We start from the raw sequence: 144,179 nt of genomic DNA, 5'->3' as shown, positions 1-144,179 counted from the left end.
TCGATTCCCCTAATTTTATAGTTGAGAAAACTGAGGTCCAGAAGAGAGATAGAGAGCCTCCCTTACCCTTCCTGCTACGGTGTGTTATAATGGATAAATGAGTTTAAAGTTAGAGAGAAATGCATTTGAAGTTAGATCAGCATTCAAATGATGATTCATACTCTGGGCAAATTATTTCCTCATCTGTAAAATGAGAGTAGATCTGATAGACTCTAAGCTTTTCCATTCTGGCTCTAGTTTTATGATCCCCTAATTCTATGTTCTGGCAATCCAGTTGTAGTGTTATCCAGGAATCTAGGTGTCAGCAGAAATAGAGAACTGGACTTGGAATCAGAAGTGCTTTGAAATTAGATTTTTGACTCAGAAAATTACAGTTATTTGATCAAGGATAAGTCATTTCAGCCTTAGTTTCCTCATCTATAAAATGGGGATAATAATAGTAGCACTTAACTTTATAGAATGTTATGAGAATCAAATGAGATCATACATAAAAAACACTTGGAAAACTTAAAAGAACCTTATGTGAGCTATTACGTATCCTCTTGTTCATTTCTGAAATACTTCCCACCCTTGACCTTTCTGTGTGGCCAAGCAGAGAGCAAGGAGATGGAACAAAACAGGTATTTGGGATGTTCTTAGGAAAAGTTAAGCATAGACCTGATCAGACTCTCAAATATCCTCCTCTGATGTAAACTGTCTATACAACTCGTATTTGAAAAATATCACACAGTACTTCCTATTGCAGTCAGTGGTATAAGGGTCTTGTCAGCTACTTAACAAGCATTTATCTGTTAATCACTTAGTATGTAACAGGCTCTGTGAGAAGTAGGGATACAAGAACAAAAATAGTCCCTGCCCTCAAAGAGCTTACCATAACAGGGGAGACAACATATAAATTACTTGTACCTGCAAGACATGCGGTGTAAATGGAGAGTAATCACAGAGGTGAGATTAGGAGGAACTTAAAAAAAAAGACTCTAGGAGGAACTCAGAAACCTCCTGTAGAATGTGGGATTTGACCTGAATTCAGAAAAATGGAGTTAGTAGGAAGTGAGAGTTAAGGTATGAGAGGCAGCTGGTGGTTCAGTGGAGAGACTAGTGGGCCTGGAGTCAGGAAGATCTGAATTCAAATCTAGCCTCAGAGACGTACTAATTGTTTGACCCTGGGCAATTCATTTAACTCTGTTTGCCTCAGTTTCCTTGTCTGTAAAATGAGTTAGAGAAGGAAATGACAAACCACTCCAGTATCTTTGTCAAGAAAACCCCAAATGGGCTCACAGTGGGTCAGACGTGATTGCAATAATAAAAAGGTGAAGATATGGAGTTGGGGAAATGGTATATTGAGTTTCAGGAAGAAAACCATTACTGCCTATGGAATGTCTGCAGGGTAGTAAGGGGCCAGGTTGTAAAGCTTTTTAAATGCCAAACAGAAGAGTTTCTATTGGATTCTGGAGGTAATAGAGAAACCACTGGAGTTTATGGGGCAGGAAAATTATTTTGATATCAAAGTGTATTATAAGTTCTTTTAAGGCATAGAGAACAATATAACTTTTTGTGTAAAGGCAGCTGGTATAGTAAATAAAGTGCTAGATTTGCAGTCAAGAAAGATCTGACATTTACTAGTCATGTGACTACAGTTAAGCCATTTAATTATAATATGCCTGTTTAATATATATTGGATTATTTGTCATCTAGGGAAGGGGTTGGAGGAGGGAGGGGAAAATTTTGGATCACGAGGTTTTGCAAGGGTGAATATTGAAAATTATCTATGCATATGTTTTAAAAATAACAAAGCTTTAATAAAAAAATTTGTAATGTGCCTCAGTTTCCTTATCTGTAAAATGCAGATAACAATAGCTGTATTTCCTGTCTTACGGGGGTTGTTATGAAGATTAATTAAGTTAACATATGTTAATCATTTTGCAAACTTTAAAAATGCTGGTGCAGGCTCAGTCCCTACAATTCATCATCATCATCATCTTCCAAATCCTCCTCCCAGGCAAAACTCCTTAGTTACAGGATCGTCAGCCAAGGACTAGAAAATAAGCAACAGCAAGATTGTATGATGATCAACTATGATAGATTTGGTTCTTCTCAGCAATTCAGTGATCCAAAGCAATTCCAATAAACTTTGGATGGAAAATGCCATCCACATCCAGAGAGAGACCTATAGAGACTGAATGGGGATCAACACATACTATTTTCACCTTTTCTTTTTTCTTTTTCTTTTTAAATTTTTCATGGTTTTTCTCTTTTGTTCTGATTTTTCTCTCCCAACCTGATTTATATGGAAATATATAAAAAATGAGTGTACATGTATAACCTAAAAAAAACTTAAATTTAAAAAAGAAAATAATGTAGATTACTTTCTCACCTCATTCTTAGGGATGAGTTTACAGATAAATCAGAAGCTGAGCCACAAAGGGCTCAAGTGATGTGCACATGATCTTGTTTGTAAAAGGACTACAATTGGCCTTGTAGAAAAGATAGATAAAACACACTTGCCTCCCTCATTTTCAGAGTTGGGGAGCAATAGGTGTGGAACTTTGCATATGCTGTCAGGTGTGGCTACTGTTTATGTCACAGATGCCTCTCATCTGTCCTCTTCATCCTTCCCAAGTTCTCAAATAGGAGAGAGAGTGATGGTCTTGGAGTCAGGAAGAAAGAATGCAAGAAGGAAAGGAACTTTATTAAGTATTTTCTATGGACCAGGTCCTATGATAAGCACTGGGAATACAAATATAAATAAAAATCATGGTCTAATATGGGAATTGTTGTTGTTTTAGAAGAGGACCAATGAGATCATATGGTACTGTCTTGACTCTTGCATGAACTGGATTTAAGTGAGATAAAGTTGCACAAAATTGTCTTCAACCTCACTTTGTCTTCCAGAGTCATCTGATGGCTTAGGATACAGTGGATAACTTTGGGGTCTTCTACGTGTGATCAAGCTCTAAGGTCTCCCCAGCACCTTTCATAGTCATTGGAACAAAGTGCTCTTTTCTCTCCATTCTTTTAGGGAAAGTCTTCACAGTCCACCCCCAACTCACTGCTGGGTTTAAGACCCATCAGTTCCCCTCAAAATGGTTTAGCCCATCTGTTGAGATGAGTTTACCAGGGTGTGGCCACTGTGGATGCTAGAGCTATGGGTGAAAGTTGAGTGCCAGATAGATACCAAAAATGGTTGAGCAGCCCTGAAAAGAGCTCATCAGACTCCCATATCAGAGACACTAGTCCTTGAACATCCCTAATGTGGAATGTTTTGCATGACTGTACATGTGTAATCTTTGTCAAAGTGCTTGTCCTCTTGTGGAGAGGTGATAGGTAAGAGAGGTAGAATTTGAAACTCAAAAATTATAAAAAAGTAAATAATAGAATTGTTTTTATATGGAATGGAAAAAATAAAAATATTCTTTAAAAATATATGAGCAAAAAAGAAAGATAGTCCCTCTCCTCAAGAAATTTATGTTCTAATTTTTATAACATAACTTTTATACCACCCCTTTTAAGGGGTGAAAGGGTCATAGTTTGAAGTTCAGAAATCAGACTGGGGCCAGTCAGGGAATAAAGGCTGATTTGTACCTATCCACAAAAAAAGAATTCTCTAGAAAGAATTCACCAATAGGAAAAAAGGGACAATTTTACAGAAGGATGTTCCAGATGGAGAAGGATCCAGATAGATGCTGAGAAGTGGTCCAGGATAAAACAGCATGACTTGGAAGTGTGGGAGTCAGGAACAGTGCCAGGTGGGGGATTTGGGTTCAAAACTGGAATCTAACTCTTCTTCTCATAGTCCATTCTTTACAATAAAATAAATAATAAAACCTTCCTCACATACTATAGGCATTTGTGAAGAAATTGCCAGATACAGACTCAGGAGACCAAACAAGGGCCATATCTTGGCATTTACGGGATGAATGTGGGCAAGTCCCTTCATCCTGTTCAGTCTTATTCCTCATTTGTAAAAAGGAAATAAAGATACCTGAGGAGATTGTCATGAGGCAGGGGCTTTGTGAACCTTAAAGTACAGCGCCAATATGAATTGTTATTGTTACTATTGCCTCAGGCAAGTGGGAAAAAAGACCATGAAGCCTGAGGCAGAGATGGTCAGATCCAAAAAGCACAGGGAACTGACAGACATAAAGATAAGGAAGAGGAGGAGGAGAGAAGGTGGGAAAAAGAGAGAGAGAGAGAGATTTCAAAACAGTGCAATACAGAATCAGAGACTCCCCATCTGTAAAAAAAGAAAGAAAGAAAGAAAGAAAGAAAGAAAGAAAGAAAGAAAGAAAGAAAGAAAGAAAGAAAAAGAAAAAGAAAGAAAAAAAATAATTCCTTCCAGCTCTGACATTGTGTTTTATATGTCTATGGCTTGCTATGTTGGGCTGGGATGCAAGTTGAATTGGAGGTTTGTCTCAGCTATGGGGAAGCTTCCCACTGTTAGCATCCTGTGCTGAACTCTGAGAAGTTGGAGATATAGATTACTGAATTCATATGAAAGAGGAAACTCTCTTTCTCTGAACTCAGGCTAATTTACTGGGCTTGGGTCTTCAAGAAAAAGGTGAAATGAAAGCAAGACCTCACCAAAACAGTAGTGCAGAATTTAAACATCTAAGTTGGACCTGGGATAGCAATCTTCATCTTGGAGTTGTGTTCAGTCAATTCTTGGCAACTCCATTTGAGGTTTTCTTGGCAAAGATAGTAGAGTGGTTTACCTTTTCCTTCTCCAGTTCATTTTACAGATGAGGAAACTGAGAACAACAGGGCTAAATAAATTGACCAGGGTCACATAGCTAGTTAAATGTCTGAAGTCAGATTTAAACTCAGGAAAATGAATCTTCCTGACTCCAGACCTGGCAAAGTGAGTAGAGTCAGGAAGACTTCAGACTCAGCACTCTATCCACTGTGCCACATAGCTACCTTGAAGTTAAGTAGAGGACAGCAACAATTACAGCCTGATCAGGAAAGGAAGATGATTTTTTTTCATATAGCCAATGAGGGGGTTTGCAATTACCCTCCTGGTTACTAAGTGTTCCATCTCTTTCTTCGATCCCATAAGCCTTCCCAGCCAATTTCTATGGCCCATGTGGATGTTTGAGGGGGAGAATTAGGGGTGAGCATCAGTCCTAGAGTCAGGAAGACTCATCTTCCTGAGTTCAAATGTGGTCTCAGATGCTTACTAGCTGTGTGACCCTAGGTAAGTCCCTTAACCCTGCTTACCTCAGTTTCCTCATCTATAAAATGAACTGGAGAAGGAAATGGCAATTCACTCCAGTATCTATGCCAAGCAAACCTCAAATGGGGTTACAAAGAGTGAAATAAGACTAATCAACGACAACAAAAAAGCGTACTGCAAGGAGTCCATGTTTTTCTCCTCCCCAATCCAGGTTCATCAGTTGGCACATGGTCCATGAGTTAAGGAATAGTCCAAATTATCCCAGAAGGCCCTTTCTAGAGTTCTTGAAGGGGATCTGCTAGGAGATAAGGAATGGCATGTGTTGAAGTCACTGAAGCTCTAGTAACATGAGTAATGTTCTTGGCTACCATCCTTTCGGCTTATCCTCCCCATTTTCTCTCATTCATTTTCCAAGTTCTTCCTGTTCCTTCCTATTTGTCCCAGCTAAGAAACATGACAAAATCTCCCCCAACTCCAACCAATACATCCTCCCTCTACCCCAACCAACACAGCAATTCTATTTAATTCTAAGTCTCACGTGATGTAATGTCTCTGCCATCCTCATTTTTTGTCTCCTTTTATAATAATAATAGTAGCTAGCAATTATATGGAGCTTTTCGTATGTTAACTCATTTGGTCTTCCCAACAACCCTTAGCAGTTAAGTGCTATTATTATATCCATTTTACAGATGGGAAAAATGAAACTGGGAGATTTTCATAGAGATATACAATTAGTAAATGTCTGAGGCAGGAATCAAACTCATGTCTTTAGGACCTTAGTATTCATCACACAACTCAGCTGCTTTATTCTCTGCTTCTGTCTCTGTCTGTGTCTTTGTCTCTGTCTCTGTTTCTCTGTCTCTCTCTCTGTCTTTCTCTATCTCTATCTCTCTCTATCTCATCTCTCTGTCTATATGTATGTCTTCTGTGTGTCTCTATCTCTGCTTATCTTTCTGTCTCTGACTCTGTTTCTTACTGTCTCTATCTCTCTCTGTTGTGATGACCTCATTAAGTACCCAGAGTATATTAAAATCAACTGGAGTTAGAACAAGGGAAAATCCTTGATCTTTCTTTATTCTTTGCAGAGGTGAAGGGGAATGGCCATACAAAGTGAGAGCAATCTCAACACGAATCCGGCCAGCAGTCCCTCTAGCTCTCACCCACCTAATCCTCTACGAAATCTCCTATACAACACATCAAACTTGCACAGAGAGTGGGTGGGGCCATTCTTTCTCCAAGCATATATTAATAGAGTATTGTCCAATTGCTAATTAGCCTCAGTGCTTGGGACCTCAGTGCCACTCAAGAGCTTCAGCCCATTACACTCTGTCTCTGTCTTTGTCTCTTTTTCTGTCTCTGTTTCTGTCTCTCTCTGTCTTTGTCTTGTCTCTGTCTGTCTCTCTGTCTCTCTCTCTCTCTGTGTCTTTATTTCTCTTTCTATCTCATCTCTCTGTCTATATATATGTCTTCTGTTTGTGTCTCTATCTCTGCTTATCTTTCTGTCTCTGAATCTATATCTCTTACTGTCTGTCTCTCTCTGTCTCTTTTTGTCTCTGTCTCTTTCTCTGTTTCTATCTCTCTTCATCTTTCCTCTTTCTCTGTTCCTCTCTCTACCTCTGTCTCTCTCTCTGTCTCTCTCTCTGTCTCTCTCTCTCTGTCTCTCTCTCTCTCTCTCTCTCTCTCTCTCTCTCTCTCTCTCTCTCTCTCTCTCTCGGTGTGGGTGTCTCTCTCACTGTTTTGTCTGTCTTTGTCTATCTGTCTCAGTATCTCTCTGTCTCTTTCTTTTTCTCCCCATTCTAAGGCCCTCCATGAGACAAGACACAAAGAGCTCAATGGTCTGTGATTCTGCCTGTTTTTTCCATTTGTGACCATCTCTGTGTTTCTCCGTGACTATACCAGTCCTCCTCCTCCACTGCCCTCTGTTTTCTTTTTCTGAATCTCTCAGATTCTTTTAGAAAATTTAAATTTCTAGTGAGATCTTTTGTTCTTACATCAATTTCATTTCCCAATATAGCTCTCTTCCTCTGTCTCATTCTCCATCTCTCTTCTTCTTTGTCTCTCTGCCCCAGTAGCTGTCCCTTTTCCTTTGTTTTACTTGTCTGTGTCTTTTCATATTTTATTCTGTCTTTCTGTCTGGCTGTATTCCCCTCTCTCTGTGTCTCTCTCTGTGTGTCTCTGTCTCTCTCTCTTTCTTCTTCTTTCTCTGAATCTCTTCTTTCTTCTGCTCATCATGTCTTTGACTCTTCTCTCACTATGCCCATCTCCTGTACATCTGTGTGTCTGTCTGCCAATCTGTCTATCTGCCTCCCTCCCTCTCTTTCTCTCTGTCCCTGTTTCTCTTTGTCTATCTGTCTCTGTCTCTGTCTCTCCTCCTCCTCCTCCTCATTTTCTGTAAGTCTTTCACTCTATTTCCTTCTCTTTTTCCCTATCCTGTCCTTACAATCTATCTGGCCTCATTCCTTGCCTCTCAGGGAATGGAAAAGGATGTTGGAGATTGGGAGGCTCCTTTCCCAGAGGTCTTTTCACCCTGATGCTGCTAGAACCAGTCAAACCCACTTCCCTCCCCACTGTTGACCAGGCTGGGAGCCAGGCACTGAGCCTGGCCTTGCCCCTCCCTGGCACGCTGCCTGCCGCATACACTCTGATGCTCAATGCACTGGCAGATACTGGTTTCATTCCCGCATCTGAGCCTGAGCAAGAGAACTGCAGCCTGTGCACTGGCCCCTACTCACCTACCTCACTCCCAGGGCTCATTGTCTGCCTCCTCAGCCTGGCTACCCACCTTAGTCCTTCCCTTGTCTAACTGGGGGCAGGCAGAAACCTCTGTCCCCAATACCCAACTAAGCCTCTCCCCCTGCCACCAGATAAGATCCCCATCTCTGCCTTCCCACCTCCAAGAGCCCTGGGCTGGTCTGCTTGTTGCCTGCCTGCCTTGCCTACCCATCTGTTTGGCTGTCTAGCTATTTGTTTCTCTCTCTTTCTCTCTAGGGAAGAATAGCTTACATTATTTTACATGTATTTTCCTATTTGAAGGAGCTGGTGCAAGTATAGATCCTTAATTTACACATGAGGAATCAAACTCAGGCAGTCACTTGCCCCTGATTTCTAGGCAGAAGGAAAGAATTGTCTCTCCATCAGATCTGTGATATAGTGCACCAAGATTTCACCAGGTGGGAAAGCACCTGTAGCTGATCTTCAGGCCATCCTCTACCTCTTAAAATACCTAATGTCCTTCAAGTCTCAGATGAAGCATTACCTTCAACCTGAAAGCCTTTCTCAACCCCCCAACTAGACTTCCCAGAATATCTTTTTGTATGTAGCTCTAGGATTTATCAACCTATTCACACATGTATCTAAACATATGCACACAGACACACACATATGTATATATGTATACATATATATATATACATAAAATGTAGATACATTCATGTTCTCTCTCTTGATAGATTCTCCCAGGCCTAACACAAATCCTGGCATGATATAGATGCTTAATAAATGTTTGTTGACTGATTTGTGGGAGGGAGTTAGTTGTGTAAAACCTGGAGTTAGGAATACCTGACCTGAATTCAAATCCAGCCTCAGAAACTTATTAGCCATGTAACCTCCATCTGCCTCAATTTCCCCAACTATACAACAGTAATAATAATACCTACCTTTCAGAATTGTGATATTTAAGTGCTTAGCACATTGCCTGGCACAGAATAGATGCTTAGTAAATGCTCATAATTTTTATTTTCCCCCCCTCCTCTAAACATATAAGAGATAAGCCAAGCTGAGGCAAAAGGGACTTAGGTTTTAACCTAAAGGATTGCCTGCCAAGGATCGAATAAAAGAGACTATGAAAGTCTTCTATTATTTTTTCCCAGAAAAAACTTGAAGAATAGAAAGAATTCTAAGCTTCCCATCATTTGAGGGCAAGGATACTTTGGGTCAAATGTAGGCAATTTAGATTCAGTGAGTTATAGAAGTTTTTTTTTAAGATCATGACATGGATTCTCATTGTTGGTTGAATAGAATTGTATGACTCCTCTCTCTCTCTCTCTCTCTCTCTCTCTCTCTCTCTCTCTCTCTCTCTCTGTGTGTGTGTGTGTGTGTGTGTGTGTGTGTGATGGAGTCTTTGGACCTAAAGGACAAAGTTTCCCCAAATTCTTTCTCCCACCTGGGCCCGGTAAGGAACAGCATCATTTATGCCTGATAATCCAAAGATGGAAGTTTTAAACTGAGCTAGGAGATTTGCTTGAGAGCTGTTGAATCCACAGACCTCCCCAGCTCTCTTTTCCCTACTCCCTCCTTCAATTCTGAGATGAGGAAGATGTTTGTTTCACATAGTTGGAGTTTATTAAATGCAATGCCTAATTAAAAGTGCCTTTTCCTTAATGAGAGAGAGGCAAAGAGCTGGGAAGATTTGAGTGGGGGCTGAAGGGTTGTAACTAATGAGGTGAGCCTAGCTCACAAGGTTGGAGAAGCAGGGCTCTCAGCTGTTCTTAACACTCTTATGTCCTTTTATTAAAATCTAAGACTTGCTTTCTCCCACTTGCTCGCTCATCCCCTCCCCTTTCTTGTTCTTTCTCCCCCACGCCCCTTTGTACCTCTACTGCTAGTATCTTCCCTCTGAGATTGTGTCTTTCATTTACACTGAATATCTTATTTATATACATAGTTGTTTGAATGTTGCCTTACCCATTGTAACATAAGCTTCTAGAGGGCAAGAATTATGTATTTGCTCTTCTTTGTATCCCTAGCACTAAGCACAGTGCCTGATATAGAGTATCATTTAATAAATGCTTATAGATTGACTGACTGATTGGCTTTGGCAAGTTGTGTTCCTTCCATCCTTCTAAAGTTCACAAATAGCGTACTTTGGGAAGCCATGGTCTTGTTCTTATAACCCTTGTCTATCATCTATCCAGGAATAATGGATTATATAAATTTGGGGATCTAAATCAACCAACCCTGTTTTATCCCCATACCTTAAGTGGATGAGAACAAGTCTTAATCTATCAATCTTAGACTAAATATGAAAAGGTTTTTGTGGTGCAGTGGATAGTCAGATAGATCTGAATTCAAATTTGGCCTTGTTTCAGTTTCTTTAACTTTAAAATGAGGAAAATAATACATCTACCTCCCAGGATAGTCCTGAGGATTACATAAGATGCTATTTGTAAAGCACTTGGCATATAATTGGAGCTTAATAAATGCTTGTTTCCTTCCTTCTATTGGATGAAGTGATTACAGACAGAAAGCCTATTCCAATTATCTGGGAAATTTAAAAACACATCAGCACATCCCTAAAGATAAACTGTTGAGGGCTGACATGTCAATAAGTGAGAGAAGTTTTATACCCTTACATATGTAGTATATGTATATATAGTCATGCCTTACTCACCATAGTCAGCTGTCTCCATACAACACAATAATACTAGTTACATGGGATATTTAATCTAATAGGAACATTGACCTACTGGAGGCAAAGGGCTTGAGTTTGAATCTTGGCTCTGCTACTTAGTACTTACGTGACTCTGACCAAGTCACAAAACTTTTAAGACCTGTTTCCTCATCTGTAAAGTGATTGGACTAGATGATCTCTAAAATCCTCTCCAGATCTGAAAAATACACTCCCAGAAATGTTTTAAATGGGAGAAAAAATTTTAGGTGGCCAAAATTCAGATTATGAAAGCTCAAAATATGTCCTCTTGGAGAACTGACATGGAAAATCTGGGGCTGAACAGAAAAAGCCAGGGTAATGAGCGTTGAATTGGAAGGCCCCCTTGGGCCTTAGGAAGATGACAGGTGCTGTGTCTGCTTCTACCACCTGGGAGGAATCAAAACCAGGAAAATGGAAAGGAATAAGTTACAATAGGTGACAGCTAGGTGACACAGTGTATAGAGTACAGGTCCCAGAGTCAGGAAGAGCCACATTCCTGAGTTCATATCTAGCCTCAGATTTTTACTAACTGAATGACCTCACCTTTTTTGCCTCAGTTTCCTCATCTGTAAAATGAGCTGAAGGAGATGCAAACCACTCCAGAATCTTTGCCAAGAAAATCTTAAATGGGGTCACAAAGAGTTGAACATGAAAGAAAAAAACTCAACAAGAATAACACAAACTACTTTGAAAGGTAGCTCACTTATTATTAATCTAAAAAAACTATGCATGAATGATGAAACAATCTAATCATGACCCAGAGATAAGAGATTTAGGTATAGGATACACATATATACACACATACAAACACTACATATATGTACACATATATTTTTTGTGTATGTTCTATACACATAGACACATGTATGTAGTATGTATAGATATATTTTAAATTTATATATAATTAAATATATACATATACATATAAAACCATTAAGAAAATCTGTTCTGCTTGACTTTGTGTATTTATTATAAGAAAATTGGTTTTCTTTTCTTTTTACAAAGGAATGGTAAGTGGGAGAGGGAGAAAAAAATTTTTAAATAGAGAGTTAAGAGGTTGCTGCAGATGGGGAAGATACTTTCAGGTGAGGTCAATGTTATTAGTTTTACTGAACTTATTTTGTTATAAACACTCACAAAGTGGGTAAAAGAAAAATAAAAAGCAACAATAAAACTTCTTTTAAAAGAAAGGAAAATGAAATTTGGAATTCAAAATCTTGCAAAAATGATTACATGTTTTTATATGTAATTGGAAAAATAAAATACTGTTGAGATAAAATAAAAGAAAGAAAAATGGAAAGGAAGAATCAGCTACATTGGGGATGAGGGAGATTTTTGTAGGTTTCTAAATTCTATTGTTGGTACAGCTATAAATGGCACCATAGTGCATAGAGTGCCAGCTGTAGTTAGAAGACTCATCTTGTTGAGTTCAAATCTAACCTCAGACACTAATTGTGTGATCCTGGGCAGGGTGATTCAATTCTATTTGTCTTCATTTCCTTATCTGTTGAATAAACTGGAGAAGGAAATTGCAAATGACTCCAATGTTTTTGCCCCCCAAAAAAATCCATACAAAAAAACAAAACAAAACAAAAAATAACCCAAATGGGTTAATAAATGCTTGTTTTCTTCCTTCCATTGGATGAAGTGCATCAGCCACTTGTAGGTAGAATCCAGTACTAATAAGAACAAAACTATAACCTGTTCCATTTTTCTGCTGGGTCAGTTACCCCTCCTTAGGCAGCCTTCTGCCCCCATCCCCACATACTAGAGGGTCAGTATATTGGTGTTATAATTGGACACTTAATTGACTAAGCCTGATGTAGCTCAAAATTTTTGAATCCAAGCAATCCACCAGACTCAGCCTTCCCCAGGAACTCAGATTTATCAATATGTGATACTATGTCTGCCAGAAAAAAAATTTCAATCACAAATTCATATCTACAAGCTTTAAAAGAATAAATTGCATGTAACCTTAAAATACAGGTAACATTTTATAATGATAGACTACAATTTCCCAAAGAATTGTAAACATTTTGCACATTCATTAGTCCTCTCTCTCTCTCTCTCTCTCTCTCTCTCAGCAAAGTGCTATTTTGATGACATATAAATTAAGGAATAGAGGACTAAAGCAAACAACTTTCAGATAATACATAAAGAGCTTGTATTTTTCTCCTCATAAACATATTAAAAGAAAAAATGGAAAATCAATCAAAATATCTTGCAGGTCAGCTCTACATATGCACCTGGGCATCAGGATAATCTTGAAGATTCTTTGAATATCAAATATAAAATATAGGTTTCTTAAGAATTTATATTCCTCCCAAAAATGAATTTGTTATGACTTATAGGCAGCTGTGTCTTCTAGAAGATAGCAGGGGCTGGAGGACAAGAACCAGTATTGATAGAGCAATTCATATAATTGGGGAATATTGTTGACATGGGCAGCTAGCTGGTACAAAAAAATCGAGCACTGGAGTTGGAGTCAGAAAGACTCATTTTCCTGAGTTCAAATTCATCCTCAACTTTGAGAAAGTCACATAACTCTGCCTCAGTTTTCTCATCTGTAAAATGAACTGGAGAGGAAATGATAAACCACTCCAATATCTTTACCAAAAAAACCAAAAAAACAAAAAAACAAAGAACAAAAGGAGGCGGGTGCGATTGAACAACAACAAAAGCAGTTGACATTCCTTCTAAGCATTCACTGTCAGGCACTATACCAGGGGTTGAGGGCACAAAGACAAAACTGAGACAGTTAAAGAACTCATAATTAGTCTATCACTAAAAGTAGAGAGCTCAGATTCCTAATGGAAAGAAACATCTTTGTTTCCAGATTATTAAAAGAACCTTGCTTCACAAGAATCTTTTGAGCAAGCAAAACATCTGACTAGCAGCCAGGGTGAACAACTTAATGATGTTAGAACATCTGGACAAGCAATAGAAACTTTCCTGTGGAGGTTAACTTGGATTTCTTCAAAATACAGGATGTATGTATGATATACCACAAAATTACTTGGATCCAGCCAAATACTATTTGCCCCTTTCTCTGCACTTGTAAAATGCTTTAAAAATGTTTTTAATATGTTTAGAAGAATCGCCCATATTTGCTGTCTAGGGAAGGAGGAGTTGGGGAGGGAGGGAGAAAGATTTGGAACACAGGGTTTTGCAGGGGTAAATTATCTTTGCATGTATTTTGGAAAATAAAAAGCTATCATTATTTAGAAATAAATAAATATTTTAGACCTTTCTCACATTGCTCCATTAATTTCAAACTGTGTCATTGCTTCTCTAAGCCATTATCTATCTTTTCTCCCATCAAAACACTGTCTTATGTCAAGTATACCAGCCTAGCTTGGGAAAACTTCCCTCTAAATTTTACCAAGATGTTTCAGAAACTTTCTTAAAACTTAGAATATTCTCTTCTGTAATTTTATCAGCTTATGTCCAACACAAGTAGTTGCTGTCCTGTGACAGTAAGAGCCAGTGGCATGTATGGTTAACTAACTACCTGGTGCTCTTTAGGCTAGACCTTTTGACTTGAGCTAAAGGGAGGAGGGAAGGAGAAGAAACAGTTCTATTATAACAAGAAGACTAGATTTAGTGTCAGGTATTCAAAATTCAAATCCTATCTTTGCCACTTACCTTTGTGGCCTTGGATTTAATCTCTATGATTCTCAATTTCCTCATCAATAAAGTGAAGGAGTTGGGCCAGATGATCATTAAGGTCTTTCCAATTCCAGATCTAAATATCCTATCCTAAAATATCCATAACTCAAAACTGAGAATAAGAAGTAGAAGAAGAGAATTAAAGGTTTATTTTTTAATGTTATTGATACATTTTGTTTTTATATAACTGTCATTTTTTAATATATACCTACCCAATGAAAAACATTGCTTGAAACAGAATTTTAAAAATAGAACAAAAAAAGTTCTTCAAAACCAATCAACACATCAACAGTCTGACATGACAGTAAGTGCAATGTTCCATACTCATAACTCATAACCCCCCACCTATGCCAAGAAGAGAAGAAGACATACATTCTCCTTTTTTCTTAGAGACCAAATTTATTCATTATAATCACACAACATTCAATTTCTTTTCTTTCTTTCTTTATTGTTACTGTTCTTCTTTGCAATTATATTGTCATAAGAACTCATGAGTTTGGACCAGCCAAACTTCCAATTGCTGCCAAAGTCCTTTTCTTTCTCTTTTCCCATCCATGTATTGGAATAGAAAACATTTATCATATAAAAATGAAAAATTTTTGCACAAACAAAACCAATGCAACTAAAGTTAGAAGGAAAAGAATTAATTGGAAAAGCATTCTCTGATACACAAGCTTCTCTGATAAAGGTCTATTTTCCAAGATAAGGAATATGTAAGTTCAAATTTAGGAAGTTTTCAAAGAAAAAAAATCTAAATTATCAAAAGCCATATTTTTAAATGCTCCAAATCTCTAAATAATTAGATAAATGCAAATTAAAATAACTGCAGTTCCACTTCATCCACATCAAATTGGCAAAGATGATAAAAAGAGGAAAATAACAAAAAAAAGGGGGGGGAACCCAAGAAAACAGATATATTAATGCATTGTTGGTAGAGCTCTAAAATAGTCCAGCCATTCAGAAAAGCAATTTGGAACTAGGCCCAAAATGTCATTAAATTGTACATTCCCTTTGACCTAGCAATAACTCTACTAGGCCTATATTCCCAGAGATCAAAGAAAGAGGAAAATATTCCACATGTTCAAAAATATCTAGAGGACCTATTTCTATAGTGGCAAAGAACTAGAAACTAAGAAAGTATGAAATCGATGTGATAGAACACAATTAATTGTAATGTAAGAGAGAATAAAATGGATAGGTTCAGAGAAACCTGGAAAGACCTGCATGAACTGGTGGGAAGTGAAGTGAAAAGAACTATTAAACAATTTATGCAATAACAATTTTGTAAAGGCAAATAGCTTTAAAAGGCAAGAACTCTGGTCAATGCAATGACCAACCAAGATTCCTGAGGACTGAGAATTAGCTAACTACTCACTTTCTGACAATAGATTCAAAAAGAAGAATGAAACACACATTTTTGGATATAGCCACAGTGGGAATTTGTTTTGTTTGACTATGTATACTTGTTACAAGGGTTCTGTTTTTCTTTTAAAATGGAAAATGGAAGCAGAATCAAGAGAACACTGTACACAGTAACAGTAATATAGTACAATGATCAGCTGTGATTGACTTAGCTCTTTTCAGCAATACAATGATCCAAGACAATTCCAAAAGACTCATGATGGAAAATGCTATTCACCTTCAGAGAAAGAACCAACAGAGTCTGAATGCAGATCAAAGCATACTATTTTCACTTTTTTGTAGTTTGTTTCTTGTTTTGTTTCCCTTTTTACAACATGATTAATATAGAAATATATTTTTAAAATTGGAGGTGGGATGCAGGAAAGAGAAAAAAATAAATGTTTGTTAATTAAAAAAAAGAGAAAATATATAGAAAAAAGAAAAACATTTATTAAGTACTTACTCTATGCCAAGAATGAAAGAGGAATTATGGCATAGTAGACCTAGGAAGACCTGGATTCAAGCCATGATTAAGTCACTTTAATTCTCTATACTCTAAGCAATGAGAAAAGATTTGAACCTGAGTTGATAGAGGTAGTTTCCTCACTCAGAATTCCCTATACCAATAAAATCAAAGATCTAGTCTCTATTTGTTATATCAAGCTTTAAGAACTATGCCAGGTACTAGGAATAGAAATAGAATTTTTTAAAATCCCAGCTTTGAAATAGCTCAAACTCCATTTTGGGTTTATCCCCTCCCCACCTTACCCCATCTCCAATAAATAGGAGGGTCCCGCTATAAGAGAGAATGAAAAGACTCAGTGATCTGCAGAGTGTACTTTAGGGAAAGGGATATCCTGAGATTCAGATGTAGGATGATTCAAAGTCAAAAGGGTACCATATACTTAGGTTTCTTACTGGGTCTTAAGCCTGAGGAAAGATCAAGAGATGACCAAGAAATATTGAAATAGGCATGGGGAAAGAAAGAAGGAACTTGAGTCTCTAATAATCTAATTGAACAAGCCTTCTCTTCAGCCTCTCAGCTCCCCCTAGAAGAAGACCAGCCTCAATGACGAATCCACACTGCCACAATTAACCATTTTCTTAATGAGCTGGTGAAACAGTGAATAGTTAAAAAGTTCATGAACATATACTCTCACAGGTACACACATCTGTGCTCTTATTCTAATTCAGAAGGTCATTTACAAACGCTAACATACACATCCCTCTCCACCATCAAAGAGGAGAAAGATAGCTCTCCTAAGGAGGCATTCCTTCCCCAGTAGTCCAAAAATGCAGTGGGTAATATTGGCATGTGAATAATGTGTGTATGTTCTCACATCACATTATATCAAAGCTAGAAAAGATCTCAGAGATAATTGAATTCCACCTTCTTATCTTTCACAGGAATAAATTAAAACACAGAGAGGGAGAGGAGATGACTTGCACCATCTTGTATTAAAGATCCCTTTCACCTATGATTTTGTGATTCCAAAGTTTTGTAATGTGGATTTTAAAAGATACCTTTTCCAAGTTCTCTGCTTTTCTGGTTGCCCCGGTGTGATTAGCAGTTTGGATCCTGAAATTGACAGCTGCCACATGTGAAGACTTGAACCCTTTAAGTTTCACTGAAATTCTGGGAATTCCATTTTCTCTTCTTGCAACCCAATCATCAAGGAACTGCTCAACAAGCATTTCTTTAGCATTTACTATATGTCAAGAACTGTTCTAAATATTATAGATACAATTTAAAAAGCAAAAACAGTCTCTGCCTTCAAAGAGTTTATACTCTAATACGCAAGATACAAGATACAGAGGAGATGAAATATAACCTTAGAAGGGAAAGCATCAGCAGATGGGATAACTGGGAAAAGTCTCCTATAAAAGTTGGGATTTGAGCTAATTCTTAAAAGAAGTAAGGGGGAAAGGGAAGTAAGGAAACACTGAAACATGAAAGATGGTCAATGCAAAGGCATGAAGATTGGAGAGAAGAAAAATGTGTGTGAGGAAGAGTGAGGAACAGAACAAAAATCAGCATGACTGGACCATAGAATGTATTAAAAGGAGCAATATGTAAAACTGGAAAGCTAGGAAAAGGCCAGGCTAAAAAAAAAAACTTTAATAGTCTATGAGTTTATATTTTATCCTAGACGTAATAAGGAGCCACTGGAATTTATTAAGACAATGTATGTGCCATGTTCTGCCTTTATTTTAGGAAAATTCTGTATAGAGGATGGATTCAGAGTGGGGATATATGAGTCAAAGAAATCAATTAGAAGGCTATTACAATAATCCAGGTGATATATTAGATTGCTTGCTGTCTTGCTTAGGGGAGGTGAGGAGGGAGAGAGAGAAAAAAAATGATGAAAGAAAAAAATTCTCAAATCTTATAAAAATGGATGTTGAAAATTGTCTTTATATATAATTGGGAAAAAAATGTAATTTAAATTTTAAAAACTAGCCCAGGTAAGGAAGTTATAAGGGCCTGAAATAAAAGCCATGTAAGTAGAAAAAGAGTATGTTAGAAATGGTAAGTTTAGGCAACTGGTTGGATCTGTGGTATGAATGAGAATGAGGAGTCTAAGTAATTGAGAGGATGGAGGCAAGGTGCCCTTAACTCCAACAGAACTCTCATTCAAATTCAGAAGAGAGTGGATTTGAGGAGGAAAGATCACGTAGGATCCAGGATATTGACCTAATGTCCTGGATCACTGAAGCCCAACCACTGAAGGACCATCCTGGCCTCTGAATCCAATTGTCTCCTTAGCCTCAGAGACCAACTGCACCCTCCCTGCTGCCACCCCATCTGGTTGTCCTAATTTGGCATCTGCTTCTTCTTATTCCTAACTCTACGCATTTCAAATCACAGGAGTGCATTTTCTAGAATTTATTTACAAGGGGAAAGAGAATATACAAATTAAGAAACACACCAGGGTAAGGTAATTTTAAGTGTATGTAAAAGAAAACTAATCTCTAACATGACTTTTAAATTTCCATTTAGGAAACTTGTGTTCTCTCTCTAGGCTGGGAATTCTGTGACAGTGTCCAAAAATCTAAAGGCTTTGAAATGACATCTATCAGCCCAAACCCCTGGGATATTTAGGGATTTTCCCACGTAGATAGATGCTAAATCAAGCTCACTGCCCATTCTATAAATCCAGACCCACCCTCAGCCAGTTAGGAAGCTTCCTGCTCCCATGATGGAACTTTAGTTCTTATTTTTTGTAAATGGAATTTTTTCTAATTACATGTAAAATAGTTTTTAATATTCATTTTTATAAGAATTTGAGTTCCAAATTTTTCTTCCTCTTTCCCTTCCCTCCTTTCTTCCCGAGATGGCAAGGAATTTGATAAAGGTTATATATGTGCAATCATGTTAAACATATTGGCGGAACCTTAGTCCTTATATTTTCATTCATTCAGCAATATTGATTAGACTATATAGTAGGCACTATGGTAATTGTTTAGGGATATAATGAGAAAAATGAAACAATCCCTAGTTCTCAGAGAACTTCATTCTTTTGGGAGAAAGGGAGAAACATGAATACAGATGAGTTAATAAAATATATACAAAGTCATATTGCAGAGAGGACACTAAACACTGTACAGATCAGGAAGCGCTTCTTGTATGAAGCAGCATTTGAGCTGAGCCTTGAAGGAAATTCTAAGAAGGAATGCATTTTATGATGTGAGACAGAATGACCTCACTTTACCTAGGAGACTTAAGTCAAGAGCGGTATACCAAGATGGCAGAGTTTACATGAAGCAGAACTGAATTTTGAACCCCCATATCCCATCACTCCAGACATAGATATAGTATTCTTGCCATTGTATCATGCACTTTGCTCACATATCTTGAAGCAGATGAAGTAGAAATTTGTTGTTCTCCATTTTGCAGAATTGGAAACTGACTTCTCCCAGGTCATTCAGAAGTAAGTGTTGGAGCCTGAATTTGAATTCAGGTCTCATCCAAGTCTGGTGTTCAATCCTGATACACCCATATATTGTATTATCTTGCTCTGCTCTGCTTGGCTCTTCCTATGTCATAGTCAGAGATCTAGAGGCTTATCTAACCCTCTCCTTTTACACATAAAGTGGCTTGACCAAGATCACACAGTTTAGTGAGTAGGGGATCAGGGTTCAAATGTCAGGACTTTATCCACTACACCATTCTGTTTCCAATCACTCTCCTAACTAGATTCCTCCTTAATCAAAGGGCAAGAATGAACATTTAGAGAGTGTTCCCATCATCTTAAAAATAAGAATAATTTGAATAAGTACAAAAGTCACCCTTGAAGTTTGAAGGAAAAAAATCCCACTCTTTCCATAAGGATACAGATAATGTTCCACATGTCAGTGTTTTTCATAAGCTTCCATCCCTTTCATTATTACAGGGGAGAAACTTCCTCCTCCCTGCTGCTGGGAGAAGAGAGAGGAGGGCAGAGGAATTTATTAGTACTGTTTATGGAGGACCCCAAGACAGAATGAATGTTGGGGAAGGCAGGGCTAGCATCTAATCACCTATTAGGAGAAGAGAATATCTCCTGCCTTCCTAATGAAGGTTGATACACTACATTTCCTTTTTCCCCCTAGAGTCTTCCTCCTACCCATTTACTTTCCCTCCCTATCCATTCACCTCCCTCTATAGCTGGACCCTTCTTTCCCTCAGCTTCTTCAACCATAAATCCTGGTTTACTGCTGACACAGCCTCCTCCATCCATCTAGTAACTCAATTTGTGGGATTAACCCCAGGCCCCAAAGCCTGGTACACACGTGGCTAGTAGGAAACAAGACCAGAGTTGCCGGGAATTGACCACACAATGATCTGTGATAACACCATCACACACTGTCCCCTTCAGCCTCCATCAAAGATAATGTCCCATCCCACTCTCACATTGCCCACAATCCAGGGCATCCACAGTGGGATGAGTTATCTACAATAAGGAGAAATTTAATGGACAGTATCTATACTGACTGGGAAGCAGGAGAGCTTTGGAGTTGTAAATATGGCTTATTATCCATATTCTGGTGTGATAGAATAGAAAGAGTTTTGTTCTGTCTATAGCTTTTGTGTTATCTTGAGGAATTATATTTACTTTCTGGACCTCAGTTTCCTTGTCTGCAAAATCAAGGGGGTTGAACTAGGTAACATAGTTTCTTGTGGACTTTATATCACTGATGCTGATTAGTCATTAAATATCATCAACCTTTTAAAGAAAATAGGAGGAAAACGGAGAATTACCAAGAACAACCCTGTCATTTGACAGATGTGGAAACTGAGGCCCAAAAAAGAGAAATTATTTAATCTCAATTATGAATCTAGCCAGTGATAGAGATAGGTATAAAATTCAGGTAGCCTGACTTTCAAGTTAGGATTCATACCTCAGGACAACTCCCCATTTTCTATTCTCTAAGGATTCACTCTCCTCTCCCTTCTTCCTCTCTCAGCCTGCCTTGTCTTATCCCTCACTCCACAACCCCCCACCCCACTACTCCAACACATATTACTAGAACTTCCATCTTTTTGCTGATGATCCAAGACCCTTTCCCTCTTTTAAAACTTGTGTCCATTTTTCTCAATAGACAGGTTTCTCTCACCCACTTACCCAATTCCTTTCCTTCCCTTTTCCTTCCCTTCCTCTTCTCTTCCCTTTTTTCCCTTTCTTTATTTTCCTGTCCCTTCCCCTTCCCTTTCTTTCCTTTCCCTTCCTTTCCTTTCCCTTCTTCTCTTCTCCTTTCCTTTCCCTTCTTCTACTCCCCTTTCCTTTCCTCTCTTCTCTTTCCTTTCCTTTTCCTTCTTACCCTGCAGCACCATTGCATTCAACTTTCCTTCAGTTTCTAATAGTGTCTATTAATAGGCTGGACCTAACTCACATTGGTCCTCTGATAGTTTAAGTGTGAAATTAAGGTGGAATTATATCCTCAGAATACTTCCAATGGTTAATAAGAAAAGGTTTACTTAGACACATGAGAGAAAGAGGTTTACTTAGCCATATCAGAGCAAGGATAGGATGTTCATTTAGAACAAAGCATTGATTCAGTGAAGTATAACTTTCCAGTCTTGTCCTTGTTGCGGGTCTGTGACATAAGAAGGAACTATGTTACACAGTGTATCCACTGTGTGCTGAGCCTATAATTAAGAAGACCTGAGTTCAAATTTGACCTTAGACACTTATTAGTTGTATGACCTTCAGTAAGTCATTTAACTCTGTTTGCCTCAGTTTCTTCATCTGTAAAATGAATTAGAGAAGGAAATGGCACACAACTCCAATATTATTGTCAAGTAAGTCCCAAATGGAGTCCCAAAGAGTCAGACACAACTGAAAAGTTATTAAATCACTATAGTCATAGGATCATCTTTGTTGTGCTACAGTTGTCTTTTATTGTCCTGACTTAATTTCTCTAAATTGTCCTGCCTTAGTTTCCCTGAATTGCTCTGCTCAGTCCTGCAACACCAGCCCTCCCTCCTTATAATGATGATCCAGATAAGGAAAAAGGCTTTCTATCTTAGACATCATCAGAATGTCCCCTGCCTCCCCTCACCCTGTCAGAATCTGATTGTTAGTCCCATGTTCCAGCTCTCAGCATCCTGACTGCGCCCCTGCCTCAGGGGTCTACCCCCTGAGTCTTCCAATGGTTAATAAGAGGTTTATTTAGTCACATCAGGGAAATGGGTTTACTTAGCCATATCAGAGCAGGGATAGGCTATAGGATGACATATATATATATATATATATATATATATATATATATATATATAGAGAGAGAGAGAGAGAGAGAGAGAGAGAGAGAGAAAGAGAGTGTTCACATTGTTTGCTGGATTCTTAGAGACAATAGTCTCATTCAGTCCTGGGACCAAACCATAGATCCATTTAGTCCCAGTAAATCTCTCCCTTTCAAATAAAATATTAAAATATTATAAATCTCTAATCTCTATCTTGCCTCAATTTCTCCGGCATTACAATCTCCATAGGAAGAAACTCTAGAAATTTTTATGTTCTGGCTGTTGTTGTATACTCAAATGATTAGGAAGCAATATCAATGTTCTGTCTCTTAAGTCTCCTGAGCCACTCAAATTTCATGGATAATTTCAACACAATTTAATGAAAAATTAGCATAACTTGCCTGGTGGAGAGGGTTAGGATATTTCTTCCACCAAACCTTCCTAATAGAGTTAAACTCAAAAAAGAGTCCTAGTGAAAAATACAAAAATCATTTCAATGAGGTAGTAGAATGGGTTAATGCACATACATTTGGGTATAGATGTGTTTGACATGTGGAGATTTTCTTTACTGCAAATATTAAAGTTGACCAGTGAAACTGTTACTCAGGAGAGACTGGGAGCCAGTCCAGTTTCTATATTATGGTTCCTGCTCCAGCCTTCCTGGATAATCATGTCCTGATCGGAATAAAAAGCATCACCTCTCAGAAAATACAAAGCTTGCTGTCTCTCACACCTTCCCTTGGGGCAGAAGGTTCTGACAGATTTCTCTGCTTGCTCAATTAACAGAGGGAGTTGATATGTCAACAAATTGTTTGCATTTTACATAAAATACCTTTTTATGTATTCAAGCATAGATTCTTTTATGTCAAAGGGCTTGAAGGCAAGATTTGCCTTGGATAAACAAGTGTTGACTGTATTACTTAGTGCTTACTGTTAGCTATTTTTGCTTCTGTCTTGTGTGGGTACTAAGTGCATGTTTAACTCCTCACTAGAATCCCCTAAGGATACTGGAATCCTGTTTTGACAATGCTTCCTTCAATACTTAATTCACTGGCCTTTGACCTTATTGATGTGGTACTCATCCCCTGGTGCAGAATGCAAGCCAATATTCTTCTCCTTTTTAATTTTATTTTAAGTTTTTCTGTAAACCTTCTATAGAAATTCTATCCAACATGCAAAGAAGCCTCTTTTTTTCATTTTGTGAATAGCAATGTAGCACATGGCCTGTCCTTCTGTTATCCCTCCAAATGGCTATGTGACTGAATGGTCCACTTCCTTTCCTAGTCATATGTAGTTCTGATTGTATTTTTTAGGACAACAGTTGTAGATAAAGTGTTGTTGATAATGTATTGCAGTCCATTCACCCCTATATACTTCAGCTCATCTTCTGCCCTCTGAATGGATATGTATTAAATTGGGAGGAGGGAAAAGAGAAGGGTCAGAAAAACGGTTTCCAGGCTTCTGGGATAGATATACTTTACCATCTGTGGGGGATTCTAAGAAAACTGATCTGCTAGAGAGGAGACCACACTAGGAACAATTTGTGAGGTTGAATTGAGGACTTCTAAAAGGTCAATGTGTACTTAGGAGAGTTTCTTCTCTGCCTCCCAGGAGAGAGGTTAAGGTGGAAATGGAAACATAGAGGAAATTTAAGGGTTTTTAGTTCAGCACAAATAAATTAAATTTATTTTAAAAGCTGGAAAGGACTTTCCAGGTCATCTAATCTGACTCTCATTTTACTGATGAAAAAATTTAAGTTCAGGGAAGTTAAGTTGCTTGCCCAAGGAAATGGAGGTAGTATATGGTAGACTCAGTTTTCAATCCCTCCTCCTCCCTATCTTACCCTCTCCCAAACTCCTGGAGTGTTAGAATTATATATATATATATATATATATATATATATATATATATAATCTTTGTATTTTCATCATCTAGCACAGTGCCTGACACACAATAAATACTTAGTAAATGCTTCTGGAATGGATGGATGGATAGATGGGTGAGTGAGTAGATGGATGAATGAATAGATGGATGGATGAATGGATGAAGTCCTCTGACTTCAAAACTAGAGCCCTTTCCATTACACCATGCTGCCATAAGAAAATTGGAAAGACAAAAAAGATTCTGGATCTGCATGATGAAGCTTATTGAGAAGGTTTTGAAGCAAAGACTATTAAGAGAATTAACTCCAAGGTATGGGGATTCTGGAAAGGTGCTATTTGTTGCAGAGAATTTCCTGACAAGAGTGCATGCTTGGCCTGGTGTAGTTATCAAGTTTGAAGAGAGCAGATCTGGACTGAAACTGGGAGGTGGGCCTAGGATCCAGCCAGAGAAAGGCCCAGCTTCTTTTTTTATTATTATAACTTTTTATTTACAAGATATATGCATAGGTAATTTTTAAGCATTGACAGTTGCAAATCATTTTGTTACAACTTTTTCCCTCCTTCCCCCCACTCCTTCCCCCAGATGGCAGATAGACCAATACGTGTTAAATATGTTAAAGTATAAGTTAAATTAAAAAAAAAATATATATATATATATACATATACATACAGTTATTTTGCTGTACAAAAAGAATTGGACTTTGAAATAGTGTACACTCAACCTGTGAAGGAAATAAAAAATGCAGGCGGACAAAAGTAGAGGGATTGGGAATTCTATGTAATGGTTCATAGTCATCTCCCAGAGTTCTTTTGCTGAGTGTATTTGGTTCAGTTCATTTCTGCTCTATTGGAACTGATTTGGTTCATCTCATTGTTGAAGAGGGCCACATCCATCAGAATTGATCATCATATAGTCTTGTTGTTGCCATGTATAATGATCTTCTGGTCCTGCTCATTTCACTCAGCATCAGATCATGTAAGTTTCTCCAGGCCTTTCTGAAATCATCCTGCTGGTCATTTCTTACAGAACAATAATATTCCATAATATTAATATACCACAATTTATTCAGCCATTCTCCAATTGATGGGCATCTACTCAATTTCCAGTTTCTGGCCACTACAAAGAGGGCTGCCACAAACATTCTTGCACATATGGGTCCCTTTCCCTTCTTTAAAATCTCTTTGGGATATAAGCCCAGTAGTAACACCGTTGGGTCAAAGGGTATGCCCAGTTTGATAGCTTGTTGAGCATAGTTCCAAATTGCTCTCCAGAATGGCTGATGTATTCATAATTCCACCAACAATGTATCAGTGTCCCAGTTTTCCCACATCCCCTCCAACATTTCTCATTATCTTTCCCTGTCATTCTAGCCATTCTGACAGATGTGTAGTGGTATCTCAGAGTTGTCTTAATTTGCATTTCTCTGATTAATAATGACTTGGATCATTTTTCCATATGGCTAGAAATAGTTTCAATTTCTTCATCTGAGAATTGTCCATATCCTTTGACCATTTATCAGTTGGAGAATGACTTGATTTCTTATAAATTAGAGTCATTCTCTATATATTTTGGAAATGAGGCCTTTATCAGAACCTTTGACTGTAAAAATATTTTCCGACTTTATTGCTTCCCTTCTAATCTTGTCTGCATTAGTTTTGTTTGTACAAAAACTTTTCAATTTGATATAATCAAGTTTTTCTATTTTGTGATTAATAATACTCTCTAGTTCTTCTTTGGTCATAAATTCCTTCCTCTTCCACAGGTCTGAGAGGTAAACTATCCTATGCTCTTCCAATTTATTTATAATCTCATTCTTTGTGCCTAGGCCATGAACCCATTTTGACCTTATCTTGGTGTACAATGTTAAGTGTGAGTCAATAAGGCCCAGCTTCTTCATGGATCAAAGGAATGGAAAGAAACAGTTAAGTTTTGATTAGGAATGAGAGTAGAGGAGAGCTATCAGGGAAGGGACAAGGGAATTTGAATGGAATTACAGAAGGAACTAGCTGTACTGAAGGGGATGAAACCAGGAGTGCCTGGAAGGGACCCTGATCAGTGTTAGAAGCCAAATCTGGCTTATTAAGTAATGTTAATTTATCTGATCTGCATATGGAACATCATAATCTGAAAAGATTCAGAATGTCAGATGATCCACAGGGCAATAGAAAGATACATGGCAGGCTTAAATGCATAATCTACCAACTGGTGGAAAAGATATCATTGAGTTTGATCATGTATTGAAAGATTGGCAGATGTAGCAAGAGCAAGGAATAATCCACAAGCATTTATTAAGCACCCATTATGTGCTAAACTCTATGCTAGGGTAATTTAATTTCTCTTGTATCTCAGTGCCCTCATCTATAAAGTGAAGAGATTAGATTCGAAGGCCTCTTCCTCCTCTAAAATGATGATATCCAGACCATTCTAAGCTTCAGAAGAGATAATTGATCTGTACTATGGAGGAAATTTTCTCATCCAGGATTGCTTTATACCAATGAAATGATGGATATCCCTATTTTTTTGTGAGGCAGTCAGGTGGTTCAGTAGATAAAGTGCTGGGCCTACTGTCAGGAAGACTCATCTTCCTGAATTCAAAATTGGCCTCAGACACTTATTAGCTTTGTAACCCTGAATAAGTCATTTATTCCAATTGCCTCAGTTTCCTCATCTGTAAAATGAGCTAAAGAAGGAAATGGTACACCAGTCCAGTATTTTTTGACAAGAAAATCCCAAATGGGATCACAAACTGATACACAACTGAAATGACTGAAGAAAAATCAAAACCAAAACAAAACAAAAACAAACACTCAAGACTTGGGTGCTGTCCAAGGTTCTGGAGATTCAGAGATAAGAATAAAACAATCTCTCCTCTGGAGGAGGTTATATTATATTGGAGGAAGATAATATTGTCAACCAAATCAAACTGACTTCTAACCTGTGGATGGCCAGCATAGAACAGAGCAGGCTAGATTTAGGAATTAGACTTAAGTTTAATTTCAAAGTAATGGAAATGACTTGTAAACATGAGGACATGTGCCAGGATCTTGCCCCTTATGGGGAGACCCAAAGTAGTGAGGCTGAATTTTGATTTATATACTTTTGGCTAATCAAAGTGTCAAACAATATAGTGTAGCAACACTAATGAGGCACACAACAGCAACAGTAAGACAAGATAGTCTAGTGACAAAAAGTCCATTCCTACCAGGGTTTCACATTTGAACCTGTTGGTGCTCACTCCAAACTCAGGGGCAATAAATTCCAGAAGGTTACTGCAAACGATTATTGTTATATCAAGCTCAGGACACAGCTTGCTTGCTGGACTTTTAGCTCTGGAAAATAGGGTATCTCCTAATATCTTGGCAGTATATAAACATATAAGTATATGTAAAATAATGTTCAGTATATATTTTACAAAGAAATTTCAAGGAGGGGCCAGTAGGTACTGATGAGATCAAAAGAGTTTATTAAAAACAAGGAAGAGAAATGAGAAGGCATGGGACCAATGAGCTCTGTAACGAGACTGAGTGAGATCACAGAACAATGGAAATATGAATTTAAATATAGGGTATACAAAAAGATTCCCTTACTTTTGTTGTTGTTCAGTTATTTTTTCAAGTTCATGTCCAATTCTTCATGTCATAAATTCATGTTCATTTCTCCATGATCCCATTTGAGGTCTTCTTGGCAAAAATAGTGTAGTAATTTTTTATTTCCTTCTTCAGCTCATTTTACAAATGAGGAAATTGAAGCAAACAGGACTGAGTGACTTGTACAGGTCACACAGCTAGTAAATGTTGGAGGTCAGATTTGAACCCAGGTTTTCTTTACTCTTTGTGCTTTACACATTATGCCACATTGCTTCTCCTAATGTCATATTCTTCTTATTAAATTGTAAACTTCTAAAGGAGAGATGCTGGATTAAGTCTTTTCTTTTTTAAAGACTGAGTCTAAATTTAAGATTGATAAAAATGGAACTAAAGGGGCTATTCATGGGTACAATCTTTATTATTAATTGTTACAGGAGCTTTAGTCTGCATTGTCCTACCTGGGTGGGTTGACTTCTCCTTAGGCAACCTGGTATTATAGGTGTTTAACCCAATGCCAGGCTGCTGGGTCTTCTCTCATCTTTATATTCTCAGAACCTAGTACAATGTCTTCTAAGTAGTAAGTAATGAATTAAAAAAGTTTGTTGAATTGAAAAAGGAATTAAGAATCTTGAGTTCCAATTTTGCTTCTGAGGCTTGCTACCTGTATGACATTGAATAAATCATTTCATTTTCTTGACCCTTATCTTCTTTTTTTGTAAAATTAGGAGGTTGAAATTTATGATCATTGAGATCCTTTCTGGCTATATATTGATCCTTTAACATTGTTGGGGAGAGACCCATGGGAGCTAGAAAGAAGCAGGTATAAAGAACACTGGGATGAATTAATGACTATTGGGGCATAGACTGAAGTGTACATGCAGAGAAGCTGAACTGGGAAGGTAAAGTTTGTGAGGAACTGAACTATGAGTTGTATGAAAAAAAAGTGGGGGTTTGGGGTAGGGCTTGCAAAGTTGTTAAATAACCTTGGACAAATAATTTCCCCTTTCTAATATTTTCTTTTCAGTCAAATTAGAAGATTTGATTGTGTGATGTATAAAAAGTTCAAGAGACAAGAGTTTCTAGGTAATTAATCATTTTATTAACCATGCTAGCAATAATTAATAAAAGGGGTCAGTGATATTCTTAAATGCCAAGGACTCCTCAGGGAACCCACTCAGTGCTTGTATGCTCTTAAAAAAGTGAGTATTCCTGAGAGTGGTGATCAACTCTAGTTAACAATGAGAAGAATTAATATCTGGGGGACATGACTCTGATCAGTCAGCCTTAATCTAAGAGATTTATCTATACCCATATCACCCTGTCTAGGGTAATGTAAACAAATAGAGAGAATCCATTTTTATTTAGACTTGTCTGAGTAAAACACAATGGACCCAAAGCTACCAATTCACCTAAATTAGTTTTCCTGATAGGTGAGGTCTGAACAATATTTCATCTCTTTATTTGCCTGCCCTTCTAAGGCTGACTGAATAGTCTACAGAGATAGAGGTAGAAAGGGGGAAAACCTTGGTTCTAATTCTCTTAATATGGGAGGAAAAATCATTTCTCTCAATTGTTTCTAAGCTCTGTCCTTCTAGAACGTGTGATAGTCCAAGAATGAAGCCCATCCCATGAGCTAAAGGATTTATTTGTCCATATGCTTCCCTGGTTTTAAAAAGACTAACGACCCTCATAAGTTCATAGGATGAAGAACTAGAAGACACATCATATATGATAATTTCTAGTCCAACCAGCTTTATAGATGAGAAAATTGAAACGGTGACTTTCTCAGGATCATATCTGTCTTAGTCCATATTCAAACTGCCTGAGCTCTTCCTTCTTTGATCTCCAAAGTCACTTTAGTGCTGATTTTCCTTCATTTAGACCCTGACATGAGGAAGGGTGAATTCTCCCCACTGTCCATTTGACCAAAAAAAAAATCCAGAGAGAGACAGCAACTTCTGTGAAGACACACATTTATGGAAGGAGCCCAGATCTCAGGATAGCCAAGCTTCAGATTATATATGACTGATGTGGAGGATCATAGACAGACATGTCCATTAGTCCATCTAGGCCCACACCTATACCCTTGCATAATGGACTGCATTTACCCATACTTCTCAACACAGACAAACAGACTCCTGAAAGATTAGAATACTGCAGCTTTATTGATTGAGATAATTTTATTCTCAACTAGAGGTTACACTGGGGAGACAGGGATGGGGAAAAGAATGAAGAGTAAAAAGGGATGGGAGATGGGGAGAAGGGCAGTGGGGAAGAGGGAAAATAGTAGTTTATTATTTTCTTTAAAAAACCACCAACATATTTCACCCTGTTAATAAGGGGGCTTCATTTCTGTTGTGCTTTGTATCTATTGAGAGGGGAGGGTGGGGCAGACAATGAGACATTGGAGCTTATGATGAGAGTTGTTGGCTTTTCTCCTAGATGTCCTGGTCTTAGCTGAAGTAGTAGCCCTCTCTGGGTCAGCCTTCCTCTGTTGCCCTTCCCCTCACCCCATTTCAATGCATCATTTGGGGGGAGTTAAGAATAAAGGCCTCTGAAGAGATGGATATTTAGAGTTTCCTAGGTGAAGAAAGAGAATTGTAAAATAATTGGATCTAAGGTGTTCATCACTAGGTTGGCAGAAGGAATAGTAAGAATTTTACTTCACCCAGAATTCCCCAAAGCCTTATTGTAGGAAAGGGACAGGGGGAGGATCTGTTAAGAAAAGGGGGGAGGGTTCCCAACACGAAGCTTCTGTCTGACTTCCTTCCCCATAACTCAGATCAAAACCTCCCAACGCTAAGAGCTAGGGAGGGGGCAACCTGCCAAGTCCTCCAGACTTAGAGTTTCCTTTCTTTCCTCCCACACGCTGAATTTCAGGACAACTCCTACCTAATTTTCTCTGGGATCCCTGTAGGATTTACCTCTCAGCTGACCACAATATCCGTTCCTCACCTAACATACACATCAGCTATAGCCTAGAAGGGAAGATTTTTCTAGGCATGCTCCATCCCATAGCAACATAGACATGGCTCCCCACAACAGACTCTGGTTCAAAAAGGAAAGAAAGTCAGATATAGGATGGGGAAGGGTTGACCTGCAACCCCCAGCCCAACTTAAATAGTTGATAATAGGGAAGAAAAATGAGGGTGAGAGAAAAGCTATCTGGGAACCACTGGGAGAGAAGGCCAGTTGCCATAGACCAGAGGAGTCTGGCAGATAAAGGTGGAGAATGAACAGTTACTAAATCCAGGTCATATCCCTATAACAATGAGTTTCTCAGGAGAAAGTTCTCACATTCCAGTGAACCCTAGTAGCTGGAAGATGGATTAGGAATAGGAGGTACTGAGACTAAGAAGGGCTAAATGGGATGGCAGAAGGGAGAGAGGAAAGCAGCAACCTCCTGATAGTCACTACTACCAGAGTCCACCAGCACCAGGAGGAAATAGCTGAACAGAGATCACTGGCCCCAGCAACCTACATGGGACTTCCAGGGCCTTCACCCTGAGCTAGAAAAAAAAAAGAATTTTAATCCTGGTACTGTCATTAACTCATTGTATAACCTGAGCAAGTCATATCCCCCTTTAGGGTCTCAGTTTTCTCACTTGTAAAACCAGAAATTGGATTAAATGAGCTCTACTGTCCCTTCCAGTGTTTACTATCTAGGGTTATATTATCCTGAGGTACCCATGGTGCAATAGGCCTGGAGAAGAGACATGGGTCATTTATTCTACTGAGGAAATATTGCAGTCCAAGCAGGGGGCATAGGTTTTTAGACCTAAGCTTTAGCCTCCTTCGTGGTGGGACTTAGTAACTCCTAAGTCCTGTAACACTCTCCCCCTGCCATGCTTCTCCCAGCTGCCCAGCCATTAGAGGGGGGGGATTTGGGGGAGTGATATACCCCTGGAATATGACCTGGAATAATCCCCATTTTAAGGCCACAAAATGCCCCAGGTCCTACCAGCCTGGAAAAAGGGACTGCCTTGGGTCCAGCCATGGCAACACTGACTTGGGTGTACACTCATATAACATACAGGCACATGACTACACAGATGCATGTACACACTGAGATGTCACATATATAGACACACAGAGATTCTGAAGTCTGTTTTTACATTCATCTCCTCCCCAACTTCATCCCCATTAACTTCATCAACCCTCAAAATTCTTCTCTTTTATGAACTCCAAAATATTCCTTTATAATACCCTGTGGAATTCATTTTTTGCATATGTGTTTATTCTTTTCGATTACATTCTAAGTTCCTGGAGGGCAGCAAAGCCTGTCTCCATTTTCCCCAAAGGCTTAGCATAGTTTGGGGATATATATATAAGGGTGTCAATAGATATTTATTCAATCTAGAGTCTTAATCTGTCATATACTCAAACATAGGTAATATGTAGGTGGAGGGGGAGAGAGAGAGAGAGAAGAGAAAAAAGGGAAGGGAAAAAAGAAGAAGAGAGAGGAGAGGAAAGGAAAGGGAAGAGAAAGGAAAGACAGAGACAGAGAGGAAGGGAAGAGAAGAGGAGAAGAGAGGAGAATAGAGAACAGAAGAGGGAAAGACAAAGATAGAGAAACAGAGAGGAAGAGGAGAGGAGAGGTGAGAAGAGGGGAAGGAAGGAGAGTAAAGGAGAGGGAAGGAGAACAAGGAAGAAGGAAAAGAAAGAAGGGAAGAAGAGAGGACAGGAGGAGAGAAGAGAGAGAGAGAGAGAGAGAGAAGGAGGGAGGGAAAGAAGGGGAGAGGGAGAGACCCAGATCTAGACTGTGCCCCCCAAGGAATAGATAGTTTGACAGAATACTTAGCAGTATAGGGACAGAAAAGAATGACATGATTTCTAGGAACATAGCCACATAGCCAGAGCAACAGAAAATGAAGAAAGGAATTCATTTAGAACAAAGGAATTGGGTAGAGTTCTAAGAAGAAAGCACTAGTCACCAACGAGCTGCTAAAGAAATTGGCTGACTATAATGAGATAGGACCAATTCTAGATCAAGTTTGTTCCAGCCTCTCATTTCAGCACTCTGGCCAAGTCCCGGCCCTCACTGTGGTCTAAGGGAAACAATTATCTTGAATATCTTTCTCCTAAGGCTTTTATAGGAGGGAAAGTATGATTACTATAGGGAGTTTCACTGATAACTAAGTCATTAGCTGATTAGCCAAGTGTTAGCTGATAAGTAAGGTGTCAGCTGATGGCTCTGATAGTTAGCTGATAAATAAGGTGTTATTTAATAACCAATCAGCTGATAACTGAGATTTGCTGATAAGTAATGTTAGCTGATAAGTTAAAGTTTGCTGATAGGAACATAAGCGAGAAACTTCTGGGCTGGTAATCCATTAGCTGATAACTAATGAATTTAGCTGATAATCAAGGTAACTGATAGCAACATATTGGTTAATAACTAAGGTGTTAAGTGATATCAGGGATGTGACCTCCTTCTCCTGGGTATTGTATTTTTTAATGAGATCTCAGAAGTCATAAAATCCAACTGCTTCACTTTTCAGATGAAGAAACTGGGACCCAGGAGGTTAAATAATTTGCTTGACCCACAGTGACAGAGCTGAAATTTGAACCTAAGTCACTTCTTACTGTATTATGTAAAACTGAATAAAAGAATCCTTCAGCACCTTAGAAAATGAATCACTCACGATAGAATTTTATACCAATGTGGGTTGATATGTTGGGGATAGTGGGGCCTGCCCAAAACCCCTCAAGTCATACCAGGTGCCTACTAGTCTGTAAGGTCAGCTAGCAGTACATATATGTAGTATAGCCACAAAAATACAGCAAGACAGATGATGTTGAATTACACACAAAGAAAGATGCATACATATATTCACTTACAGACACAAACACACACACCCAGTCCCACTTACTCAGAGGCCCACAAAGATGGCATGTGGTTAAAATTTCCTCACTCTCTCTTTCTCTCTCTGTCTCTCTCTGCCCTCTCTCTCTGCCCCCAAAGGGTGTTGGAAGAGAGGAAAAGAAGGATTGCGTTGGAAAGCATTTGGTTTCTGACCTGCAGGCCCCATATCTTCTTTCCCCAGGACCCAGGGAAATATCCCCACAAACTTGGGCACAAGTCAAAGGTTGAAAGTCTATCCCCCTTCCTCCACCTCACACCCCCACCAGCACTGACCATAAAGGGCAGCCACTGAACCAACCCCTGCATCAGTATAAATCTGGGGGAAATTGGGAGGAGTGGTGGTGGTGTGAAGTCTGTTTTGAGTGGATCAGGCAGAGACTGGGTGAGATAGAGGCCCGCTATTGAAACCACAATAGATTTCAATTTTCCAGTAATGGAACAGGGAATTATAGGAACTGGAGGTAGGGAGGGAGACAGAGCAGGATTCCTCCTGAACACACAAAGCACCCCTCCCATGTCATATTTTATGCTATTAAGAAATAGAAAAGGGTGTCTTAAACATAACTCCATTCCCTCAACTCTTAGTAGCCAGCCTAAAGAAGATGGCTCAAAGTTATCTGTTACACAATTTACTCTCTCCCTGTTCCCACTCCCATCCCATTTGACCCCTTCTCAGATTCCACCAAAGTCCAAATGGAGGCTAGTCTGGGGAACTATGTATGGAAGTGTTTAAAGGGGAGGGCAAGAAAAATCAGCTTCCTCTGGTTGATGTCAAGGTTGGGAATCTATGCAGCTAACTCAATTAACTGGGTGATTACCAAGGCATTCTGTGGATTATTCAGATCTGGGACAAGGAGAAAAAGGGGAAACTCCAGTTCTTGTTGTGTAACTCCAGGGAAGAGGCCCGAGAACCCAGGCTGAGATGAGGGATTTGGGTCATTTGTTTATTTCTACACTCCAGCCTTTCTTCCCCAGCCTACTCTCCTAACCCTTGAAAATTGAAAGTTGTTGGAACCAGATCCCCCAGATAAAGCAAATACAGCTGAACCCTCTCTCGCCCAAGGGCATAGGGAGGAGAAATTGAGGCACACCCAGGCAGGACCCAGGTACTTGCTTCTCTCCAGGTTAGGCAGTTGCCTCTGTGCCATACCTGGTACTGCCAAGCTGCTGTTTAACCTTCAGGGAGAGCAGTAGGTAGCAGAAGGAGAGCTGGGAGACACACAGGGTAATGGGAGGAGAAAAGAAGGAAGAAAATACTGCAAAAGGCCATTGGGGAACACAGCCCAACTGTCCTGACACCAAAGTCTCTGGGGATGGCTGTGAGCAGGCAGGGGTCGGTGCTGTGCCAACCAACAACAATAGGGCAAGTCCCCTGTGTTTCCATGTTAAAGAAAGTTCTGGTAGCTCAGATAGAAACTTGTGCTTTAATATATATGTATATTTATATATAATGTGTGTGTGTAAGTGTGTATGTATGTGTGTATACGCATGTGTGCGTCAAACCAGTGTCTCTAGGACCTCGGGAGACGGGCGTCACCCACACTATCCTCCCTTGTTCAGCCACCACAAGCCCCCTCCATGGCACTATGGCCCTGTCCCCCTGGGCACCCCGGCTGAAGGGGGTCAGTCTTTGGTACGATGTAGACACTTTGGTGTGCCGGGGGGCTGGGGAGGGGCACAGGAGAGAAGTGGACGGTGCTCATCATCTCAGCATTGCCAGGAGGAAGACGGTGAGGGGCCCAGAGAGTAAGGGGCCGGGCAGGCTGGGGGCACCACTGCTGGGCATGACCACCACTGCGAGAGAGAGAGAAAGGAGACACACAATGAGCATGGGAAGAGACTCCGAATACGGTGAGCAATGTGTCTGTCTGGAGAGCGGATGACAGAGGATTAGGTGCTTATGGAGCTCCCCAAAGGGCTGGTCCCCAGCCCTTTCTTTCAAGTCTTGACGCTTCTCCCTGGTGATTCTGAACAGAGACTGCTTGCCTTCGCTCAGGCAAACACACGTATACGGTCACACATAGCTACTCTAATACAGCCAGACGGTTCTCTGAGGGACAGGAGCGGAGTGATTCACTGCTATTTCTCTGCCACTGTGCTTAATAGCTACCCTGAAGAGGTCCTACTCTCGTGGTTAGTTACTGTCTCTCTGGGATCCTATTTTAGGAAGGATCCCCAACATTATTCACTGTCCTCATGCTTGGATTTTCTTCTAGACTTCTCCTCAATGGCCAATCAAAATCAAAAAAAAAAAAAAAAAAAAAAAAAAAAAAAAAAAAAAAAAAAAAAAAAACAACCCAGACCTGGGAAAGACCTTAGTTTAAAAAAGTCAAGGCCCCACAGCATCCAAAGCCATCTCCAAGCATCCTCATCTATATCATGGTACTTATCCAGATGGTTTTGGAGGAGTGAAGCTGGTGACTTTGCTCAGCCCTGTCTCGTTTAAATCCAATTCACTTGCAATCATGACACCATCTTCCCAATGTCATAGTCCAATTGGAGAAAGAGGGACAAACAACAGCAACCACAACTCAAGGATTCTTCCCCTTCCCCCTTTTCCAGCTTCCCTTTGCAGTTTTTTTTTTAATCTGAATGTATACTTCTTGAGGGCAGAAACTGACTTTTTTACTTGTTTGGGTATTCCCAGAACTCAGCACAGTGACTGGTCCACAGTAAGCAATTAATAAATTTTCTTTCTTTCCTTCCTTCTTTCTCTCTCTTTCTTCCTTCCTTCCTCTCTTCCTTCCTCCCTTCTCTCTCTTATTCCCTCCTTCTTTCCTTCCTTCCTTTTCTTCCTTGATTCTCTTATAGTCATTCCTTCTTTCTTTTTCTTCATTCTTTCCTTCCTCCCTCACTTTATCCCTCTCTCTGTCTTCCTTTTTTTCTTCCTTCCTTGTTTCCTTCTTTCTTTTCTTCCTCTCTGTCAAATAAAGACAGGTAATTGAGTCATACAAATCTGAATATAAATTCATCAGACTTTCATAACTTTCCCCTTAATTCTTCTCCCCCTCCAAGCCCCAAACCTTTATTGGGATCCACTTGCTTCCTAGGACACTCTCCCTTCTTCAGGCTGACGTCATCAATGGCAATATCCCCCAAATAACCTGAACCTCGAACTCCCTCAAAGATAATCTGGTGGGAAATGGGATCAGAGAAAAAAAAGAAGAGGAGATTGAGGAAGATACTGCCAAGCAGAGGCTAGTTTTCCATCAAAGCTCCCTCACTTCCCCTGTCACCCTTTCAGCAGCAGTTTCTTCCCCCATGGTGTTCAGAAGAAACTCAATAAAATAATAAGCAGTCACAGGGAAGAGGGACTCCTCCTATATGTAATTACTTCGAGTCATTTTAGCCAGTCCCTTGCCTTAGAACATGACCTCTCTATAACTTTGTTCTGGTAATAGTATGCCCAGTGGTCTCAGGAGAATGCCCATGTGAGGCCTGGATGTGAGGAGGGAGGATGCTATCATGATATAGGTACTTAATAGATAGAGACTGTGGGAGTGAAGGAGTGATAGACTATAGAGTCCCCAAAACTCATGCATAAAAACTATCCTCTACTCACCTGGAAAGGCCCACTGGGGTTAATGGGCACATGAGCCTGCTGCCAGGAATTGCCCCTATTACCACTCAAGGACCATGCATGGGTCTCCAGTGCCCCCTTGTTCCGGGATCGAACCAGAAGATTGAGGGAACCTAGTTGAGGGGTGGGAGGGAAAGGAGAGATGGCCATTTAGGGGCTATATTTGGAGAAAGGAGTAGGTCTACATTCACATCCCTTTTCCTCCTACTCCCAGTCTAAAGACACAGTCTGATAAATGGAAGGAGTGGGGATATCCTATGCTCTCCTATGACAAAAGAGAAAGTATGTACAGGACAGAGAGAATGGGGGAAGAATCTCTTTATCCTTGATAGAAAGGAACAGATTTGTTAGTGTTTGAAAGTTTTGTTGGCAGCCAAACATTTACCCTCCACCAGGGTTCATAGGATCATAGTTTGAGAGCTGGTAAGAACTTCAGAGCTCATCAAGTTGAACCCTGTCATTTAATAGATAAGTAAATTATGGCCAGAGAAGTTAGGATCACATAACTAGTTGGCTAAGATGCTGCAGATGGAGTCAGGAATACTTGAATTTAAATTCAGCTTCAGACACTTTTTTGTGTGTGGGCAAGCTGTGACTGAACATGTTGCTTACCTTATATCTGCCTCAGTTTCCTCATCTGAAGAGAGAATAATAATATCATCTACCTTTCAGGATTATTGCGAGAACAGAATAAGATGTCTGTAAAGGGCTTTGCAAAAGTGCTATATACATGTTAGCTCTCATTATTATTAATAATAATAAATTTCTGAGAGAGATTTCAAACTCAGGTCTTCTCCATATAATCCAGTAGGTTAGGATATGAATTTTATGTGTTTAATATAATTGTATATATATAACCTCTCTCATATTGCATGTCATCTTGGGGGTGGGGGAGGGAAGAGGGGAAGGAAAAGATTGAAAATCAAAATCTTACAAAAGTAAATGTTGAAAACTAAAAATAAATAATTTTAAAACATTTTAAAAGAATATTAATTTTATTTCAACCCTAAATAGGAAGACACCAAAGGAAAGAGAAGTATAAGGAAATGATTCACAAATGAAAATGGTATGAGGTAATGTTCTTCAAACAAAATCTAGTTAAGGAAAAGGAATATGCCCCCTCCCCTCAACTTATTTGTAGTTACAACAAATCTATGGCTTAATGTTAAGGAGTTTGTCCTCTAAACATGATTGCTTTTATACAGCTAGATCCCAATTACTGAGATTAATGAATCCCTTGAAGGGGTTGTATATATTCAAATTTGAGCTATTTGAAGTTATGTGTGTTCTATTGTTATCCTTTAGGAAGGAAACAAACATTTATTAAATGCCTACTACATATCAGGTTCTATGTTAACTAAGTTCTTTTTACAAATATTATTTTGTTTGATCCTTACAACAACTCTCAATTAGGTACTATTATTAACCCTATTTTATGGTTCAAGAAACTGAGGCAGTTCAGTGGTTTCCACAGAATAACACAGGAAATGTCTGAAACCAACTTTTAAAAAATTGTTTTTTCTGAGACTATATGTAAACTGAGAACTGCCTAACTCCAAGCTCTCTACTGTGCTGGCTAACTACTTCTGCATAAGGAGCCCAGAGGCCATCTGGTCTATTTTTACAGATGAGGAAACAAACAAGCAAGCTGAATTGGACCTGGAGATTTCATTGTCATAACAAACTCTCACTACTGATGTAGATGGACACTTGTTCTCTAATTTATATAATTTAAAGAGAGTAGCCTAGGGATACTTAGGAGTTAAATGACTTGCTCAGGGTCACACCTGAAGCTAGCTTGCTAGCTCTGCTGCCAGATCTCTCTCCATTATACCAATCTATCCTTTAATAGTTTAACTAAAGTTCCTTTGAGAAAATTCCAGTCTTATCCACAAAAGAAAGAAAAAGCACTGGATTGGGGATCACAGCTTTACAGTGGAGAGGGAGCTCAGAAATCATCCAGTTCAATCCCTTTATTTAATAGATGAATGATTTGCTTGAGGTCACACAGGCAATAAATACAACAAAGCTGGAATTCCAGCCCAAACCATATGACCACAGATGTACAATGGTTCATTCCCTCTAGGGTAGGAAACCATAGGTAAGTCACTTAGTCTGAGTCTCAGCTTCCCAACCTGTAAAATTAGGGGGCAGAATAATAGAGCTTGCCCTATATACTTCACAGGATCGTGGGAGGAAATTGCTTTGTGAAATGCTATGGAAATATGGGTTGCTATTATTAGTGGAAAGAAAAATTGTTCTGGGAAGTCAGGACACTGCATTTTGTTTTGCTTTTTTAAAAAATTTTTTTGGGGGAGTGGTTCTTGAGAGGGAATTGGGGTTACATAATTTGCCCAGGATCACACAACTAGTAAGTGTTAGGTGTCTAAAGCCAAATTTGAATTCAGGTCCTCTTGACTCCAGGGTTCTATCCACTGTGCCATCTAGCTACCCCAACACTTGTGTTTTGGGAAGAAAGCTCCCAGCCTACCTTTATAGAACTCTGCCCCATGATGTCTGTGAAAAGAAAATATCCTCTGATGACCTAGAACATTGCTGCCCTTTATCATGTCCTCCCTGATTGTCAGAGCCCATTCTTTATCTCCCTTTTCTGTCTCTTTTTCTTTAATAATAATAATATCACAGGATATTACTAAAAGCATAAAGCACTTCAGAAATTAGGTGGTCCAATCTCACATTTGAGGAAGCAAATTGTCCAAAGTCACACATCAAGTTCACAGTGGAGCCAGCACTTGAACCCAGTGTTTCTTTGAACTCTCACATTCAGGATTCTCTCCACTCGCCACTTCTAGATGGCAGAGAAGACATGCCTGAGGGGCAAGAGAGCCCAGGAATCACCTGAGGAGGAAGGAAGCTTCCCTGTTTCCCCTTTCTCACTAAGTTCTGCCACCTGAACCCTCGGACTGAGCTGCTATCCTGTAGGGATAAAGAGCTCGAAGTTTAATCTGGCTCTATCTAATAGTGGCACAAGGAAGAGGTTTGAGGCAGCACTACTGCCCAACCAGTGTCTCTCCACAGCTTTTTTAGCATCAACCCTCCTTTGTACTGTTTCCCCATGAGCTCTTTCCACTCCCAGCTCCCCCTCTCATCATCTAAGATTGAAGAAGAAAGAGCTGGCGCTGAGGGATGGGAAATCAATCATCTATCAGAGAGGGGCTGGCTCCAGTGCCCGAGCACTAGGGCTGGCATTTACATGGCGCTGCCCACAGACAAAGCCACACCAGCTGGGATGCCAGATAGGCCCCCTCGGGGGGAGGGGGCCGCCAAATGTTACCTGCCTGGGGATGAAAGCAGTTGGCTTTAATCTGGCTGGGCTGGAGAGGAGGGGTGTTAGCAGTGGAAAGACACACAAAGACCAAAGACAGCTGGTTCCCTGAAGCTGTCAGGCCAGGGAGGGCATTAGTGGATGGTAGGCTTAGGGGGGAAAGGAGAAATAGCTAGAGATTTGGAAAATGAGGAATTCCACAGAGATTGAGGGCAAGGTGCAAGCTCTGCACACTAGAGACTTCAGGGAGGGAGAAGATGCTTTTTCTCACTCCAATCTGGTAGCTACAAAGAATAACATTGCAAGGATTTTAGGGTACCATTGTGTGATGAAAAAGAACATGGGTTTTAGAATCTGGTACTAGGTTTAAATCTCATCTCTATTACTTGTTGAAATCCTGACTGTGCTACCTGGCTGTGTGGCCTTGGGCAAAATTCTTAACTTTGTAGTTTCCTCGCTGTAAAAATGAGAGGTTTGGATGACCACTTTGGGGGTCTCTTTTTCCAGTTCTAAGGCTTGTCATTCATATTTGGGAGCCAAGAGAAAAAGAGCACCCTCCTACTCATGCATTTATAACTTTAGGGATTTGTCCTGTTCCAGCTCCTAGAGAGGTCTTCCCTGACCATGAGAGACAAGCCCAAATTAGTTTCCTCTCTCATATATTCATTCAGTAAAATGTGTGTGTGTGTGTGTGTGTGTGTATGTGTAGATATGTACTCTCACATGTGCACACACACACACACACACACACACAAACACATGAGCCGTCGTTATATGGATGAACTATGATCCAATCTCAGTTCTCACTTCCCTGGTTCCAAGTTGGGAAATTAGTCTCTATTCCCCTAAATAACAATGAAATTCTCATCTTATGACTCTATGGTTCTGTCTCTGAACCCAGGGATTAGATGTTGGAGAGGAAAGAAGGAAGGAAGGAAGGAAGGAAGGAAGGAAGGAAGGAAGGAAGGAAGGAAGGAAGGAAGGAAGGAAGGAAGGAAGGAAGGAAGGAGAGAAGAGGAGAAAGAGAAAGGAGGAAGAAAATGAAAGAAAGAAAGAAAAAACAGAAGAGAGAAAGAAAAGAAAAATAAGTCATTTTTAAAGTTTAAAAGATAACTAGGGAAGCTCAAGGGGTGGAGTACTAGCTCTGGAGTCAAGAAGACCCGAATTTAAAATCAACTTCATAAATTTACCATCTGTATGGCCATGGGGAAACTGCCTCAGTTTCCTCATCTGTAAAATGGGGATAATAATGGCACCTATTTCTCATAGTGGTTCTGAGGATCGAATGATAAAATATTTTAAGTGTTTTTTCAGACTTTAAACTACTATCTGCTTTTCTTTTCTTTTTTTAATTTTTTTTAACACATATTGCTTTATGAATCATGTTGGGAGAGAAAAATCAGAGTAAAAGAGAAAACCATGGGAGAGATTAAAAAAAACAAACAGAAAAAAGAAGTGAACATAACATGTGTTGATTTATATTCAGTCTCCTTAATTCTTTTTCTGGATGCAGATGGCATTTTCTGTCCAAAGTCTATAGGATTTCTTTGGATCACTGAAGTATTGAGAAGAACCAAGTCTTTCATGGTTGATCATTATACATTTTGCTGTTTTGAGTACAATGTATTCCTGGTTCTATTTATTTCACTCAGCATCAGTTTATATAATCTTTCCAGGTCTTTCTAAAATCAGCTTATTCATAATTTTTATGGAATTATTGTTCTATAAAAGGTAATATTCCATTGCCTTCATACATCACAAATTGTTCAGCCATTCTCCAACTGATGGGCATCTACTCATTTTCCAATATTTTGCTACCACAAAAATATCTCTTGCAAATATTTTTGCACATTCCTTTATGATTTCCTTGGGATACAGACCCAGTAATGACACTGCTGGATCAAAAGGTATGCACAGTTTTCTAGCCTTTTGGGTATAGTTCCAGATTGCTCTCCAGAATCTTAAACCATCATCTAAATGCTAGCTACAGGTTCTAAAAAAAATAAGGACAACTGAAAGGTAAAATAATTTGTAAAACTTCACAGATTTTTATTTTATTTATTTATTCATTTTGTTGAGGCAATTGGGATTAAGTGACTTGCCCAGGGTCACACAGCTAAGAAGTGTTAAGTTCCTGACTTCAGAACTGGTTCTCTATCCATCGTGCCACCTAGCTGTCAGCATTTGTCTAGAATATTATTTGCCAGTTACCAGTTTAAAAAAATCTGCTAAATGGTGTTAGGGTCCAGCACTGTGTACTTAAAACAAGGATTCTTACAAGGTGTTAAATAAGACAAATGCTGACTAAGGTGTAACCTTAGGCAAACTTAACCACTTCCCTCCTTTCCTTATCTGTAAAATAAGAGAGTTGAAGAAAGGTTGACCTCTCAGTTTTCTTCCATCTCTAGCCTTATCATCTGATAGAAGACCTCTGAGGGTTCCCTCCAGCTCTAGATTCATAATCCTATGATATTATGACTTTGACCCTGACTTCCCCTGCTTCCTTCTATGTTCTTTACCCTCAGACATTTCTAATCTTTCTGTCAATCAGGGTTGAACACAAGACCCCACCCCTTACTAAAGACAGCTACTCCTAGCCCTTCATGGGAAGGCCATACAGCTATGCAATGACTTCACAGTTCTGAAACCATTACAAGTGGAGCAAACCATCCCTCCCTCCTCCAGCTTCTGCCCTAGACTCACCAATGTGCTTCCCGTACATGTGGTAGAAGAAGGAGACACAGTAGAGTTTAGCACTGATGTTATACAGTGGACTTACAAGCCTCGCCCGGTCCCCCAACTCCCGGGGCCTGGATGTCTCAATAAACATGTAATAACCTTGGAAGGAAAGAGAAAAGAGGTTACTCATCACCACTTCAAAAATCTTCCTTTAGAATTTTCCCAAAGATCACCCTCCCATCTATCCTTCTATCTCTTTTTTTTATACCAAAATCTATTTAAAATCCCCATTCTCCAAGAAGCTTTCTCAGACTATATCCACCCCAAGATCATGTCTCTCAGCATCATCTGGACAGCTCCATAATGGCTGGACTCTGCCTCCTCTCTCCAGATCTGTTCCCCTTTCTTCCTACATGACATGGTACAGTGAGAAGAAAACATTCTGTAGAGTCAGAAAACCCATTATTCAAATCTACCTCTGAAACTTGTTTTTTGGGGTTTTGTTTTTTGGTTTTTTTTTTTTTTGGTTTGGCTTTTTTGTCTTTTGTTTTTTTGGGTTTTTTTGCAAGGCAATTGGAGTTAAGTAACCTGCTCATGATCACACAGCTAGTCATAGTCTGAAGAGCTGGGTTCAGATCCTCCTGACTTCAGAGCTGGTGCTCTATCTACTATACCACCTAGTTGCCCCTTGAAACTTGTTACCTGTGTGACTTTGACAAGTCATTTAACCTTGTGGGGTCTCTGTCTCCTTAATTATAATATATGGAAGTTTGACTAGATGGTCTTTGAGATCTCTTCCAACTCTATCATCCTATATTCTCCTAATTCTGTGTCCTCTCTTCTTCCCTTACTTACCCTCTGGAGTCCCACTTATGTCAGTGGGTGGACCAGTGTTGGGGGAGCGTTTGGGGTTCTGAGTGAGGGCATTCTGCCGAGTCCAGTCAAAGTTGTCTGCCCGGTCCTGAGTGTAGCCACAGATCTTCTCATCCTCAAAGTGGCAGGTATTATCTAGGGGAGAAATCAAGAAAAAAAAAGAGAAGGAAAATGAATATGAAAAGGGAGGAGGGAAGCTGGAGAGGATGATCAGCGGCTGTTGCCACTGCCCCTTCTCAATTCTCAATCCAATCACCCACTCTCAAGTACTATTTGATTCATAACTCAGAAACAAGCATGAAAATTAGCATGTTTCTACATTTTGTAGGCTAAAGGAAATCAGGCAATGGCATCTAAAGGAAATGGTGCCCACATATCTAAAGGAAAATGAGTCAAATTCAGGACTCACTAGTTCAGGAAGTCAAAAAAAAAAAAAGAACACTCAAGTAGAAATAAAGAGTGACCCCAAGTCATTGGCAGGGAAAGGTAGGGCAAATATTAAAAATCCTTACCTTTAGATGATAAGGAGCAATGCCAATATAGAAATTATGAGACTCTCCCATTAATAAAGTAGTGCTCTGTTCTAAACTTAATTCCCTTGGTCTCATCTTCCCAATTGTTTTCTGGATATCCCTTCTTTTCTTCACCCAGTCCAAATCCTTTCTTCAATCTCTTGGAGACAGAGAGGAAACCCATTCTCCCCTTCTTCCCAAACAAATTTTCCTGTCTCTAATGAAGGCTTCAGTCTGAAGCTGTCCTGATTTGGGAATTCTTACCACCACCACCACCACTATCATTAGGGAGATGTCAAAAATCTGCTCATATGAAAGAAAATGAAAGGACCCTCACCTGATAGGTTTGGGGAGTTGGTTGCTGAGAAAACAAAGCAGAAACACAAAGTTAGACTTGGGCTAAAAATGTTGGCATTGTAAAGACAGAGATGGGTAGGTGGGTGAATAATGGGGCACTTAGAAGCTAAATATAATGTTGGGCTAGAATCAGTACCCAGGGGCAAATAGAGCAGGATTGTAAAGGTTTCAGGACATTTTCACAAGAAATAACATGCAAATCAAATAAAATTCAAAACATTATGCAAATCCACACATTTGTTTGCTTGTGTGTACAAATAAGTCCAAGGCTCAAACATAATAATTGGACTGCAGAGTTGTTCAAAAAGACTTAGCCAGCCTGATTCTGTTCCTATTCTCAGAATCAAGCAGCCTAGAAAACAGGTTTGGGAAGGGTCTGTTTTGGGAAAGATGCTACTCTGGAAAGAAAGGGATTCTCCAAGGGGAGTCGTGAGTATCTCCAAATAGAGCAGAGGAATGGAATAGCCCCAGCCCTCCATAAAAATGAGCAGAAGCAGTGCTCTGGGACAAAAGAAGAGGATCTCCTCCTACCCCCTTTCCTCCATGCACTGTCCCCCAGCCACCTACGCTCCATGTATCGGATAATGCGGGCAGCCATGTCTCCGGCCCCAAAGGTGGTGATGGGTGTGAGGCGGACCTCGTAGCTATGGGGCACCTTCAGGTCAGTCAGTATGTATTCAAGCAACTGCCCCTTCTCCACTCGTCGAACTGGGATTGGCTTTGTTACAGACGTCCGAAGGCTTAGCTGAGGACATAGGCATTAGAGTCCCCATCAATTATGGGCTCTTGAGTCCCTTCTCCCCTTCCTTCCCCCCACCCACATTGGCTCCCATTTTCCAAGAATGCCTTCAATGTCATAGTGAAGTGGAAAGAGCCCATATTTTAGTTTTATATGCTATCCTTATTTTTGTTCATCTCCGTATGTTGAAATGTTTATTGAGAAATAAATTTATAATAAAATATAAAAATTAAAATGAATAAGGCATAGAGAAATGATTTCTCATACAAAACGAAATAAATTAAAACCTAAAACTGTAGAACCCACTGAAAGTGGAAACTTTGTTCTCTTTTTTAAATTTAAAAAAATTTAAAATAGTTTTATTAATTTTATTCTGAACTTAAGAAATGAAACAAGTATCTTCAAAACAGTAGAACAGAGAGAGAGAAAAGAAACAAAACAAAACCATGATTGTACGGTCCATAAGCTCTTTGCCCTGTAAGAGAAGCTAATATACTCTTACATACACACATCACTGATCTTTCTTTCCAAGTTCTTAGATTAATTCCAAGCCAGGATATATCATTTCTATTAGTCACAAGTGAGGGAGTGGAGATGTGATGAAACATATAACAAGATTCCCTAAGTCTATCTAATTCTGAAAGGGTAGATGCCAACCTCAGAAGACACGCTGTGGCTTCCATTGCTTTTTGGTCACTCCCATCCCTCCAATCCCATGAATTCAGACATCCTTCAATACCCCAAGAATCATGAGACACAGTCACCTTCCTCACTCAACTTCTTTTTTTTTTTTAATTAAGATGGAATCTGTGGTGTTATTGGCACAGAGAACTTTCAACAAAAAAAATCTCCATACTAATACAGACCAGCTCTCCATCTGTAATTGGAGAAACAGTGTAGTGTATCATGTTGTGTACAGCATCCAGAAAAACCTAGATTCAAATCTCTACCTCTTATAATATCTATATGACCCTGAGTACGTAATTTCTAAGTCTTTTTTTCTTTATCTGTAAATGAAAGTGTTGTACCCACTTTAAATCTGTTATCTTATGATCATACACCTTTAAGAGTTTCCTGGGGACAGTGCAAGATTAAGTGACTTGCCCAGAGTCACACAAACTAGTATGTGTCGGGGATAGGACTCTCTCAACTTCTTAATGAGGAATTTTGAGAAGATTGAGCTCCATTCTACAGTCCCATATCCTTGTGGGATCGAGGTCATTCTTTCCCATCCTCATTATACCCCGTGCCTCCTCCTGTGCTAGCTTGTATGTCTCCAGCCCACCTGGCGGACGTCCAGCCGGTAGCTGAGGACAGGATCCACGGCGTCCGGCTCCTTCTGCGTCCACTGAAGCACGTAGGAGTAGTTCTTGGACAGCTTGTGGCTGCGGGTGGGGTTGGGGGTGTCGTAGTAAAACTCCGGGCTGTAGGCTTTGGCTGAGAGGGCGGGTGTGTGGAAGGGGGTTGGGGGCCATTGGGGACAGGGGAGGACAGGGTAGAGACAGAGGAGGAAAGGAAGGAGTTTGGGGATGAGACAGAGAGGGAAGAGAAGGGACAGTAGGGGGATAAAGAATGAAGAGAGAAGACAAAGAAGGAAGGGAGGGAGCCAGGGAAGTGAGGAGAAAAAAGGAAGGAAGGAAAGGACATAGTAAGGGGTAGAAGAGGAAACGGTTAAGAGGGATCAAGAGGTGGTAGAATAGGAGAGAGAGACATGAGGAGGGAGAATTGTGGGGAAACAGAGATGGGATATTAAGTAGAAACAAGAAATGGAGAAAGGAAGGAAGGAACAGAAAGGGAAGAAGGGAGATAGGGAGGAGTATAGGGAGAAGAGGGGAGAGGGGAAGGAGGTGGGAAATGTCACAGGGGCCCTCTGGCTGGTGAAAGGTAGGGAGGGGAAGGGATGAGGAAGGTGACTAGTGATCTAAGGCCCCAGTCCCTCAACCACTCAGGGTGTTGAACACCCTGGGAAGTGTGTGTGTGGATAAGGGAGAAGGAGAATATTCCCATAACTAATGGACAAGGTGAAGCGGGAGGGAGAGAGGCTGAGAGACTGGAGATGTGGGAGTGGACACACTAAGTGCCTTTCCACAGAATTTAATACCATTTGGGCATAATGTCACATATTCATTATGAATCTCTTTGAATGAAAGATATAATGGAGGAGTCTGGCATGCCCCCCAAAACTCTAAATCCAATTCTTTACAACCCCAAGGATATCACTTCCCTCCCTCCCCAATCCCTCTGTTACCCCCAACCACAAATCCATAGACCCCACTTCTGCCGAAGCCCAGGCCAGCAGTCCAGAGACAGCACCCAACCATTCCAACCTGACTTGCCAAGGACTGGGTCAGAAGGTTGAGAAGAAAAGACTTAGCCATAAGGGCTATAGGAAGAGAGGGAAGGGAGAAAAGGGAAAACTAGGTGAGAAAGGGAGGGAACTGTGGAAATCGGGGAGAAGGAAAAGGAAAGGGGTTGTGGAGATAATGTAGGAGACAGGAAGAGGCTAGAGAAACACTAGGGTAGAGGAATAGGGATGAGGTAACACTAAGAAGGAGAGGGTAACTACACTGAGGAGCCGGAGAGAAGGAAAAGGACTTTGAGGGAACACCGAAGGACAGGGATAGAAGAACACTAGGGAAACCAGAGGGGCTGAGGCCTGGTTCACAATGGGGAGAGGAGAAGGACTTGGGATACACGAGGGAAAAGGAAGAAGAAAGGCAACTATGGGACAGGGTAAGGAACTGGAGAGCACGGGGTGGGGTCTGAGAAGGCAGAACTGAAGACACTGAAGGAAAGGGGGAAGGACAGGCGAGGAAAAGGGTTGGATGCATGAGGGGCGGAAGGGAAGGGGCTAGAGGCACACAGGGGAGAGGGGAGGAGATTGGAGATAAGAGGGAAGGGGCTGGGGCACATTACAGGGAGAAGAGAGGGAGTTGGGGGATACCGGAGGGGACTAGAGAGATTTCGTGAATAAAGTATCCTTTATTACGAAGTAAAACGAAGTACAAACAAGCATTTGTTGACTGACAGAGCAGTAGTGTCTATATTATTGTGTGAAGAATAAATAACCTGCTAAAAGTTATTTTGGGGCTCAGTTCTGGAGCTTAAACCCTCGGTATTTGATCTGCAGCAGCAGGAGGATTTCCAAATAGAGAAATTTAAAAAGGAGAAGAGGGTTGACCGGAAAGGGGCACTGAATTCTCCTCCTTTGGCCAACAGGTCCGAGGCACCGGGAGAAAGCTGCTGATGGAGAAGGCTGAGGTGAGCATTTAGTGGAGCGGGACTGAGACAAAACTGGAAAGGGCCAAGTGGAGTGAGTAACAGGGAGAGATAAGATTGACAAATAGGGACGTGGACAGAAATAAAAACTGGGCTTAAACATCGGGACAGGACTAAGATGAGGCGGGACTAAGAAGTGAAGACCTTGGTTTGGGGATAGAGACGGGCCTTAGTGGCCTCCCTTTGCCAAGAAAAGACAGTCCAGGCTGAGAGAAGGGAACGAAAGAGGAGAGCACGACTTGGCGAAGGGAGACAGGTGAGGGCCACTCACCGGAAACCTGGAAGAGGCAGGAGGCGGCACCCACGTCGTTGGAGATGGTGCACTCATAGCTGCCGCTGCTGTCGCGGGTGAGGGGGTCAAGGCGCAGCTCCGCGTGGTCTGGGGCTTCGTTGGGGGGAGCGGGCGGCGTGGGCAGGAGGTGCCCATTGAAGCGCCACACGGCGGAGGCGATGCGCAGGGGGCTACCTCGAAGCAAGGTGCAACGTAGCAGTACAGGTCGGCCCAGGGCCTGGCGCACATCCTGGCTGGTCGGTTCCACCACTGGAGGGACTAGGGGGAGAGCAGGTGGGAGAGGGTACACCGCGGGGTCAGCAGAATCACTCCTCAACTCCTTGTGCTCCTCCCTCTCTGCAAGACGCTAGACTGGAGGGGACTGGCGTAGGTGGGAGTTGGGGATTCTTCTAGGTGGGTATACACCAGCTACAGAGAAGAATCCAGGACTCCCTAACGAGAAGTGACAGCCTATATATCCATAGCGTAGGAATGGGCATTCAGGTGCTCATGTGCGCAATACACATATACAGATAAATACACACGCACACAATCAGCAAAAAGAGACACACATCGATGCAGGAGCAGACAGACACAAGTAGAAAAATTTTCAACAAACATACACGTAGCCAAGCACCTTCAGAATTACAGAACCTGGAAGATGGGGAGGAAAAGTCCATCTAGTCCAAGCTGTACCTCAGTATCTATGACATCCCAGCAAGCAGACATGCAGCCTTCTCTCCAAGATTAAGGGTTAGTTTTTACTTTATTACATACAATACTTTTAAAAGGAAAACTATTGGTACTCAATTGAGGTTTCTAGTTTCTCTCCTTCTGTTCCACTATGCATATGGAAGTGTTCGTTATGGTTGGTGTTTGTTGAATTCAAAATGAAATGGAAATAAAGACAAGACAAGAAATAAAAACAAGAAAATTGCTAGTAAAAATCCTCTCTTGGGTTGGGTATGGAAGTTTTTTTATACATGGAACCTAAAACTGTCTTTCTGTAACATTCACTCATTTCGTCTAATTCTGCCCTCAGACCAACCAGAAACAAGTGTTATCCTTATTCACAAAACAGTCCTTCATATACTGAAAATGCAACTGTTACCCTACAAGTCTTCTTTTACCAAGCTTTTCAGCCTCATTTCCTTCAGCCTATCTTAATATGGTATAAATTTAAAGCCTTTCAACTTTCTGGTAGCCTCCTTTGAAACTCCTTAGTTTCTTAGTTTCCTATGAGGTATCCAGAAATGAATGAAAAAATACTTTAGATGTGAGCTGACCTGGGCATTGAGACTTCGTCTCCCTTGTTTGCTACAATGTTTTTAATACAAGTATAAAATTACAACAGTTTTTTGGGGAAGCCATGTAATGCTGTTGACTCTTATTGACTTTTGTCAAAAACCCTGATTTTTTTTTTCTCAAATGAACTCTCAAATGTTCAGGTAACCAAATCTCTTGAACTGTGAAGATGATTTTTTTAACTTTACATAAGATTTTATATTTATTCCGATTAGGTTTTCTTAAAAGATTTGGTCCAATAACAAACTTTCTGCCGTGCTGTGCACTTGTAACATACATAAGTACACACAGATGGCTCACATGCACACATATGCTTAAAGAGACACACCTCATACCTCTCCCCAATCACATTCACTTACACTCTCCTAGGATTTAGGTTAAGGTTCCCCATTCCATAGTGGATGCTCTTGACTAACAAATCTCCAGGGACATATACACTCCTTTCCAACCATTCCCACTACCTAGCAGACCTCTTCCCATAGCTCTGCCCCAGGATCCATTCTGAGTTTATAAACCATTCCAGGTGTGCATGATTTTAGATCTAGGGAATGGTGTTTTCAATATATCTTGGGCTGAGAGGTCCTTGATGGAGAATTTTCTGACCTTTATCTTTGAATATACTGCTTAGCAGTCAGTTAACTAACTTTTATTAAACTATTACTTTGTGTCAGGCACTCTGCTAAGCTTGAATGATTAATTGGAGATAAAGGTATATTGATAGGAGATAAATTTTTGAAGAATTGAAATTGGGCTACAAATAGTGGGATCACCTATACGTTATCAAATTGAGTTGTTGATTGAAAAGTGAAGGGAGGTCATGGAAGAGTTATTGAGGGAGAGATGTTGAGAGTGGAGTTCCAGGAGCTGGGAAGGTTGACAGCAACACTCTTCTGGCAAATTGATTGAGTGGTATTATTGAGTAAGAGAGTTTGGGGTGGGGGACCTTGGGGATATGTTCAGTGGGTGCCTTGCAAATGCTTCCAGGAGACACTCACACTGCACATTGAGCTGCACCTGTGCCTCCCGGGACCTAACATTGAAGCCATTGTACCGAGCAGTCTGACAGCGATAGGTCCCACTCATCTCCCGGCTCACTCGCTCCACTCGTAGCTTCCCGTCTGGCGTCTCCTCCATGGTAGCTCCCGAGGGCAGCAGACCAGCCTCCTTGTCCACTCGGGACCATAGCACAGGAGGCCTGGGTTTCCCCCGAACTTCACACTGTAGCTCCACAGAGGACCCCTCACGAACCATCACCACCGACCTGCCCTTGGGGACGCTGATTGTGGGGGGCACTGCAAAGGTAGATGGGGAAGATTAGAGGGAGAACTTCCCATTTCCGTCATCCCTTTCATTATTTCGCAAGACTCATCTTCTGCCCTATAGCTAACATTTGCATAGAATTTCAAGATTTTCAAGGTATTTTACATAACTTATCTCACTTGATTTTCACAATTATCCTGAAAGGGAAGTTGTTATAGTCATGATTATTATTCTTGCTTTTTACAGTCGAAGCACCAGAAGCTGAGATTTATGTCATTTGCTTTGGGTTACAAAGATAATTAGTGCTCAAGGCAAGATTCATATTTAGGTATTTCTGATTCCAAGTCCATTGCATTATACATTCCACTGAGCTGATTTGCCCCCACAAATGATAGAGGATGCATGAAATAGGATCCTGCCTGTTTCTCAAGGTTCAGAAGAGTCCTAACTCATTCAAGAAATCACCCCTCACTACAGCAAAACACAAGCATTATTTCTTGGGCATAAGTTTGTGCTGTGTTCATCCCTACCAAGACACAATATGGTTGAGTAGACAGAGAGCCAACCTTGAAGCCAGGAAAATATGGATTTGAATCCTGCCATTAACATATTTCCACATGACCCTGGGCAAGTAACCTCACATCTCAACTCTCTACATTAATTCTTTGAGACTCTAAATTGCAGAGTTTGTTTGTCCTTTGTTCTAGAAGAATACCATAACATCAGGGAAGTGATGCCATGACATGAAAGTGAATTGAAGTTAAGTGAAGGAGGGCTATGCAAGATCACCTGCCTTACTTTCCCCTTTAGAGCCATCTGTATGCAGTGGCCAGATATAAATCAAGATGATTGGAGATTGCCCTGGATACAATGGGAGACTTTAGCCTTTTTAAGCTAATTATAGGAAATTCCTTGAATGAGAACTTCCTATATCAGTGAAATTACAATTATAGTTCTTATCTCTATTATTTTCGGAGGCTGAAATGCTCATTCATTGGATCAAAGAATTTAGAGGTAGGAGACATCTTTGAGATTCTATGATCCAACCCCTTCATTTTAAAAAGGAGGAAATTGAGACTCAAAGAGAAATATTTTGTTGAGATGGAAAGAACATTGGATTTGGAGTCAGAAGACCTGGGTTCCAATCCTGGTAATGATAAAAAAAAATGGCTTTTGAGCCAAGAAGACCTGGCTTCAAAGTGTTGTTTCTAAAATAATACCTGTCACTATAGGATTCTGAGCAAGTCACTTAATTCTTTCTGTCCTCAAGATAACTTTCTAAGACAATAAATTGTGAAGATTGATGACCTGCATGGTTAGAAGAAGTTTCCCAAATGGAAAGCTTCCTATATCAGTACCTAAGTGATCTTATAAAAATTATTTAACCTCCTTGAGCCTGAACTTCTCCATTTGTAAATTAGAGGCTGGACTATGCGACTTCTAAAGTTCCTTCCAGTCCTATATCTATGAGGTAATTGACTTATCCAAGATCATACAGAGATAGGAAAAAGAATTCCAATTGAAACCCCACCACAATTCTTTTCCTTGAGGAAACTGATTCAGGTTAGCATGGGAAATAGAACTTTATCCTCTTTTTCTCCCCCCCCTCCTTTCACCACATACACACAAAGGATAAGCAGATCTAGTCAAGACTGAGGACTTAATTCCACCACCAACACCACCCACATCCCTCTAGTCCTTCCTTTGAGTAATCCCTCATTCTCCTTTCTCTTCCTCTCTTCCATCATGTGATCTTTCCTCCTCCCCTTTGCTAAGTTGCACCCTAATTTTTTTTCTTCAAGGTAACTCCTCATCCTCCTTTCCCCTGAGTAATTCCTTCATTTCCCCAGAATTATTCTCTCATTCTTCATTCCCTTGGGTAATATCTTTCCTTATTCTCTCCTGCGCTAGCGTCTCCTATTTCACCTGCAGGCACTTCTTGCAGAATACGAACCTGTCTCAGAAGAGATGTTGACCTCAACACTGAGGTCTGGCACAGGTGCACCCTGAAAGGAGGCGACACAGAGGTAGGTGCCATAGTCACTGAAGCGCAAGTCAATGAGCTCCAAACTGCTGGTGACAGCAGGCAGCTCAGGGTCATTGCGAGTCACCAACAATCGGTCAGATACCCGGGCAAGCTTGCCATTCTTGTACCACTGGTATGACACCTTCTCCTGAGGCACAGCATCCACGTGGCACGAGAGTTTCAGGTCCTGACCCAGCTGAATACTCTCACTCTCCTTGATTACATCTGGCGTGATTTGGAAGGTTGCGTTCCTCATTGCTGTAAAGACAAAGAAGAGTTCATGGGGGAAATACCAAAGATTGCATTCCTTCAGAGGCCAGAGATGCTATAAGCAGGGATTGTGCCCATCATACGTGCATTCTCCCTGGAGGGCAGGTAGTGGGTTTCTCTTAACAGACCAGAAGCTATATGAGTATAGAGAATGCAAACATCACATTGTTTACTCACTGAGGAAAGGGATCATATATGTTCTAAGGAATCCAGCCTCTGGAGGAGTATTGCATTGTGGAAAGACTGGTGGCTCCAGGTTTCCAGCACCTTGACTCAAATCCCACTTCTAATACTCACTGTGTATTCTTAGGCAAATCTATCTATCTTGGATCTCATTTTCCTCATCTCTATAAATCAGAAGTTTAGAACATATAATCTTTAAGATCTCTTCCCAGTCTACCTCTCTGATGCCATGACTGTCTTCTTGTACAGAAACCACGATATAGTTCCTTTTGAAAACTGTTCTGCTTTAAAAATTTTTATGTCTGAAACAAAAGGCTCTGCCTTTTTTAAAACATTAAAAGTATGTTTGAAGGATGCTGGGAGTCTGCTTAGAGTTGTTAATGGATGACCTTAAGTATTTGATGTAAATTAAGATTTTAAACCAATCCAGGCTTCAAAGAGAAAGAGAAATGAGCGAGGTGGAGAAAAAAAAGAACCCTCCAATTGGAAATATACAATCACAGGAAAGTCATGGGGCATGTTCCTAACTCTGATCACCCTATCTGTTTCTGATCCTGAAAGGGACAGTTTCTCTAGAGATAGAGAGGGGCTGTGTAGCTGATCCCCATCTCGTAGGAAGAGAAAGCCTTTGCCATCAGGATCCTCTTTGTTAAAACTGATTCAGAAGAGAAACTGTGGCAGCAATTTACTACAAAGAGCCATGAAACTATCTGTAATCCCCAAACTCAAGGTGCTACAAATGAGAGGAAAAAGATTTGTCTTTAAAGCAGAATAGAGAAAATTAGGATTAGATTATCTAATTGTTAACAAAAACTTAATTTAGTGAGGAACATTCATGAGTGTTTAATAACATCTTGATTTTGTATTTCATTAAATCTTGCTCTCACTATAGTAATAATAATTACTCATTTATATGATGATTTAAGTTTACAAAGTACTTCTGTCACAGTTCATTCTAATGCTTTATTTTACTTTAATAGAGTCACATAAAATGAGAGGTAACCTTATTGTAGGTAGTTAAAGAGTGGGCCTTTAAGTCAGGAAGATCTGCATTCAAGTACGACCACCTTTGACACATATCTAGCTGAAGAACTCTGGAAGAGACACAACCTCTGATCCAAACATATCTAGTCCAAATAGAAACAGATCCTTGTGGCTGCATATTGACTTAGAAAAGCCAGAAATGGACATTATCTATGATAATGTAGGACAGCTAGATGGCCCAATGGACAGAGCACTAGACCTGGAGTCAGGATGTACTGAGTTCAAATCCAACCTTAGATACTTAATTTTGTGACTTTGAGAAATTAACTTAACTTCTATTAAGGAGAATGAAATAGCAAGTCACTTCCTTATCTTCAACAAGAAAATACCATGGACAGTATTGATGTGTTATGGGTCCATGAAGTCACAAAGAGTCAGCAACAACTGATCAATACCATGTTGTGTTTTTATTTATTAACCACTTCCCAAGTACATTTTAATCAGATTTCAGCAGCACTCAGAGCTTTGACTCTGCCTTGCTTAAATCCAATTTTTATATGAGTCAAGACATTACCCCATGATGTCATTGGTTCTCTTTGAAAATTAATGACAAACAACAATAGGCTGTATCAAGTTTTGAGTTTGACACATCTGCCTCTAGGTATCTTTCTAAGACAAGTTGCAAAAAAAAATGCTGACTTGTGATGGTAGGAATCAGACATTACCCCATGATGTCATTGGTCCTCTTTGAAAATTAATGACAAACAACAATAGGCTGTATCAAGTTTTCAGTTTGACATATCTATCTGCCTTTAGGTATCTTTCTAAGACAAGATGCAAAAAAAAAAAAAATGCTGACTTGTGATGGTAGGAATCAATACTATCCAAATTGCAGGTAGATTGCTGCAAGGACTGGGGGTTAGGGGTACATTTGTTGATCTTTAGTAGACATGTTTTTAAAAGCTATTTATGGGAGGGCAAGGAGCATGGGAGAGGAGCCAATTTGAAAGAAGCAAGGAAGTAAGAGGGTGGAAGCAAAGTCAAGGAGATGATATGAGAGGCAGGGAACATGGCAACTGGCCACACCAAGACCAGTTAAATGGAAGCAGAGCTGATTAGGCTGGAAAGTGAAGGGTTTCTTAGCTTAGAATAAGATTGCCAAACTCTGAACTTTATTGTTTTTCTGTTCAAAGGGTCACTGGACTTTAAATTGAAAAGAACTTTAGAAATCACTCCTTTATTTTATAGATCATAGGATAATAGTGGATGGATCTAGTCTACTTTACAGATGAGGAAACTGAGACCCAGGGAGGCAGCGAGGAAGCACCAGAAATAGGAAGACCTACGTTCAAATCCAGCCTTGTACACTTACAATCTGTGTGACTTTGATAAGTCAAATAATTTTATTTGCCTCAGTTTCCTCATCTATAAAATAAAAATGGTGATAATAATAGCACCTTCTCAGGGTTCCCGTAAGGATCAGATGGGATGTTTATAAAGCAATGTGCAAACCTTAAAGTACCATATAATCATACTGGGAGCTGCCTGAGGATAGCTGAACATCTGGATGTCCCCCTTTAGCCTGGAAACTCTTGGAATATAAATACTGTATGCCCCCAGTAGACTAGGAATTCCCTGAGGGCTATATGTCCCTATAAGACTGGGATCTCCCTCCCCCTGCCCCATCATAGTTTTTCTCTGGTTTTCTGCTTTAGACCCTTGTTCCTAAGCACAATAAAAGGAGTCACTTACATCGAACCAGCAAGTTGACCGTCTTCTTGGCTGGGTTGCCCACATTATTGATAGCCGTGCAGTTGTAGTAGCCAGAGTCCTGGGCTTGAACAGATGGAATGGTGAGGGTGCCACCCTGGGCCCTGCTGCCTAGAGGCAGGGGACCTGGGCCATGGGACCATAGCACCTGGGGCTGGGGGTCCCCCCCAGTCAGGAAACAGTGCACTGTCACATTCTCCCCAGGGTTCACCACCAATGTCTCATTCACCGACAGCTTCAGGGCAGGAGGTGCTGGATAAAGCAGTAGGAAAAAGGTATAGACTAGTTATGGGAATTTGGGAAGAGGAGATTAGGGAGGAGAAAAAGGACTAGGAGATACTAGAGGAGAAAGGAGGAGGAGGAAAGAGGACTGGGAGATAATGAGAGGAAGGGGAAGGAATTAAGAAAAACCCTGAGGAGGTTTTGCAAGATTTAATGTTGAAAATTATCTTTGCATATATTTCGAAGAATAAAAAGCCATTATTTAAAAAAAAAAGAAATACCTTGAAGAGGATTCTGGGCTGGATCTGGGGGAAATGAGGCAAGAGGGGAGGGGAGCAGAGATTACCTCGGGGCCTAGTGAGATACCAAAAGATGCTGGGGGTGCAATACAGGAAGAGAGCAATGATCGCATGCTGGTGAAAGTTGAGTTAGGACAGCTAAGGATCGGGGACTTGCTTTGGGACTCGGGGAATGATGTCCTACCTGTGGTGTTGGTGAGACTGAAGGTGATGGCCTTGTCAGGAATGCCACACACATTCCGAACAGACACCTGGCAGGTGTAACTGGCGTAGTCCTGGGGCCTCAGATTCTTCAGCTTCAGAACCTTGGTCTCCCCCTGGGGAGGGTGTAGTGGTGGGATCAATGGATCAATGGTAGTTTCCACCGAGGGGTCTGGGGCAGACTGGACTGAGTGTACAATCTAGGGGATTTTACTAGTCCCTATACTACCTAATCCCTACCTTCCGCACTTTCCCAGGCAACAGTCATCCTCAAGGAACCCCAATCCAGCACATTCTCCCTCTGTGAAGTGAATAAATGAACCCCAATCCCCTGCCCATCCTTCAATTATATAAGAAATATCAGAAGCTAAAGAGAAGTATTTCTCCCTCCCTGTCCCTTACCACACTCTGACTTCCCCAGCATCCACCTCCACTCTCCTCCCTCTAATATACTTAGATAATCTAGAACACACTCAGAATTTATTGAGAATAGCCACAATTCATAGAGGTCCCAAGCCTCAGGTCACTGCTATTCCCCTATCCAACACTAGACACCCTTTCAACTGGAAAATGAGACAGGGGTTTCCCTCCCTCCCCTTTCTGTTCCTTTGGCATACTGTAGCACCATCTCTCCCATGTTTTTCTCTATGGAACTCCATCCTGGACATCGCTGCATATGAATGGAAGAAGAAGGAAATGGGAAACTTTCCCTCCTGACCTGGGTGTAGAGAGGTTCATAGATGTCAACGCCATCATCCTGGCTGTGGGAGAGCGTGCTGGAACCCCGCTTCCAGATGAACCGGGCAGGAGGGTTAGAATTAACGGTACATCGAAGAAATACTGTCTTCTCCTGGTAGAAGCTACCTCGAACATCACTCACTGTCTGGTGTACTGTCAAGACTGGTTCATCCAGATCTGGAAGAGCAGGACCCCCAAGGGGCTGTCATGCCTGGAGGTTCTGAGGTGAACTTAAGGACCAACTACTGGACCCTTAGGGAGAAAGGCTGAGCCAACCACACTGGTCACTTCTGTAAGGGAAGTGGCACTTAATTGGGGAATTGGAGTCAATTCGAGTAACCCCGAGGAATCAAGCCCAACTCCCCACCCTTTCCAAGCTGCCCTGCTTGGATTCTGATCCCCAGAGCTGAAATCTTCTCTTCCCCCTCTAAATTTCCCTGGAGCAGATTTCTCCCTTTCCCCTACTCTATCCTGAATCATTTCTCTATGTTTATGTTGTATCCACTTAATTAGTTCGTAACCTCCTTGAGGGCAGGGACTAAATAATTTCTTATTCCTGGATCCCCCCTCTAGTGCCTATCATTGCTTTTTAGCATATAATAGGTGCTTAATCAATGTTGAACTTAAATAAACTGAGGTTAAGGATCTGAATTTGATTAATTTTTAAGCTTCCCTTGGGATTCTAGCCCTACCATTTCACCCCTCTCCCAACCCTCCTCCATTTATCTTTTAGCCGTCCCTGCCCAAAGACTTCAATACCCTATTTCAAAAATCTAGACCCCAGATAGGCAATGCTCAGTGCCACATCCCTCCACAGCCCACACCATCTTTAGGAGGGGCAGTTACCAAGTCCATGAGCAGAGTAGGTGTGAGTCACAGTGAGTCCCCAGTTACTCTGGCCAGCCCCCCCCCCAGTTCCACCAGCATCAAATGGGGCCCCCTCAACCTCAGGGACTTGGCAGAGGCCAGAAAGTAGAGAGTTCTCTGATGGGCCATATCCCCCAGCCCAGAAGCTGGCAAGGAGACGAGCAATGGGGATGTTAGCTCTGGATATTCAGGCTCCATCCTGTGACTTGTACCAGCCAGATGGGCTTTTGTTCTTCATTTATCCCTTTCAGCTTATTCTCTAGAACCCTATGCTAGATAGGTGTGAACAGACATGGAAGGCAGGCACTGGCAAGTAGACAGAGACAAGAAGGTTCCTATGGACATGGAGGGTTAAAGACTGGACAACCTGTAGAGGACGGATTCCTGGCAGTAGGAGCAAACCAGGACTTGGCAAGTGGAGCAGGGAGAGGAGATTTCCACAATAGCAATGACCCTCTTTCCAACCAAAGTTACCTTTTATTCTCGCTTGACTTTCTTTGCCCTTCCCTTTCACTTATGCTTCCTCCCTCTCTGGGTGATGGTCCCCTCCCAAGCACTGATTACCATGTAGGGCCCCATCGATGCTATATATCTTGTCCCCTTAGCAGAGGAGGCGAAAGGGGGTTGGAATGCAGACTGCTGCAGAGGACCTGGGATGAGGGTGGCTGGTGGAGCTGGGAGAGGGCAAGTGGAGGTAGGCGTCTGCCTCCCAGACTTACACTGCACATCTACTCGAATGGACTTGATCGCAGGGACCCCCACTCCATTCTCAGCTTTACAGTAGTAGCGGCCGCCCTGGGTTCGAGCAATGCGCTCAATTCGAAGGGTCTCATTAAACACTGATGTCTCCTGGAACTTGTCTGAGGCACTCCCAGCTGTCTTTGTCCACCGAACCTGAGGGAGAGGGGAAGGGATGGGATCAGAATTAGGTTCAGGTTCAGTCTGTGGGAAGCTCATACATGATCATCCAGCAGCATCACTTTCCCCTCCCACCATTCATCCCAACTATGCCTTTCACAGTATTTATAACAATGCAGACACACATTTATTTTCATAGCCCTCATAACTTTTGAGTTGGAAGGAACCCCAGTTGATTTAACTTAATCCCCTAAATTTTACAGATTACTAAACTGAAGTTCAGAATTATTCAAGGACTCATAAATGGCATTAGGTATACCAACCCATGGGGGGGGGGGGGGAAATGAGCTATATAAATTGACAACCATTTATTTGCTTACCACGTGCTAGGCTGAGTCAACCTCAGTGGTGACTTAATTGTATCTCAGGAGAATTGAGACTAATTGCTACCCCTTCTACCCACATCCCCCATTAAATCTACCCTGCGTGGATTCTGAGCTGACATCTTAAACATATAAAGAAATACAAATATAAAAAATACATATGAAGTCTTTCCCAATCCCCCTATTCTTAGTTTAACACACTCCCCCACTAACTACCTTGCAGTTATCTGTATTGTTCCTTATATAGTTATAGTCATACTTGTTTCCCCCTTAGAATATATGGTCTTTGTCAAGATGAAATTTCAACTTTTTAAAAATTTCTGTCTCTCTAGCACCTAACATGGAGCCTGACTCATAGTATATACTTAATCACTTTCTAGAGTGATTGATTAATACTTATAGATTCACATTCAATCAAATCATTTAAAAGGATTCATAAGGTATTAATTATGTTCAGGCACAGCATTAGTATTGTGGGATATGTGGAGATTTAAGTCAGTTTCTTCCCTCATGGGATTTATAGTCTAAATCAGACTTTAAGATCAGAGAGACAGACAGACACACACACACACACACACACACACTCTTAGTCACATAGGGTTTTAGGAAAATCACTTGGGTCTCTCTGTAGAGGAGAAAGTGGTGAAAAGAGACACTTGAGGCAAGGAAATCAATGAAGAGGCTGTGGAGGGATGTGGGGAGATAAGCCTGACTTATCTACCAGACTATCACAGTGAAGGAAGGTGGGGGATGGAACGTGACCCATCTTTTCACTCTCTGATTGGTTAATCACACATCCCCTAGGAGCATGTCACTGACCTATGGAGTAGGAGCTCCCGTTTTAGAGACCACTGGAGTTGGCAATGAGGAGCCACTGAAGATTTATGGGAAAAAAAAAAAAAGGAATGATATGATCAAAGTGGGATTTTGGAAAGATTAAAATGGGAGATTAAGGTATTTGGAGGAAAGATTAGAGGGAATTAGACTGAATTAGAGGGATTAGGCTGGAGGCTAAGAGACCATTTCAATAGTCTAGGCCATAGGGAATGATGGCCACTGAGACTGGAAATAAACCAGGTGGAGAACAAAAAAGAAATCTTCTATTTGTAACTATAAAATAACAGAGAAGGCATATGGAAAATGTGACATGTTCAGTACTATGATCTCCTTTCTATATCTGATCATGGAAATGAATGGAGGGCAAGCTAGAAAAATTAGGGGAGAAAATGATGGTGTTAGAGTTGGGGATATAGAACGGTGAGAAAGGACTAGTCCAAAATCGGTGGACAGACGATGATGTCAGTGAAAGAAATACTTAAGTTAGCATAAACTGGCATGGATGTAGATACAAAGACATATGAACACGTATTCATGGACACAAGTTTATGAGTTCACAGTAGTCTGTAGGACTACAAATAGTAGTCCCATAGTTTCCTCCCTTGCACAAGTGGAGGCTCTTGATCCAAAAGAAATTTCTTTGACTAGCAACACTATTTCTAAACAAACTCAAAGGAAAGAAGATACGTTAGTATGATCCTTCGTACATCATTTTATTCAATTCTCTGCCTCAAGGTCAATCTGTTTAAATTTTCCCTTCCAATTCTATTTCCAAAAATCTCCAGAGAAAGGAAGATATTTTCATAGCCATTGTGTGCTTGGCACCTAAATCGATGTAGGTCCATACTCACTCAACAATTTATAGATTTTCAGATAAGGAAATGAGGCTTAGAATATTTAAGTGATTTTTGCCCCGGGGCACTTAAACATCAAAGGTAGGATTTGAATTCTGGTCTTCCTGATTCCAAGTCAAGCACACTATCAACTATAAGCTCCTTAGGAGCAGGGACTGTCTAGATTTTTTAATGTATAAATTTAGTGTTTAGCATTGACCCTGGCACCTCTGTCTGGCATTAAAAGTCCTTTGTAACCTAGCCCCCACCTACCTTTCCATTCATTTTACACTTTAGTCCCCACCATATCCTCTTCAATCCAATGACACTGAGCTTAAACAAGACAATCCATCTCTCTACCCTCTACCAACTTTTCTCAGGTTGTCCTTCATACCTAGAATAATTTCTGTCCTCATTTTCATCTATTAAATTCTCTGGCTTCTTTTAGGTCTGAATTAAAATCCTGTCTTCTACAGGAAGTCTTTCCTAACCTCTCTTAATTATTTCCTAATCATCCCTTATGTGGGCTTTTTCATAAATATACATTGGTTTATTTTCTCTTTGATTAAATTGTAAGTTTCTTGAGGTCAGGGATTGTCTTTTGGCTCTTTTTATATCCCCAAGGCTCAGTACAATGCCTGGCACATAACTGGCACTTAATAGATGTTTATTGACTAATTGATTTAGAAAGCACTTTTTAAAATATTTTTCCATTCCAAGTAGGAGCTTACTAAATGCTTATTGTTGATCTACCATGGAAATAATGAATGTCTTTATGTTTTGAATACCTATACTTTTTATTACATGGGAGAGTTCTACTGAAGCCAGAGGGAATCTTTGGCAAATGACAGTAACATAAAAAAACATCAATAAAATGTATAAAAGAAAAAAAATAAAGGGAATCCACAGTTTTTTCTATTTTAGTATCTCATAACTTTGTGGTCAGAAAGTTCTTCCTACTGTCCAACGATAACTTCTACTACAACTTAAGAGATACATTTTACACAAATTTTCTCAGTAAGAAAGGTGAAACAGCTGAGTACCAAATTCTTCCCATACTTCTTCAACCTTCTCTGTGAAACTGCATCTGACAATGACCTTTCCCTCTCTCATTACTCACGGTAATGGCTGCCCTTTCTTTACATAACACTTAAGATTTTTTTTAAACCTCATTTTATCCTCCCATACAGCCTGCTTGGTGGCTTTTATGGGCCTTTTTGTCATGGACATTTTTCTTTTTTTCTTTCTTTTTTTTTTATTAAAGCTTTTTATTTCGAAACATATGGATGAATAATTTTTCAACATTGACCCTTGTTTAGCCTTGTGTTTCAAATTTTCTCCTCCTTCCCCCCTACCCTCTCCCCTAGATGGCAAGCAATCCAATATATGTTATACATGTTAAAATATATATTAAATCTAATATATGTAAACATATTTATACAATTATCTTGCTGAATAAGAAAAATCAGATCGAAAAGGAAAGAAAATGAGTAAGAAAACAAAATGCAAGCAAACAACAACAAAAAGAGTGAGAATGTTATGTTGTAATCTACACTCAGTTTCCACAGTCCTCTCTCTGGGTGTAGATGGCTCTCATCATCACAAGATCATTGGAACTGGCATCAATCATCTTATTGTTAGAAAGAGTCACATTGATCATAATTGATTGTTGTATAATATTGTTGTTGCCTGTATAATGATCTCCTGATTCTGCTCATTTCACTCAGCATCAGTTCAGAACTCTCTAAAATCAGCGTTTCTTTCAGAACAGTAATATTCTATAACATTCATATACCATAACTTGTTCACCCATTCTCCAGCTGATGGGCATCCACTCAGTTTCCAGTTTCTTGCATGGACATTTTTCAGTTTAAGTTTTCATAGTGCCCCACTCAGCCTGATCCAGGATATAGTTTGATTGCTGACTCCCTGGTCTGAGCTTTGCAAGGTCCTCACCAACAGTTTGGGTCTGAGCAACACAACTAAAGGCTTACCCTGGTTGGAGCTCCTGTAGACAGATATTAGCCCCAGGCAACTGTCAGCCTCTATCAACTGGCTGATTTCATTAAAAAGACCTTTTATTCAGCTTGTTCTTGGTCCTAGCCTCTACAGCTATAGGCTTGAGCCCAGGTCTGTGTGTGAAGTGTGATCCAGCTATGGGCTCAATCTTGCTTTAGAGGCATTAAGGAGAAGAAGAGAAGAGAGGAGGAAGAATTATTTAATATAAAAACATGGGGCTAGAAGTCAAAAGGATTCAAATCCTGGCTCAGACATGGATTCCATATGTGACTATAAACATCACCCACTTTTTCTAAGCCAGAGTTTCCTCAGTAGGAATTGGATCGTATGACCTCTAAGATTTTTTTTGGTTCTAGGAATCTATGAATCTATAAGACATAGAAATGGGGAAATAGTTGGACAATTAAGTCTGTGAGAAGTATTAAAGGTGTGGATGATATTATTCATAATACCTGACATTAACAGGATACTTTACAGTTTATAAAACACTTTACATACATTTTCACCTTTAAACTTTATAACAGCCCTGATCAAAGACCTAATTGGAATGAGGGTAAGAACAGGATCATGAGTGAGCGGAGGCTGCTGCTCCAGCCCTGGTGAGGAAGGAAGCATTACCTGGGGTCGTGGGTGCCCAGTGACAAGGCATTGCAAAACAAGGGTATCCCCCTCACGAATAGTGTAGACACGTTCACTGATGTTGTCCTCCTTCACTACGCATGCCTGGCCTGCATGGACAATCTGAGCCTGAGCTGGAGCTGAGGAAAAAGAAGGAATGGAATATTAGAAAAAAAAAAAAAAAGGAGGGGAAAGGGAGAAAACGTGAGTGGAGGAGGGAAGAAGGAGGTTTCTAAGGACAAATCTAAGTCCCAGGATGACAGGTAGTCAATTGCTCTATTACCTGAATCATAGGACTCTCCTACTAGGTCCAAGATCCCAAGGAAAAAAATCCTTTTAACACCTTTCTCACCAGCCCCAATCCAGATAAGGTGTGGGAAATGAGATTAGGATTAGACTGTCCCCTTTCCCTATAACAAATCAAGTCAACCAGAATTTATTAAGGCTCACTATTAGCCAGATGCTGTGCTAAGCAAAAGAACGGCCAAAAAATTTAATTCCTTCCCTCAAAGATTTTGTATTCCAGTTGGGGAAGGTATATACAAGGGAGCTGAAAAAGAAAGAGCAGAAGGAAGGTATCCTAGCAGTGGTGTGAAGTCAAAGCCCAGAGCAAGAAAAATGATTCCGTTCTAGGAAAAACTTACCAATGAGAAAATTGGTCCATAGGGGTAGTGGGAGAAGGCAGTTGAGTCACTATATCAGAGTCTAAAGAATGGAGGATGGCTGGTCTGGGCCCCTCCTCAAAATGGAGTTTTAAAGAATTCTCTTTTATTTTTACATCTCTGCTTCCCCTACAGACTCAACCTGAAATATAACCATTTGCATTTGAACTCATCATTATCGTAGATCTTCTATTCCTTGTAGGTGTGGGAAGTGAAGAAAGAAGGATGTAACAATGGATACTCTATCCAGGGGTCCTCAAACTTTTTAAATAGGGGGCCAGTTCACGGTCCCTCAGACTGTTGGAGGGCCAGACTATGGTAAAAACATAAACTTTGTTTTGTGGGCCTTTAAATAAAGAAACTTCATAGCCCTGGGTGAGGGGGATAAACTTCCTTAGCTGCTGCATCTGGCCCAAAGGCCATAGTTTGAGGACCCCTGCTACTCTCTAAAGGCAGGGTCTATGTTTCCTCTACCGGACAAAAAGCACTTGAAGGCAGGAGATGTAGTTCCTTCAACAGATTGGGATCTCCTTGAGGGGAATCACAAATCAATCAACAAATAGTTATTAAGTAGGGCTGTAATTATAAACTATAAAACAATCCCTACACACAAGGCACTTACTTTTAAATGGGGGAGACAATACACATATATAGATGTAGATATGTCACATAGAAACTATATATAGAATATATCAACTATACACAACTTAAGTATACTATGAATAAATACAAAAATATTCAAAGTAAGTGGGTACAAGGTAGGATGCAGAACACTACCAAAAAAATTGGTATTATTCCCCAAGTATTTCTCCATTTTTCCTCTTCCTTATCTCACATTAAGACATATTCCCCCATTATCTCCTTTATGATGGTCTTATTTAAAGAGGTTGCTAACCTCTTCATGCATCCTTGATTCTATCCTCTTCCAATCTTTCTAACATATTGATCCCTTTATCCTCCCTACTCTCTTTTATCTTTATTTTCTCCTTATCTGCTGGCTCTTACACTGATATCTACAAAATAGACCTATGCTTTTAAAAAATCCACACTTGATCCTATCATTCTGATAGATGACTATCATCCTTTATCTCTTTTTCCTTTTCTGAATAAACTCCTTGAGAAAGTAATCAACACTAAATACCTTCACTTCTCTCACTTCTAACTCTGGATAATCTGAATTAATTTCATCATTCAATTGAAACAATTCTTTTTCAAAATTATCAGTGATCTCTTAATTACAGAATCTAGTGGACATTTCTCAACCTATACCCTTCTTGACTTCTCTGCTGCATTTGACTCTGTTGATCACCTTCTAGATACTCTCTGTTCTCAAGGCTTTCATGGCATTGTTCTCTTTTGATTCTATCTATCTGACTGCTCCTTCTCAATTTATTTTGTTGGTTCTTCATCCATATCCAATTCACGTCAAACTTTTTCATTTCCTCCCCAATGCATTCTTTTTTTCTCCACTCATATTGCCACTGCTCTAAGGCATCACCTCTCACCTAAATTTATCTCTGTGTCAAGTCTCTTTCTACTCCAATGTACCTTCCACTTCAGTGACAAAGTGATTATTTAAAATCATTAGTCAGCCCATGAAACCTATTGCTCAAAGAACTCTAATAGCTTCTTCTTACCTCCAGTATTCTTATACTTTACAATACCTTACAATCCAAATTTACTGACCCACTTTCATTCCTCATACCCAATATTTCACATACTATCTCTCACCTCTGCTTGTTTACACTGGCTGTCCCCTATGCCTGGAATGGTCCTCCTTCTTAACTTTCTGCCTCTCAAAGCCTAAAGACCTTTCCCAATATTCTCTCAGCTTCTAATGCCTTACCCTCTCAGATTGTCTTCCTTCCGATATATATAGATCTTTGAGGTCAGGGATTATTTTTCTTTCTTTGTATCCTCAGCAATTAGCACAGAACCTGATTAATAAGTGCTTACTAAATGTTTGTTCTGTGCATACCCTTTGATTCAGCAGTGCTACTACTGGGCTTATATCCCAGAGAGATTTTAAAGAAGGGAAAGGGACCTGTATGTGCCAGAATGTTTGTGGCAGCCCTGTTTGTAGTGGCCAGAAACTGGAAACTGAGTGGATGCTCATCAATTGGAGAATGGCTGAATAAATTGCAGTATATGAATGTTATGGAATATTATTGTTCGGTAAGAAACGAACAGCAGGATGATTTCAGAGAGGCCTGGAGAGACTTACATGAACTGATGCTGAGTGAAATGAGCAGGACCAGGAGATCATTATACACTTCAACAACAATATTATATGATGATCAATTCTGATGAACATGGCCCTCTTCAGCAATGAGATGAACCAAATCAGTTCCATTTGTTCAATAATGAAGAGAACCAGCTACACCCAACAAAAGAACTCTGGGAAATAACTGTGAACCACTACATAGCATTTCTATTCCCTCTGTTTTTGTCCACTTGCATTTTTTATTTCCTTCTAAGGTTATTTTTACCTTCTTTCTAAATCTGATTTTTCTTGTGCAACAAAATAACTGTATGGATATGTATACATATATTGTATATGTTAAATACATATTTAACATGTATGGGTCTACCTGCCATCTAGGGGAGGGTATGGGGGGAAGGAGGGGAAAAGTTGGAACAGAAGATTTTGCAAGGGTCAATGCTGAAAAATTACCCATGCATATATCTTGTAAATAAAAAGCTATAATAAAAATTTTTTTAAAAATTAAAATAAATTTTGGTTGACTGATGACTGACTTAGGGAATCAAGATTTACAGAAGAGTGTGGGAAGAGAGTAATGTCTAAGAGGCTAGGCAGATACATAGGCTCTAGATTATGAAGAACTTTAAACAATAAATAGAAGGGTCTTTATTTTATCCCAAAGGCAGTAAGAAGCCACTAGAGTTGATTGAGTTGAGGAGTCATATCATATGGTGGCAGCAGTGTGGGGATGAACTGGAATAGGAAGAAACTTGAGGCAAGGAGATCAATTAAGCAGCTGTTGAAATTATTTAAGTGAGAGGAAATGAGGATCTGAACTAAAATGATAACTGTAAATTAAAGGAAAGAGTTGGATACTAGAGATACTGTAATAATAGAAATGGCAAGATTTGGCAACTGATTGGATATATGAAGTAAGAGAAAGAGTGTGGAATTGAAGATAATTACAATATGAACCTGGGATGTTGAAAGGATGGTGATATCTCCAATAAAAATAGGGAAGTTTGAAAGAGCGAAGAGTTAGATCAGGGGAAGGATAATGAATGCAGTTCTGTAAACTCTAAAATTTCTCAGGCGCATCCAATTTGAAATGTTCAATAGATGAATGGTGATATGAGACTGAAGATCCATCTGCACAGAGAAGATAGTTAAACCCTAAACAGATTATCAAGAAGGAGAATATAGCAGAAGAAAAAAACCTAGGATAAAACTTCAGGAACATCCTCAGTTATGAGGTGTGATATGATGATGTCCTTCCTTAAGCCTGGAATGGTAGGAAATGATGTCTTTCTCCCTAAGTGAGAGATCCCTAAGAGTAGACATTACTTCTCTCATCAGTTAGTTTAGGATTTGCTGATGGCAGAGAATATTTTCTTCCTTAATCCTTAACATCATCTATACTAGTTACACAGTGTCTAGTACAGACAGGGTTCTTTCATTGCATGTTCAATCCAAAGTTAACATTGAGCAATGTATTTTTGAGTTGACCCAGACTGGACATTTTATAGTGTCTTAGGATGATAAGAGCTAGAAGGGAACTCAGAGACTAAGTCCAACTCCTCCATTTTATAAATGAGGAAATGTCGATCAATGAGGTCAAGTAATTTTCTTAGGGTTATATAGCTAAAATGAGATTTGAATGCAGGACTTCCTAATTCCAAGCCCAATGATATAATGTTTTGTTGCACCTTCAGTGAGCACTCAATTGTTCACAATCTTCCAAAGCAAAGCTCCTTACTCCCATCTTTAGTGTCCTACAAGGAAACTATTTGTATCCCATTGTACCTTACAAACTGAGAAAAAGGAAAAGTCTTAGATTCCTTGACAGAAGCTACTTAATCTCTAACTTATGAGTCATTAATTCACTAGTCACTCATTTCACAAGGTTTGGGAAGTAGTAGAATGTGTCCCTCAAAAGAGGACGGTAAGGGGAGTTTTTTAAGAACAGAGACTTAGCTATCTACCCCATCAGACTGAAAGTTCAAGAACTCAGAATCAATATCAGAATTTGAAGGGATCTCAGAAGTCAGCTGCTGTAACACAAAGATGAATTAGAAATCCCCTCTATATCATTTTCAAATGATCATTCAGCATCCAAATGACAATCTTCCCTATCCTGTTTTTCTCTCCTCCATCTCATGAGAGAAACAGGCTAATAATAATAGCATTTATAAAGTGCCTTAAGATTTATGAAATGTTTTAAATATGTTATCTTATTTTGTCTCTAAAACAATTCTTGTGAAGGTCCTATTTTTATCCTTTTTTTTGGATAAATGAGGAAATCAAGGCAGAGAAGGGTTAAGGGACTTGACCAGAATCACATAGCTAATAAGTTCAAATCCAGCCTCAGACTCTATGACTCTCTGTGTGTATGTGGTGTGTGTGTGTGTGTGTGTGTGTGTGTAGGGTCTCCATTTGGAGGGTAGACAATCACTTGAGGCTGATTCTGTGATGCTGGAACTCTCAGGCTAATGGGGCAGACAACAAGTTCTTGTCCTGAAACTTGCCTCCAGGTCCAGCATTCTATCCCCTGAATCAACTAGCTACCTTAGAAGTTATAATATCCTGAAGTAGCTGGTTTCTTATTTAAATATCTCTAATAGTTAAGTAGATTTTTCTATTGAATCAACATCTGCTTCCCTGAATCTTCCACCATTTTTCCTAGTTCAACTTTTAGGATCAAAGCAAAATAAGTGTAATTCCCCTTCTACATGAAAGCTAGTCAAATGCTAGAAGACAGGTATCTACTTCCTCCCCTAAGTCTTTTCTTTTGCAGGATAAACATGTCCACTTCTTTCATCTGAATCTTAGAGCATCACAGTTCATAGTTCTAGAACTGGAAGAAATCTCAAGAGTCACCTAATAGAACCCTCTCATTTTATAATTGAGGAAATAATAATTCTTGAATTGAGATTTGCCCAAGTCACAGATAGTAGCAGAAGAGTTTCAAAGTGAAGTCCTCTGACTTGAGTCAACGTTCTTTCCACTATATCATAGTACCTCCTTTAAAAGTTTATGATCCTCACTTAAATTTAAATATTATCTCTTATTTCTATGTAATAATCTCAAAGAAAACATTCTTTTGCCTTTACGTGAGTAATCCTAATATGAAGGAGTCATTTAGTTTCCTATTCCCTAGTCCCATTCAACCTTATTCTTGCATCCAATATGACCTCAGGGCACCTGTTGCTCTTAAAGTGGCTGCCATGATGAGAGAAATGGAGGAGGAGGGGACATATAGAGTGGAGAAGGCAAATTATTCCAGCCTGCCATCTGGCATCTTCCTACTTTAACTAATTAATCTTGCTAACGAAGGTTTCGAAAGACTGAAAGTGCTGTCAGCACACTCTAAATTAAGTACCCTCCAGCAAAGCCCCATTCACCCTGCCCTAGTTTAGGCTCTTCAAATAAGTAAACAAGAAAGCAAGGAAGATATCTTTTTTCTGTGCCCCCTTCTGTTTTCCTCCAGCCAACCCTCTCCCTCCTTTCTTACTTTTCTTCCCTCCTTTCTACTCTAAATAAATGTAGCTATGGCCAGTGTGTATACCTTCTGCCCCCTTTCTTATCTTCCTTCCTTTCTACTTTAAGTAAATGTACCTATAGCCAGTGTGTATACAATTCTGGTTATACCAATTTCGCTGTCATTTAGTTGTGATTATCTTCATTTTTATCTTTTTTTTGCAGCTCCATAGATTGTAAACTCTTTGAAGGCAGGAAGTGTAGCCCATCTTATCCTTCTTTTGTCTTCTTGAAGTCAAGGGATTTGTCTCTTCATTTTGGAGCCTTTCTGAGAGCAGGAACTATGGCTCCCAAATATATTAAGGGTTACATTAGGGGCAGGGAATGTATCTACTCAGTTAGACCAAGAGTCTCTTGATGACAAAGACCGGGTCTCTCTGTCAGATTGGGAGAAACATGGAAAAGAAGAGACTACACTCTTCCTCCATTAGACTAGGGACTCCCCAAAGACAGGAACTTTCCTTCTTTTATTCTCACCCCATTCCAGAAGGGAGTATGATATGGAATGTATTCCTTAATTTCAAAGACCTTGGGTAAGAGGCAGTCAGGATAACCAATCCAAGCCCAACTCCCAGGAAGAATAATAATTCTAAAAGAATAACTGAAGTTTCCCCATTGTGCTCAAAGCACAATTTTTAGAATCCCAGTAACATCCTTCCCTCCCCATCCTTCATCAAAGCCTTTACTTTTAAAATGGTTTTCCCAACTTCAGAAACTTACAGTATTTCTCACCTCTCCCTTGGTTGTCCTCCTGACCCTTAATATGCTCTAGGAAGGTGGCTCTCATCCCAGCCCAGGGACAAACTCTTTACCACCTAGTAAATAGAGCAATACCAACTATAATAATGATAATAAAATAATAATTCCAACTTAAATCTGTATAGATATTTGCATATACATTTTAATAGTATTTTATTTTTCCAAATACATGTAAAGATAGTTTTCAACATTCATTTTTGCAAGACTTGTGTTCCAAATTTTTCTCCCTCTCTTACCTCCCCTCCTCCCCAAGACAGCAAGTAATCTGATATAGACTAAATATGTGCAATTATTTTAAATATATTTCCATATTTGTCACGTTGTGCAAGAAAAATTAGACAAAAGGGGAAAAATCACAAGAAAGAAAAAAACAAGCAAACAAAAGAGAAAAGATGAAAATGCTATGCTTTAATCCACATTTAATCTCCATGGTTCTTTCTCTGGATGCAGATGACATTTTCCATCCATTCCATTCTAATTCTCTTGGAATTGCTTTGAATCACGGAATTTCTGAGAAGAGCCAAGTCCATCACAGTTAATCATCCCATAATCTTCTTGTTTCTGTGTACAATGCTCTCTTGGTTCTGCTCACTTCATTCAGCATCAGTTCATCTCTCCAGGCTTTTCTGAAATCAGCCTGCTCATCATTTCTTACAGAACAATAATATTTCATTATTTTCATATATCATAATTTATTCAGCCATTCCCCCAAAGATGGGCATCCCCTCAATTTCCAGTTCCTTGCCACTACAAAAAGAGCTGTTACAAACATTTTTGCACATGTGGGTCTTTCCCTCTCTTTTATAATCTCTTTAGGATGCAGAATCAGTAGTGAGAGTGCTGGATCAAAGAGTATTTTATATACATTCTTTCATTTGATTCAGCTTGGTGTCATAAAGCTAGTCTTGAGTCAGGAAGACCAGTGTTCAAATCCTGCCTCATATATATTAGATATGTGAACCTGAGCAAGTTATTTAATTGTTCTCAGCCTTGATTTCTTCATCTGAAAATGGGCATGATGATATCATCTACATCATAGTATTGTTGTAAGAATTAAATGAGATGATATGTATAATCTGCTTAGTAAAACTTTCAAATACCATATAAATCTGCTTTGCAAAACCTTTAAGCACTTTTAAAAAAATCCTTATCCCTCTATTTTTTCTTTTTTATTTATAATAACATTACATATGTTATTATAATTACTCCCCATTAAAGTAGTTGCATTGCAGTACAGTGAAAAGAACACAGGCTTTAGAACCTGAGTTTAATTTCTACCTCACTGAATACCTATATGAAAGTCATACCATTCCTGGGTCTCAGTTTCCTCATCTGGAATCCCAAATAGAAGCATTGGACTAGATGACCCCAAAAATCTCTTCTAGGTCTGAAATCTCAGAATGAAAAAATATGCACTTGGGAATGTATGTGTTTTGCCCTTGCCTTGGAGACATAGATTTATGATCTAGACTTGTCTCCAGGTCTAACTACTGACTCCCTGAAGGCCTTGATTTCCCTATTTGTAAGAAAGAGAAATTCATCCTTGCATGATCTGAAGACCCAAGGGGATCACTGTGACAGTGAAATCATAGCCGAGATGGAAAGTGTTTTGTAAAGTACAAGTACTCTACAATGCTGTGGGTCATGATCTCAGCCTCCAGCAAAAAGCTTTTAAGTGCCTGTCATGCCTGGCAGGGAGGGTCAAAGAAATGCTGTCAGGATGCCCTGAAGTCCAGTATCCAACAATAGGTCATTGTTAAGGGAGTCTGGAGGGCAGACAGAGCAACATCAGTATCAGCTGAGATGGAGGAGAGGAATGGATAGCATTGGGAAGAAGGAAATCCGGAGGAGCAAAACCTTTAGGTTCATTTGGAGGTAGAAAGAAAGATAGTCAGCAATAGACTGAGGATCTCCAAGCTGGAATGAACCCTGAAACAACAACTCTGCACACAATCCACAACTGTATACACACACACACACAATACATACATACATACACATACATATATGTATGTATACATAGACCTGGGGATGGGCAGGGAGGAGAGACAGTGCGCTGGGGGTGAAGACTCAGTGGGATCAGTTTTATGCAAAAGTCTTATTTCCCAGGGTAAGATAGTATAATTGGTATTATATTATGGGTAGTATAATAAGGTCTACAGAGCCATTATTCTGACCTCATTGTTGTATGTCTGTGAAACCTGGACAGCATCCCAGCACTATGCCAGGAAACTGAATCGCTTCCAAATGAATTGTCTTAAGAAGAGTCTGAAGATCTCCTGGCAGAATAAGGGACCAAACACTGAGGTCCTTTCTCAAACCGTCACACATTCCAACTCTCCTGCAGAGAATACAACTCTGTTGGGCTGGTCATGTTGTTCAAGTGCCAAAGGTACGCTTGCCAAAAAATATATTTTATGGAGAATTCACACAGGGCAAGTACTCCCAAGATGGTTAGAAAAAGTGATACAAGGATACTCTCAAGGTAGTTCTTAAGAACTTTAGAGTTGATTTATGAAATGGGAGATCCTGGCAAGGATAGCCCAGCATGGTATGCCTTCAACAGAGAAGGTGCTGCGCTCTATGAGCAAAGCAGAATTGAATTAGCCCATAGGAAACTCAAGATGCACAAAATTAGAGAAGGACCCCAAATGTTCACATGGACAATTTCTGTCTGACCTGTAGCAGAGCGTTCCAAGTTTATATTGGTCTGAGCGGCCACAGTCAGACACACTGTAACTTGATTTAGTGATGTCATTTTGGTCTTCTTTGAGAACAAAGGACAACAATCAACTAACTAAATAACCAATCAGTATATTGGAAAGAATATTAAACCTGAAGTCTAATCCTGGCTCTGCCACTCACTGGGGCAAATCATTTCATCTCTCTGAACCTCAGTCTCCTCATCTGCACTTAGCATATAGTAAGATGCTTAATAAATCCTTATCAGTTGATTAATCTGTAAAACAAGAATCCTTCCATGAAAATAGGAACCATTTCTGTGTGTTATATGGAATGTAAGGCACCAGAGGGATGAGATTGTCTCTTTTTCTTTATCCTTGTGTCTCCAGAGACTTATACAAATAATTGTTGCACTATTTATGGTGATGGACTGAATAAATAAATCAATATGAACATGAGTCCTACCCCAAGAGGCTTGGTTGACTCAAATTCTGAGATACAATTTATAGTAACATTTAGGATAGATAATAAATGAACATCAGGAATACACTATAGGAATATGGCTGAATAGGAGTCTAACATAGTCAAAAGAGCATTGACTTTGAAATCCAAAGACTTGTGTCCACATTCTGCCGCATGATACCTGTATGACCATATGCAAGGTATCACTGCCCCCAGACACTCTCTAAGACCATAAAATAACAAAGGAATTGATGCTTTGCATATGTGGAAGGAGTTTCCACATCTGGTAGTTCCCTACATTGACCCAAGGATTAGTTCACAGAGGGGTTAAGAGAAAGGAAAAGAAGAAGCATTTATATAGGACCTACAATGTACTGGGCATCATACTACATTGTTGTAGTTCTCCTTTTCTTTCTCTTCTTTCTCTTTCTCTCCTCTTCCTCTTTTTCCCCTTCACCTCTCCTTTTCCTTCTCTTTTTCTTCCTCCTTCTCTTTCTCAATATTTTCCCCTTTAATTATCTTTTGACAGTTGAAGAAACCGAGATAGAGGTTGACCAGAGTTAAACAATTAGTAAGTATCTAATAACTGTTTTGAACTCAAGTCTTTGCTCTATTCACTCACCTCCAGCTGCCTCAGCAATACCCACTTTGCCACCAAGGACATGTGTTCTCTCTGTCTCTCCTCCCCGTTTCCCTGGAGACTCTGGGGATAAAGGCCATGTTCATTCTATTCTAGGTAGCCAAAATCCACAGATAAATATAATAGTCCTTTATATTTCTAAAGGATTTCACACTTTTCAAAACTTTTATTTCCACAAGCTTTTTCTTGCCTCATAAAATTCTTTGAGGGAAGCAAGGGTGTGTATTCCTCTTACCTGTTTTTTTTACAGATGAGGAGACTGAGGCCTAAGAAAACAATGACAATCCTCAGCCACACAGAACTAATAATCACATGAGCAAACCCCCCCCCCAAGTTTCCTGATTCCCAGCCCAGAACTCCTTCCTTTGTACCAGGAAAGGAATTAGGATTAGGAAAGCAGAAGGCTTATCACAGATAGGCAATTTGGGAGACAAGCACCAGAGCTGTGTTTTCCAGGATCCAGGCAGCAAACCCATTCCTATCTCTCTCTTGGCAGTCTTCTCTGGCCAGCCCCTAAAGGATCAAAAGCTTAGTGTAAAACCTAAAGGTAGAATGCTGAGGCAGGAAACTGCAGCTCCCAGCAGGGAAAACATTCCTAGTTTATCAGGGCCTTTACTTCCTTCCCAATAATTCTACCCAGTAGCACCAATTTCCAAGGTTTTGTGTCAAACAGTATTCTATACTGACTGCTGGGATCCTCCAAATTGAACCCAAACTCCTAGAATCTTACATTCATGGAATGTAAGAATCACAAGGCCCATAGAATTTTAGAGTTGAAGGGACCTTATTAGGGGCCATCTAGTCCAATCCCAAAATTAGTGAATGAATTCCATTAAGACTATGCTCTCTGCCAGAGGGAAGTTCCTATATACAGTACTTAGGTATGACTGGGCAGTTGGGGAAACTTTGTGACTTAGTTGGCATAAATTTGGGCTTCATCCTGCTAAAATATGTAGAAAGGCTATGAATAGAAATGCACTGTCCATGAAATCCCTCAAGGAGCATGTCTATTTCCTTGAATCACTTGCTTCTGTGTGAATTTTCCTCTTCAGACAATAACCGCTGATATAATTTTTATGGTAACTTGACAGCAAGATAGCAGGAAGACACAGAGTGATAGGGAGGGGAGAGACTCCAGCCTTGATTTTCAATTATATTCTACTCAAATCCTTTTCTTGGAACTTACCATGGCAGACTGGAAGGTCTTCAGATGGAAATTTCCTTAGCTTGGGAGATAAAATCTTATCGTCCCTGCTTTGCTAAATTAATCAACAAACATTTGCTAGGCATTGTAGAGCACTGTACTAGAAGCTTGAGGAGATATGTTAAGATATGGCTCTATCTCTAACCTCTTAGATTTTACAGAGAAATATATCCGGGGAAGCAAGATGAAACAGTGGATAGAGCACTGGCACTGAAGTCAGAAGGACCTGAGCTCAAATCCAGCCTCAGACACTTAACACTTTCTAGCTATGTGACCCTAGTCAAGTCATTTAACCCCAGATGCCTAACCAAAAAAAGAAAAGAAAAGAAAAATGAAAGAAAGAAAAAAAGAAATATGTTGGTTCAGCAGCCCTACCTCTCTATACTCTAGAAATAAAAAGATCTGCCTTCGGGTAAGGAAAAATTAGTTTCCTATCTGTCAAGGTATTTGAGCAGAAGCTGGTTGACCATTTATTGGGATTGTTGTAGATGGAATTTTTGGCACCTGGTAAAGACTGGGTTGACCCTGAGGTCCCTTGAATCAATCAAAAAGTACTTATTAAGTTCCTATTGTGTGCCAGCACTGGATTAAGAGCTGAGGATACAAAAGACTAAAAGTGATGCATTCTCTTACCTCAAGGAACTTAACATTATTTGAGAGGTAGACATATACAGCATGTAACAGCCTAGCTCTCAATTCTAATCAGAATAGGCTATGCCCATTCCTGGAATGTTCCCCCTCCTTACCTCTGTTCACTTCTTTCAACTGTAACCTAATGGCTCGCTTTCTTCAAGAAGTCTTTCCCAATCCTCCTTCCCTGTCCATCTTACTGCCTTTCTCCTGAGACTACTCCTAATGTATCCTGTATGTATTGTGTTTGTACATAGTTGTGTGAATGTTGTCTTATTCCTTGGACTGTGAGCTCCTTGTGAGCAGAAACTGTTTTTATTTTTTGTTTTTCTCTATATTCCCAATCCTTAGCATAGTGCCCGGCATATAGTAGGATCTTAATACATGTTGACTAATTTATATGCAAAATTAGTGTATACAAAATATATGTAAAATAAGCAGAAGAAAATAAAGATGGGAAGCATTCAACATTTGAGTTGAGCTTGGAAAGAAACTAGGCATTCTAGGGAATTCTTTGATTCTATGACTATACAATATGAGGGGTAGGGATAATCTACAGCCAGAATAATCATCTGGATAAAGGAGAGTTAAACGTATTTGTAGAGTTGATTGAAATCTCAGATCAAGCAAAATTAAAGAGATTGGGAAAAGTCCATCTGATTTCTGGATTATAAGATCCTTGAAGGCAAAGGTCATTGACCTCATGATCAACATTAATTAAACACAGGAGTGCAGCAGAGTGCTAGCCTAGGTGCTGAAGAAGCAGAGAAGTGTGAGACATGCCTGTCCTTTAGCAGTGTAGCTGGGGAGATAGGGGAGAACAGGTACATAAAAAGATGAAATAACAATATGAGGCAGCATATGATGAACATAGGGGTATAGGAGTTCAAGAGGAGGGAGAATCACTGTAGGCTAGAGATCATATGCTTACACCCTCTTGTCATATTTCTTAGTTTCCACTCTCCTTCCCTGACCCCAGGTATTTAACACAGGTCTGGGTACACCATCCAGCTCCCTCTCTTTAGTCTTTGCTGGACGAATCCATTGAGGCATGTGAACTGGCCTTTCTCAGAAACTTCCCCTCCTATTTTTGGCCCCCCTCCCCTGCCCAGCTTCTCTGTGCAAGAATGTTTATTGATCCTTTTATGCATGTAATGCAAATGGACACTTAATAATTTAACTGAGTTAACGGTGCTGAAATATTAACGGGCTTTTCTCTTTTAATTAGAAGCTGAGTGAGCACCAGTCACAAGCTTGGGAGGCTGGTTGGCCGAAGGGCACCCAGCCAAAAGTTTTCTGGACCTGTGATTGGAGGAAGCCCAGGAACTCAGGCTGAGAGGGTGTCCCAAACCTCATCAGAGGACTCAGCCCTCCTGCCCCCATCAAAACATCCTTACTATAGCAAGACTGATTATAAGCCCTTCCCTGGCCCAAATATCTAAGTCCAGCTGTGCTTCTCACTGCTGCCAGGACATACTGGCACGGATCCCCCATATAAGGTATGTTGCAGTGAACTACAGGCTTGCCTGGAGGCAAGGGGATGAACCAGACAACTTCAAGAGAGACCTGCAGCTAACAAGGCTCTGATGCAAAGCTATGTTTAAAACAGGCCCCCAACTTCACTAGTGCTAACGTTTTAAAAAGTTAGCCCAGCAACAAGCAAAATATATTACATGAGCGAGGAACTGTACTAAGTACTCAAGGGCAACAACACAGTCCCTGTCCTCAAGAGCTTATGATCTAGACGAAGAAACAATCTGAAAACAACTATGTACAAGCTAGATAAATACAGCGAAAATACGTTCAGAGAGAAGGCACTAATAAATGAATTTTCCTATTTCCTAAGTACTATATTTTTGCTTTTGAGGCAGAGTTAAGTGACTTATCCAGGATCTCATAGCTAATAAGTATCTGAGATCATATTTGAACCCAGGTTCTTCTGACTCTAGCCACATAGCTGCCCATTAAGCACTTAAAAGCACAATTCTAAGCACTAGAGAAACAAACAGAAAAGCAAGATAATTCCTGTTCTCAAGAACCATGAAGTCTAATAGAGAAGATAAACTAATGAAAACAAAGGACCCCTATGGTCCTTAGGGGACAGTAACAAAAAAAAACAGATCATAATGCCTTCTCTTTAATGTCATTTCCACAGATAAAAGAATATCAGTTTCTGATATTGAAATATTAGGTGACACTAAGGACTTTCTTGCCTGAGTCTTCAGTAGGTGTGGCCGTAGCACTCGCCAGCACAATGGCCAGGCTGCTTCCCAGGACAATGGCTAGGGACACAAGATTCTTGAGTTCAGGGACCTGGGCTGTCTCTGTTAAAGTTTGAAGAGTGTTTAAGCTGGCAGAGCTGGTAGTCTGACTTGTCTGGCACGTGCTGCCTTTTATCTCTCTCAAGACACCTCAAGGACAGCTCATTGTGTATGTGTGGGGGCAAGGGTTACTTGGTCAGATCTGACCTTTAAGAAAATCATTTTGGCAACTGAACGGAGAATGGATTGTACTAGGGAAAGACTTGAGGTGGAAAACCAACCAGAAGGTTATTTAACAGTGCAGTCATGAGGTGCTGCTTCAGCTAGGCTGACTTGCTGCCTTATGCACAGCAGGTGGTTGGCAATTGAAGGTGATTATTAACCCCTTCTCCATATGAGTTATTTGGCTGAATGATGGCTGGAAACATCTAGTGGTCTAGGGTACTAACAGTGGTGGAAAAGGGTAGAAGTAATAGGGAAGACTTCAAAGAAGGTGAAATTTGAACAGAGATTTTGGGAGCATCGGGAGAAGGGATATCCAGTGCAAAGACATGTGAGGAAAGTGTCCTTCCTATGTGAAGAGCAGCAAGACTGTCACTGGATTACAGAGTTCATGAAGGGAAAAGTAAAGTGTATGATGACTGAAAAAATAGGAAAGGGAAAGGTTATAAAGGGCTTTAACTGTCAAACAGAGGATTTTATATTCAATCCTGGATGTCATAGGGAAGAGACAGGGTAGCTCATGTGGTGGGAGAGGGAGAGAAGAAAGGGGAACTATAAAAAATCATTCTGATAGCCAAATTGAGAATGTATTAGAGTAGGGAAAGACTGGAAGCAGAGGAAGGAAGACCAACTAAGAGATTATTCAACAGTGTAGTCATGAGATCATGGTAGAAGAGAATGGAGAGGGAGAGAGAATGGAAGGGAAACCTTCTAGCTATTTTTGAATTGTAGCTTAGCTCCCCAGAGAACTAGTGATTCTAGCCTGGTATTGAAAATTTGGGGATAGAAGAGACCTCTAACAGGAGCCAGTAAATTCAATTAAACAAAAATCTAATTTAATAAATAGCTACTGAGCATTTATTGTGAGGGGAAAATTGGGGATACCAAGACAAAAGCTAAAAAAAAATCCTTGACCTCAAAAAGCTTATATCCTTTTAAAAATTATTGATATCTTTACGATGAAAATACGGGGCAGCTAGGTGGTGCAATGGAATTTCAAGTCTCAGACTGTGTGACTCTGGGGAAAAAAAACTATTTGCCTCAGTTTCCTTAATTGTAAAATGAGGAAAATAACAGCACTTAACTCCCAAGAGTATTATAAGGTTCAAACGAGATAATGATTATAAAGCCTAGCACAATGCCTGGCACATAGTAGGTAGTATGTAAATGTGGCAGTCAGTCAATTAGCATTCATTAAGCACCATGCAGAAGATGAATGGGGAAGAGAGAAATTAGAAATAAAAATTAGGAAGTTACCAGTATTATAGAAGTCCAAGAGAACCTGAAAAGTAGGAGTGACACGAGTAAAAAAAAAAAAGGAACAATTTGAATGGTTGTGGAGTCTGAATCAACAAGACTTGGCAAGTGAATGGATATGGGAGGAGTCGAGTATGTGTGAAGATACAAACTTAGATGACTGGAAGGATATTAGTATTCTGAAAAGAAACCTAGGAAACCATTAGAAGGGGGTGATTAGGGCAGATGGTCATGATTTATGTTCTGAACACACCGAGTCTGAGATGTCCACATCCGGAAAACATCCACTAACTACTGGATACAGGATTAGAATTCAGGAGAAATATGAGAGCGACAGATAGACAGAGACAGACAGATAGAAACAGAGATGGAGACAGAGAGACAGAAACACACAGAGACACAGAGACAAATAGAAAGGGACAGATCCACAGAGAGAAAAGACAGACAGACAAAGCACATATAGAGAGAGAAATATAGATATATAGATATAGATATCAGTGGTGGAATGGAGAAGAGTGGTAATCAGAGTTGCACATACTTTCTACCACTGACTCATTGCCTACATTTATCCAAATAAACATTCCTTCTCCATTCTGGGAAATAGTATTAAAGATCTATAATTCTTTTTACCATTTTGTTAGCTCAAAGCCCCCAGCTAAAGACTAGGCTTCTGGAAAAAAAAAACACCTCCCTCTATCTTATACCTCCTCTGGGAATGTTTCCCCCTTCCAACTGCATTTCCAATAAGTATATCCAGACTAACAAAGGCCCTTGGTTGATGACTATTTATAAAGACTAAGTAAATGTCTAAAACAAAGAAAGATAAACAGACTTTTCTATGCCTAGAGGGAAAGGTTTCAGAATGCTGTTGAGAAAGCCTAAAGGGAAAAACAAAATAGAGAAGTATTGCTTTGGGGTTTGTAATCCAGGGGCTTCAGAAAGGGAAAAAACCCAACAATCTATTCCAATACTCCTCTGCCCAAGTAGCCTTGTACCCATAACCCTGGCCTTTTTCTTTGACATCTCTGCTTCTGACTGCACCTCTCTCCTTCTCCACATGCCTTCTTACAATTTCCCTTTCTCCAGCTCCATGCATCCCATCAGGAGCTGACTTTTAAAGGTCACCCTGAGGTGTGGCTTATCATTACTCACTCTGTCCTGTGGATTCCTTTTTGATTCATTCAAGGGACCAATTCACATCTCATAAAGGGATCACTTTTACTGTTAATTTAACACTTCCTAGTCTGCCCCTTTTCTGTGATTAGGTCCAGGGCTTTCAAAACTCCTTTAATTAACTATTTAGAGAGTCATTTGCACAGAGATGACACTTGAAATGCTTCATATCTGTGAATTTCATGGTTAGTGAACTATCCTTCTGAGTGTTGGGCAATTGCTTTAAATTAATCCACCTTTCTTCTTTCTTCTTACCCCAGAATCAGTGTCATAAATAAAGCTCTAGCTTTAGCTATAGCAGAAGAGAGTTTAGGCACATCATAAAAACTTACAAAAAGGCTCCTTGGAATTGGTGGGGTACAGGAACTTAATGGCTAGAGTGCACCCAGCTACTGAGCTTCAGATGATCATTGAGCTAGTAGAACTGGATCATGAATAATCCTCTATCCCCTATGGGACAGATTGTCCTACTGTATGACCAGAAAAGAATCTGGAGGCGACCTGTCTTACTCCAGCTTCCCAGAGCACTTAATTATGGGCACCCAGGAGTTCCATGGCTCATGATACTACTCAAGTCAGTGAATGCCTGCTTTCTCCAGCAGGTGTGTTTTAATTTCTCAGTAATTTGACACCTACTTAACCCCTCCCTTGGTGATCATACACAAGAACTCAGTGCATCTTCAATTCTGCCTTAATTTCCAGGATAATTCCTGGTCTAAAATTTGCTTCAGCTTGGGGAATAAGCCCTGGGAGTGACCATGTACCAGTCATTTCTAGAAAAACCTGCATTATCAATCATGTAGAATGTTGGTGGTAGTGGTTGTTGCTCAGTCTTTTCAGTCTTACCCGACTCTTCCTTACTCCATTTTGGGGTTTTCTTGGCAAAAATGCTAGAATGGTTTGCCACTTCCTTCTCCAGCTCATCTCACAGATGAGGAAATTGAGGCAGAATTAAGTGACTTGTACAGGATCACACAGCTAATAAATGTCTGAGGACAGATTTGAACTTTGAATGATGAATGAAAGATGAGTCTTCCCCATTCCAATCAAGCTCAGTGCTCTATACACTGTACCACCTAGCCTCTAGATCCTGAGCACTATGTTAGGCATTTCACAAATATTGTCTTATTTGATTCTCACAATATCCTTAGGAGATTGACAGGTATACTATCTTTCCTCCTGCCTCCTCTCGGCAGAAATTGCCCTAAAGTTGTAAAAGAAATACATGGAGAAGAAATACATCCCTCCCTCTGTTCCCCCTCCATGACTAGCTCTTTACTGCTCTACTCTGTTCAACACTGTCCCTACTGGATTAAATGTCCCTTATCATTATGAGGATCAAGTCCCAGGGTGTTTCCAGGGTGTAGAAGTGCAAAAAAGTATGGGCACATTTACTGGAACTATCTGTAACCCTTGGGAGCTGTGAAATTCTTCAAGGTCCCGATGTTTCTATCATAGACAGACCCTGAGAACAGGGTTTGATGAACAGATCAGGTTTCTACACTCAGACAGTTCCAAGTTAGAAGAGACACACAGTCCCGGTCCTTAAGTGAACTCAGCTATATTGTGGGTGACAAGATCCCTACCTTCAGGCACCCTTCCCTACCCAGGCTAATAGGAAATGGGATCATAGGAACACAAGATTTAGAGCTGAAAGAGATTTTAAGGGTCATTTAGTCCAACTCTGTCGGTTTACAGATGAGGAAATTAAGGTACCAAGAGGCCAAATGACCTGACCAGGGTGATACAATCAATAAGAATCTAAAGAGGGAAGGAGGGAAGGAAAGAGGGACGGAGAAAAATTTGGACACAAGATTTTGCAAGGGTGAATGTTGAAAACTATCTTTACATGTATTGTGAAAAATAAAAATCTACATTATTTTTTAAAATAAGAATCTAAAGCAAGATTTAAACTCTGGTTTTCCTGAATTCAAGTCCAGTGCCCCCTATCAATTCTACTACATTGTCCTTTTTTTTTTTTTTTTTATTTAATAGCCTTTTATTTACAGGATATATACATGGGTAACTTTACAGCATTAACAATTGCCAAACCTCTTGTTCCAATTTTTCACCTCTTACCCCCCCACCCCCTCCCCTAGATGGCAGGATGACCAGTAGATGTTAAATATATTAAAATATAACTTAGATACACAATAAGTATACATGACCAAAACGTTATTTTGCTGTACAAAAAGAATCAGACTCTGAATTATTGTACAATTAGCTTGTGAAGGAAATCAAAATTGCAGGTGTGCATAAATATAGGGATTGGGAATTCAATGTAATGGTTTTTAGTCATCTCCCAGAGTTCTTTTTCTGGGCATAGCTAGTTCAGTTCATTACTGCTCCTTTGGAAATGATTTGGTTGATCTCATTGCTGAGGATGGCCTGGTCCATCAGAACTGGTCATCATATAATATTGTTGTTGAAGTATATAATGATCTCCTGGTCCTGCTCATTTCACTCAGCATCAGTTCATGTAAGTCTCTCCAGGCCTTTCTGAAATTATCCTGTTGGTCATTTCTTACAGAACAGTAATATTCCATAATATTCATATACCACAATTTATTCAGCCATTCTCCAACTGATGGACATCCATTCAGTTTCCAGTTTTTAGCCACTACAAAAAGGGCTGCCACAAACATTCGTGCACATACAGGTCCCTTTCCCTTCTTTATAATCTCTTTCGGATATAATCCCAGTTCTACTACATTGTCCTTAAGGAAGTTTCCAAAATGATCAGGAAGAAATAGTCCCTGTCCCTAGGGAACTCTAAATTTGATGGTAAGGCACAGTATCTGCCCTCAGGGAGCCTTGAGTCTAATGAGAATACATAATCTCTGTTCTTTTAGAATCTCCAGTCCGATAGAATAGTTCCTGTCCTCAGAGAACCTACGATCTAATGGGGAGATAGAGTCTCTAGGCTTGAGAAGCTGCCAGTCAGAAGTGGTTTTCAAACGCTCCAGCATTCTCTCAGTCCAGATGGGCAGAGATAAAACTTTGGATCCCTCTCTAGCAGCAGCTTTTCATAGCTGGGCCCTCTACCATTTGCAGGTCTCAGAGGAAGGTAGTGTTGGACACTAGGAGCTAAGTATCAGCTGCTAGAGAGCCCAGGAATAAGAATGGGAGATCAGACTGAAATATGGAGTTTAGGGGAAGAACAGGGCTCAGCAGACCCCAGAGGTACTGAGAGCTCTAAATCTGGGTTCAAGAGGTGGGGATTGGAAGCTCCAATTGTTTAGCAAATCAGGCCCAGGGATTCTTTGGGAGGTGAATGTGATGAGGTACAACTCTCTTGTTATATTCTTCCCATCCCCCCAGCCAACCCAACAAGCCCTCAATAGCCCATAACCACCCCCAATGCCTACTTTCAATTCCGAAGCTGTTAAACCCTCCCCATTTCCCTGCCTCCTCAGATCCACAGCCCAGCTCGGGGCTCCTTAGCCAGGCTGTTTTAAAACCTCATAAAGCCGTGGGTGGGGAGTTACAGCTCTCCCAGGGCTCCAGGCCTTGGCCCAGGCTGCCAAGGCAAAGAAAAGGATAAACTCTGAGGTTTAAAACTGAGCAGCACTGAGATTTAATGGCCTCCTTACCTTTATTCCCTCACGCACGCATCCCCCTCATCTCTAGCCCTAAATCATTAGCAGTTGCAACCGCTGCCTATCCCCACCCCCAGTCCTCAGTCCCTTCCCCACTCTCCTACTCCTATCACCTCCAGTTTTCTTACATGGGTGATGATGATAATAATAGCTAGAATTAAATAATGCTTTAAAGATTTGCAAAGCATTTTACATATCATCTCATGTGATTCTCATAACTATCTTCTGAAGTAGGTGCAATTATTATCCCCATTTTATAGATGAGGAAACTGAGGTAGTTAAATGAGTTGTACGTGTCTGAGAAGGATTCCAATTCAGGTCTTCCTGACCATCTATTTTTTTAAAAATACTGCCACAGCTAGCTGCCTCTCAAAATTCCCAAGTATCTATCATGGGTAGAAGGGTTAACCTTGCCTATAAGTAGCTGTGAGTTTCAGAAAGCTTCCTCCATCCCTACTTCCAAAATAGCTTCCACCAAAAAAATTCTGAACTTCACAGCAAGTCAATATGCTGCTTCTACCTGGAATTCTAACATTAGAGATGCATTCCTTAGTTTAAGTATTGCCCTTTCTCCTCTAAGATACAAACACTCCTATGAGGGGTCCTTTAATGTGAAGGAGACCTTCTTGTAACCAGGTTGTTTCCCCTAATTTCCCCCCCTAGATTGCCTGGTTACCAACTTTTATCCCTTTTTAAAAGTCTCTTAGGTTCTGAAGAGATCCTGTTGTGGTTGTTTAATAGTTTTGGTGAAGTATGACTCTGTGACGACATTTGGGGGTTTCTTGGCAAAATACTACAGTGATTTGCCTTTTCATTCTCCAGCTCATTTTGCAGATCAGAGAATTGAGGCAGAATGAAGTGACTTGCAAGGTCACATAGCTAATTAGTTCTGATACTCTCTGAAGCTGGATCGAACTCAGCCCGACTCAGCACTCTATTCACTGCTTCACCTACTTAGTCTTAGTCTTCCTCGGAGAATGAAGTATAAGAAAAGAGTCTAGGAGCTTTCCAGAATGATAAAGCTGGACAAGAAAGAACTAGGGATCAATCTGGAAATGTTAGGAGAGAGGATTCCTGCTGAATCTTTGGCATAATGCTCATATTTAGGAACCCCTATATATTATCCAACTTTGAAAAGGCAGGGGAGAAAGAAGGAGCATGGGGCTAAGAAGGACTGAACCCAGTCAGAAGGAGGAAAAGAAGACTTGCCTGACCTTCATCTTACTCTAGCCCCTCAGATTTATGGGGAAAGCTGCAGCTGAAGTTGAAAGCTGCCAAGATAGGACAGCAATAAAAATTATAGTTATGAAACTTTTTAGTCATCAATAACTTTGCATCTATAATCTCATTTGATCCTCACAGCAATGCTGTGAGGTAGGTTGGACATGTATTACATTTTTATCTTGCAGATTCAGAATCTGGAGTTCATGGTCCAGTCACACTGAAAAGCAATTTGGAGCTATTTGACCCACATGTACAAAAATACTTATCTTTTTATGAGGGCAAAAACATTGGAAACTGAAGAGGTCCATCAATCTGGGAACGGTTGAACAAGTAATAGTGTATGAATGTGAAGATTATTGTGCTGTAAGAAATTAAAGAAGAGGAAGATTTCGGAGAGACATAGGAAGTCTTGTATGAACTGATGGCTGAGTGAAGTGAACAGAAGGACAAGTTATACAATAACCAAAATTATTGTAAAGAGAAACAGCTTTGAAAGATTTATAAACTCGTCAATACAATGACCAAAAACAATTCCAGAACACTCAAGATGAAATATGCTTCCTATCTTGATAGAGAGATAGTATAGATTGTGAATTTTTTTTTTAACATGGTCAATGTGGGAATTTATTTTGTCTGATTATACATGTTTGTAACAAGGATTTTGGTTTCTTATTTTCTCAGTTGTGGGGTGAGATGGGAAAGATGAGAAGGCAGATATGAAAATAAAATAAAATTTAATATAAAACAGAATCTGAGCTTTAGAGATATGGCAATTTGCCCAAGGTTATGTAGCTGGCATAGCAACGACTGGTACCCAATTCTGATTTTAAGTCCAGTGTACTTTTTACTACAGGAGAGGAAAGTGAAGGGAAAAAAAGAAAAAAAGGTCAGGGAAGCAGGTATAGAGAGTAGTGAAATTGGTGGCCATTGGAAAGGAAAGAAAAAGCAAAGGATGAAAAGAAAATTGAGTTTGGAAGATGGTGATTGATATGGCCAAGATCTTATCAAGTCAATGTGAAAATCTTAAGGTTAAAGACAGTCAGATCTTTACAATGCCTCTGACTTTTCTTATATATCCTATCCCTCCTACTCCAAGGCTAAGCACACAGCTAGTACCCTGTATTGATTGGGACATTGTTGACATGTTGATTGACTGATAGAGAGACAGAAAGAGTAATACTGTTTTGATGAAATACCAGTGAGGAACATCAGGGTAACTCAATGGAAAGGACACTGGATTTAAAGTCAGAAGCAGATTCATATCCTACTTCTAACACTTACAGGTCTTTTTCTTTCTCAGGGACTCAGTTCCTTCTTCAGTTGTCAGAGAGGGTGACCAATAATAGCTACATATATCTCTTAGAGTTGTTTACTTGTTTTTCAGTCATGATCAACTTTTTGTGACTCCATTTGGTGTTTTCTTGATAAAAATACTGTAGTAGCTTGCCATTTCCTTCTCTAGCTCTTTTTACAGATGAGGAAACTGAGGCAAATAGGGTCACACAGCTAGTAAGTGTCTGTATTTGAACCCTGGAAGATTGAGATTCCTGACTCCATGCTCCTAGCTGCCCCTATTTACTTCATAAAGTGCTTATGAGGAAAATGCTTCCTAAACATTGATTGAAGGGCTATAAAACGTGATTGCCAGTAGCAAATGGTTAATTCAGGTCAGGAACATCTGACTCCTCTGAAGCTACATTTCAGAGATGCCTATTCTCCCTCACTGAGCCACAATAATCTCTGGTGTTGGCTGACTGGAGGTCTTGGGAGGAGGTCCCCCTGATCCTGGCCCAGCCCCATCTCTCATGCTGGCACCAGAATAATGGATTAGCCCAGGACTAGCATGAGAGCTGATGCTGGGGAGGAAAACTCCTGGGGCTGCTGTGTATTTTGTGAAAACCAAATCCAATAATGTGTTCTCCAACCAAGCAGAGCCTGCTAGGAAGCTTTGGCAAGACTGCCTTCCCTTCTTCCCCTGCTGGGCTGTTCCACTCCCTACCCTCCAAGCAGTCCCTACCCTCAACTTCCTCAGGACCCACAGGGAGCACCAGCTGCTCCTCCGGGCAGGAGCAGGGCCAAGAACAGGAGCCCTACCAGAGCCCAGGTCACCCTCCCTGCAAAGAGCTTGACCAGCAACGTCCACCTCACTCCTTTGCCCCGTTCCTGCTCGGCATAAATTAGAATACAAATCAGAAGCAAAAGCTTTCCCCTGTTTGAACAAATTGCTATGGATTCCCCCTTGTCTCAGGTCAGGGTTCCCGATGGGGAATATTTTCACTCGCTGACTGCTAATAGACTCAAGAGAAGCTGCCGGATCGATGGGCCAATACGAAGATTAGCCAGAAACTCAAATGACTGCTGGCTTCGGGCCAGCTTCCACTCTGGCTCCCCAGCTCCTCCTATCTTCCCCCTCACTTTACCCCTCATTCTACACGGAGCTGGAGGGCTTTCCAGCACGGGAAACCTGTGCGAATGTGCTAGGCTGAACGGGGGAGAATCTACACATTGTGGGGGGAAAGGAAAAGGGGTGGGATTCAGAAACTAATTCTGAGAGAGGAGCAGGGGACGATCTTGGGGCTGGGACAGATTCTAATTAGGAAGAAAGGAGGAAAAAGGCAGCAAAACAGCTTGACACTGTTTGACTCACCCTGTTTTGGAAAACCATCATTTGAGAAACAAAAGGCTTTTGGTGGGGGAGATTTTGGAAAAAGGGAGAAATTGAAAATGTTCCAAAAGGCTTACTGCACAAATTGACATTGAGTTAGAATGTGAACTTCTTGAGAATAAGGACGGATTTTCCATCTGAATCCCCAGAAATTATAACAGTGCTTTGCATATGATGAGTATTTCACAAATGCCTTATTCATAAATGCACCCATTCATCTGGAACCCATGAACATCCACCTTCATTTACACACACACACATGCATTCATCCTACAAATGTATATTCACACATGTAAATATTGCACCCACATTCCCATACAGAGACAGAGACAGAGGTGGGGAGGAATGCATCCCAAGGCCTTCCAGGGCATCCTGGGTCGACACCATTCCATCTTCAGAAATGTTTTCTCCAGTCCTCTTACCCAATACAAAGACAAGTTACCACAAGGGACACTGGAGGCAGCTAGGAGATGCAGTGGCACTGGGCCCAGAATCAAGGAGACCCAAATTCAAATCTGTCTTCAGACATGATGGCACGGTGGATAGAGTGCCAGGTCCGGAATTGTTTTCCTAAATTTAAATCCAACCTCAGACACTTTCTAGCTGTGTGATCCTGGGCAAGTGACTTGTCTTGTTTGCCTCAATTTCCTTCTCTGTAAAATAATAAGGAATGAAGAAAGAAATGGCAAAGCACTTTAATATCTTTGCCAAGAAAATCATAAATGGGGTCACAGAGAGTTGGACATAATTGAAATGACCAAACAACAACAAACAACAGCTGTGTAATTTGGAGAAATCACCTATTCAATCTCAGTTTCTTCATCTGTAAAATGGGAATATTAATAGCACCCACCTCCTTGAGTTGTACAATTATAAACTGATTAACACGGTGCCTATTTTTAGTTATTATTTTTTTTAATGCATAGCATAGTGCCTAGCATATAGAAGATGATTAATAAATGCTTGTTCCTTTTTTCCCCACCCCCCAAGAAATCTGTCAAAAACAGATTCCTTGATAGCTACCCCGTGGCCTATAACTACCACCCATCACCAACGCTGACTTGAGGAGGCAAGAGCACCATGATAGGGGAATCCAATCCCAACCCTTCCTGGCCTTCTCCACCCCATCTCTGATTTCTCTGGATGCTATACTTGTCCTCCTCTACCTATTCCTCCTCTTTCTCCAAAGAAAGAGAGGTTGGAAAAAGAACACAAGAGCCGAAGACAAAGTGCAAATCTCGTAAGCATTTTTCTCAAGGCTTCTTGGTATGACTTGGGAACCTAGCAGTAATGGCAGGAAGATGGCTGGGGGACAGGAGTAGCCCTATTGTGATCATCTCTACCCAAACAGTTCTCACACCACCCTTCGGGAGCAAAAGAAATGGGCATAATTCCAGATAAACCACAGAATGTGTCTTTCCTTAACCCTTCCCTTTTTGATACTGTGATCCTGCCTTTGACTGCTACCCTGCTCCAAAGTTAAATCCACCTCTTCCTCCCTAGGTTTGACTGAAGTAACTGAGATAAATCTGTCCCAGGATGCTGTGTTTATTGGCTCAGTTAGAGCAATGAGGCAGCTGAGTGGTTTTCCCAAGGACATAATAGACAAACCTATGGAAAGAGCTCCATAAAGTAGTTCATGTTTTTACACAGTTTTTCAGTCAATTAACAAGCATTTATTAAGCATTTACTATTGCCAGACCTTGTGCTAAGGGGTAGGGATAGAAGGGGAAAAAACAAATATACCTGTCCTCAAGGAGCTTACATTCTAATGGGGAGGACAACATATACATAAAAAACTGTGTCCAAAATATACACAGAATAGATGGCAGATAATCTTGGAAAGGAGGGCAACAGCTTCTTGGTCTTAAGACAGGTTTTCTCTAGCATTTGACATTTGAACTGAGTCTTGAAGGATGCCACAGAACTTAAGAGGGTAGGAGTGAGGCAAGAGAGCATTCTAGCACAGGGTGAAAAAGAATGGAAAATGTATGAAGAGTCCAAGTTGAGAAGTTTTAAAAGACAAAAAACAAAGGGCTTCCTTCCTTTCTTCATTCCTCCCTTCTTTTCTTCTTCCTTTATTTCCTTCCTTTCATCTTTCCTTCCTTCCTTCCCTCATCCCTTCCTTTCTCCTTCCATCTTTCTTTCCTTCTTCCCTCCCTCCCTCCCTTCCTTTTTTCTCCCTCTCTTCCTGAATTTGGACAGGATGCATGTGGGAAAGGGGAGGGAGAGGAGAATCAGCCACTAACAATGTCAAAACAGCCCCAGGACCTTCCAAGACCCTGAATTCTAGAATGAGAGTGCCCATTTCACCCAGGTAGTTAGATTTGTCAGTCCCTCCATCCACTCTAAAAGCTTGTTTACCTAATCTTCAGATGCCTGAGCAGAGGAAGGGCTAGATCCAAGCCAGTAAATTTGAAGCTCCCCAGTTCCCCAGGGCCAGGGGTACTACCCTTGAATCTTCAGACATCAACCTGAAAAATACTCATAGGAATCCTGCTAAAGGGAAACGGGCTTAGGGGTCTTATTCCCAGACCCAGACCCAGACCCCTTCATAACATAGAATAATAGAATGAAAAATGCCATAACTGAAATTGCCACCTGTCCTCTCTTCTCTCTCAGTGTCTCACTTTTTTATTTATGGTCTTCACCCCCACAATACATCCCCATTCTTCCAGTCCTTTGCCCTTCTTATTCTGGCTTCACTCACCTACCTCCTTTTGGAGCCTAAAACCTCCAGTTAACTAAACCAATAATGCATTTTCCTAGATCTCTAAATCCTACAAAATCCTTGTTCTTCTAATGTTCTGGCCCAGCTAATCACTAACACTGGTTAAATTCCACCAATTGTTTCTGCTCCTACTCCAGAAATCACAAAGGGCTCTTGGCTGCATTTGCTATAAATCCATGTTATCTGACCTCTCATAGGCTCTTACTGATGGAAGACAATTCTTTTATTCATTTCTGATAGACTCCCCATCATATGTCCCAAAGTGTTTGTTCAAAACCTTTCATTCTATCCTCAAGACTTCAAATCTACTTCCATCATTACCTTCTTCTAGCTAGCATTTATGTAATACTTTAAGATTTGCAAAGTACTTTACAAATATTATGTCATTTGATACTCACAACAATCCTAGAAGGTAGGTGCTATCATTAACCCTATTTTATAGACAAACTGAGGTAGAGGTCAAGTTGTATAGGTCATACAGCTAGCAACAATCTGGGGCTGGAATTGAACTTAGGTCTTGCTGATTCCAGTTTCAGCATTCCATTTTCTATGCCATCTAGGCAGCTTCCTTCTAATGGATGACCTCACTTTCTCCTTAACCAACAAGATCACAGCCATCCCCACATGAGCTACCCAAGACTCCATAATTATTCTGTGTTTTTATTTATCCAAATCCTCCTCCTTCCCTCTCCCTTATTTCAGAAGATGAGCTGACTGTTCTCCTTGCCAAAGCTAATCCCTATACCTTCTTCACTTTTGATCTCATTCCTTCCCTCATGGCTTTGTTCTATCAATCACAGATCACCACATTGAAGAGTTGTGAGGGATCTCAATGGCCATCCAGTCCAATTTATAGACTAGTGGTCATCCAGCCTCTTCTTGAAAACCTCCAATGAAGGGAAACCCACCACCTCCCAAGTCAGCCCATTACAGCTTAGCCTTGCCCCAATTGTTGAGAAGACATTTTCTAGCTGTAATGTCTAAACTTACCTCTCCTTGCTCCTGAGTTTGTCCCCAGGAATAAGTATAACTTATTCACCTTCCACAGGGCAACCTTTCAGGGAAATATCCAAACACAGCTATCATGTCTCTCCCACATCCCCAACCAAGTCTTCTCTTCAGAGTAAGTATGCCCACTTCCTTCATCCAGTTCTCCCATGGTATAGACTCAAAGCCTTTCACTACCTGGTTACCTTTCTCTGGATACTCTTCAGATTTTCAATCTTCCCCCATCCTTTTTTTTCTCTTTAAACTTTAATTTTTCCCAACCTACCAGCTCTTCCACCTCTAAAACAAATATAGTCCCTTTCCCTAAAAAAAAATCTTCCTTTGTCCCCTTACCTCCTCAAGCTCTCATTCTGTCATTCTCCTCTCTTACACCACCAACCTTTTAGAAAAAGACTATACTTATTGCTCCTGCACCCTTATCATCCACATGTGCATCTGAGCCATTTTAAATTTGAAAGCTGTCTTTATTAAGTTGCCAGGTCCTTTTGTAGTCTTATTGATTTTGAATGAGAGGGGACCTCAGATGTCATCTTGTTCAATAGCCTCATTTTGGAGATGAGGAAACTGAGGTTCATAGAGAGTAAATGAGTTATCCAAGGTCATACAGGTGATAAGTAGTAAGAATAGTCAATTCCTCTTTCCATTACTGAAGTGTCTCTTCACAATCTCTTACAGATTACTGAAGTGTCTCTTTACAAAATCCCTAGAGACCTTATAACTGCCAAATCCTGTAATTTTATCTAAGGGGACCTTGATCTCTTCTTCATGTGACATTATGGACCTCACTCTCCTCCTGACTGATCTCTCCCATGGCTTCTAAGAAACCTCTGGTTCCCCTTCTCTTATGGTTCCTTTTAACTCTTTTCTTAACATATATATCTACATACATACACAAATATGCATGTATGTAGATATGTATGGGGAAAGAGAGAAAAGAGGAGGGAGAGAGGGAGGAGGAGAGAGAGAGAGAGAAAGAGAGACAGAGAGAGAGAAGAAAAGAGAAAAGAAAGGAGAGAGGAGGAAGAGAAGGAGAAAGAGGAGGAAGAGGAAAAAGAGGAGTAGAAGGAAGACAAAGGAGGAGGAAGAAGAAGAGGAGGAGGAAACAAAAGGAGTAGAAAGAGGAGGAAGAGGAGGAAGGAAGGGAGAGAAGGAAGAAGAGGAAGAGGAAGAAAAAGAGGAGGAGTAAAAGGAGGAAGAAGAGGAGGAGGAGGAAAAAGAGGAGGAGAAAGAGGAGGAGGAAGGAGAACCAGAAGAAGAGATACTCTCCCATTTCTGTCTGTTGAATTCTCCATTCTTTAGAATTCAACCCAAATATACTTCTCATCAGTAATGTTCTTTCTTCATTCATTACAATAGTACTTTGTTCACTACTCTGAGACATTTATTGTATGTTATTTGAAAATTTAGAAATGTTCCATTGATTTTTTTAAATTTCTTACATCATTATTATCCTCCAATGATTCAACTGATCCTATTCTGCAATAGAACTTTTGCCTGTAAGAAAGAAGCACAATTAGGCAAAGACAACATTCTGGGTCATTTTTAATAATGGATTGTTTTGTATCATAGCTATTTGTTCAAATGTCATAGCCCCCTCAAGGTTTTCATGAGATCAAGGATCCTCTCTTAATTAAGTTTCATCTTCCCCTTTTCCTCAGTGGCAAGAACTGGTTCTGAATCAACATGTGTGAAAGAGATAAAAATAGAGAGAGCAACAATGGTGAAATATTAACAATGAAACTGAATGCTGCTAATCATCATCAATATTTATTAGGTACCTATTATGTTCCAGACACTATGGTAGGCACTGGGGATCCAAGAACAAAGAATGAAGCAAGCTCTACTTACAATAAGCTTCAATGACCAAGGTCAGCACCAAGAAAGAACTTGGATAAAACATCTCACTTCCTTTCACTTCTTTTTTTTGCAGAGGGGTGTGTGTGTGTGTGTGTGTGTGTGTGTGTGAGAGAGAGAGAGAGAGAGAGAGAGAGAGAGAGAGAGAGAGAGAGACAGACACTCTATGGGCATGGAACACTGTAAATAATGTAAATTGTCAATATGAGATCATAGGTTTAGAACTGGAGAGGGTATCAGAGGACATCTATTTCAACCTCTTTGGTTTATAGACAATGAAACCAAGGCTTAAGAGAAATTAAGTGATTTTGTCCATTGTTACATAGCTAATTGTTTCAGAGGCAAGATTTAAATCAAGCTTCTTTGGCTCTAGAGCTAGGACTCTTTATATTCTATCACACTGCCTTTTGTATGTTATTAGGTTTGCTAAATTTCCCCCATCTCCATTTAGGTTTCACCAGACTGCCAAAGGAGTCATGTTACTAAGAAGAAAAAAAGTTAACTTCCTCTCCACTCCTTCAGGCTGAGTCAGGGTCAAGCTGCCTACCAGAATAGTACAGTTCAGGATCAAGGACATGGACCAGTCAGGAAAGGACCAGGTACTTTTTGCTGTTTGTGACTGACTCCGTTTCCCAGGTAATCAACACAAACTTAAAAAAATAGCTTTTTATTTTCAAAATATATGCAAAGATAGGTTTTCAACATTCACCCCTGAAAAACCTTGTCTTCCAAACTTTTCTCCCTCCTTTTCCCCACCTTTAGACAGAAAGTAATCTGTTAAACATGTATAATTCTTGTATAATATATTTTCACATTTATCATGCTGCACAAGAAAAAATCAGATCAAAAAGGGAAAAAATGTGAAAGAAAACAAAAAGCAAACAAACAACAACAAAAAGGTGAAAATACTATGTTGTGATCCACATTCAGTCCCCATAGTCCTCTTTCTGGATGCAGATGGTTCTCTCCATCATCAGTCTATTGGAATTGGTATGAATCACTTCCTTGTTGAAAAGAACCACATCAATTCCAGAATTGATCATCACATAATCTTGTTGCTAACACAAACTTATTAAATACCTATTATACAGTAGGTATCATATTGTGCTACGGTAGTAATAGGCACTGCTCTAATATGTCTTATCAGCTCTCCCCTCCTCATAGGGGTCTATGGACAAATACACTAAGAATTTTCAGGGGTTCTCTCAAGGGTCAATGCTAGCTATACTCATCACAGTCATCCTTGGAGATCTTGGGCCCTAGAGAATACAGTGGAGGTTCCCTCTCCTTCAATCCCCAACATTTAAAAAATTCCGAAAGTAGTAACAAACATTCAAATACATAGAAAATTAAAAACAAAAAAAAAAGTTGTATTGAAAATGTTTTTAAATGTGTAAATTACTTTTATGTGTGTAATACTTTAGGGGCAGCTAGGTGGCTCAGTAGATCTGGGCCTTCATTCAAGAAGACCTACATTCAAATCCAGCCTCAGACACTTACTAACTGTGTGATCTTAGACAAGTCACTTAACCCAGTTTTTCTCAAATTTCCTTATTTGTAAAAGGAACTGGAGAAGGAAATGGCAAATCACTCCACTATCTTTGTTTTTTTTAATTATTATTTAATAGCCTTTTATTTACAGGTTATATGTATGGGTAACTTTACAGCATTGACAATTGCCAAACCTCTTGTTCCAATTTTTCCCCTCTTTCCCCCACTTCCTCCCCCAGATGGCAAGATGACCAGTAGATATTAACTACATTAAAATATAAATTAGATACACAATAAGTATACATGACCAAACTGTTATTTTGCTGTACAAAAAGAATCAGACTCTGAAATATTGTACAATTAGCCTGTGAAAGAAATCCAAAATGCAGGTGGGCAAAAATATGGGGATTGGGAATTCAATGTAATGGTTCTTAGTCATCTCCCAGAGTTCCTTTCACTGGGTGTAGCTGGTTCAGTTCATTACTGCTCCATTGAAAATGATTTGGTTGATCACATTGCTGAGGATGGCCAGGTCCATCAGAACTGGTCATCATATAGTATTGTTGTTGAAGTATATAATGATCTCTTGGCCCTGCTCATTTCACTCAGCATCAGTTCGTGTAAGTCTCTCCAGGCCTTTCTGAAATCTTCCTGTTGGTCATTTCTTACAGAACAGTAATATTCCATAACATTCATATACCACAATTTATTCAGCCATTCTCCAACTGATGGGCATCCACTCATTTTCCACTTTCTAGCCACTACAAAGAGGGCTGCCACAAACATTCGTGCACATACCGGTCCCTTTCCCTTCTTTATGATCTCTTTGGGATATAAACCCAGTAGTAACACTGCTGGATAAAGGGTATGCACAGACTCCACTATCTTTGACAAGAAAACTCCAAATAGGGTCATCAAGATTTAGATAAGAATGAATAACAATAAAGTTACTTTTAGTAAAATTATAAATGTTCCTATTTGCTTTCCTGATGTTTTACATGTTTTTAGATAAAAGGTAGACTTTGTCAAAAATGCATATAATTGTTGGCTTTGAAGGAAAAAAAAAAGGTGTGATGGGGAAAAGCCTAGACTGAGTTCTAAGTCTAGTTCTAGGTTCCATTTCTGTTCAATCACTAAGTTCTCTATATGGCCTGATTCAATTCACTTAGTCTTTCTTGAGCCCCAGTATCACAGAATCATAGATTCAGAGCTGAAAGAGACATTAGAGTCCAACTGGTCCTTCTTTTGTTGATAAAAAAAGTGAGACCCAAGGAGATTAAATTAATTGCCTAAAGTCACAAAGGTGATAAGCTTCTGATGCAGGATTTGAACTCAGATCATCCAATTCCAAACTCAGCATCATCATCCTGTATCACACTGACTTAATCCTATTCTATTGTTCAAATCTGGTCTCAGAATTTACTAGTTGTGTGACCACGGGCATGTCACTTAACCCTATCATGAAGAGTCAGACATGACTGAAAAATGACTGAACTGGGGGGGAAAGGAGAGATTGGATTAAAAACCATTGCAGTTCTTTCCAGTTCTAAATGGCATAATCCTGACACGTCATGACTAAACGATCCTTCCAGTTCTTACATTCTGTGTTCCATACTTCATGAGTCTATGGTAACAAAAAGGCAACCTGAAATGTGCTTTGGAAAGATCCTGCTTCTTCTTTCAATTGTCTTATCTCAGGAGCAAGTAAGGAAATGGGATTAGGGACAAAAAAAGAAGGACCTAAGGAGATCATACCAATGTGTAATTTACTATTCCTTGGGATTATTTTTGACAGTTTCACCAGTCCCAGGGATCATGTGGACAATTGGCAAGTACTTCATTCCAAAGTGGGGTTCTTGCTCATAGAACATGGGGACCAAAGGTCCATGAACTAGTTTTTCAATATGTTTTGTTAACTGGATTTCAATAGAATTGGTTTGCTTTGTAATCCATAATTTAATTTGGAAGTTTAAAAAAACACGCTGAGAAGAGGTCCATCACCTTCATCGAACTGTCAAAATGGTCTGTGACTCACACAAAAAGGGTTAAGAACCCCTAACAGAGAATATATTGAATAATTCACTTTCTATCATTTTGGTAATCTAAGTGTATTTTCTGTCCGTCTGAAAGCAAAGTTGGTTTATGAATGTGATATGACACAGAATACATAAATCTGGATTTCAGAGATACTTAACAAGGTCAGACAAGCAGCAGACAGGATAAGCATGAGGGGTTGAGTGAAGCAGTCATGAGACAGATTGACACCAAGAGAACTGAAGGCCAAGAATAGGAAGAGAATATGGAAAGACCCTTATCCTGGGAATAAGGTTATTTGAAAGTATGATCTCAGGAAAATTGCTTCTTTTCTCTGTACTTTTCCTCCTCTGTAAAATGAGGGAGTTGACTAAAATATTCTTCAGTAGATAAATGGCAAAAGGATATGAACAGGTTGCTTTTATAAGAAACAAATCCAAACTACCAATAGTTTTAAAAAAAAGACTCTAATACCAATTAGAGAAATACAAACTAAACTAATCTGATGGACGTGCAGTGGAACTTCAGAGTTACTTTAATTTGTATTTTTCTAATTAATAATATAGAATATTTTTCCATATGGCTATTAGTGGTTTGGATTTATTTCTTTAAATAAACTGATGTGTTCTGAAAAGATATGAACAGACATTTTCAAGTGAAATTAAAACCATTTCTAGTCATATGAAAAAATGCTCTAAATCACTATTGATCAAAGAAATGCAAAGTAAGACAAGGCTGAGGTACTACTTCACACCTTTCAGACTGGCTAAGATGACAGGAACGGAAGATGATGATGATGAATGTTGGAAGGTATTTGAGAAAACCTGGACACTAATACATTGTTGATGGAGTTGTGAACTGATTCGACCATTCTGGAGAGCAGTGTGGAATTATGCCCAAAGGGCTATCAAATTGTGCATATCCTTTGATCCAGCAGTGGCTCTACTGGGCCTGTATCCCAAAGAGATCTTAAAGGAGGAAAAGGGACCTGTATGTGCAAAAATGTTTGTTGCAGCCCTCTTTGTCGTGGCAAGGAATTGGAAACTGTGGATGCCCATCAACTGGAGAATGACTGAATAAACTGTGGTATATAAATTTTAGGGAATATTATTGTTCTACAAGAAACGATCGCAGAAAGATTTCAGAGAGGTCTGGAGAGATTTATATGAACTAATGCTGTAAATAGAATCAGCAAAACATTGTACATAGCAACAGCAAGATTATACAATGATCAATTCTGACAAATGTGGCTCTTTTCAGGCCAGTTCCAATGATTTTGTGATGAAGAGAATCATCTACATCCAGAAAGAGGACTGTGAGGACTGTGTGTAGATCACAATATAGTATTTTCACTTTTTTCTTGTAGTTTGCTTGCATTTTGTTTTTTCTCATTTTTTTCCCTTTTTGTTCTGATTTTTCTTGTGCAGCATGATAATTGTGGAAATATGTATAGAAGAATTGCATATATTTAACATATATTGGATTACTTGCCATCTAAGGGAGGGGTGGGAGAAAAGAGAGGGAGGGAGAAAAAAAATTGGAACACAAGGTTTTGCAAGGATGAATGTTGAAAATTATCTGTGCATATGTTTTGAAATTAAAAAGCTTTAATGGAGTGAAAACAAGCAAATGGATGGATGGACTGATGGATAGATAGATGGATGGATGGATGAATAAATAAATGACCTGTTCAAATCTTTTTACTAAATTAAGTCATACTGGTTCACTATTGGTGATCTAACCATTCTGGAGAGCTATAAACCTATAACCCAAGGGAATCAATGAAACAAAAAAGAAAAAGATCTATATACAGATATTTATAGAAGCTCTTTTATAATATCTAAAACCTGGAAACAAAGATGGTCCTCACCTATTAGAGAATGGCTAAACAAATTATGCTATACAAACATAACAGAATATTACTATGCCATAAGAAATGATGAAATGGACAGTTTCAGAGGAAATTGGACAAACCTCTATGAACTGATGTGAGTAAAGTAAGCAAAACTAGAAAAACAATTTTTACAAATTATAACAACATCAGAGAAAAATAACTTTGAAAAATTTTAGAGCAATGATCAATGCAATGATAAGCCAAGAATCCAGAGACTAGAAGATGAAACATAATTATCTACCTCCTGAGAGAAAGAGATGATGGACAAGTTTCAAAATGAGTCATACATTTCTAGCCTTGGTCAATGGAAATTTGTTTTGCTGAATATTTGCTACAAGAGTTTTATCTGTTTTTTTTTAATTATTCGCTTTGGAGGAGGGGTAGAAGAAGAAAGAGATAATAAATGATTGTATTAATTAATTAAAAATAAATAAAATGAGGGAATTGTAATAGATAATTTCAAAGGGCTCTTTCCAGCATTGACATTTCATGATTTCTGTGATTTTGTGATTCAAAGGCAGGACTGTGAGTGAAGGACCTGGTAAGAAAGAGCCTGGTTTGGCAGATTGTGACCAGAAGTGTCATAAAAGACTGAAAATTAATTAAGACTAGAGAAATAAAAGATATTATTATCTTTGGCAGAGGGATGAGGTAGGAGGTAGGTTTAAGCATAGAAAGCTAGGGAAAGGAACTAGAAGCATCGTTCAATTCAGTAAGCATGTATTAAGTACCTACTATGTGACAGGCACTACACTAGGCATTAGGGATACAAAGATTAAAAAAAAAAAAAAAGAAATAGTTCCTGCCCTTGGGGAACTTACATTCTATTGGGGGAGAGGAAAGGCAATCTGTAGTATAGTAGCAAGAATCCTACACTTTTATGTAAGAAGTTCTTGTTTTGAGTTCAGGATACTTAACTTATTGCATGACTGCTGGCAAAGGCATTTCTTCTGAGTCTCAGTTTCATAATATATAAAATGGGGATGACAGCATGGGGTTGTTATGACAAAAGTGTTTTTGTAAACTTAAAGCTTTACAGAATATGAGGTGAGTGGAGGTGAGGAAATAAATGGCTGTTCTGAGGCAGGGGGAAGAGGTCTGGTTTAAGTCTGATTTCTAAAACAAATTGAAGAAGCTTAGTAATACATCTTCAGTCATTATATAATTCCCCTCAAAATCCCCAGGAAAAATCATTTTTCATAGTGGACAATTTGGTGCCTTTGAAGAAGTAACTTCAACCAGGAACTTAAGAAGATGAACCTGGAACCCCAACAGAAAGGATTTAGTTTCAAGTAAGCTCCTTGAGGGCAGGGACTATATTGTACTTTTATCTTTGTACCTCCAGAATCAAATGTCAAATCCTCTTTGACCTGTCTCTTAAAAGGCACGTGAGAAATGTTTAAGTACATTACAAATATTTTCTCATTTTGTTCTCAAAACTTCCCTGGCAGAAAGGTGCTATGATTAATCCCCCTTTTTACTATTAAGAAAATCAAGGCAGACAAACTTACAAGAATCATAAAAGTAATAAGTGTCTGAGGCCAAATTGGAATTCAGGTCTTCCTGATTCTAAATTATTTATTGTGATACATAATTTTGTTTTGTACTCAGGAAATGACACTGAGTTCCTTGGCTAATGGTATAGCAAAAAGAATCCTAGATTTAGAATAAAGAGATTTGAGTTTGATGGAATACAAGTCCCTTTAGAGCAAGAACTTTTTCTTCATTGTCTTTATAGCCCGGTAATTAGCACAGTTTCTGACACACAGTAGGTGTTTAATAAATATTTGTTGATCTATTAATTGACAGAATCTTTTTCAGAATATCTATACAACCATGCGCAAGGCAATTAACATACTAAAAACTGTTTTTCCATCTGTATAACAGGCATATTATACCTCATACATGTATATTATATTTAACAATTTCACCTAGTTGTAATATTTTTTACAAAATATATAATTGCCTATATAATAATATTATATATGTATATATACATATACATACATACATATATATAGTGCTTTGAGGTTTGCAAACACCATTTTTGTTTTTCAGTTGTATTCGGTCATGTCTGACTCTCTGTGATTCCATTTATTGGCAAGATACTGGAGTGGTTTGCCATTTCCTTCTCCACCTCATTTTACTGATAAGGAAATTTGAGGCAAATGGAACACATTGCTGGTAAAATGTCTTTGGTCAGATTTGAATTCAAGATGAGTCTTCCTAACTCCAGGGCCAGACTCCCATGCATTCTACAGCCTGGCTCTTCTCGCAAACTTTTACAACAACCCTATGAAGTAGAAACTCATGTTAATTCCATTTTACAGTTGAGGAAACTGAGGAAGACATTGGTTATGTGATTTGTCCAGAATCACGCAGCTAATGAAAGCTAAGGCTGGATTCTAACTCAGGTCTTCCCGATTGAAGGACCTAAACCCTACCTACTTTGCTGCCTACTAAGTTAATCATATTAAAGATATCATCATAATCCTATTCAAAACTTTAGATTAATCCTTACCTCTTAATTCTTATAAGCCTTTTCTATATCCAGGATTCATGGCTTCTCAGTTCTCCCAATACTGCATCTCTTACATCTGACCTCTTTTCTTCACTCACAGAACAATCATTCTTTATCAGGCCCTCATCACCTCTTGGCTGTACTATTGCAATAGCCTCCTTATTAATCCTCAAGAGTCCAGTCTCCTCCCCTCTTCAATACACCAAAATAATCTTCCTAAGGTACAAGCCTAACTATGTCAGTTCCCTGCTCAAAAGATTTTAGTGGTCTTTATTGACAAAAACATAAAATACAAATTTCTTAATTCTTCCCTATCTTCTTCCATCCTCCCTTTCTGGCTTTAATTTCACTTTCTTCTCCTTCCAGAATTCTTATTGTATCCATGAGTGGAAAAAGCTCCAAAATAGCAATTATAATACCTGATTTCTCATTCTCATTCTGCCACATATTATTTGTGTGACCGTGGCAAACCACTTAAAGTCCTTCAGCCTCAGTTTCCTCAACTATAAAATGAAGAGTGAAGTAGATGGCCTTAAAATCTCTTTCAGCTCTAAATTTATGCATCTGTTACCTTCCCTAAATTCAACATTTCATCTTTGTACATGTCATCCCAAATACCTGGAATGCATTTTTGCCTCTCAGCATCCCTCTCTTATTTCAAGCTTCATTTCAAAGATTACCTCATTCATGAAGCCTTCCTCAATCTTTCCCATTGCTAGTACTTTCTCCTCCTTTAAGTTATTTTGTGCATTTTTATCTGTATAAATTCTGTATCTCCCCCCAACCCCCATAGAATATAAGAACCCGGAATAAAATCTAAGATCCGATAGGACAAGCTCTGTTTTTCATTTTGTCTTGGTATGCCCAGCCTCAAACACAGCCTAGACACTTAATAGTGTTTGTGGAATTGAGTTGCATCATTGCCTAGATGACATTAAATATTTCTTCCTGCTCTAACATTCTGCAATTCTCTAATTTAATATATTGACCTCTTCTGCTTGCTCTCAATACAGAAACTCGTTTTTATACAATCTGTCCCTTAGTTTCTCTGTTTAAATCTCATTTTAACTGGAAGCTCCTTAGGGCAACATCCTGAAGGGGGAAACACTTTAGTCAATTCAATTCAACAAACATTAATTGGCCACTATGTGCAAGTCACTGGACACTGACATAGAGACAAAATGAAAAACTGCAGCCTGGTCCTCAAAGTACTTACATTCTACAAGGAAGATACAAAATGCATCTAGGTAAGAAATACAATGTAACTTCAGAAGGTAAACAACACTAGCTACTAAGGGGATCAAACAAAGCTTCTCTTGAGGATGTGATCCCTGAGAAAATGCTTGAGAGAAAATAAGGGTTATAAGTGATAGAGGTGATGAGGGAGCAGGATATGAGAGGTAAGATTCCAAAAGTAGAAACAAAGGACCTGAATCTAAATCTATGATCTGCTACTTACTGACTGTGTGAAGTTAGGTAAATCACTGACCTTTTCTGGGTCTCAGTTTCTCATTTATAAAATGAGGTCTTCCAGACCCAAACCTGTGTGATCCTATGAGGGCATTCTAGGCAGCCTTTGCAATTACTGTTGTTTGTCCTTTGTTTTGAAGAGAACTGATGACATCACAGGGCAATGTCTTGACTTGTGTGTGAATAATATTTAAGTGAAGCCCAGACGCACAAAGCTGTCAGCCTCAATGTGTTCTGGAAGTCTGGTAGCAAGATAAAAGCCAGAAGATGGCCTAGGTTCAGGATATAGCATGTCCAATTTGGCCGGAAACTAGAGTGTATGAAGGGAGTAATAGTTAAGTCTGGAGCACATCAAGAATGTCAGAATGTAAATGCCAAGCTGAGAAGGCAGTAAAAGGTCTATGACAGTGGTAATCACATTTGCATAGCACTTCATACTTTTAAAAGTATTTTTGCATCTATTAGCTCATTTGATCACCCCAGGGCAACACCCCAGGTAGAAAACTTCCCAGAGCATAAAGTAACTTTAGAGATTCAGCACAAAAACTAAAGCTTCTGAGATAAGGTTAAATGGAAAGAATTTGACTGAAAGAAAAAAATAAGAAATCTCCATTTTCTCTAAAGAGTTGTCAGAAAATGGTAACAAGTCATTTCTTCAACTTCACTGAGAGCTGAAATGAAGGAAATGAGCATCTAACTACAGTAGAAAGGAAAATGGTTATCTATCAGGAGAAACTTTCCCCAAAGGAATGAGATACTGAAGAGCTAAACAAAAGGGGTTCCTGGGGTCAAATTCTTCCTTCTCCTGAGGGCTTTAGAAACTTGAGGAGTCCTTCTCACCTGAACTAATTTGTGTGCCATCCTTCTTGCAGGTGTTACCTTTCAAGAGCCATCCCTCAGAGGATTGTCGAAGTCAACTTTTTTTTTGTAATCCTAGAACATCTGAGATGAATAGGGTCTTAAAAGTCATCTCAATGAAGGGGGTAGTTCCAGAAAAATCTAGGAAGACTTATATGAATTGATGCAAAGTGAAGTGAGTAGAACCAGGAGACCAATTTACACATTAATGGAAATATTGCAGTGATAATCAACTGGGATTTAGCAACTCTGTTCAATCCAATAATTCAAGACAATTCCAAAGGACTCATGATGAAAAATTAAACATCTCCAATTTTAAATTAAAAACTAATGCAGACCAAAGCATATATATATTTTTTAATTTTATCGCTTTTTTGGGCAATATGGCTAATTTGGAACTATGTTTTGCATGACTTCATCTGTACTGTAGGTGGCATATTTCTTTTCTTCTCAGTGAGTGGGAAAGGGGGCAGTGAGGGAAAAAAATTGAAATTAAAAAAACTTAATAGATTTTTAATAAATATGAAAACAAAAAGAAAGGGTTCCTCAAAGTTTGGGGGAAGGAGGAACCCAAGTGCTTCATTTTGTAGCTAAAGAAGGATCTAGATGGGTCAAATGACTTATCCAGTTTTCACTGGATCCTGGATTCACTGGATAAACTGATCCAAGTTTATTCTGTTAATAAATGGCAGAGTCAGGATCTAAACCCAAATGTCACAAGATCATAAACTAACTTCAAGACATTTTAGTCCTGGTTAAATCCTCTCATTTTACAGAAACTGAAGCTCAAAGAAAATAATTAATTTAATAAAGATCTCACAGGTAATAGGGATTTGAACTTATATCCTTTTATTCCAATTCAGGAGTTAACCTTCCTTAGAAGTATCCTATTCTTGGTTCTGGAGAAGTATCCTATTCTTACAGAATAATCCAAGGAATTAAGCAAAACACAAATTATCTCATTTTTATAAATCAGTAAACTATGATGCAAGTTACACAGCAATGACTCAAAGGGACAGAACTAATATTAAAAGCAGATCTCCTGACTACAAATTCAAAGTTTTTCCACCTCCATCACTTCCTTAGGGTCTCTTTATACCCTAGCACAGAATGGGTGTCTCTACTCAAGAGCTGGAAGTATACTGATTTCAATAAATATTTATTGGGGCAGCTAGAAGGCACAGTGGGTAGAGCACCAGCCTTGAAGTCAGGAAAACCTGAGTTTAAATCTAGCCTCAGACACATAACACTTCCTAGCTGTGTGACCCTGAGCAAGTCACTTAACCCCAATTGCCCCAGTAAAAATAAATGAATGAATGAATGAATGAATAAATGTTTGTTGTAGGAGAAGTAGAGTGGGATAGGAGGGGGAAGAAATTATCTAGCTTGGATTCAGACTAAAAAATCTTACCAATTCTCAGAGAATCCCGTCAGACAAGAATAAATCATAATAGCAGTTTACTTCCTATATAATGCTTTACATACATTATCTCATTTAAGCTTTATAACATATCTGTGGACTAGGTAGACTAGTACAAGGATTATATACCCATTTTACAATGAAGAAACAGGGTCTCAGAGAGTAATTTGCCTTTAATCATAATAGTAACATCTGGTATTACTATCTATACAGATTATCTCATTTGATACTCATAATTTCCCTGTTGATGTAAATACTCCAGATATTGTCCTCATTTTACAGATAAGAAAACAGTTTGAGAGAAATTAAAGGAATTGTCTAAAGTCATGCAAGTAGTGTCTAAGCTGGGAAGCAAACCTAAGACTGTGATTCTAAGTCCAGAGCTTGATCCATCACATCACATTGCCATGGAGAGCCATTTTTGAGTATTTGATGGGCTGTCATATAGAAGAGAGCTTTATACTGTTAAGTCCCAAAGGAAAGGAGCAGGAACAATGGATGGAAGTTCAAAAGAGACAGATTTAGGGTTGATGCCAGGAAAAACTTCCTCAGTAACTAGTTATCTAAATTTGCAGCGATTTGCCTTAGGAGTTGGTGAATTCCCTCTCACTGGAGGTGTTTGAATTGTCATTGGCAATCTTCCAAAAGAAGATACTATATCCCTTTACAAAGACTAGACAGTTTCTTGACAGGTTAGAGCAGTGGGCCAAATCTAACAATATGAAATTCAACAGAGATAAATATAAAATCTTATGTGAGTTCAAGAAATCAACTTCCCAAGAACAGGATGGGGATGGGGTAGGGAACAAATAGCCCCATGATTAGGCAGGTTTGTTTCTTTTCTCATGGAAAAGATCTAGGAACTGTTAGATCAATAAAATTTAAAGAGGGTAATATAATCTTGGGCCGTATTGAAAGGTATAATATCTACAAATATTTTGTATTTGTAAATACATAAATTTGTATTTGTATTTGTAAATAAATAAAAAGACTATCCCTTTCTACAATCTGCTTTCTGTTTAGACCACAACCCAGTGATTCTGTTCAGTTTAGGATATTATAATTTAAGAAACTGAAGATTAATCAGAGAAGGATCGCCAGCATGTTGAAAATGGCCTTGAGATAATGTCCTATAAAAACTGGCTGAAGGAGCAGGATATGTTTGACCTGGAGAAGGTTTAGAGAAACAAAATCACTGTCTTCAAGTACTTAAAGATATGAATGAAAAAATCAGACACAGCTCTAGGTCTGTAAGATATCTCAGAGGTCATTGATACCAATCCGCTATTTTATAAATGAAAGAATTAAGATTTAGAAAGTTTAAGTGACTCATCCAAGTCATCCAAAGTAAGCCTCAGAGGTAAGAGGACTTCAACTCAGACTCTCTAACTTTGAAGGTGCTATTCTTTTCTCTGAACTATATTGGCTCCAAGAAGGTAGAGCCAGGATCAATCAATTGCAAGGGGGGAAATGAAGGGAAAACTCCATTTGAGCTCTCTGAAAGTTGGATGGCTTACCTTGGGAGGTCTTAGAGGTCTCCAAGCAGCAGCATTGTGGAGGGAGAGGGTTCTTTTAGGGGATATAAATTGGACTAAGCTGCCAAGATCTCTCTCAGTTCTAAATTTCTGAAATGATCCTGTGATTTCTACAAAAAAACAGATATGCAACTTACCTGGTTTTCCTTATGCAACTGACCTGAAGCATAATCTTGTATGTATAATATAATATCCAAGTATAGAGAAAGAGGAAAAAGGAGGTAGAAAGAGGGGAGTCACAGCAGGGTGGTCTAGAGATTAGAAAATCCGGGATATTGCTACAAACTCAATGTATGTATGACCTTGGATAGAGTGCAACCTCTATTTCTCTGGACTTCAATTTTTCTCTCTTGTTAGATGAAGGGGTTGGACTTTCTGCTAAGGTTCTGTCTAGCTCTAACTGATCTATTTGAAATTTAAATAAAACAAGGAATAATCACATTTGAAAAAAATTGCAAATTTCAATTAAAAGCCATTGACAATTAAATGGCTGATCATCCAAACCTGAGATTAAAGTGGAAATTGCCTGAAAAGGTTGGGAGAAAAAAAAGGACCATTCCTTCCTGACCCTCAAAAAATCTTGCTTTTTATCCTTCCCATTTTATAATTAAGGAAACTGAAGATCATCAAAATGAAATGACTTTCCCAGGGTCATACAATTAGTAATTAATTGAAATCATATTAACTCTTCTTGTTCAATTGTGTTCAATTTTTCATAACCTCATTTGGGATTTTCTTGGCAACGATACTGAAGTGATTTGCCATTTCCTTCTCCAACATTAACTCTATTACAATGAAAATTCTATCTCCAAAGGAAAAGCAGAATGGTAGCTTAAAAAAGAAAAGAAGTTCCAGGGTTTGATTCTGCCTATTAGAAGCAAAGACTTGAAGTCTCTCCTCAAAAATCTAAACCATCCCAATAGGGATGACCAGTTTTAAAAGGTGGAAGATGGAAGACTAGACAAAAAGGTCAATTCTCTTCAGTTCAGCAAGAATTTAAGAGGATACTATGTGCCAGGCATTACACTAGGTACTGACAATGCAAAGATAAAAAATCTGAAACATCCTCTGTGCTCACACAGCTTACGCTCTTCTGATATACAGATTCTGATGGTTACAATAGATAAATAAATGCAAAATATATACAATAATAAATATAAAGTAATTGGGATGGAGAATTAATGGGAAATAAACAAAGACTTTAAACTGAGCTCTGAAGGGAACAAAAGGGATCCAAGAGGGTGGCTGAAGGAGAAGAACATTCCAGGGATTGAGGATAACTTGTATAAAGAGACGGGAGGTTAAAGGGTATAAATAGGTACCAACAAATACAATTGTTTGTCTGGAAATGTAAAAATCAGGTGCTTACTCATCATTTCCCTCCTCATATACTCTATGAATAAGATTGAAGGTTTTAATAGAATGCAAGTTCAATAGGAGAGGAATATGGCAATCAAAACAACTAGTATGAACCACCTGAAGACAAACATGGCATGTAGTAACCAGGAGATAGGATTACTATCTCCTCTATTACTATTTCTCTATAGTGATGAATCTTCATTGGAAGATAACCAGAATGGTGAAGAGTCTCAAAATCACACCACAAAAAAAAAAAAAAAAAAAATCAAATGAAGGAAATAGAAATGTTTAATCTGAAGAAAAGATGATCTAGAGAGGACATGATGTCCATATTCAACAAAGCTATTGTTTGTCCTTCATTCTCGAAGAGGAACATGACATCAGGGAAGTGTTGCCATGATATGCAAGTAAATTGCATTTAAGTGAAAGAAGGCTGTGCAGAGTCACCAGTCTCACTTTCTCCTGCAGAGCCATCTGGGACTAGTGACAATATATAGATCGGTAGGACTGGGAGATAGCCCTGGATACAATGGGAAGCCTTGGTCTTTTTAAGGCATGATCTTTTAACAATTTTCAGTTTGACTGAGGCAATGCCCAGTCAGTGATTAAGGCTAAGTAAGAAATGAGATAAAGAATGCCTCTTTTATCTTGTTAAATACGCGCACACACACACACACACACACATAAAGCAAGCATACATGAATATATACATATCACAATCTGAAAGAGGAACATCCTCAGAGTTTCTGGCCAAAACAAAAACAATTGTTACTTACATTTACTCTGAAACAATTAAGGTCCAAACAATGACCAAGTGGGACTTGGCGTGTGACCTATTGTTGGTCAATCAATGAAAGCCAGACTGATTTGGATTTAAAGCTTGGTCCTTAAGAAAGAAATTTAGCCTGTAAACTCTAAGATATTGTGTCAGCAATCAAAAGGTAAGGGTATGATATTCTCATTGGACAGAGAAAAGAAGAGGGATAGAAAAAAAGAAAAAACACAGGCAGGACAAGACAAGACAGGACAAGAAAAGCTATACTGCCCAATTGACTAGTTCCAGTTGAGTCCCCAGTAGGGCAATTCCTACAACTCACTAAGGTTGTTGTTTGTCTTTCATTCTCAAAGAGGACCATGACATCAGGGAAATGATATCATGATATGCAAGTGAATTGGATTTAAGTGAGAAAGGGCTGTGCAAGGTCACCTGCCTCACTTTTTCCTCTGGAGTTATCTGGGTCCAGTAGCCAAATGTAGATCAGGAAGGCTAGAGATGGCTCTCCTTCAAGAAGGCAGTGAGATGCTACAAGGTATAATATTCTGGGTTTGCAGTCGGGAATATCTGAGTTAAACTCTAGTCTCTGGTACTTATTTGGAAACTTACTGTGTGACTCTGGGCAAGTCATTTAACTCGTGTCTGCCTCAGTGTCTTCAAATATAAAATGAGGGTGATTATAGCATCTACCACCCAGAATTACTGTGAGAATTAAATGAGATTTTTTAAAGCACTTGGAACATATTAAACACATAATGCTTGGGGTTTTTTCTTTCAAGAATTTAATCAACTGTTACATAGAATGGGGGCCAATCTTTTTCTGCTTATCCTTCCAAGGACAGAAATGGGTAGAAATTAAGACCAGATTTAGGTTCCACATGAGGAAAACCTCATTCCAATTAGAACTATACTACAAAGAAATGGACTGTCTGATAAGGTAGTAATATTCCTTTTCCTTGAGGTCTTCAAGTGAAGGTTAGATCCATCAACTTTTGGGTGCTATTATACAATATGGCCTTTGAGACGCTTTTTCACTTTTGGGATCATGAAAATCTATGGTTCTGGATGCCAGAATAAGAAAAAAATCCTACTTTGTCCTAAGACAGTTTCATACAATGAAAAAAAGGTACTGAGCTCAAGAGAGCTGGGGGTCCGGGGAGTCCTGGATTGTAATACCCATGGCTGTAATTGGGTGACTAAGCAAGTTTCAGAGAACTTAGTTCTCTCATCTATGTAGGGAGACAATAGACTTTTCAATGTTAAAAATATCACAACAGGGTAAAAGGTTTTGCCCTAAACCCTAAAAGATTTTGGAAATGTCTAATCCCAATGAAAACAATTGTCTAAAATAGAGGGTTCTGCTCTTTGCCCAGAAATAGGAATGACAAAGATATAATATTAGTTTTGTTGAAGTCTACCTGGTTTTTGTGTCTACCTGTTTAGAGTGGTTGTGACTAAAGGGTTGTCAATTTCTCTGTAGAAAAAGATTTTAACCACTATTCTGTAGCATATTATAGTTGAGGCCATAATAACTTGAAGAAATGAAGCTAAGAAGCTGATAGCAAGAAGCAATATCCAGATTATGAGGCTATGTATATGAAACAGGAATAATGATACTCATCTTGGTTACCTTATAAGTCATTTAAAGGACCGAATAAGGTATTTTGCTAGCCTCAGAGAGCTATTTAAATGCGAACAAATTTTTTTGTTTGTTGTTCTGATGAGTTGCCCTGTCTTTCAGAAAAGCTCTCTACCATTTTGATCCTGAAAAAAACTTCTCTGTACAAATTCAAATATTCAACAGCCTGCAATCATGATCTGCATTATCTTGCATTACCTAATTTAAGGTGTATCACAAATGCTTTCTCCCTATCCCCCCCAATTTTTTTTACTTCCTTTTCCTTGAAATTTCTGCACTAGATATTCACTTCTTTTGACTAAGCATTTCCTCTTGACTATTCTCCATTGAAATATAAATATAAAATATAATAATTTCTTAACACCTCAGGATATCATTTAAAGTACCTAAACATTTCCATCTATTGAGACTGAACAAAAGCAACAAAAACTGTTGGATCAATGACCTCCTGGAAAAATGGAAGAGAAAGAAGGAAAGGAGTTTGTAGAAGAGTGAGTCTAGAGGCCTAAGTTTTTTTGGCCTTCATTAAATTTACAATTTTGTCAAGGACCAGCTCTGCATACAAGGAAATAATTTTCAGGTATTCTGATGGAAGACATGAGAAAGGAGACTAGGAGAATGTATGTATGAGTCCCTGGACCATTAACTGATTTCTCAATGCTGATTTGCAATGGGAGATGATGCAGTTGGTATCAAGGCTATAGCCTTTCATCAATCCTTGTATCCTGTTTTTTAAATAAGAAATATTGTCTATAAGCCTCTAAGGGAGGCATGAAAACATAGTACAGGATATGAGTCAGCCTGAACCACGCTGAGTTAGAAAATGACACAAATTTCTCTAATTTAGGGCTAGGTCTGTGTTAAGAATATAACCAATGTGGATGTGGACACATTCTGGATCCTTTAGGGGTAATCTAGGTAAATGGGGTTATAATAAGAGCTTCAGAGGGGTCTAGGACATTCAGTCTTGACCTAGGCTCAGGAATGATGCTATATATTGATTATGGTCCGGAGAACATTGAGGCAGAATAAGGGGGGGGGGGGGGGAACAGGAAAGACAATGGAGAAAATATGGTGGCCAAGCGCTCCCCCTGCTGGCTACATATGGAATCAAAGCAGCAGTGGCAACTGCCCAGCCCAGTACAACCCTTAAGGCTCTGGAAGGCACATCTGGCCAGGGAAGGGAGGGAGAGAGGGGGAAGGGAGGGAGAGAGGGGGAAGGGAGGGAGAGAGGGGGAAGGAAGGAAGGAAGGAAGGAAGGAAGGAAGGAAGGAAGGAAGGAAGGAAGGGAGGGAGGGAGGGAGGGAGGGAGGAAGGGATAAAATGAGGGAGGAAGGAAGATCCAGTAAAGTAGGAAAGAAAAGCAGAAAGGAGAGCGAGGAGAAAGGAAACTTGAGACTCCAGAGGCCAGTTCCTCCTGTAATGGGTCAAAGAGATAGAGATATTCCAGCTCCCCACCTATATCCTTCCCAGATCAAGGCATAGAAGGAGCTTGAGGAAGATATAAGTCCCTGACTCCAGATAGCAAGCATAGGACTGTGTGCTTCATACGTCTCCATTACTTCATTCCAAATGACCCAACTAAACCCTGGGTCCTCCTATTTCCCTATCAATGGTTTTTGGAGCAAGAAGTCTCTGAATGGGCTCCAGTCATAGCCCTGAGTTTCCACTCCCAGCTCCAACTATCGATTTCCCACATCATTCGCTAGGAGTGGCGGGTATGATTAGCTCCCTCCCATCTCCCAGTAAAGCCTGAATACAGTTCCCTTGTTTCTGAAAAACAGAGTTAATACAGGACTCTCAATCAGGAAATCCATCCCCAGTGAGACTGGGATCATAGCCAGGCTGAATAATTAAGCCAGGTCCCTAGACAGGGCCAGGCTGGCTTGTCCCATCTCCCCTTCCCCAGGGTGTCTCCCTCTAATTAAATTCCCTCTCTTACTCTTTACAACAACAGTGCCGCTGAATACCAGTTTCACCACCTTTGCTGGGAGAAAAGATTACTATATTCACAGTATAATACAGGTGTAAACATGGGACTGCACTAATAGCTCTAGATTCCTCTTCCCATCCTTCAGGTTTTATTCCTTACCACGAACAGGTTGAGCTGAAAGGCACTGTTCACGGCTTTCTCTTGAGAGTATTAGACAACTGTGCAGAATGGCACCGAATACTATTCCTCCTGCCCAGATCCCCCAAACCCTTTCTATTTGTGAAGAGATAGATCCCTTCTCCTTGAAATTCACTCATCAATACAATTGCCACAGCTGGAGGGCAAAGGGAGGGGGAGAGTTAAAAGGATAGAGTCTTTTTTCCAGCTGAAAGGCTTTAGAGCTCTTGAGGAAAACTCTCCTTTGTCAATGAAATAGTATTGTAGCAACCCTGTTCTCCGAAATCAAGACTCCCTGAATCGCCACTGCCCTCATTTCTCCCTGTGGCAAAGCATCGCTTCATTTCAGAAGGCAGTACTCACTGATGGGCCAATTTTCCAAGACTACTTTGACAACTGCGAGGTACAGAAACACCATGGAAAATCCTCAGGATGTTTTCTTAAATAGATACACTGAGATTGGGAATGGAGTTGGGGGAGGGAGGGAGTGGCAATGGGAACCACATTCTATCCTCCCAGGTCCCTGGGAGACATACTTCTTGAAATTATTTCTCCCCCAATCCCCCTTAAAAAAAAAAAAAAAACCTGACATGGTGATAATTTTATAAGCTATGTTGCTCTTGTCAAATTATTCAACATCTGTCTTCATGTTCCCACAAAAATTAGCATAGGAGAGTAGTTTCTGATGACACCTTTGGTGAAATATTTTGACTTCTACCAGTAAGTTGCAAACAACCTGTCGTAAGGATAATGTCAATTTCCACTCCTGAATATTAAATAATACAGAGGTTTGTTGTGCTTTTGTGGGGGAGAGTAATCCTTGCCCTCTAAATGGCTGGAAGGCCTGCGGGGGTGGATATGCGGGAAGGAGGAGAGGACTAAGAAAGGAAGCTTCCTAAACAGAAGCTAATCCTCACTTTACTCCATTCCACCCCAGCCAGCCAGCCTATTCTCTCCAAGACCGGAGCCCCACAAGAAACCTTGGCTTTCCCTATTAATCAGCGCCTAAGAAGTCAAATAAACAAACTGACCCTAGAGGAAAAGAAAGACTGGGAGGGAATGAAGAAGGAGATGGGCAGGGACCCAGTCACCAAAGGACCATGTGACCCGAACTCAGCTGTGACAGCATCTGTACCAGGCCAGAGAAGAGAATGGAATAAGACTGGAAAAAATAAAACATCTGGTGAAAAAATTCCCTCTTCATTCTCCCTACCCTTCTCCATCTCCCCACTCAGGATTACACCCAGGAGGAAGGAGGGGGAAGAGGAAAAGGATCTCAAATGATAATTCCTGAAGTCCAAGGGAGCTATTATTAAATGAAATGGCAACAGAGATTATGACAGTCAAGAAGTGTTGGGAAAGGCAGGCTGAGTATCCTATTTCAGCTATGGAAATACTAATTTTTGAGTTCCTAGATTTTGCAATAACAACCGTACCTCTTCTTGGGGATAGTTCTGATTCCAATGGTTCTTAAAATCAGCAAATTTAGGAATGGAAAAGATTTTAGAAGCATCTATTTCAATCTTCCCCTTTTGTAGATTGGGAAACAGATCTGTCAGAGTAAAAAGACTTGCCGATAACTAAATGAGTAATAACTATCTTAGGCAAGATTTGAACCCCATCCTTTGATTTCAAGATCAGCTCTCTTTCTATTGTACCATGTAATCAGGGGCTGAGTCAGGCCCATTTACCGAAATTCTCCTCTAAACAGAAACCCCTAAATGTTCTAAATTGACCCCTTGCCCCAAGATTAAGATAGTGACATTTGCCTCAGTAATGCCACATAGAATCAGTATACAGAGAGAGAGAGACAGAGACAGAGACAGAGAGGAATGCAAAGTAGGGTAATGGAAAATAGTGGGATGAGAGTCAGGAGATCTTAATTACAATCCCAGCCTTGACATTTTTTACCTGTATGACCCTAGACAAATCATTTATCTTTTCCAAGACTCATCTAGCAAACCTCAACTTGTTGTATGAATGTTTATTTTATAGTTATCCTTTCTTCCTACACTTGGGGAGAAGAGAACATTGTTTCTACCTTACACTGGGTGAGAGAATATTTGAAGACGGGATGGCTTCTTTTCTGAGTTTTATGGAGATGTGCTGCTTCTCATCTGTCTCTCAAGATCCACATCCCTATCCACATCCCTATGCACAAAGTCAATGGGCGGATAGCGCTGGACAGCTCCCCATTTCTTCCCTTGCCTAGATTTTCTGGGTCTTAATCCCAGTTCCCTATTGCCCTATAAGTTCTGCAATATAAGAATGACTTTTCTATAACTCCCCTAAAGAAAAAATTCCAGGAGTGGCCTGTCACCCCTTTCCTCCCCACTGACTTGCCTGAGTCCTTCCCACCAACCTCGCCCAATTCATCTGGTTTTAGAAAAAACTGCCGCAGTCTGAGGTCTTTCCCCAGTCCAGTCCTTCCAACCCAGTGTCACACCTACCTCTGGCTTCATAGCCAAATCTAAGAATCTTGTGGCCCTTCTTACCACAAACCCAAGTCCTTGCTCACACATTCTTTTTTCTCCCTGGTAGCTCTATCTACTTTGAGGAGAAACCATTTGGAAGTGAGTAAAACAGAAATTTTGGGCTCTGACCCACAATTCTTAAAATCAAGCCAAATTTCAGTAAGAGAATCTCCCTTCCCTGCCTAGAGTTTCCTGTATCTCAATTAAATGTGCTGTCACCTGTCATCCCCACTCGCTGCATACAAGCTCCCCTTCTCCCCCATCCATCTTAATAAAACCTTACAGCCTAGCCTGTCCTCTTAAGGTTCTGCCCTGCCTTCAGTTACAAAATGGAAATTCTCAAAGGAGGTGGTGGCTCCCAAGATCAAACAGGCTGGGATTAACTCCATTCAATTGTCTCTTCCCTGATTTGCTCAAGATGTATAGAAGGATACCTTAATGGATAGCAAGAGGGAAACATCCAAAAAAAAAAAAAGTTAATAAAATTCCCCTTGAATCCCACCTCCAAACCCTCCAAAGTGATAGTCCCCTGAAACTATACACCTTGCAAATTCTCCATGTTCCCAGAAAGACTGTCTACTAAGCTGTAATGGCCAAGGTTCTCCAATTTAAGAAGCTTTTAAGTCTCTGAAGAAAAGACTAGTTAACCTAACAGAGAGATGGGAGTTACTTGATAAATATAGAATTGTCACAGAATAATACCAGGGAGTACTGAGAGGAAGACTTTGGGAACATCTATCATAATATTAAGGGGAAAAAAGGAAGAAAGAAAAAATGGCTTTTCCCATTCCTCCTTCTCATCCAGACCCCTTTTGCAAGCAGACTGGCTGGAGAAGATCTTGAGTTTCCTTTCCTCTTTATGGAAGAGTAAAGTAAAGGTTTAAACACTGAAAGAAGGAAAAAAATTGTGGTAATGGAAAAGAAGGGAGAAAGAAAAGAAAGGAGGAAAGAAGGGAGAAAGAAAAGGAAGAAAAAAAAGGGGAGGAGGAAAAGGGAAAGAAAGGGGAAAAGGAAAGATAGAATGGAGTGATGGAGAAATGAAAAGGAAAGAAAGAATAAAACAAGCCAGGAAAGGACACTGGAAAAAGAAAAACAGGAGAGGGGAGAAGGATGAGGGAAGGAAGGAAAAAAGGAAGAAAGGCAGGAAAGGGAGAGGAAGAGCAGAAGACAAGGAAAGGAAGAAGGAACAGAGAAGGGGAAAGAAGAAAGAGGGAGAAAGTAAGAAAGAAGAAATGATGAGACACAAGGAGATAAGGAAGAAGGAGAAAGGGGGAAAGGTACGGGGAAGGAAAGAAGGAAGGAAGGAAGAAAGGAAGAAAGGAAGGAAGGAAGGAAGGAAGGAAGGAAGGAAGGAAGGAAGGAAGGAAGGAAGGAAGGAAGGAAGGAAAGAAGGAAAGAAGGAAGGCAGGCGCTGTTCCTGAATTTCTCTTTTCTCTCTACCTCAGCACTCTAGGCCACTGAGTGGGTGGAGGTCTCCTACTGGCTTTTCCACCTTCAGCTTCTTTCTTCCTCCTTCTTTGCCACTGGCCACTCAGGAGGACCTGGCAGCAGGAGAAGCGCAAACTAATTAAAAAGCTTAGAGTTTGGCTGGGAGCCTCAGCCAGCCCCGCCCTGGGGAGAATTAAGCCTGCACTGGCCGTTAGTGTCTCTGCGAACATATTACATCGCCGCCGCACCTCCAGACACGCTGGCCTACTCCTTGCACGGTGTCCCCACCAGGACGGCTGAACACACACACACACACACACACACACACACACACACACACACACCATGAAACAGGACTTCTTTTATACCTCAAGGCTGGCATTTCTGGGAAGACAGCAACTTAGATCTTTTCTCCTACATACATACACATTCTAAACTGGACCTAACCACCATCAGTGAGGCTCGCATTATCAGTTCCCTTAGCCCTAGAGACAGTGAGAGAAAAAGAAAGTACAAGCAAAAGCTTCGTTCCTCCCATCAAAGCAACACATCATTAAAAAGTGCCCTACAAAGACAGCCACAGCATCAGGGAAAGCAAAGCAAGAGAGAGCCATGGGGTGACTGACTGCCAATGCTCCTGGGACTCCAGGGGAGAACACCCCCCTCACGTCTTTCTAACTGTCCAACAGCACACATACCCGAATCACAACCACCACCTAGCCCCACCTCCTGAACTAGGGAGCTCAGCTAGTCTCGGAGAAGGCCTGCCTGGAAGAATGACTTTATCGATATATCCAAGGGGCGGAGGAATGGGAAGGCAGGGGCCAGAGAAGCAAAGAGAAGGCTGCAGTAACTCCCTGATATTCTAGAGAAATCTAAGTGGACACTTAATTGGGGCGGGGGTGGGGTGGGGGGAGGAGGAAAAGAAGGTTTTCTGGTTTTTTCCTTGACAAGATCTCTGAAAACATTTTCAGGAAGGTTGCGTGTGTGTATGTATGTGTGTGTGAGAGATGCATTATGGTCTGCACAAATAAGTAGTACCCACCTTGTGGGTACATGTTGTGTTCCTGTTTTTCGAAGGAGTGTGTGTGTGTGTGTGTGTGTGTGTGTGTTTTCCAGGGCTATGGGGAGTAAGGGATAGGGAGTATCGGGATATGCTCTGTAAATAACAGGGATGTCTGATAAAGGAGTGTCTCGGCAGATTGTTCCAAAGATGCTAAGGGAAGCTGAGACTCGGAGTAGGTGTCCTTTGCCCTCTTGATCCTAGGAGAAGTTGGAAAAGACAAAGCTTGCCTTTCGTAGCTGGTACTAGGGAGAAAATCGGGGTGCAGAGATAACCAGCAAGCGAACCAGAGGTAGACTGGCCCAGGAAATTGGAAACTGGCTCACCCAGCAGTCTTCTTATTTGTTCCCCACTATACACAATCTTGTCGCCATGAACCCCAGATTCCCCTCAATTTTCATTTACTAGTCCAAACCTTGTGGGAGCAAGGCCTGAAGAGGGAGAGGTTGTGGAATAACGAATCTAGACGCGCTCGCCAACTTTGAGCTAACATGCTTTCCTGAGCCCGGCTCTCTGCGCCTCGCTAGGGAGTGCCAGGGAGTGACGGACATTAAGGACCTCTCACCTGCAATCACCTCCCAGCCTACACTGGTCAGCACGACCCCTAATTGGAAGCAGAGTTCAAAGGCTGCCAGTTCCCAAGCTTTCCTTTCCTTAGGCGCCTTAGAGGGAGCCAGGACCAGAACAGCAATTCCCCGCCAGTCCTCAAGACCACGCGCACTTTGCGCCCCCGGCAAACTTTACGCTCTCTGCAGCCCAGCTGGCGAGGAACAGTCTGGAGGGAAATCTTACCGTAGACACCTTGTCCCTTGCAGTACATAGGGACCAGGGTCAGTAATAGAAGGCAGGTCACCTCCATCTTCACCGCCGGTGCCTCATCCCCGCGGGGCAGCTCAGCCCTAGAGGCGGCGAGGAGCGCATCCACCAGGGTGCCTCCTAGCCTTCCGTTTGTCCCCCAAACCTGCGCTGGAGACCGCGGCTGCCGCGACCCGGAGCAAGAGACTGGGGCCGCGACAGCTGCGGCGGCGGCAGCGACAGCAGCTAGGACTCCTCCAGAAACGCCGTTGTCAAAGCGGTGATCCAGGGGGCGCTGGCCGGGAGCAGGGCGGCTTAGTCCACCCCGACAATCCAGCCAGCGCCCCGGCCTCTTCTCCGGGAAGAGTCTGACTCAGGGGCGGCAGTGGTCTAAGGACAGCGAGCCTCAGCCGCAGATCTCTGGGGGCTGGCGGGGAGGGACGAAGTGAAGAGGGAGAATGGAAAGCTCGGCCCCTTCCACTCTGGGTGAGAAAGAAATGGGAGTTTGGGGAGGCGGGGGACTCCTCCCCTTTCTGTGGGAGGGGACAGGTCAGTGGGGCCCCTTCTGCTGAGCGTCTGATAAATTGGTGATCAAAAAGCGTCAAACTTGGCGGTCTTCCCCCACTCCCAGAGGGGATACCTCCCTGTGGGGAGAGGAGAGAGGGGAGAAAAGAGGTGTCTCGTGTGCCAAACAGATTAATCTGATAGCTTTAGTCCTAGCCCAGCTGAGCTAAAACATCCACGCCCGGGTAGAGGAGGAGACCGCTGGACACTGGTACCCCACCTCTTCTTCAAAACCGAAAAGCCTCCAAGGCCCGCAGTTCTTCCGTTCCCGGAGTGGCGGGAATGAAGGAGGCGTTTCAGTCTCTCTGGAACTAGTGCCGAGGTTTCCCCCAGGGAGGGGCAGCTTTTCACCTCGGTCTGTCCTGGGAGCTTCTCAACTCCTCTTCCTTGGTCCTGGAGGTTCAGAGAGCAAAGTTAGAAGCGGCTTCGGCTCCGGAGAAATCCGAGATCTCGTCCCCTCCAGGGACCCGCGCTGAAGAGTGAAGACGGCCCCCAAAAAGAAAAAAGGAAAGAAAAGTTTGAGTTGCTAAAAATATATGAAAACGATCGGTTTCTTCCTCTTGCAGCCTCGGGCCCGACCCTGCACCGGCAGTAGTGAGCTTCACGAGCTCGCTCTCTCCGCTCGGCTCTCCTCCGCCTCTGTCTGTCCGTGACTGGCGCTAGCTGGCTCCGTAGCTCTCAGGAGAACAGGGTTTAGCCTTCCCCGAAGTTGGCCAGCTCCCCCCGCCCCCGCCCCCGCCTGCCTCTCTCCCAGGCCAGCTGCCGGGGGCCCTCTCGGGCGGGGTGAGGCGCTGGCTGGGGGCTCCCCCCGAGGGCGGAGCAGAGCAGTCCAGTCGGGTCGCGAGCCCCAATCGTACTAGACCTTCCTTTTCAGTAACTTCACCTTCCGTGTGGTTCTTTTCATCCGCCCCCCCCCTCCCCTAGAGCTTTTTATTTCAACAGCCTCCCCCTTCTCCTTCTCTCTCTCCTTCCTTAGGTCTCTCGCTCTCCCTCCCTTTGTCGCTCGTTCTCCTGTTTGATTCCCCTCCAGTTAAAAAAAGGAGCCAATTAAAATGAGCGGAGCTCTTGCAGAGCCCTGCCTCTGTCCAATTTCCTCGCCTCCCCCAGGACCAATTAGAGAAAACAAAACAGGGATGGGGTAGCAGCCGGCTTCTTCTTACCCTTCTCTCTCTCTCTCTCTCTCTCTCTCCCCCTCCCTCCCTCCCTCCCTTCCCACTTCTTCCTTCTCTTTCCCTTTGCTCCCTCCCTTCTTTTGCTCTTGCATTTCCTCGCTGCCCCTCGCCCCCCTCCCCCGGGCAGGGAAATGTCAGAAAGCAGAAATGGATCCATCTATCCTGAGGACACTGGGAGAGAAAGGGACGTGGGTTTTAGCAAGCTGAAGAACGGGTTTAGGAAGCTACATTCGCACGCGCGCGCACACACCACACACACACACACACACACACACACACACACACACACACACACCCCACACACAGCCGAGCTGCTGCTGAACACGCAAGCTGCATTGCATGGTCGCACGGAATGTGTGTGCAATCGTGGCATATTCCCTGTGAATTCATAGACAAGGAACCGGAGTCCGTGGGATATTAACACTATTTTTGCCCCTTCCTTCTTTTTTGTCCACTTTTTTTCTGTATGGAACAGTGGGGTGGGGGATGGAGAAGGTTGAATGTCTTTCTGACAAGAGACTGGGAATTGAGGGCCGCTAGGGGGTAGGGGTGAAGAGATGGTGACCAAGGGACCGAAATGCTCCTGGGGACTTGTACGCGCTCTCTCGGAGGCCAGGGATTTGGCGCTGACAGCTCTCGTTTCTCTGCGGGCCATCGCAGGGCCCTGACCTAGGTCTGGGTCCCTGTCACTTCTACAACCAGCCCCGGCAGGCTCTTTCCGCTTGCTTTGGCAGCGGGCATCTAGCCTCTGAAGCCATCAGAATAAGAGACGAAGCTGGAAGGCGGAGACAGAGCGCGGCACTCGCCCTTGCTGCTGCCCCAAAGATGCCAACAGGTTTGCCCGCGGCCCGGCTCTCGCCTCTACCCGGCCATCTCATACTGCCATCCCCTTTCTCTCGCATTCTTGTGTCTTTTTACGTTCTCCATGGACTTCTAGCAGCTGGCTTAGGAAGGGTACATTTTCTGAGGCTACCCTTCCCTCCACCTCCCGACAGACACCTAAGGAACGCCGGACCCTCCTGGTCCTTGGGAGTCCAGCGCCCCCTCCCCACCCCTTAGCCTATATCGATGTCTTGAGGGCCGAGAGAGCACACCGGGGTTCTGGGGCCTGGAGGAGGGCGGCGTTAGAGAGCTGCACTTAAGGCTGGTATCCCCGCTTTCCCTGGGGCAAGGGAGCAGGCGGGGCGGGCCAGGAGATCACTGAGAGGACACAGCTGGGCCACCCTCCTCCAGTTGCCTGGCATTACTCTCAGTACTGGTTTCTATTTTTTCCAGCCCCATTCTGTGTCTGCCTCTACCCTTATACACATGCACATAAGCAGTCTGGTCTAATCTCACCTGCTTCTCCTGTCGCTGTTATTTATCTCTGCGTACCTACAGGGCTTTTATTAGGGAGGCCCGTGGGAGCTCTGGCTCAGGGAGTCGTTAACAAGCAGGAGGATTAAGAACCGTCTTTGCACACATCTCCACCCGAATACCTGACTCCGGGTCTCCTAAATGTAAGATCACATGCTTATCCTAAATCTCGGAGCACCTGTCTGAATTTCCCGTTCTAAATCCAGCAGCAGTGCCCTGAACCCTTTGGCCTTTGCCCCCTTCTCCCCCACACTCCAGAGAAAGGGGATGGTCACCTAGACCTTTCTCTGCTTATAGCTCCCCTCCCACACAGCTCCTCCACTATCACCAACATCCCTTCCTTCACCAGCTTTGCCTCTTGGACCACACACACACACACACACAACACACACACACACAGCCTTCACATCCAGGCATGGGAGGGACTACCCAAAGAACCATAATATCCCAAAACAGAGACATCAAGAATCCAGGATCATTTTTCAAATTATTGTTCTAACATCCAAAAGATTGTTACCCTTCCACTAAAAAGGGAAAGTTGCATCTAGTATATTTTAAGACATAGTTGATCTTAGACCTGGAGACCTACAATAGAGTCCTGCTTCTCGAATGCACTAACAGTGTGACCCTGGCAAATCATTTAACCCCTCTGTGTTCTAGGTAACTCTCCAAGACTATAAATTCAATTGGTAGAGTTTCCTCACCTGAGAGTTCACTCCTACACCAATGAAATCCCAGATTGGGTTCATATTCCTGGCATCTTTTGTTTGGAGACTGGGATTGGGGATGGTCCTACACCTGTAAAAGATGTCATGACACTCTACTGCTCCCCTCCTCCATTTTCTTTTCATTATTCAAACAGCTTTGGAAATCCAATCTCCAAGATGCCTTTGAGAGTAAGCAGAAGAGTGAGATCTTCTGACTTACCTCTGTCTGATCTAAGTATAGAATCCCTATCCACTCTTCCTCTCCCTTCCCAGGGCAACTTTCCTTTTTCTTCACCTCAGAAAATCACTACTTCTTGTCATGTGAAGCTAATTCTCAGTCATCAGGGTATCAAAAAGACCAAAAAAAAAGCCCATAGGAAAATTTTTTTAAAATATCATTTATATTTAGCTCTATCACACTGTGGTTTTTTTTCACTGGGGGGAGGGGAGAATATATTTTCTTTCCTAATTCTATTTGACTCAGTTGACTATTAGATTGAGTTTGTTTTCTCTGAACACTTAGCCATCTATGATTTGGAGGAAGACTTGTTATTTGTCTTTGGGGGGAAAGTAAGAGGGGTAGAAAATAATCAGACTGCGCCTGTACATTTACTGCAAATAATCCATACTTGAATCTTGGAGAACTGGTTGTATGCAGAGTAAACACCTTTATAACCTATTTTTGTGTTTAGGTTAAAAAAAAATCTCTTTGTTCTAAATCCTGCTATTTTCTTCCTATGTCTATCTATTCCCAGGCATCTGCCTCAAAATGAGGGCAGAATCCATATCTACCATGTTTCAAGGATAGAAATGAAAAAGAGTTCCTCTAATCTCCTTAACATAAAGAGAACTATTCTCCCTCTCCTCCCTCCCCATCAGCCAAATTGAGTGGCATAGACCTGGAAGCACTTCAAAACTTGGCCAGGACTCTTTCCTGAGGATGACCCATAGGTTTGTGAAGCAGCTCAGGTCTGTCCCACTTTGTGTGACTCAGTGATTAGAGCATTTCTAACCAAAAAAGCTGCTATCTGTGAAAGCTGCTAAAAGGACTGAAAAAGAGCCATATCTCAGAGTAGGCACCTACCTACAGCCAAACTTTTCATGATATTGAAAGTTCACACAAAGTTCATTTTTGGTTTTTATAACTTTTACAAATACATAGATTTCAATACTAGAAAATTATTTTCATACATGTCCTCTAAATATTTATTTTATAATACTAATGATAACTAGCATTTATATAACACTTTAAGATTTGCGAAATACTTTATAAATATTAGCTCAACTGATTCCCACAATCACCCTGGGAGATATGAATTAATATTATCTCCATATTACAGTTACAGAAACTGAGGCAAAAAAAAAAGGCTGAGGATCACAGCTTGTCTGAAAGAAGGGTTTCCTAACTCCAGGTCAAGCACTCTATGCCTCTATGCCTTTGTAATCTCCATGACTTTGGGCAAATGACTTTACCTCTCTGAACTTCCATTTTCTCACGTATAAGAGAAGAGCTTCTAGCTTTAAATGCTGGCACTAAACCAGTAATACAAGAGATGAAAATTTCAAATCCTGCCCAGGGCAAAATAATTGTCTTGTCTCAGTCTGAACCTAGGCGATGAACTCAAGCCCAGATGAACCAGTTCAATTCTTAAGACCTGTCAGCCAACATTGGTTGATAAGGGAAACCCATCCCTACTACTGGGCAGGTAAGAAGGTGGGAAGAATTTTATATGTGTTTATCACACACATTCTGTTGATGATGGGAAAGGGAGCATATTCCTAACTTACAACTTTGAGCCTAGCATGTACTCAATACATATTAGTTCACAAAATTTAGAGCTGGAAGGAACTTTAAAGGTCATTTAGCCCACCCCTTTTACTTTACAGAGGAAATTGAAATCCAGAGAAATGAAATTACTTGCCCCAAATCATTTATGTTTTAAATAGCAGAGCTCTGGGTTTTGAACCCTGGTCTTCTGGCTCTAGAGCAATGCTGTTTTCAGTAAACCACTTTGCCTCCTATGATGCAAGAATTGGTAAAGATGTTGTAGAGATGACTAGGAATATAAAATCCTAAGAGAAAGAAGGTGTGTATATGTATGTGTGTCCACACACACATACACACACACACACACATACACATATACACATACACATTAGAATGCTGACTGAATTCAAGAAGACCTAGGTTCAGTCCAAATCTTAACACTTTTTCATCTCTGTCTAGGGAGGATGGAGGAAATAAGACTCAGCACATGTTTTTTGGTCTAATTTTCACTGGACCCTCCCTGAATTCTAGATCTTTGAGGCAAAAGAAACAGTGACACCAAATTCTATCCATTTAACAATAATTGTATGACCATGGGCAAGTGGTTGACCCTAAATTACCTCATTTTTAAAATGAGGGGGTTGCCTTTCTAGCTCCAGAAATATGATCCTTCATCTGTGGTAGATAACGATATGTTTACCATTAAAACATTAATTGAAAGGCAGGCTCTAACCTTCAGGATTGTAATATTTTTCTGCTGCTTCACCTCCCAGTATCAGAGAAAGGAAGACAGTAGGCTTTTCTAGGGAGGAACAGCCTTGGGTGAGGGAAATTGTCTTTGAAAACGATACAGGGGCAAGGTATCGATTCATGCCTAGAATAAGACATCTTCCCAGTCAGGTGGGAGTGTAGCTGATAGGGGGAGTTAGAGAGAGAATTATGACCCCGAAGAAATACCAGGTTTATTAATTCAGGCTCTAACAAATAGCCAATTAATGGCTCCAGCTGCTAATTAGTAAGCAGTTAACTCCTGTTATAAATCGGGCAGCCAGAGAGTAGCAATGAGGTGAGCCAATGGAGAAGGGATGTATCCTGGGATTCTTGGGTTGTTTTTTTTTTTTTTAAACCTACAGTGAACCCTATCCACCTTCCCTTTCCTTGCCCTGTACCTCCACTCCTGCCTTGAAGCTCATAATTATAGAACTAAACCATGAGAAAATGACCCTCAACTCCCTCTCTCCTGATTACTCTTTCCCTCCTGCCAGTCAGCAAGCAGCTAATGTCTACTGCTAGAGAAAACTGTGAGCTGTTAATAATATTATCAGCTTCTTGTATAGTTTTTCCATATCCATCATCTCATTTGAGCATCACAATGACCTGTGAAAAGGTAAGGCAGCTATTATCAATTCATCAGTAACTCAGATCACCCAATAACTTCATGACAGAGTTAGAAATAGAACTCAGGGCTTCAGGTAGACATAACAAAGACACAAAGTAAGTTGTAATAGCAAGAAAAAAATTCAGTATCGGGCTCATATTGTGCAATATTAGGTTTAGTCCCTCCACCTACCTTAATCTCTGTAAAACAAATTTGGGGGGAGAATGTGGTTGTTGATTAGATGATATCTAAGACTACTTTCATTTATGAAATCTAAGCTTTATTCCAAGAGGCACCTGGATGGCCCAGTGGATAGAGTACAGGGCCTGGAGTCACAAAGATCTTAATCAGTTAACTTCTGTTTACCTTAATCCACTGGAGAAAGAAACAGCAAGCCACTCCTTTTAGTATCTTTGCCAGAAAAAAAAACCAAAAAAACAAAAAACAAAAAACCCATAGACAGTCCACAGAATCAAGAAGAATCAGACCCAACTAAATAACAACAAAGCTCCATTCTATCAGGGGTGTGCTGGTAAATGTTCAATAACCAGCTCCAGGAGAATGTATGCAAGACATACTTTTAAATTTAATATGCATCATTAACATTTCCTCCATTACTTTCTTAAGTCTAAAGCATCAGCCAAATAATAAATTTAACTCTAATTTGTAACTGTTAACTATTTTCCAAGATGTAACTGTTCTCACTGAAAATTTACCAATCTCCAGTAGGTCCAAAACAGTTCTAGTGATATGCTTCCAATTCTGTGAATCTGTGCTTTGTAGTCCCTGACTTTAAGAGTAGTTCTGAGGTCTTCTCTGTTTCTTGTAGTTGTTATAAATTCCAACTAAATCATACTTGCTGGCTGACCTTGGACAAGTCACAGCTGTTCTGGGTCATAATTTGCTTTGAGATCTCTTTCGGAGGGACTCTAATCTCTCTGGGATTATCTCTAATCTACTCTATGTGTATGTTTTATTTGCCCATAGTTGTTTACCTTTTGTCTCCTACATTAAACAGTGAACCTTTAGAGCAAGGACTTTGATATTTCTTTTTATCCCCTACCTTAGCACAGTGCCTGACACATAATAGTTATTTAATAAATGCTTGATGACTTGACCCTAAAAGTTAATTATCTGTCGTTTTTTTCTCATCTCTGAAATTTTCTGGGCTTCTCCCATATCCACTGGTCCTTTGTGCCCTTTTGTTTTGGGGACAATTCTGTTGATGTTTTGTTGTTAAACGTGCACTTTTTATGGAGGAAAACTGGAATGGATATCACTTAATTGGGGAATAGCCAAAGAAATTATGTAATGTGGCTGTTGTTGTTTGTCCTTCATTTTTAAAGAGGAACAATAACATCACTGGTGATGTCTTGACTTGTGAGTGAATTGAATTTAAGTGAAATAGAATTGCACAAAGTTGTCAGCCTCATTCTCTCTTCCAGAGTTATCAAAATCTAGTGGCAGAACAAAAGTAAGGATAACTGGCAATGGCTTGGAACACAGTTGATGACCTTGGTGTTTTCAAAGTGACCAAGCTCTAAATGCTCCAAAGTACCTACTTCATCCACTTGCATGGCTCTTGAAACAAATTGTTTTCATGTGCCCATTTTGCTACAGAAAGTCTTTGCTTGATTAGAGGAGACATACCCTTAATTCATCAACAGGTTGAAAGTCTGTCAGTTACCCCCAACCTGATTTAGCCAGATTGTGGTCATTGTGCATGTGCAGCTTCTTGAAGAGAAGAAAAATATGAGAGTGCAGATTTGAGAAAAATATGGGAAAACTTATATGAACTGATGAATAGTGGGGTAAGCAGAACCAGGAAAACAATGTGTATGTCTGCTCTAACAATATACATGGAAAGAGCAAAAGACCAAATCAATAAAACTTGACTCTAGAGAAGAATCAAGAAAATGTACTTCTTTCCCTTCTTCGCAGAGATATAAGGCTTTAAATTTGGAATATTGTGTATGCTGTCAGATATAACCGATGTTTTGATTAGTTTTGCCAAACCACTTCTTTTTAAAAAATTTTTACATTTCTATGTAATAGAATCTATATAATAATGTGTGTTTATATATATATAAACATATATATATAGAGAGAGAGAGAGAGAAAGAGAGAGATTTCTTTTTTTATATCTGTGTTGTAAGGCATGGTTAACTAAATGGGGAGGAGAAAAGGATATACTCAGTAATGAAGATGATCTAAGATAAAAAAAAAGCAATAAAATAAAAATTTTAAATAAAATAGTTAATGGTTCAGAGATTTAAAACTCAATTGTCTTTTGAAATTGGCAAATATATGTCAATTGACAAGGCATTTGTAAGGAGAATTTGTTCTTCAATTGATTCAGTAGTGACTGATTGACTCCCTGACATCATTTGAGTTTTTTTACAGAGGCAAAGATTCCAGTATCCAAACTATTCCAGTATGGCATTTCCTTCTCCAGATCATTTTACAGTTGAGGAAAAGAAGGCAAACAGAGTTAAATGACTTGCCCAAGATCACACAGCTAATAAATATCTAAGGCTGGATTTTAATTCAGGTCTGAATCTGGTCTGGATCTCTGTACACTGTATCACCTCTCCTACTTAGAGGAAGCACAGTGCAGTAAGTAGAAAAACCACATGAAAGTCAGATTCTCCAGGTTTGTATCTTGACTCATGCAACTTATTACTTTCTATCTTTGTGGTTTTAGTGCTTCTGAACTTCAATTTTCTCATTTATAACATGAGACCAAGTAATGCCTTTCTCACATACCTCCCAGGGTAAGGATTAAATGAGACAATGTCTCCAAAAGATCACAGAAATCTTTTAAATTCCTCTACAAGTAAGGAGCAGCACAATTGTTCTCATTATTTGTTGTTACTATTTATGTATCTAGGAAGTGGACACAGGCTACGAAAATCAGGAAACTTCCTGCCTATGCCATAATATGTGTGCTCCTTGTGCAGAACAATGGATGAAGAGGCATAGATGGTTCACGTCTCCAGGGAGCTCCTAGTCTGTGGGAAAGACCCAGACCCACTCCTCAACAGCACCTGACCAGAAAATCTGATGAGGTAGGAGGAAAAAGCTGCTTTTGGTCAACTCTAGATGAGTTGAGATGATGAGAAAGACACAATCCTTGCTCTTAGGGAATCCCTGATATAGCAAGAGAAAGAAGATACTGATGCAAGATTCTGATGTAAACCAAGAACAATGATGATGGGGCATTTTTCCCTAAACAAATTCCTACCCAACTCTCCACAGTGTCTGTTCCAAACTTCTCTGGGCAAACCTCTCCCTCATTCCAACCCTCTCAGTTAAGGATGCTACCTCATACTTGCTGTAAAAACAGAGACCATTACCCATGAGCTTTCTCTTCTTGTCATCTTAAAACTTCTTGATCATTCCTACGCTCTCTTCTTTTACTCAAGTCTCTGATGATGAGATGATCTTTCTCCTCCACAAAGCCAACCTAATGGTTCCTTTTCCTCCCATCTTCTTCAACAGATAGCTTTCTCAATCATTCCTTCCGATTCTAATCTTTAGTCTCTCCCCATTTACAGGTTTCTTCCCTACTGTTTACAACCATGTCCAAATTTTCTCTAATTCTTAAAATATCTTCATTACTCCTTACCATTCCCTCGCACTATTGTTCTATATACAAGTATACTTCGAGGCTCAAATTAGACAATGTATTTTTTGGGGGGAAGCAGTTGAGGTTAAGTGACTTATCCAGCATCACATAGTTAAGGCTGGTTTAATTCAGGTCTTCCTGACTCTAAACCCAGTGCTCTAGCCACTGCACCATCTAGCTGTCCCCCTGAACACTGTGTTTTAAAGCACTTTACAAACCTTAAAATACTACATAAATACAAGTTATTATTATTATGTACTTTATTATATATTATTTTATAATAATAATTGTATTATTATTATTCTATAGTTACAAGTCCTTCAGTCTGGTGATAATTTCATTCTCTGAGCTTTCTATTGCATTTCTGCTAAGTTCAAGCAATATTTATAGAGTAATACAAGGTGTGAAGGTAAATATTTAACAATGAACTCTCCCAATTCATATGTGTGTGTATGTATGTATATATATATATATATATATATATATATATATATATATATACACAAACTTCTAAGTTTAAGATGCCTTATTAACTCTTCATAAAATCTATATAATCATCCAAATAATAAATCAAACCATGATTTGTAGCAATTGTTCATTTTTGAAATATAAATTCTCACACTTCAAATTTCTAGTTAAAGAGAGCTATAATACAGCTCTGCCTATATCCTCTCTTTCTCCAAACTCCTATAAAAGTCATCTACATTGGTTGCTTCTGCTTCCCTTTTTTTCACTTCTCAATCATTTCCAAAGAAGCTTTTGACATCATCACTCAAGTGAAACTTTTCTCTGCAAGGTTACCAATGAGCTGTTCACTGGCAAGTCTTACATCTATTCTCAATACTCATTCTTCTTGATCTCTCTACAGTAATTGACACTACTAGTAGGCCACTCTCTCCTTCTGACTACACTCTCTTCAGGTTTCTGTAACACTCTTCTCTGTTAGTTTCCCTCCTACTTGTCAGATTGTTCCTCCTCATCCTGCTTTACTGGCTCCTCATCATGTTCCTTTAACTTAAACTAAGTTTAAAGACTCTTATCTTCCTACATTATCTCACTTGGTGAGCCCATCTCCTCCTGTGGGTTTAATAATGCTCTTTATTTTGAAAACTTCCAGAGCTATATATCCAGATAGTCTTTTTACTAAATTCCAATCCCAAGTTAGGAACTACCTTTTGCACATTTCAGAAATTGTTGAACCAGAAATGGAACCTAAACCTATCAAAAAAACAAGCAAAAAAATAAATAAATAAAACCCAACTCATCATCTTCCCTTCCTGAAGTCCATTTCTTTTCTAATTGCTTCTATTTCTATCAAAGGCATCTCTAACCCTGCCAGGCTCACAAGTTTGCAATATGAATGTCATCCTCAGCTTTTCCATATACCCAATCAGTTGACAAAAGTTGCCATGAGATCTCTTACATCTACTCCCTTCTCACTATTTACTTGGCCTTCACCTAGACTATTGCAATGGTGTCCTGATGGGTCTCCCTGTCTCATATCTCTCGCCTTGCCAATCCATTCTCCACACAGCTGCCAGAGTGATTTTCCTGAAGCAAAAGGTCTGATCCTTTCACTCCCCCACTTAATAAATTATTGTGGCTCTGCCTCTAAGATAAAATATAAACTCCTCTGCTGAGCTTTTAAAGCCCTTCACAACCTGAACCCAACTTTCCTTTCCTGTCTTATTCATTATACATCACTCTGCTCTTTGTACTCAATGGTCTAGCCAAAGTGTCCTCTTGTTCCTCTACTGTAGTGCTCCTCTCCTCCTGCAGTTATCTGGACTGTCTGTTCTCCATGCCTGAAATCTCTCCTTCTTCATCTCTGCCTTATAGAGTACCTTACTTTCTTCAAGACTTATTTAAAAACACCACCTTCAGCCTGAAATATTTCCTCATTTCCCCAATGGCTAGTGCCTTCCCTGGTTAACTTACCTTGTATTAACTTTGTATTCCTTCTGTATATATTTGTATGTATATATTTTCTCTTTCCCATTAGTTTAAAAGCCCTATGAGAGCAGGAGCTATTTCCCTTTTGTCTTTGCATGCTTGTCCTGCACAAGGCCTAGTATGTGCTAAATTCTAAATAAACACAAATCCCTGATTGATGGATTAGTTGTCCACTAGATTCATAAGTGCTGAAGGACTTAGGAGCCAAGGACTGAGCTTGTTACTGTTCACATTTCTTGGTGCTTATTCACACAACTGTTTCATACTTTTCAAATCTGGTTGACTCTAGACTGCCAAGTTGCAGCTAGACCCAGGGGGAACAAACTGTTGTTTTCATTTGGATATTTTCTTCTAATGCAAATGTCTCCATGTGCTTCTGGGAAACAAGAATGTTTGCAGGGAGAGAAATGGAAAACCTACAAGAAGACTGTTCATAATCCCCCTAAAGAGACAACTCAGCTCTCTTTTTGATACCACCCCCACCCCACAAGAATTACCATTTCCACCTCATTTTCAATAGCCTCATCCTGAGATCTGTCAGAAAGCCTGAGAAAGCCTAAAAGTTTTGCCCCCACACCGCTATTATCTAAATCCCAGGAGTCACAAATTATATTTTAATTTCCAAGACGCATATCCTGACACTAAAGAAAGAAAATTGCTGGATATAGAGTTTAATGACCTGAGTTCAAATTCCTATTTGACCTTGGGCAATCACTTGGGCCTCAGTTTCCTCATCTGTAAAAATAGGGGAATGGATTATATGACTCCCTTCTAGTTCTGAATCTGTGATCAAGTGATTCTATAATCCCTCATTCTTTATAAAGTCTTCCCCAGTTAACTTTTTTTGGGGGAAGTAAGTAGGGTTATGTTACTTATCCAGGGTCACATAGCTGGTTAGTGTATGAGGCTCAGGTCCTTTTGACTCTAAAATCAATACTCTATCCATTGTGCCATCTAACTGTCTCTGTTAACTCTTATCCTCCTCCCTCTAAATAACAACCACTACCACAACCAAACAAGAAACTAAAGTTGCAGAACAAGCTGGGAACACCCAGGTTATAGCCCCAACTGACTCAAGGAAGTCAATTAAATTCAGCAAGTCTTTAACTCAGTTCTAGATGAGAGATATAAAAGGGCAAAAATTAAAACTGTCCCTGTCCTCAAGGAGCTTACATTCTACTAAACTGATCTCTCAGAGTCCTGATCCTGAGGGGCCACAACACAAGCATAATGGTTTCACTCTAATCCTATCCCATTCAGGACTTGACCTTCCTCTAATTGTTTCTCCAAGTGCAACTCCCATGTTTCCAACTCATAAACTCAAAGGCAAGGAACCATGTGTTCTTTCTCTGCTTCTGGCACTGACCATAGGATAAAAGGATCATAGATTTTTTTTTTAATTTTTTTTCATTATATGAGTCTATTCCCTCTCCTTTTAACTTGTATGCCCTTTCATTGAAAGGGGGGGGGGGGAGAATAAAGAAGAAGAAAAGAAATACAAGGAAAGAAAACTTTTGTAAACAAATGTATATTGTCAAATGAAACAAATACTCATATTGGCCATGTCCAAAATACGTATGTCTACATCTGTACCCAATGTCCATCACGTTTTTGTCAGGAGATGAACAGCATGCTTCATCATGAATGTTTTGAAATTATGGTTGATCATCTTTAGAGAATTGCTGAAGTAGTTGACAACTCTATCAGTAGTGCATTAATTTCACTGTTTTCTCAAAGCCCCTCTAACGTTTGTTATTTTCTTTTTTTTCAGCTTTGCCACTCTGATAAGTGTAAGATGGAACCTCAAAGCTACTTTAATTTTCATTTCTCTAATTACTGGGGATTTGGATATTTTATATATGACTATTTATAGCTTATATTCCTTCATTCAAAAACTGCCTGTTCATGTCCTTTGACTATCTATTAGGGAATGGTGGGAATCAATTCCTTATATAACTTGGAAAAAAATCTTTATCAAAGAAACTTGCTACCAAGATTTTTTCCCAGTTGCTTATTTCTCTTCTCATTTTAGCTGCATCAGTTTTGTTTCCACAAAGCCTTTTTTTTTTTAAATTGTGTCCACTGTGATTCTTTCTATCATTTATTTGGTCATGACTCTATTCTCCATAGGTCTGAAAGATCATTTCTTTCTATTCCTCTATTTTGTTTATGATGTCACCCTTTATTTCTAAGTCATGTCCACATTTTGAGTTCATCTTGTTGTATAGTGTGAGATGTTGATCTATATTTAGTTTCTGCTAGACTGCTTTCAAATTTTCCCAACAACTTTTGTTGAATAGTGAGTTCTGCCTCAGTAACTGGGGTTTGAAGGTTTAATCAGACACTAGACTAATTTGTTAAATACTTCTGTGTGTTGTGTACCTAATATATATATACATATATATATATATTAAAAATAATTTTGCATCAAGTAAAAAAATAGAGGCCTATCAATGGATAGGCCTCTATTTTTTTACTTGATACAAAATTATTTTAATGATTAGTGCCCTGTATTATAGTTCAAAATCTACTAATGCTAAATCTTCTTCCTATCATTTTTTCATTATTCCCCTTAAGATTTTTGAACTTTTGTTCCTCCATTTTGTTTTTATTTTTTCTGGCTTTAAAACTTGACATGATACTGACAGGACATGACAAGTAAATCATTTCACGTATTATTGTCCTTTTATTATATTGGCTCATCCTCCCTATGAGCAATTAATATTTCTACAATCATCTAGGTCTGTCTTTAATAAGTATCATAGATTTATAATCACATGATCATAGGTCATAGTCAGTCGATAAACATTTACAAAGGATCTATTATATGCCAGACACTGCTGCAAGGGCTGGAGATACAAAAGGAGGTAAGAGACAGTGCCTGCCCTCAAAAATCTATTGAGGGAAACAACAAGAATCTACAATCTATTGAGGGAGACAACAAGCAAATAAATATGTACAAACAAGTCATATAAAGGAAAAATAAGGAATAATTAAGATAGAGAAGACCCTAGAATTTGGGGAAAGACTTCCTCCCAAACAATGATGCATTGTTGGTGGAGTTGTGAACGAATCCAACCATTTTGGAGAGTAGTTTGGAACTATGCTCAAAAAGTTATCAAACTGTGCATACCCTTTGATCCAGCAGTGTTACTACTGGGATTATATCCCAAAGAGATTATAAAGAAGGGAAAGGGACCTGTATGTGCACGAATGTTTGTGGCAGCCCTTTTTGTAGTGGCTAGAAACTGGAAACTGAATGGATGTCCATCAGTTGGAGAATGGCTGAATAAATTGTGGTATATGAAAATTATGGAATATTACTGTTCTATAAGAAATGACCAACAGGATGATTTCAGAAAGGCCTGGAGAGACTTACACGAACTGATGCTGAGTGAAATGAGCAGGACCAGGAGATCATTATATAGTTCAACAACAATACTAGAGGATGACCATTTCTGATGGATCAGGCCATCCTCAGCAACGAGATCAACCAAATCATTTCTAATGGAGCAGTAATGAACTGAACTAGCTATGCCCAGAAAAAGAACTCTGGGAGATGACTAAAAACCATTACATTGAATTCCCAATCCCTATATTTATGCACACCTGCATTTTTGATTTCCTTCACAAGCTAATTGTACAATAATTCAGAGTCTGATTCTTTTTGTACAGCAAAATAACGTTTTGGTCATGTATACTTATTGTGTATCTAAGTTATATTTTAATATATTTAACATCTACTGGTCATCCTGCCATCTAGGGGAGGGGGTGGGGGGGGAAGAGGTGAAAAATTGGAACAAGAGGTTTGGCAATTGTTAATGCTGTAAAGTTACCCATGTATATATCCTGTAAATAAAAGGCTATTAAATTAAAAAAAAAAAAGACTTCCTCCCAAAGATAGAATTTTAATTGAAAATTAAAGGAAGCAGAGATGAAGAGAGAGAGAGAGAATTCCAGGCATGGGGGATAGCCAGAGAAAAATCCCCAGACCTGAGTGGTAGAGTGTCTTGTTCATGGATCAACAAGGAGATTTAGAGCTGGAAGAGGCTTTACAGGCTAAGATTATCTAATCCAGCTCTTTCCCTTTATAGAAGGGAAAACTGAGACCTAGAGGGATTAAATTCCTTATCAAGGTCACACAAGCTCAAGAACAAACTGCCTTACATCCCCTGACTTCAAGTTCTGGTCTCTTTCCATTGGCTTCCTTATTGAATTATTCAAAAATGAAAGTTGAAAGTGGGCACAGCCTAAATTACCCAGAAATTGAATGACAAAGCTGTCTAGGTACTTTGTACATATAGATACAAGGTAAATAAATAATGGCTTAGTAGGAAATCCAGTGCCTGAAGGATTCAGAAGATCTAAATTTGAGGCTGGTTCTGTTATTTACTATGTGGCCCTAAGCAAATCACTTCACTCTTTCTGAACCTTAGTTTCCTTATCTGTAAAATGACTGGGCCTGAGATACTGTATAATGAGTCAGTCACTTTGAAATCAAGAAGATCAAAGTTCAATTCTCATCTCTGACTTCTAGGGTTCTGATCCTGGACAAATCCCTTAATTCCTTGATTGCCCCGGACACCTCTTTAATATTCTAAGTTACCAAAGAGTTGTTCATCTGCATTGGTAGAAGAAATTGCCTTCCATGAAAAACAGACCAGATTGGTATAATGAATAGAGAAAATGCAGTAAATGTTTGCACTTTATTTAGACAAGCTAGTGGGGAAGGGAAATGGGGGAAGACTGGGGCTGAGTCCTGAAAAATTCTCTTTTAAACAGGTAAGGTAAAGGAAATTATCCCCTTGCTCTGGAAAGGCTTCCTGTGAAAGTGATAGAAGTTCAGGGCAAAGACAATTTGAAAATAGTGGACACTCAGCTGAGTCTGAAGGGAAAGATGGGTCTGGGCATTTAATCAATCAATTGATGGATCAAAATTTATTAAATTAATCCCAAGTCATTTTGAAATGCACTCAGTTTGGACTAAGGATATTTTTGAAGGAGGTTGTGTCTCACTGTTTCTCATTTATTGCCCTACTTGATATCTCCCACCCCCCTTATTCCTGTCTGTTCCTGCCCACCCTGTACTGATGGGGTGAGATCCAGTTTCGCTGAGGTCTTCTCTTTTTTACCTTCTCCCCCACTTCTGGCTCAGCGAGAAAGCAGATCAAATGTTTAAAAGCTCAGCAAAACTGGGATCAGGGCCAGGGTCTAAAGATGAGAGGGGAGAGGAGGAAAGAGAATCTCAAAGATCCAAACTATGAGAAGGCTAGGAGGTCTGGGCCTAGAGAGCAGAGCTAAAGGGCAGGAACTCAAATGTCTGGAGGTCCTGAGTTTCCTAACACACTCTTTCTGCCAAGAAAGGATTCATCCAACAAAATTCTATCTTTTTATAAATTCCCTCCACCTGTTAGGATATAGTAAAGGAAGTAAAGAGGGAAAGAGAACCATTTCTTAAGCACTTTATAAACCCCACACTTGATCCTTACAACATCCTTAGGAGGTAGGTGTTCTTATTGTCCCCATTTTATAGTTGAGGAAACCAAAGCAGACAAAGTAGATCACTTGTCTAATAAGTGTCTGAGGCTGAATTTGAATTCAGGTTTAGCTGGCTCCAGGCCCAACATCCCACCCACTGTGTCACCTAGATGCCTCTAATTTATTTTCTAAATTATTATCTAAATGTTTATTGATTGATTGATTTCCCAAGTACAACACTCAGCTGCCCCCTCTGCTGGTTCCATTCCCAGAACTAACTGATTTCATATTGTCTGGCATCTTTACAGAACCATAGAATCACAGACTCTCAGAATTGGCAGGCACCTCACAGACCATCTAATGCGATCTGTACCTAAATTAGAATTCCCTCCAATATATGTCTGGCAAGTCATCATCTACCAGAATCTGAATGAAGATCTTTAAGACTTCCATACTCCTGCCTCCACATCCCCTAGAAGCCCATTCTAGCTCAGTGGTAGAGGAGTTAGTCCTATAGCTTAATTCTGTACCTCCCACTCCTTCCACCTAATTCTTCTCAGTTCTGTCCTCCCAGACCAAACAGAAAAATTTTAAGCTCTGTGATATCTAAAACTGCTATCAATGTGTCCGCCAAAGTCTTCCTTTTTCCAGAATAAACATATTCAGTTCCTTCAAGTCATCTGTGTACTGAATGGTCTGCAGGCCCCTGACCATGCTAAATTGATCTCTTTTGGAGCTATATCCTTCTTTAAATGGGGTCCATAGAATTGAATATAGCAGGTGTGGGGGTCTATGCCTGTAATCCCTATTTCTTGGGATAGCACAAAGTAAATAGATTCCTAGACTTCTGAAGTTCTGAATTGCAGTGGACTAAGCCAATTGGACATCTGCACTAAATCTAACATCAATATGGTGATCCTCTAAAGGCAGAAGGGTCACCAGACTGCATGAGGAGAGACAAACCAGCCGAGGTCAGAATTGGAACAAATCAAAGCTTCTTTTCCAGTAGAGGGATAGAGCTTATGAAAGGCTTCTGTATTCCCAGATCGGGAGACCATTCTTAAAAAAAAAAACAAAACAACAAGCAAACAACTAAATATAGTATGTGGTCTAAGAAGGCATTATATGTATATGGCATTATACATTTCTGTTGTTGTTTAGTTGTGTCTGATTCTCCATATAGTTCTGAGGAGGTCCTGTTGTTGTTATTCAGTAAATTCATTTATGTCCAACTCTTTATGACTCCATTTAAGATTTTCTTGGCAAAGGTACTGGAATGGTTTGCCATGTATTTCTCCATGGCATTTTACTCCAGTTCATTTTCCTGACAAGAAACTGAGGCAATGGGGTTAAGTGACTTGGCCAGCTCAGAAGTATCTGTGGCCAGATTTGAACTCAGGAAAATAAATATTACTGATTATAAGCCCAGTTCTCTATCCCCTACACTACCTAGTTACTCTTATCTTATGTATACAGCATTCTCTTAGTCTACAATTCTAATTACTATTCAAAAAAGAGCATGAAGTCTTATTCCCATATGCAAAATACATAGAAATCACCAATTCCATCCCTCCCTAGAGACAGATGGCACAATGGATAGTTAAGAAAACCTGAGTTTAAATGTGGATTTAAATATTTACTAGACCTTGGCCAAGTCTATCTGCCTCAATTTCCCTTATTGTAAAGTGAGGGTAATAATAGCCCTTACCTCTCAGGGTTGTTTTGTGGATCAAATGAGATAATATTTGTAAAGCATTGTGCCTGATATGTGATGGGTATTAAAAAGTACTAATTTCTTTTCTTCTTCCTCTAAAGTCTTTCAGTATCCTCCCTAAGGGTTTTCAGATATCTTCTCCACTCTTCTTCCAGCTCCTTCCAATCTCTAATATCTTGTCTCTTGCCTTCCATCTCTTCTCCAGTGTCCCCTAAGTCCCTTTATATCTCCCCCAGTATATGCTGTGAAGTTGAACCATGCCCTGGGAATGTGTCCAACTGATTGGCAAATGTGTGGATTTCCATTATTGAGAGGGGCAAGAGACTGCACATAGACTGCACACTTCTGTACTATCAGGAAGGGGTCCAGGAGAGGGTGGGGGGGAAATCATTCCCTGAGCTATGTCCCTGAGCTCCTCCTGCTCTCATTTATTTACATGGGAAAAGCCTCCTGTCCTTTTGATTAACTCCATTAACAGTAGCCTGCATTGCTCCTGGTTGGGCCAAAGCCCAGAAATTCTGGGCACCTTCCACCAGGCTGCAAGCTCTCTTCTCCTTCTAGGGAAATATACTCCTTCCTCTATGCCCTGGGGGAGCAGAAGAAGGGTCATGAAGACAACCAGAGAAAGAAAGTAAGGTCAGCCCAGTTCAGAATATTGTCTTCCCTCCAATATCTAGATTCTATGTACCAGCTATCCCCTTTACTCTAGACACTCTCCTATACTCAGACTGAATATATGTGCAGATTTGTGAATGAAGAAGGTATTTATCTATATGAATGAATATGTGTATATGGAAGTGTATACTTGAATGATTATTTTTATGGATTAGCAGCAGGAAAACTGAATTGCCTTTAGAATAGTTGTTCTTAATTTGAAGCCCCAAAATACTCAGAGATCATGAATTTACATGGGAAAAATACATATTTATTTTTTTATTTAATAGCCTTTTATTTACAGGTTATATGCATGGGTAACTTTACAGCATTAACAATTGCCAAACCTCTTAATACATATTTATTTTAATCAATCAATCAATAAACATTTATTAAGTACCTTCTATGTGCTTTAACACTGTGCTAAAAGGGGGGGCGGGAATACCAAAAAAAAAAAAAAAAGGCTAGGAGCTTATAATCCAATGGTAGAAACAATATGCAATAAAATGTGTACAAAGCAACGGTTATATAGGTTTAAAAGGAAATATTTAAGAGAGTGAAAGCACTAAAATTAAAAAAGAAGGTAGGATTTTAATTGAAATTTAAAGGAAGCCAAAATAGTCAAGAATCAAAACAGAGGAGAGAGTTTCAAGCATGGGGACAATCAGAAAGAATGCTGAGAGTTGAGAGATGGAACATCTTGTTTGTAAAGCAGCCAGGTGGCCAGTGTCATTTAATTGAAGTCAGGGAGTAAGGGGTTAGAAAACTGGAAAAGTTCAGGAGGGAGCTAGTTTATGAAGGGCTTTGAATGCCAAACAGAACATTCTATATTTGATTCTTGAAGCAAAAGTTTATTTTGTGGGGAGGGCAGGGAATGACATGATCTAACTTGTACTTTAGAAAAATCACTTTAGTGGCTGAGTGTAGGATGGAGCGAAATGGGACAGTCGTGATGCTCCAGCAACAGGTTATTGCAGTAATCCCAGACATGAAGTGATGAGAGCCTGCACTAGATGGTGGCAATGTCAAGAGAGAAGGGAGAGTATTCAAAAATTGTTACAAAAGTGATATCAACAGGCCTTTGCAACCAGATTGGATATAGGGCATAAGACTGCAGATGACTTTTAGGTTAGGAGCCTAAAGGACTGGGGAGAGAGAATATAGTGTTGCTTTCTACACCAATAGGGAAGGAAAGAGGGATGGCATGGGAGAAAGATATTGGGTTCTGCTTTGAACATATGGATTTTAAGATATCTAATGGACATTCAGTTCAAGATTCTGAAAAGTAGTTGAAGATGTAAGATTAGAGGTCAGTGGAAAGATTGAGACAGGAAAAGGTAGGTTTGAGAATCATGTTTGCGTTGTAATCCTATTTATTTTGCATTAGACTTTTAAAAATATCATTCTGAGAATGAGGTCTACCAGCTTCATCAGAGTAATGAGAAAGCTGGACTAGAAGATCTAAAGATATTTCCAGCTCTAATTTCTATGAATGTCAACAAGTCCAAAATTCTTCATTCTAAAATCAGAGCCCAGCCCTACAATTGTGGCTCTTCTCTTATCTCTTACAAGTCCCTCCCTGTGAGAGCAGCATACTATTTGTCCTATGGTAGGAAGTGAGGTATGGAAGGAAATCTTCCCTAGTGACATTACAGAAGATATATCATTAGTCCCAGGAAGTCCTACCCTCCCTGTTGAAGTTCCATACCCAGAAACTTTCCCAGAATTAAGTTGTATGGATAGAAATTTGATCAGCTCACTGAGCAGAAGTTGCTGTCCAGACTTTACCTTATGCCAACAATAATTCTATTCAGTTCTTCCTCCCCCAGAAGGGGCAACTTCTTCAATCTACGTCTGCTACACATAGTTGACTATTTCCTTCTTTCCTCTAAAAATGCTTTATCTTCCCTGGCTCCAGAGCTAGTTGTTCCTTTTCCCCCATTAACTAATTAATGCTTGTTCTATTATGATTTGAGGGATGGAGGGCAAGCTCAACAAGGAAAACAAATTAGGTATCATTATGGGTTGCTTATAAGAGAATACAGTTTTAGACTCAGCATTTCAGTGAAAATCCCAGAAAAAGCAACTCAGAGGAAATGTAGAGTTCTGAACATCAGCTTCCACCATTTGCTACTCCCATTGTAATGGAACAAGATAAGATTGTCCAGAGAGCTATAGTAGTGAAACTATAGTAATGAGATATGTCAAGTGCTTTTCAAACATTAAAGCACCATGTAAATGTTTTCGATAATCATGAATAAGATCAAGGGCTCATAAAAAGGACAGATACATATCCACATACACATAATGGATCAGAAACAAGGGAAGACCCATACAACTTGGAATTGGTGTTGTTGATGACACCGATTATGGCAATAGTGAAGACTGTGAAAAGAGATGAAAATGGTGATAATGATGGTAATATTGATGGTAGGAGTGATAATGATAATAACTGGTGAGATGATAATGGTAGTGGACAAGACGCCTATAGTTATGATAGTGGCAGTGATAATAATGCTGATGGTGATAATAATAGTTTATGTGAAGAATGATAATGACCATTGTAGTAATGACCATTGTTATCATAACAATGATAGTAATGAGTATAGAGGTCATGAGAGTGATGATGATCTTGGTGGTACTATGGTACTTGGTGGGATAATGATTATGATAATAGTTATGATGGTTATGTTGATAGGATGATAGAGAAACTGCTAATCCTAATGGTGATGATGACACTGGAGATATTGGGAATAGTGATAGCAGTGATGATGATGGTCTTTTGGGGGGACTAAGCCTCTGTTGATACTAAGGGCAAGAGTAGACTGGACAGGATCCTCCTAATTCCTCCTTCTTCATAATATTAATTCTTTTAAAGAGGGTTTCCTAATAACATTAACCAGAATTTATATAGCGTTTTGGTTTTTGTTGTTGTTGTTGTTGAGGCAATTGGAATTAAGTGACTTGCCCAGGGTCACACAGCTAAGAAGTGTTAAGTGTCTGAGGTCACATTTGAACTCAGGTCCTCCTGACTCCAGGGCTGGTGCTCTATCCACTGCGCCACCTAACTGCCTCTATATAGTGTGTTATGGTTGGCAAAGTGTTTTACATATATTACCTTATTTGATCCTTACATCATCCTTATGAGATAGGTGCTAATATTATCCCTATGTTCCAAACAAGGAAA

General features: G+C 40.1%; 1 protein-coding gene across 2 annotated transcripts; it reads right to left on the bottom strand.

The window, feature by feature from the left end:
• Positions 1-32,512: 32,512 nt before the first annotated feature.
• On the bottom strand, positions 32,513-122,105 carry MDGA1 (MAM domain containing glycosylphosphatidylinositol anchor 1). Of its 2 annotated transcripts, XM_003769024.3 has the most exons (17): positions 120,618-122,104; positions 64,982-65,121; positions 60,153-60,327; positions 58,547-58,743; positions 57,812-57,944; positions 57,089-57,358; positions 53,828-54,157; positions 51,609-51,905; positions 49,309-49,587; positions 47,044-47,195; positions 45,587-45,764; positions 45,000-45,023; positions 44,133-44,285; positions 43,302-43,436; positions 37,295-37,425; positions 36,756-36,864; positions 32,514-35,526 (listed from the first exon to the last, which is right to left on the bottom strand). In XM_003769024.3, the coding sequence occupies exons 1-17, from the start codon at positions 120,682-120,684 to the stop codon at positions 35,435-35,437; spliced, it is 2,862 nt and encodes a 953-aa protein (XP_003769072.1). In that variant the 5' UTR covers positions 120,685-122,104; the 3' UTR covers positions 32,514-35,434. The 2 variants fall into 2 exon arrangements, with proteins under 2 accessions (XP_031820790.1, XP_003769072.1); XM_031964930.1 differs by lacking the exon at positions 36,756-36,864 and having other exon boundaries at positions 32,513-35,526; positions 120,618-122,105.
• Positions 122,106-144,179: the final 22,074 nt, after the last annotated feature.

The sequence above is a fragment of the Sarcophilus harrisii genome, chromosome 4 (assembly GCF_902635505.1).
Source record: "Sarcophilus harrisii chromosome 4, mSarHar1.11, whole genome shotgun sequence".
Taxonomy (NCBI): domain Eukaryota; kingdom Metazoa; phylum Chordata; class Mammalia; order Dasyuromorphia; family Dasyuridae; genus Sarcophilus; species Sarcophilus harrisii.
The sequence above is the reverse complement of the archived record's forward strand: the minus strand, read 5'-3'. Positions and strand labels throughout refer to the sequence as shown.

What these genes read in the sequence shown, in the direction of transcription:
- MDGA1 (XM_003769024.3), bottom strand. Translation starts at nt 120,684, where the DNA reads ATGGAGGTGACCTGCCTTCTATTACTGACCCTGGTCCCTATGTACTGC. An exon ending in GGTCAACTTGCTGGTTCGAT is followed by an intron (nt 54,158 to 57,088) that starts GTAAGTGACTCC and finishes TTGTCTTTACAG; the next exon opens with CAATGAGGAACGCAACCTTC. An exon ending in CTGCCTCTTCCAGGTTTCCG is followed by an intron (nt 47,196 to 49,308) that starts GTGAGTGGCCCT and finishes CCGCCCTCTCAG; the next exon opens with CCAAAGCCTACAGCCCGGAG.